The sequence below is a fragment of the Marmota monax genome, unplaced genomic scaffold, assembly GCF_021218885.2.
Source record: "Marmota monax isolate L192 unplaced genomic scaffold, Marmota_monax_Labrador192_F-V1.1 WCK01_AAM20220418_F8-fsc00019, whole genome shotgun sequence".
In the NCBI taxonomy this organism is placed as follows: domain Eukaryota; kingdom Metazoa; phylum Chordata; class Mammalia; order Rodentia; family Sciuridae; genus Marmota; species Marmota monax.
This window is the reverse complement of record NW_026695242.1, coordinates 4,169,606-4,305,700: the sequence shown is the minus strand read 5'-3', so window position 1 is coordinate 4,305,700 and position 136,095 is coordinate 4,169,606. Positions and strand designations below refer to the sequence as shown.

Sequence of the window (136,095 nt, the reverse complement as noted above, 5' to 3'; positions counted from 1 at the left end):
ACAGTTGGGGTCATGTTCACGGCTCACACCAGGAGGCTGGCCATTGCTGCATTAGTTTATCAGGGAGTCAAAAGAGATATTCATGCTAGGAGCTGTTCTGTCTGCAGATTGAAACATGTCTGGAGAGCTTGTCAGGCTCTGCTAGTGGCATGCAGAAGAAGAGTTTCCATTGTCCCTGAGGAAATGAATTCACAGTGGAATAGGGCAGTGTGTGTTCTATGAGCCAAGTTAATGGCACATGTATGGCCAGACAGCCAGGGAAGGGAAGTTGTACTCATGCTCTGAGACTAGAGGGAAGGAGAAAAGGGTGAAATGACTGAGGAGTATAGAGATAGGCCTGTGGCAGGGAGGGAATGTTATTTATTTGACAAATACAGTCAGTCGTCCATATCCTCATGTTCCAAATTTATGATTCAACCAACAACATTGAAAATATTCAGAAAAGAAAAATTGATCTGGTGTAGTGGTGCACACCTGTAATCCCATTGACTCAGGAGACTGAGGCAGGAGGACTGCAAGTTCAAGGCCAGCCTGGGCAATTTAAGAGAGGCCCTAAGCAACTTAGTAAAACACTGTCTCAAAATAAAAATTGAAAAGGCTGGGGATGAGGCTGAGTGGTAAAGTACCCTTGGGTTCAATCCCTAGTACAAAAAAGGAAAAGGAAAATTGCATCTGTTCTGAACATGTACAGACTTTTTTTTTTTACTTTATTCCCTAAACAATAACAACTATTCATATGGCATATATGTTGCATCAAGTATTGTAAGTAATCTGGAGATGATGTGAAGTATGCAGAAGAATGTGCATAGGTTAAATGCAAATACTACACTATTTTATGTAAGGGATTTGAGTATTGAGTACCCCCAGATTTTGCTGTCCTCAAGAGGTCATGGAACCAATTCTCCATAATACTGAGGGAGGACTGTCCTTAAACTTATTTTGTCCCAGACAACTATTCCAAGTTCTTTACAGTTATAAATTCATTCAATCTGAATAACTGTTATAAGGAGAGCACTATTATTATCCTCATTTTACAGATGAGGAAAATTATAAATTGAGGGTGTTCGTAGCACATGGCCTTAGTCTGTTGAGAGGGAAAGTAATGGAGAATACAATGTGAGGAAGGTCAGGCAGGGATTTGACGAATGTAAAAAAAAGGGCTAGTGGTTCCATAGACCAGTAGGATCAAAGACCACTCAGTAAAATTTGCAAAGGCTTCCATTTATTCAGGAACAGGACAATCTGAACATGAGTAATAAAAATAACTCCTGGGCTGGGGCTGTAGCTCAGCGGCAGAGTGCTTGCGTAGCATGTGTGAGGCACTGGGTTCGATCCTCAGCACCACGTAAAAAAATTAAATAAAATAAAAGGCATTCTGCCCATCTACAACTACAAAAAAATAAAAATAAAAAACCTCCAGCAGCCAGGCACATGCCTAGAATCCCAGCAACTCAGGAGGCTGAGGTAGGAGGATCACAAGTTTGAGGCCAGCCTGGACAATTTAGGGAGACCCTGTCTTGAAATAAAAAATAAAAATGGCTGGAGATATTGCTCAATGAAAAGCGTCCTTGAGTTTAATGCCCAACACCAAAGTAACAACAACTCCAGCAGACAGAAACACATGGGAACACTTAAATGGTAAAGATACTTAAAACAATTATTTGCTGTTGGAAGGTGCTGGGAATTAGCTCATTATTTTGAGATGAATAAATGAAGGAAAACAACCTAACATTTATTCTTCCTTTCTGATAAAAACTGTACTGGGAAGATATAGGAACTTTTCTCTTTGAAAAGGTATTCCAGATAATAAAGAAGGAAGGAAGCACTATTTTTACAATTCCCAATGAACTACTGGGCCAGGCTCTGAACATTGACTGCTAACAATGTAAGAATAAGAAGAAATAACAGACATTATTTGCTTGAACTCAGGGGTGCTTAACCACTGAACGACATCCCCAGACTATTTTTGAATTTTATGTAGAGACAGAGTCTTGTTGAGTTGCTTAGGGTCTCACTAAATTTCTGAGGCTGGCTTTGAACTCACAATTGATCCTCCTGCCTCAGCCTCAGGATTATAGGCATATGCCACAGTGCCCAGCCTTAATGTGCTTTCTGATCGAAGAACACACTGGTGAATCTCAGCAAAGTCTTCAGGGTCTAGTTCTGATGGGACATTTGCAAGAGATTCAGAGAACCACAGGGTCTTATCCTAAATATTCACAGATGAAATGATACAATGTCTTGGATTTGCATTAAAAACAATATAGTTGAAAATGCAATCACATCATATTGGAGGGTGGGGTCTTGGTGGAGGTGTGTGAGGCAGGATTGGCTGTGGGTGGTGATAGTTGAGCTTGGATGGTGATTTCAAGGTTGGTACTATTTTTATGTGGGTTGGAAGGATCTGTAATAAAAATTTTTAAAGAGGCACTGGCCATGAGGTGGCACACACCTATAGTACCAGCTACCTAGGAGGCTGAGAAAGAAGGATTGCTTAAGCCCAGGAGTTCAGAGACCTCATCTCTTAAGAAAAAGAATGGGTGGGGGGAGGAAAGGGATGAAACCACTCCTTTCAGGTTAGATTCTCTCAAGTCCATAGTTGATGCCTTAAAGGATCATGAGCTAACTGTGTGTGTCTGTGGGGATCTTGGAAGCCAAGATTTGTGAGTGCCTCCTGCAGCACACTGATTCCTGGGATGGGGTGGTGAGGGCAACGTGGAGCAGAGGAGAACCTCTCAGTGTGATGTAAAGACCATCCCTGTTGGGGTCATCAGACACGGACTAAAAACAGACTCCTGGGCTGTACACTGGGGCCTCAAAGTCTGTATTTTAACAAACTCCCAGGAGAGTCTGACAATCACTCAAGGTTGATAATAATTGTTTGAGATGTGACTCAAGAGTCAAGGAGCTGCCAGGCCTGGTGGCACACACCTGTAATCCCAGCTACTGGGGGGTTGGAGGCAGGAAGATCCAAAGTTCAAGGGCAGCCTGGACAAATGAATAAGACCCCTTCTGGGAAAAAAAAAGGGGCTGGGGATGGAGCTCTGTGGTAGAGCATCCCTGGGTTCAATCCCCAATACTGAAATATATATGTATAATATACATATATTTTATACACACACACACACACACACATATATATATGTATATATAATATATGCACAGAGAAAGCAAATGCACGTGCGCGCGCGTGTGTGTGTGAAGGAACAGTAGAGAAGGATAGTTAAGAGTGCTTAGTCTAAATGCTTTCCATTCTTCTCATTGAGGTAGGTCTGGCTTTCCCAAATTCAGGTGCAGGCCCTGAAGGAGAAAGGCTGGGTCACCTTGGTCCGAGCCTCCTTAGTGTTTATCCTTGTAGCCTCAGTGTCTGCAGTGTAGAAAGTGCTCGGGAAATATGTGTTGAACAAAGGAATGGTTTTGTGAGGGGTAAATGAAGGACAAAGGCCTGTGAGGCCTTGCTAGGGAACTCAGCCAGAGCTGCTGAAGCAGGACTGAGGCTCTGGCTGATCCAGAGGCAGGTGCAGGGGTGAAAAGCACAGAATAGGATGAACCCTGCTTCTTCCAGCCAGTGGTTGGTCAGGCTTGAACTTGACTCTGAGACCTGTCTGCTGGTGTTTCCAGGTGGGAAGGGAGAAATTATCTCAAGGGGTGGCTGAAGCTTCTATTGCAGGAACCAACACAGACCCCCCGCCCCCAACTCCTAAGTTCATGGTCACAGCTTTCATTGCTGCAGGCCCATGGGGACCTTAATTCCTAGAGGCCTGAAACTTAGCCCCTCCATGGTACCCACTCTTCTCGTAGTGAAGTGAGTAGAAGCTGGGCACTGTGTACCTCAATGTGGTGGTTTAGGCCCTTCTGAACCCTGCCTGCCACTAAAGGAGGATTGGGAAGAGGCAATTTTAGGGAGGTTTCCATTCTGAAACCTCCGCCTGTCTCTTTTGATCACTGAAGTTGACCTCACCCTGGGTGAGGCCAGTCCTCCTTCATTATACTGCGGAGAGAGCCATACCCGGCCCCACCTCTGTGCTGAAAGCCTCGGCTGGATTTCCAGACAGAGGAGGAAGTGGTGCGGTCTACCCAGAGCAACTTGGCACTCAGAGGGAGCTCTGGGATCTATTATCCTCCGTCGTGCCGATTTGATGGGGGAAGAGAACAAAGCATGGAGCCGTCCAGAAACCACAGACCTGTAATCTTTCCAAATCCTAAAGGCGGCTTGTGTGCATCCCTCTCTGCATGGCTCCCAAATCTCTAATTCTCAGAGAGGCCAAGAGAGTCTGTTTTCCAGATCACAGCCAGAATGGAAGGGGAAGACAAATCTGTTCTGTTTGGTTTCCATAGATTCGACCCAGAGATTAACTGCCAAGGTCTCTGTGACACATACAATATCAATCACAGGCTAAAATGTCATAATGAGAGCTGGGCAAGATGTCAAGAGAGGCCTTCGGGTTCCTGTTGCAGCTTCATGTTTAAAGATTTGGTCCTGGGAAATCAAATGCTAACTCTGAGGTCTGCTTGACCTATGTGAGCATCTTCCTCGAGGGTAGGCAACTTGTCCCCTTCATGGAGGGGCCAGGCAGATAACATAGCTGAGGGAAGTGTTTAGATGTTAAAAAAAACACTAGCAATAACTTGACTATTGAACCTAAGCTAGAGACGTTAGGGAGTGGTGGAGACTGTGGTACAATAAAGAGTAAATGTCCCCTCTGATGGTAGCAGCAGCTTGTCCTTCCATGTAGGAATACAAGCCCAGATTTTCTGATTTTATGCAAAGCCAGAAAGTCATATTTTTGCAAGAAATCTATTGATTTCTAAGCGTAGGCAGCCATAGCAGATGCTCTTCTTGCTGTGTCAGGTCACTGGAGCATTAGTGGACAGTTTCCTTATACACAAGTGGCTTTCTACATCAAGCAGCTGTGTTTCCCTGCTGGAAGGTATTTTTTGGTCTTTAAGTTGGTCAGGAGGAGCAGAGTTAACACTCCAGAAGTTACCATGAACAAGGGGCAGGAGTTGGTAGATAAACGCTCCAGCTTCCCCAACCCTGAGTGGACCAGTTTTAAAGTTTTCCCCACACATTCTCCCCGGAGGCCTTTCTGTGTGCTAGAGCCCATAGTTACCCAGAGAGGTGACCTGCTCACTCACATCCTTCCTCCTCTTGGGATCCCCACGCCCTACCCACACTTCCTGGAGCACCCTGCAGATAAACAGTTTGCACCCAAATCCTGGTCTTGGGGTCTCCTTTTGAGGGAATCTAAACTAAGAAATATAAGGATATGGTGTGTGCCTATATGAAAACTTTATGTTAGATCCTATAAATATACACAATTCTTACTTGTTAACTAAGGGTAAAAATTTAAAGAAGAAAAAAAGAAATATATTGTGGTAGCAGAGAATGTAAGAGGCTGAGCAGTACTCAGACCACTAAAGCCTGAGTGTCGTTTCCTTCCATGAAGCAGCAGCCTTGCTTTGGAGAGTTATTTCCAGGAATTTTTGATGGCACAGCTTGTATTTAGTTAAAGGTTTCCTCTGCCCAAGGAGGAAATATTTTGATTCGCATTCAAAACAATAATTTTGATACCAAACATAAACCCCAAACCAAAATTTTATATCATTTTCTTGTTTCTTAAACTAGAAAAACAAATAAACAAACAAAGCATCAAAATGTTAATATTGTGGATGAGTGGTGGGTTCTTTTTTTCCTGTTTTCTATTTTGGGTTTCTTTCAGTAAATAATCATATTTTACAATAAACAACCATGTCTGTATTTCTTAACTGTGCTGGCCCAACAGAACAGTCTGGACTCCCTCTTTATTTCTTGCTGCGGTGACAGGGCCTGCTCCATTCTCTTGACTCCTGTAATCACTGAGGACACTCGGATTTACCCATGTCATTCCCCCTGAGTTTCTTTGATAAAATGGAGCTGTAACTGGAAGGGTAAAGATGCCTTTTAAAACAAAACACAAAAAAAATCCCAACCTGTACTATTCGGTTTTCTAAGGTGGAAGATGGGAGAAGTACGGTGGAGAGATGCATAATTCATTTCAGAGGGAAAATTAAATTTCTGAGTGGAGCCCTTGAGTCTGCAGAGACTGGACAGGAAGCCGTGCTTAGGAAAGAGCTTGTAAAGAAAGTCTGTCGTTTTTAAGACCCACAGTACAGGCCTCTTACTTAACAACAACACCGTTTGAGGGTCCCTCTGACAGGAGACCTAGGAAATAGCCCAGAGAACAAATTGCTCTATATAGTAAAACAAGAGTTTTTGAGTTTTCTAGAATATTCCAGAATGGATATGAGAGGGCCTTTTGGTGGGTGAGGGTTTGGGACCAGAGACGGTATAAAGAGATTCCAGGAGATAAACATCCAGCAGCTAGTGTAGCAGGGAATCCCAAAGTCAACTTGGTGATGCCCTCTGGCTGCATCAGCCCTCTTGCTGTTACCCTAAACCTTCTGCAAAACTGTTGTACAGAGCAGCCATGTTTGTGGTGGTTCTGAGAAATAAAAGAAAAAGTCTTGTACCAGTGAAGAGAAGAGACCAGAAGTTTATGAAACAACATATACAGTATGTTCCCATTATTATACAAAAATACATGTCCAAAATGTTAACACTGGCTACATGCTTGTTTGAGGCCAATAAAATTGTGATTATTGTTTTATTCTGTTTTTTTAAACACATTTTTTTTTAGTTGTAGATGGACAATATTCCCGTTTCATTTAGTCATTTTTTTAATGTGGTACTCAGGATTGAACCCAGTGCCTCACACATGCAAGTCAAGCGCTCAATCACTCAGCTACAACCCCAGCCCTTGTTTTCTTCTTTTTAAGTAACCATCTTTTCTAAATTTTCTGTGGTAAACATGTATTAGTTGAGCACATGGAGGGATTAAAAACAAAAGTTCTATTTTAGAATTAATCTATATGTAGAAGATGCTCACCCTAAACCTGTGGACCAAGGCCCAAGAAGGCAGCCCTTGGGACAAGGCCTGGACAATGTTCCTCACTCCTCTCTTGAGGCTCCAGTTGCCTTTCTGTAAAGTGGGAAACTCAGAAGGCAGGTCTTGTCCTAGAGGTCTCTGAGGACAGGAGCCAGGCCTCAGTTCTGTTAGGAGGGCAGTCTAGGCCCTCGTATTTCCTGGGAATCCAGGGGAAGTCCAGGCTGTGTGGGTCTTGAAGCTCATATGATTTCTTTAAGAAAAAGAAAACAGGTATAGGGCCTCAGAAGAAACTGTTGCAAGTGTGGGGTTCTGAAGCTAAATCCCTCTGGAAACTTCTTTCCTTTTGATTTCAGATGCAGTGGGCAGTACCCCTCTCCACCCCCACCCTTTGGTGACAGAGCCAGGGACTTGGACTTCCCCTTAGCCTAGTGTTTGTTTAGATTAAATCAGCCAGCATCTGGGGAACTCTGTGGGGGTCATGGTGGGGATGGGAAGCACCATCAGTTCCTCCTTGACTTGATTTCACAAGTTAGACCCCGACCTTCCTCCAAATCTTTGCTCACGTGTCCCTGTGCCCAGGGCTGGACCAGGCCAGTGTGAGAAGGGATTCAGGCAGAGGTGAGACAGGCTGGACCAGGGAGGTCTTTTCCTTCTAGAGACTTTTGGCCTAGTAGACCAGTCTGTAATCTAATTTTTGGAAAAAAAAAAAATTTGCCTTCCCTCCTAAGGTATCCTGTTATCTGTTCACATCTATGTTGCTAATGCATTGGGGTCGTGGGGAAAAAGTCTACTTTGAAACGTGTGTACACGACACCACCCAAGTCGGGCTTGGAATGTGCTTTTAAAGAAGGGGGAGAGTAAAAGCGTTATTGTGGTTGGGTAAATGACTGTTAGTAGAGTATTACCTACTGCTGGGGTGTTGGGGGGATGGAATTTGGCAGCAGTATCCATACATAAATATATTCATATTTTTAATTTGCTACAAGTCAGTACTTGTCTTTATTCATTTAAAATCTACCCAAATGATCCCAACTAGAAAATAAAAGTTGGTGGATTTTTTAAAAATTAAAACTTGGATATGAAAACCCAGGAATTTTTTGTTGCCTATAATTTAATTCTTAATGTATCAGACATAATCCAAGTTTAACAGATTTTTTTTCCCCCTTTTGGATTCTGGCAAGTATGTTAACAGGAGGCAATTATGTGAATTAATATAAAATCCTTTTATTAAAAAAACAGAAAAGCCTTCTTTTAAAAGGAAATTTAATATTCTTTCTACAATGGTGTTGATGTCATGAACTTGTTTGATTAACTCTTCAAATGGTTTCAAAGCGCTTGGGGGTGGTAATTTATGAACTCTTAATTGATTTACCCAATCTTGGTTTGGCAGAGATGGGCCTCCCGGAAATGTGAGGAGGCCAGAGCCTCACACTCGGCTTCCTTCTCAGACAGGGGAGCGGACTGGGATGGACATGTGGGCTATGGAGAAGGAGCTCCAATGAGGGAAACAAGGGCCTTGATGTCTGACCAGGCCAGTTGTGGTTCCTGACTCCTGAGCAGCTGGGCCTTGGCTTCCTCTGGAGATTCTGGAAACACTGCTGGCCGCTCACAGCACAGGGACTCTTTAAGAACCATTTTCCACTGAGTGTCACCTCAGAACAAGCCTTCTTTGGGGAAGGGCATGGGGTTTCCTACAGTGTGAGAGTGTGGCCTTCACCATGGGCCTCTCTTCCTCCTGTTCTAGGTCTCTCTTCCTCACTAAGCCTGTCTTTGGGTGCCATGAAGTTCAGGCTGCTTCTTTTTTGTTTGTTTTAATATATTTTTTTAAACTGTAGATTGACACAATACCTTTATTTTATGTGGTGCTGAAGATTCAACCCAGTGCCTTAGACGAGCGAGGCCAGTGCTCTACCACTGAGCTACAGCCCAGCCTCTCAGGCTGCTGCTTCTTGCTGCTATAGAAGCTTGTAGAGAAATTGAAGCTCTGGCCAGACACAGGGAAATGATCACACAGGTGGTTATTTCTGTTGTGTGCCAGTGATGATCTACTCTCTAAACCTCCTTGATGGGGAATTACGATCCCCACATTACAAATGAGAAAATGAATGAGGGTCAGAGAGGCTAAGAAGCACTAGACCAAGCTAGTAAGAGGGTGCAATGGATTCTCAGTCCAAGCAGCCTAGCACCCAACCTGGGTCAATAGGTTATTCACTATTCCTGATCACAGGGCGTGGGTTCCAGAGAGTGAGCCTGGGCCTTTCAATTTTGCATGCTCCCCTCCCCCATGCAGAATGCAGAGTGGCATGAAGTCATGAAAAGGGCTCTCACTGGCCCTGTAGCCTCACATACTGGGCTTTAGCTTCCTCGGGTTTTCAAGGGAGATACAATCCATCTCACTGGTTGTTGGATTAAATGAGATAATCTAACTCTTGAAGCATCAACATGGGCTCAGAATGTTTCATGGAGCAGGGTCATGGAGGCAGCGAGGAGGTCAGTAGAGCTGTGTTTTGAGTCCAATAAAGGGAAGGACGAATGGAGCCATTTGGCCAGGGCAGGGGGTCTCTGTACGGAAGTTGTGGCAGAGGAGATGGGACATAAATGAGCCTGAACATCCTCCTGTGGGTGATGGGTCTTATTCACTCCTGTGTGAAGTGCAAGGAAGGGTTTTAGGAGTAAGGGAAAGGACTCTCTCTGGCTAGTTAATATCTAATGACCATATTAGGGGGCTATGAGTCATTATTTCCTCTTTACTGTGGAAGAGAAGAGCCCAGAACCATCAAGGGTCACCAGAAGCAGAAATTTAAATACCGTCAACTCTGTAGTCAGGCTGAGGAGGACAAACAGAGCTTTGATCCCTGGCCCCGGCCCTCAGTGCAGCTGTTCCCAAGCCCAGGCCTCCCTGGGGGAGGGGCCAGGTTGGAGCAGCAAAGTGAGATGCCCCTACTGCCTCTCACCCTGTCAAGGGGCTCCAGGCCTCAGTGTTGACACCGTCAGACTCTAACACACATTGGACTCCAGGCCCTAACACCATCCAGGCTCTATGACCTGGAGCAAACCACTTAATTCTTTGTGCCTCCATTTTCTGATCTGAAAATGAGGTCAGTGACGACCATCAGTCATAAAAGAAAGGAATTAATACTTAACAGGGAGAACCCTTAGAGCCATGCTGGGCACATGGGTAGCACCAGGAAACATTGCCAGTTCACAAGCACTGCAGTGTCTGAGAAGGCCAGCCCTTGCTCCATGGCTGGTGGAGGGCAGCTTGCCCCCTTCCCAGCTGGACCCCCCTGGGCCTCAGTAGGGTTACCAGGAAATGCTAATAGCCCAGCCTCCAACTTCCAGCCTCCCTTATGCTTCTTATCTAACCTGGAATTGACAACAGGCACAGGAAAATCACCTTCAGTCAGGATCCCAATTCCTCTCCAACCCAGATATTGCCCTATGGCTGAAATGTCCCAATTCAGGACTTCCAACTTATCAGTGGCTGAGGACCCATGCCTTCCCATCATACTCAGCACAGATTGCTTTTGCCTCTGAAGAGGCTTCAGGACTAACTGACCTTCCCCTAACTCTCCCCCTTCCCACCCTAAGTCCAAGGCTTGCCTTGTAAAGGACTCAGCTGAGAAGCCCTTTAAGTGTTGTTTATAAATGTCAGAGTCCTCTGATTTATTGGTGGGGCCAAAATGATTATCTCATGATGAAAACAAGGAGGAACCATAAAGAAAATGTCAGGGCAACAGAAAGAGCAAGAGCATCCATATTAGAGACCCGCAGGGGCTGGTGGCCTCTCCAGACATGTTCCTCACATCCCCTCCCTTCATTCTTGGGAGTTTTCCCCCTTCAAATATTTTGAGCTTTCCTGAACAGTCAGAGCCCTGTAGTCTCAACAGTTTGAGGTTCCAGGCCTGTGAGCGACATTTGGGGCCACAGGAGAAGGATACCAGAGTCTAATTGGAAAGCCCTGAGACACAGGGCTCTTCATACCCACACACAGTGCTGTCTTGGTCCTGTGGCTCAGTCCCTCCATGACCCACCCCCCCCCCCATCTCTACCAGGGCAGCCCCATCCTCCCACCGAGACTGGGAAAATATTCATTAAGAGTCTGTCCAAATGATGCTTAGCATTACCCAGAACAGACGGAGAATTCTCATCCTGAGGATTTATGTACTTCTTTGTCATTTGTGCTGCCCTACACACAGTCCAAGTCACTCCAGTGCCTCTATTTGTCCTGCCACACACCCTCTCAAGATTTTTACTTCTCCACAGGCTAAATAGACACATGTTGGAATGTGAAATACAATACAATGACGTCCAGTACTTCAGAAAGGGCCTCATGAGCTTTGACCCATCCCGTTACCCTTTAGAAATGGCCATCGAACTAAAAATAGATTTAGAAGGAAGAAGATGGAGAAAATTCCATTGTGTCTCTGGAAAATGCTGGGGTAGCAAGAAGCCTTTCATACTGAAAGGATGTCAGCTGTTCTCCACAGCTCCAGAGCAGAGGAAAGGGGGCTTCCAGTCCTCACTCCCAAGCCTCCAAAGAACACTTGGATGAACCCAAGAGGTGCCACCCTCCCCACCCAAGGGCCTTACCTGTGTGCGCTGGGCCTGGCTGGGTCAAGAGGTACTGGGGCGCGTGGCAGCCACACACCCGGCCACCCTGACTGGAATCAGAGGGCCTATTTTTAGGGTCAGATCTGCTGACGCTGACCTTGTGTGCTGTCCAATCTGAGAGGAGACCTGCGGCATTTGCTTGCAAAATGATTCGCTGGTGTGACCTGAAACCTTTGACTTAGGAAGTCCTGTACCTGGAGCTCATATGCTGTTCCCAGTATAGTCACAGATATAAGACATATGGCCACCAGGGCAGAGACAGGAATTTCCCGGCTTTGTTTTCTTGGGATGGACAATGCCAGGTGTCTGGGGGCCAGAAGGTCCTAGAATGGCTAGTACAGGGGAGGTTTGTCTGCTGGCACATAATCTCATGGCACAGCTGGGAGCATCCAGCATGGAGAAGAACTCTCTGTTCTAGTCTTTTCTGAGAGTATGTAGAGCCATTGCTGAGGGATTGATGGAATGGACGCCATATCATGCAGAGTGATATGATATTCTGAGAAATGTCATATCACTTGACATTGGTAGTAGTTTGCATTATGCCACTTCCTGTGAGTCTCCCCACCAGGTTCCCAACCCTTCTAGGCTTCAGTGAGGATAAGGATCATAATGCCATCCTCTTTTGTTGTTATGAGAATTAAATGAAAGAGGTCTGGGGATATAGCTCAGTTGGTAGAGAGCTTGCCTCAAATGCACAAGGCCCTGGGTTCAATCCTCAGCACCACAAAACAAAACATAATAATAATAATAATAGAATGAGATAAAGGTTGGAAAGTACTCAGAACAGTGCCTGATACATGGTAAGCATTTAAAAAATGCTACATGGTATTAGTATGCCGAAAATATTCCCAATTTAACATTCCTAAGTCATTTGCAAATCTCTTTTGTTTTCTCCTCTTCCTCTTTTGGGGAGGGTGGGTACTGGGGATTGAATCTAGTAGTACTCTACCATTGAGCTATATCCTATATCCCCAACCCTCTTAAACATTATTTTCTTTTGACAAGGTCTTGCTAAGTTGCCTAAGCTGGACTTGAACTTGTGGTCCTCCGGCCTTAGCATTTTAAGTAGCTGGACTTACACATGTGGCAAGTTTCTCTTCTTAGCTGTTCCTTTTTCACCCTCCAGCCTCATTGACTCCTCATGGACTCTTTTTATTTTATTTTTATTTTTATTTTTTTGCTCCAGGGTCTACCCCCAACCCCCATCAAACTCTCCTTAAAAAAAAAAAAAAAAAAAAAAAAAACTTTTTAAAGAAAAGATTTATTTAGCTTACACTTTTAGAGCTTCAAGGTTATGGCACTGGCATTGGCTCAGTACTGGTGATGGTGATTCTTACTAGTAGAATCCCAAGGCAGCACATAGCAGCATACAGCAAGAGACAGGGAGCATGTGTGTCTATGTCTGTGTCCCAAGCCCTTCTTCTTCTTCTTTTTTTAAAATATTTTTAGTTGTAGGGCTGGGGGTGTAGCTCAGTTGGTAGAGCACTTGCCTAGCACTTATGAGGCACTGGTTCAATCCTTAGCACCACATAAAATAAAATAAAAATAAAGGTATTGGTAGGGAGGAGGAGCATGGGAAGAATAGACGAACTCTAGATAGGGCAGGGAGTGGGAGGGGGTTAGCAATGATGGTGGAATGTGATGGATATCATTATCCAAAGTACATGTATGAAGACACGAATGGTGTGAATATACTTTGTATACAACTAGAGATATGAAAAATTGTGCTCTATATGTGTAATAAGAATTGTACTGCATTCTCCTGTCATATATAAATTAAAAATTAATTTTAAAAAAGTATTGCGTCCATCTACTATAAAATATTTTTTATTTTATTTATTTTTTTTAATATTTATTTTTTTGGTGTAGATGGACACAACACAATGCCTTTATTTTTATGTGGTGCTGAGAATCGAACCTGGGTCCCACCCATGCTAGGTGAGCGCTCTACTGCTAAGCCACAATCCCAGCCCTAAAAATATTTTTTATATTTATTTTTTAGTTGTAGTTGGACACAATACCTTTATTTTATTTATTTATTTATATGTGGTGCTGAGGATCAAACCCAGGGCCTCACATGTGCTAGGCAAGTCCTCTACCGCTGAGCCACAACCCCAGCCCCAAAAATATTTTTAAAAAATATTTTTAGTTGTAGATGGACTCAAAACCTTTATTTTATTTATTTTCGTGTGGTGCTAAAGAACAAACCCAGTGCTTCACCTGTGCTGGGCAAGCGCTACCACTGAGCTACACCCCCAGCCCCTCAAGCCCTGCTTTTTAATGCTGAGGGACAGAATCCCACACATTCCCCTTTAATTTTCTAGTAAAATTAGGGCTTGCTATAGTTCCTTATAATGAATGACATGGTTTTCTATTCTTACCCATCTCCTTGTCACCTTCTTTAGGGGCATATTTAATGTGTAAGAGATTTGGGGGTGTGTGAGGGGCACACCATTCTCCTACATCCTTCAGTTAACATGGTCTTTTATGTTGAAATCATTGTATTATCCTTTGCAGTTTTATTCAGCAAACCAAGACCCTCCTCACAACTTGCAGGGTTATTACTGCTATTTTTATTTATGTGATTATTTATATTACTGTTATTCATTGTGAAACTTCTGGATTATTTAGCTTTTGTTAATTTCTTGGTACAAAGAATATTTACAAGGAAAAGACACAGAATCTGAGTTTGCAATGAGGTCAAAATATCAGGATCTAAATATCTCTGTGTATCTCTGTTTCAAGTGCTGGAGTCAGAACAGCAGAGTCAAAAGACTCTTCTGCAATTATCCTAAGAACTGAGGGAGTCAGACAGAGATGCTGGAATTGACAGAGACTAGAGAAAGATTTCTTTCTAGCAAGGAGTCTGAAGGGACCTTTCAGCCCAAGTCAAGGGCTGAAGAGACCAGAGAAGCCTTTGAAGATTTGATGTGCCAGTGGCAGAAAATGAAACATCTAAAGACATGTGAGCTAGCTAGCTAGGTGATAGACAGACGGATAGACAGATGAAAGATAGTATTTCACACCATCAGGAGGATCTTCAAGTAAATAAAGTCAAGAAAAGAATTTGGGAGGTTGTTGGATTATAGCCTCCTTTAGAATAAACCCTAAATATGATTGACCAGAAAAATAATGAATCCCCTTCCTGCGCCTCTCCCAAGGCTTCACACATTATGCTAAAGAGAGAATAACAAAGATGGAGAAGAGTGGAAAAGCCACATCACAGATTACAAAGAACTTCAGGAAGTCCTGGGAAGATTTTATCAGAATATAGTGGGAGTGTGTATAGGGGACATCTGGTGTGTCTTCTAATAGCCAGAGGAGTGGCCTATAAGAAACAGCACATTCTCTGTATAAGTCTAAGGGCAGAGCTAGGGGATGGGTAGATACCCCAAAGCTGCCTCATGGGGAAACAGCCAGCATACCATCCTGCTGGAATGGGAGTGAGCCAGCAACCATCAGCTGGAATCAGAGATGTGTCCAGCTGTTCCAACTCCAAGGACATTCCCCCAGAATGTGTGCAACAGCAAGCTCCACTAGTGCAGGAAAATATGGTCCACTGTGACTTTCATGTAGCTTTTTAGGAATTTAACCTACAGCAAAAGTGTTTGACATGGTACCACCACCCCTTCTTTGATCCATGTGATTTTCCTCCGCAAACTCCTTTTCTCTAGAGTCGGCTTTTCACCCTCTTCTTTCTCCACTTTCAGAGACTGGCAGACACTCTTCTTTGTTCAGCTTCTCTGGATCAGAATCCGATTTAGCCTCAGTGTCAAGGTGAGAGAAGCAGAATGTTCCATCTCCAAAGATGCTCACATCCTAATCCCTGGGACTTGTGAGTGTATTATATTACATGGCAAAGGGGAATTAAGTTGCAGATGGAATTAAGGCTACTAATCATCCAGCCTCAAAATAGGGAGATTATACTGATTATCCAGATGGCCCACGTAATCAGAAAGCTGCTTAAAAGTGGAAGAGGGAGGCAGAAGAGAAGGATCGTCTGATATGAGAAGAACACATCTCCCTGTTGCTGGCTTTGAAGACAGAAAAAAGGATCTCATACCAGAGGACAGCTTCTCTTCCTGAAGAGGCCAGGAAATGGATTCTTCTCTGGAACCTCCAGAAGGAAGATTCTGCCAGCACCTTGATTTTAGGCTCATGCATAATTAATCAGCTCAGGTTGCTGTACTGACCTACCACAGACTGAGTGAAAATCTATTTCTCACAGTTATGGAGGCTGGAAAGTTCAAACCCAAAGTTCCAGTAGGGTTCACTTACGATGAGGACTCTTTCCTGGCTTACAAATGGCCACCTTCTCCCTGTCCTCAGTGTGCAAGGAAAGCTAGTGATCCAGGTCTCTGGAGTATTTTTCTCTTCTTACAAAGTCACCAATCCTATCAGATTAGGACCCTAGTCTTAAGACCGCACTTGAACTTAATACTGTCCTAACACCCCTATCTCTAAACACAATCATGTTGGGAATTAGGGCTTTCACAGATGATTTTGGAGGGACACATTCACTTTATAGTACCCAGTGAGATCTGTACAAGACTTCTGACCTATAGAACTATAATATAATAGACTTGTGTTATTTTAAACCACTAGGTTTGTGCTAATTTGTTATAACAGCAATAGGAGGCTAATACCTGAAGTTTACCATTCTCCACTCAAACTTTTCTGAGTCCAAAAGATCTAGAGCCTTTAGGGCCATATGTATACCTGAATGTGTGTGGCGGCTGAGTCCTGCCAGAGCCCTGAGCAGAGAGATCCCTGCCAACACAGCCCAGGGTCCAATGGCTTGAAGTCCTCTCCTGTCCTAGAGGTCACACTTTTCTCTCAAATCAAAACAAAACAAAAACAGAGCCTGGCATTGTAGCCCATGCCTATAATCCCAGCTACCCAGAGACTGAGGTAGCAGAAGTACATGTTCAGGGCCAACCTGGGCAATTTATAAAGATCCCCGTCTCAAAAAAACAAAGACAAACAAAAATCAAAGCAAAACAAACAAACTGAGGCCCATGCTTGGCAGGCTGCCCAGAGGCCTTCCATCTCAAAGGACGTTTCACCCCAGCCGAGGTCTGAGTCATTACACCCAAGTCCATTCTGCTGTGGCCTTCATGCTCTTCTCCCTCACTGGCACCCTCTGGCTTCACTCCCACTCACAAGGCCATTGTGTGGGATGGAGGGGAACAGGAGAGAAGGGACCACAGCACAGAGAAGGAGGTAGCTCCACAGTCAGTATACAACCTCCTGTTTTTCAAAAATTGTCAGCTGAGCCCCATCCCCAGAGAATTTCCCTTCCTCTCTATCTCTGTGCCTGCCATGTTTGTGAGGCTCCTCTCTGGATGTACTATTGCCATAGCTGCCTTTGTCAGCATCCATGGCCTCTCACCTGCCTCTCTAGTGATGATGTCAAGAGCCTCTGGATTCATCTTCCCTTAACACAAAGCAGAGGGGTCCAGCGTCCTCTGTCTCTACCTCTAGGTAAACTAAGCCCAGGGACTTCTCTTTCTCATTAAAAAAGGCCTCCAAGTCATTTTCCTATAACTTATCCAAGAGAATTTTCTGACACTCCTAAAGAGGATCATCCATAGATCCTGGAAACAGAAGGCCCTATTCTGAGTTTGCAGTTTTAGAGGGCCATTAGGGTCTGGCTGTCATCACTGGCAAAGCATGACCTGTATCTATGAGGTTTTGTGACAGACACCATCCAAGCCACAGAGAAGTCATATCCTTTCTCTTGTTCAATGGAGGTAGATGCTGCTTTGGAATGTGAGGAGGACCTGAGCCATGGAAGCACCTTCATGCAAGACAGATAATTTTGCTTGTCAAATCTGGACTGTAAGCCATGAGTGTTGGTGCACACCTATAATCCCAATGGCCTGGAGGCTGAGGCAGGAGGATTTCAAGGGCTGGGGAGGATGTGGCTCAATGGTTGAGCACCTCTGGGTTCGCTACCTGGTACAAAAAGAAAGAAAAAAATAAAGCCTGGCCACTAAACAGAATCTGGAGTGAGAGGCGGCCATTTTGTCTCATACCTCTTGGCTCTAAGATGCTCTAGAATGAACTTGGCATTCCAACACATGTGCAATAGCTGAGAAGTCTTCTGGTATATCCAACACTTCATAATATTCTTTTATATATATATATATATATATATATATATATATATATGTGTGTGTGTGTGTGTGTCTAGGTGTAGCAAGTATGACTCACAGTGCCTTTCCTTTAAATTGGCTAGTAGGTTTGTAAGTATACTTACAAACCTACTAGCCAATATACTTACTTTTATAACAATATTTTATAGGATTTAACAAAATTTTCCAAAAAATGAGATTTTCAAGTTCATTTAGATGATTTTGATTAAAACTTTGATATCTAATATGATGTATTCCCTGTTAATTTTAATGGAAACTGAATATTTTAGAAGAAAAAAAAACTTCTGAAAATATACAGGGAAATTTTAGTGTTTAATTGTTTTCATTTATTTGTATTTTGATAAAAATTCGTATATTTTTTAAAATAATTATTTTTTAGGAGTAGATGGACACAACACAATGCCTTTTTTTTGTTTTTATGTGCTGCTGAGGATTGAACCGGGTCCTGCCCGTGCTAGGCGAGCACTCTATGGCTGAGCCATCTCCCAGCCCCCCAAAATTCATATTTTTAAACTTTGAATTTCAGTGAATCATTTTATTTTTGATCCTACAGAGCAGTGATGATCAATAGAAATATAGTGCAAACCATATGTGTAATTTTAAATTTTTTACTAGCTCCATTTAAAAGTGTAGAAATAAGCAGGTGAAATTAATTTTAATAACATATTTAACTGAATACCCCCCAAATATTACCATTTCAACATGTAATCAATATGAAAGATAATTAACATAGTATTTGGCATTTTTTGTTTTGTTTTTGTGGTGCTGGGGGTTGAACCCACAGCCTTATGCATGCAAGGCAAGCACTCTATCAACTGAGCTATATCCTCAGCCCAGCATTATTCCTTTTTCGTACTAAATCATTGGATGAGTATCTTTTTTTTTTTAATACTTATTTATTAGTTTTCGGCGGACACAACATCTTTGTTTGTATGTGGTGCTGAGGATCGAACCCGGGCCGCACGCACGCCAGGTGAGCGCGATAAGGCTTGAGCCACATCCCAGCCCCGGATGAGTATCTTTTTTAAAAGTACTTTTTTAGATGTCTATGGACCTTTATTTTATTCATTCATCTATATGCAGTGCTGACAATCGAACCCAGTGCCTCACACATGCTAGGCAAGTGCTCCACCACTAAGCCACAATGCCAGCCCCTCTATGAGTATTTTAAACTTACAGCCATCTCAGTTTGGACCAGCCACATTTCAAGGGCTCAGTAGCCCCGCGGGGCTGGTAGCCCTCATCCAGGACAGCTCAGGTCTCGATCAGTGAAAATGGGACTCGTCCTTGTGGTGAGAGGAATATGGGCTGAGGGCTTCCATTTGTCTCCCTGCCCAGGCCTGACCCACCTTCCTCCCACCCGGAGGACACTCAGATGATCACATCCCTTCCCTTGTTCTCAGTCCCTAGCACCAAAAAGTCTTGGTGTGGGTGCTTCTGGAGGTTTCTGTGGCTTGCCTGGGAGTTTGCTGGCAGTTGTCCAGGCTATGTCTGTGGTAGAGCTGTCATTCTTGACTTTGATGTCTGAGTTATATAAGGACGTGGTGTTTGGACAGAAGGCCTAAGGACCCAGGATGTTTCTCTGAAATCGATACCTCTGTTTATTCCTGTCTGTCAAAACGCTGGGAATGCCTGCTGCTGGTCTTTTGCTGGAGGGCTGTGAGCCCTTAGGGCCCCGTGCATGTGCTGTGGGCAGGGGTCCCCCTCAGACTCCCTATCTCCCAGGGGACCATTGCCTTTCCAGTCCTGCTCCAGCCTGTCAGTGATCTCAGCAAATCGGTCAATTGTGTCTCCATTAGCACCTCTGACTACATACCGAGCTTGTTTATTTTACAGATAGACAGCTGTTTCCCCTTCACGGCCTGTTAGCACATCACAGTGACATTGATGAGGGTTGACAGGGTGATTGCCTGCATGGGGGTGGCAGGAGAGCACAGGAATGAAGAATATGCACTCTGAGAACTCAAGGAATTGGGTTCAAATCCTGCCTTTGCTACTTAGCTCTGTATTGAAAGTGCGTGAACTTCCCTGAGCTGTCCCCCCACCTGTATGTTGGGAATAATAACAGGATCCAACTGCAGGTTATCACGAGGATTAAATAAAATAATGTATGTAAAGCTCTTGGCTTGCAATAAACTGAGAGATGCTAGTCATCACCGTTCTTTTCCCTCTGTCCCTCAACTGGGGTACTTGTCTTAGCTCCACTAGATAGATTAGCAAATCCCCAAGGAGAATTAAACTAGCAGTCCACTGAGGGTTGGAATCTACTAGTGGATCCAGCAGACATTTATGAGGTGAGGCCCTACTCGGTGTCCAGGCTGTGCTCTAGAGGCAGCAGGACAGGGAGGCAGGAAAGAAAGGCCTGCCTTAGGTGAACATCACTGTCTAGCGGGGAGACAGATCTCTGAGCCCATGCCAACCCTTCCATGAATGAGGGCTGGGATGGGAATATATAAGGGGTGAGGGCTGCTCAGAAAAGCCAATAGGCACAGAAAAGATTTTTAGGAGGAAGTGAGCTTTGGCACTGGACAAAGAATGCTAAATGAATGTTATCATGTAATAATATACTGATCACTTATGAACCTGGTAGATACTCAGCAAGCACCTGTTGTACTGAGAGAGCTATTCCAAACTGCTGTGGACATGTTAGTTCCAGGATAGGCATTAGCCAATGCAAGACAGTTTCATCATGACAGGGGCTTTGAGCCTATCCCAGTTAAATTTCAGAGGCTTTGGGCTTGGGATATATCTCAGTGGTAGAGCACTTGCCTAGCATGTGCAAGGCCCTGGATTCTATCCCCTGTGCTGCAAAAAATAAAAATTAAAATAAAAAATTATGGGGCTTTGTCTGCTAGGGAGAGAAATGATAACACACAGACTAGACTAAGCTCAATTTTAGGAAGGGGTTGACTCTGATACATGGATCCTGTACTAGTCAGGAACCAACACTGAGCAGAAGTCACCAGGGATGGTTTAAACCTAAGGGGACTTCTTACAGAGGGTGAGGAGGCTTAAGGAGTAGAGAAGGGAGGCGGAAGCACCCAGGAAGTGGCAACAGTAGGAAGCCATGGAGTACAGGTGTGGCTGTGACAGAGCAATGTGGTGGAAGGAAAGTGGGCCCCTGAATGACCTTGTGGGGTTAAGTTGCCCAGCCTGTCTAGACTGCCTGCCTACCTCTGTGCAGTCACACAAGAAAAATGAGCAGCTGTCTGTTTAAGTCACTGTATTCTGGTGTCTGTGAGAGCAGCCTAGCCTGAGCTCTAAGGCATTCAAAGGTCAGTGCGGCTGGAATCCCCGGGAGGGAGAGAGGTAGCAGATGGGAGCTGAGAGTCCATTGGGCTTTGTAGGCTACCGTAAGGAATTTGGATTTTATTCTAGGGAGGAGGGTTATACAATCTGATTTGCATTTTAAAAAGCACAGTCTGACTGGTGGGTGGAGAATGGAATACAGTGAACAAAAGTAGAGGCCTGGGAGGCCCCTGAGGAGACTATTCTGGATATGCAGGCAAGAGATGCCGGCTGCCTTGGTCTAGGGTGGGAGCAGCAGGGGTCGTGAGAAGTGGGTCAGATTGTAAAAGATTGTAAAGATGATAGATTATAAAGGATCAGCTGATGAATTTGACTCTGAGGGTTTGTCTCTTCAGGAATAAATGAAATAAGACAAAGTACTTACCAGACCTTACTTAGAATGTCACTATTGACATTCTGATTCTGAGCATATGTCTGACCTTCACAAGATGCTGGTCGATTGGGTGAGGAAAGCTATCACTACTTGGGTGTCTTTGGACGTGGTCTCATATTGTCCCCAAGGCCAGTCTTGAGAGAGAGGGGGTGTCAGTAAGCATGGCTTCAGACCCTGAGAGACCCTCACTGCTACAATCAGTCTCAGATCAGGTCAAAAAATCCACTCATTCTACCCATTTCCGTACATCAAATAATGATCGAGCACCTAGTGTGATCTGGGAAGTATTCTAGAAGCAGAGGGGGAAGTACCAGCCAGACATGTAATGCCAGTGTACTCATCTTCTGCTTTTCTTTGCACTGGGATGTATGAAGAAAAGGGGCATTTATTTTTATCTCTTCTAACCTTCTGTGCATGGCCCTTGTCACCCTACTGGGAATTGAGGACACTTAATGGCTAAACAACAGGACCACAGTCTCTTCACAGCTAAAAACTCAGGCTCTCTGAATCCTCTCTCTTGCTCAAGATGGATTATGATGTACCTGGGGGCTGACTGCAGGAGGCAAGGTGGGGAGGGGCCTTGATGTTGTGGGGCCCCTTCAATTACCGCTGCTGCTCACCTATATGAGTGCACCATAATCTCCTTCCAGAAACTAAATAGGTAAAGAGCAAAACCTCACCCCTGACTCTCCTGTTCAGTTTTCCCTGGGTCTATAGAGCAGCCCACCTCTGTCTGGGACATTGTCTTAGAGAATGGCATCCCTACCCATAGGCCTTTTTGCCAGCTGCTGCTTCCTCTAGTCCCATCTTCTTCAACCATCCTCTATTGTTGTTTGGATCTGAAATGTCCCCCGAAGGCCCTTGGGTTAAAGACATGGTCCCTAGCCTCCCTGTTGGGAGGTTGTTGAACCTTTAAATAATGAGGCCTAGCTGAGGAAGCTGCGTTCTTAGGGCTGTGTCCTTGAACAGGAACTTAGTACCTGCCCGTTTCTCTCTCTCTGCTTCCTGAGAGGAGCAGCTTCCTCTGCTATGATACCCTGCCTCATCACTGGCCCCCAAAGAGTTGACTGCCTGGCTGACCATGGCCAGAAACCTCCCAGATTGTGAGCCAACACAAACTTTTCCTCCCTTTAAGTTACCTCAGATATTTGTTACAATAGTGAGAAGCTGACTGACAATCCACTTTCTTTTCCTCTCTTACCAGAATATCTTCTTGGCCTCCTCCTACTGGATTTGACCTCCTTTTCCCATTTCTCTGGGAATCACAATGGTGAAGTGACTTCCAGGTAGGGTGGACTGATTTATAAATATTTTTTTTAGTGTGTCTCATGCAATATTCAGGCCATATTTATGTTAAAAAGTATTTGTTGTGCCAGAAGTGGTAGTGTAATGCCAGCAACTTGAGAGGCAGAGGTAGGAGGATCACAAGTTCAAGGCCAGACTGAGCAACTTAGGAGGACCCTCGGCAGCTTAGCAAGATCTTGCCTCAAAAAAATCAATCAATCAATTAATCAAAAATACTTTTTTGCTTTTGTGAAATTGAAATCGAACTGGTTGTCTTGTATTTTGTTTGCCAATTCTAGTACTAGGGAACTTGCCTATAGGGGAGAGGAATGAAAAAACATAGCCATTAAGTATTTTCCAAATATTTTGCCTGATAGAGAGCCTACCCACTTCTGGCCTCTTGGCTAGACACACTTGTAGGCTTCAGAAAGCAGGAACTCTTGGACCGGTTGTGCTCAGGTCTTTAGAGGAGCTCATTGTGTGGTGTATGTGAAGGGGGGAGGGAGGCAGGGGCCAGGGGGGATGGTGAAGGAACCAACGTTGGCTTTCTGCCCTTCCTCCCCTAATCACACCAAGCAGGCTTCGCTGGGCTGTGGGTAGCCTCATCCTGCTGGCAAATCAATTGCTTACCTAGGACTTTTATGAGGACATTTTTACTGAGCTGTAATTGAAAAGAAAAAAAAAAGAAAAAGCTCCAAGACATTCCAGATTTTTCTCATAAGCCTGCCTTAGGCATGTGTGTGTGTTTGTGTGTGCGTGCGCACTCATGCATGTGTGTGTGTGTATGTGTGTGTGTGTGTGTTTGAAAGCTTGTATACTTTGGCCGGACCACACCAGGGTTTTTGTGGAAAAAGTGAGGAGATTTTAGTGTAAGGACCAGGATAAAGATCAGCTGGGCGTCTGGAGTGCCTGTAAGACCCTTTTCATTAAAGCAAATATTCTAGTAGTTGGAGAATCAGGGTTTTATGGAAGAGGGCTGCATTTGTCATTATAGCCTAATATCCTAATTTAAGTTTACAACCATATTTAAGAAATCTGTGACAGAATACAGAGTCGGTTCTGTATGTAAAACTGCTTGGCAAAAGTTTATAAATCATGTACATATATTTAAAAGAATGTGAAAGTAAATCCAGATGATGACCTTTCGGAAAAAGGCTGATTGCAATTGCCCTGTTGTGCCCTACTGCTGTTCTGAGAAGTGGCAGGGAAAGCTTGTGCCTGTTTGGGGGCCTATGTGACAGCTTTTCTTCCCCTGACTCAGGACAGATGGAGATACAGATTCTCCTTCCAAGTCCTTGTTGCCTTGGCAGGAAGAAAAACCCTCAAGCTTTTATTAAGCATCTACTATGTGCCGGGCATTGGGCTGCTTCCTCATCGCCATTATCACAGCAGACCTGAATAATGCAGTTAGTCCTTTCTGTTTTGACCCTTGAAGAACCTGAGTTTCAGGAGAGTTAAAAATCTGTGCAGGTTCCTGCACCTGGTTAAAGGGTGGAGTTGGGACGAAAAACCTGCATCCCTGTGTGCGGGGCTCCTTCTCTTCGTGCTGCTTCATTCCCACCCCAGGGAGCAGCTCAGCTCTGTGGTGCTGATGGTGGTGGTGGTATCTTGGTGATCAGTACATAAGCATCTCTTTGGCTAGAGACATTGCTACTTCTCTGGAGGGACAAAGCTGGATCAAGAATGAGAAAGGCTATGCCATGTATCCTTGTGTGGTGGCCATCTCTGGGACTAGACTGAATCTCCTGACCCATTGTCCTCCCAAAAGGTACTCACTCTTGTGACATGGTGACTGTGGTCTGATCTGAAGTTCAAGGCGAGACTGGATGACGTTCTTTCAGGTGCCAAAAGATAGACTCCCACTCATGGACTTGAGAGATTCATTGTAAGAACCTCATTGAGGAAAACAAATACTGTCCCAAAGAATGGGAATGTCTTTGGGAGATTTGGTGACTATGGTGACCAGGTTAATGTAGGTTCTCAGTTGCAAGGTGCTGCACATTCTGGGGCTCTGGCTTTGGGGACACTCAGCTCCTCTCTGCTTTGCTTCTAATATTGCTATTTTCACCCCCCGACTCCCTCTGGTTGTCTACTTGTGACTTCTGCTGCCCCGTGGCCCCTGCTTCCCCACGCGACTCCGGGTACCTTCCTCCATCCTGCTTCCTCTGACTGTGTATTCACATTCTCCAAGGCCCCCACTGGGCCAGGATTCCCTACCATGAAAGAGCCCCCACCCCACAGCAGCCCATGCATCAGATGACCTCACTGGCCTCTGCTTTCGGTGGGTCTGGAGACAGAACAGTGAAGACCATACTTGGTGACAAGTAACTGAGACTTGGAAAATAGCAACTTAAATGAGATAGCTTTTTTCCTGTCATGTAAAAATGTGGCTTCCTAGGCTGTCCAGGACAAATATGGAGCCCACAATCTCATTCAGGCTCCAGGTAGCACCAGGGAGGCAGGGTCCAAAGGACATGTGGCCCCCTTGTAGAGAGGCTTCTCAAGTTCCACACAGGAATTCCACTTCCATCTTAATATTCAAAAGGTAGTCACTTGGCCACATTTACCTTCAATGGGGGTCAGCTGGGTGGCAATGTACCCAGTTAACAATTGAGATTCTTCACCAGAGTCAAAGGGGAGGATGGATATTGGGAGGAAAGTAGCTGCTGACAAAGATTTTCTGCTTAAAACCAAACCCTAGCCAACTCTACACTTTCTCCTAGGCCCATCTGTGCACTTGTTGGTAAAATCCAGTTTTAGCAAGGACTCTGCTATATCAGTTTGGCAAGATCTCCTCCCCACACATGATATCTGATCACACTCAATATCCCATCAGGCTCCTCATCCTCCACCATCTCCAAGGTGATGTCTGATCACCTTGACCTGTCTTCAGCAAGGATCCTGTTAGGTCAACTTAGCCAGAATCCCCCTTACCGCTGATGCATCTTTCTTTAGAATATGCCATCTACTCACCCCTACCCTGCCCCTTGGGTATAAATTCCCACTGCCCATACTATATTCAGAGTTGAGCTCAATCTCTTTCCCGCGCTACAAAATCCTATTGCAGTGGTCCTAAATAAAATCTTCTTTACAGTCTTTTAACAAGTGGGGCATGTGTTAAAGGCTTGGTACCCAGGGTGGCAATAAGGGGAGATGATGGAACCCTTAGAAGGTGGGGCCTAGTGAGGCACTGTGGCGCACGCCTGTAATCCCAGTAGCTCAGGAAGCTGAGGCAGGAGAATTGTGAGTTCAAAGCCAGCCTCAGCAACCAAGAGAGGCCCTAACAACTCAGGGAGACCCTATCTCAAAATAAAATACAAAAAAGGGCTGGGGATGTGGCTCAATGGTTAAGTGCCCCTGGGTTCAATTCTCGGTACCAAAAAAAAAAAAAAATGTGTAGGGAGATTCTGGCCCCTTCCTCATCCCTCTTTTGCTTTCTAGCCATGAAATATGCAGTTTTGCTCTGCCACAAGCTCCCCACCATTGCCTTCCAGCGCCCTCCCCAGAGGCCAAAAAGCAGTAGGTCCACCTGATTATGGGCTGGATCCTCTAAAACTGTGAACCAAAATAAATCTTTTCTCTTTCTTGATTATCTCAGGTATTTGTTATAGTAAACAGAAAACAGAATAACACAGTGCCCATCCTGATGCAGCCATCTTTGATTAGGACAACAGGTCCAAATGGTAGAGAATTGGTGACACTAAGAATCCCTCAGAAATGGGTGCTGGTGTCATGGGTGCTTTGTGTGGACTGTACAGACGGCTTATTTATATCTATGTGGCATGGTTTAAAAGGAACCAGAAGAGCCCCTCTGTAGTCCTACCTGCAAATCCGCCGTCCAAGTAACACAATGCCTTTCCCAGCACTCTTTTTACATTCTACACCTGATCCTGGAAAAATTAATTGTTGTACTTGTGTGTATTTTCTCATTTCTGCTTTATCAGCAACCCTCCTCGCCAATTACTCCCAAAGTCAATGTCACTAAACTGGAGCCCTAGAAAGCTGGTCTGACAGACAGGGTTGCAGTTGTGGGTCACAGGAGCCCCGTCACACTCTCAGAAACTACAAGGGCAGGGCCAAAATACTGCCACAGGTCTGTGAAAGAATGGGGTTTGCAGGAGAGAGGCAGGTAGAGGGCTGACGGAAGGCTCAGTAGCAGCTGGGTGCAGGGAATCCCAGGGGACGGGTAATGCTAGTAGCTCCCAGGGAGAGGGGACCCGCTGACCCGGCCTCAGATGGCTGAGGAAGCCTGGATGAGCACAGTAATGCAGAAACCAGGAGGAATGATCCGAGCAGAGCAGAGGAGGTTAGGATATGGGTAGCTGGGTCTGCTTGCCTGGTCAGTCCCCTGGGTAGGTAGGGAGGAGGTGGGATATTTCTCCTTAAGGACTTGTCTTCAAACCAAGGTTTCCCAGGTCCTGGCTGTGGAATCCATTCTGTAGAGGAGACAGCTGGCTTTCAAAGCCAGGCTGTGAGCTAGTGGCCAGCAGACCCCCAGGAGTCCTTACCATGGCTAGGCAGTCTGGGATCTCTGAGCAAGGGTCTACAGGCCTGGAGGAAGGTACGTGGCTGAGGTTTAGGACAGAGCCAGGGGTGGGACTGAGAGGGGGTAGAGGTTCCCATCTGAGAAGTCTCTCTACCAGTCTTAGTCTGTTTTCTGTTGCTAATAACACAATACCATAGACTGAGTATGTGAAAAAGAAAAGAGGTTTGTTTCGGCTCACAGTCCTGGTCCAAGGTCAAGAGACTACATCTAGTCATGGCCTTCTTGCTAGCAGAGTCCTGAGGTGGCACAGGACATCAAACGCAGAGACACAGGAAGCACACATGTCCTGTTCTTTTTCTCATCTTATAAAGCCACCAGTATTGAATTATGAGGCACCACCTGATGACTTACCTGATCCTAATCACCTTCCAAAGCCCCAGCTCTAAACACCATTGTCAGATTTAATTTCTAGTCTCTTAATACCTCGTAACGGGGATTATACTCCAATGTGAGTTTTGGAGGGGACAAACCATAATTAAGTCATAGTGCCACCTTGCCCACCTCAAGGCCTTTGTCACCTATACTGCTTGGGTTCCTATCTCTATATTTTTTTTTAATTTTAGTTGTCAATGGACCTTTATTTTTACTTATTTACTTATATGTGCTGCTGAGAATCGAACCCAGAACCTCACATGTGCCACAACCCCAGCCCCCTCAATCTCTTCTGGTCCCCCATAGGACTCTGAGTAGATACAGGACCCTGTTGCCACCTGTATCACTCTGTAGATGTGAGACCTCATCTTCATGTACCTGGCATGGGAGTGGATGGATGTGACTTCTCTGTCCTTCCATGGTTCACACATTTCTCCAGAGGCTAACACCGGTCAGAAGCCAGTGTTGCTGGTCCTACTGGGCTCTGCCCTGTGCTGGTTATCTACTGATACATAACAAACTACCCCAAGATATAGTGACTCAGACAAGGGCATTTTCTTATCTCATTAGTGGGTAGTAATTCAGGCAGGCAGAGATGCATGATTCATCTCTTCCACATGGCATGACAGAGGTCACTCTGTGGTATTAGCTGGCAGATGAATTCTGGAAGGTCCATGAAGGTACAACTCAAATTGTCTGAGCTCAGCTGGGGTAGTTGACTAATGTGTCTTCTTGTAACTGCTGCAGCATGTGATCTTGGGGTGATCAAACTTCTTGCTTAGTGGCTTGGGGTTCCCAGAGAGAGTATCCCAAGTGACCCAGGCAGAAGTTGCAAGTTATCTCATAATCCAGCCTCTGAAGCCACAGGATATCATTTCTGCATTTTCTTAGCATGTATATCACCAAGGCCAACTCAGAGTGAAGACTCAAGACATTCTTAAGAACAGGCTTGCTGGCCTAGTTGGTGAGCTGTGAGCTAAGAGGTCTGGAGAGAGTTTACTTTGGCTGTTTGAATCGGAGTTTTCTTAATGTATAAAATGGGGATAACAACAGTATTTACCTCTTATAGCTTATAAGAGTTAAAATACATGATATCTTATTTGTATATATTTCAGTGCCTTTTGTGAAAAGCTTGCTCATGGTCACTAGCATCTAGAGTTTCCTTTTCTTTCTGGGGGTCATCCTAGACCATTTCCCATCCTCTCCTAAAATTAGTTGTGACCATGTGACTGCGTTAAGCCCCTTGGAACTTGAGAGGGAAGTGATATAGCTGCTCTCTACATCCTCCATGTTTATTCTCCTGTCCCTCCATCCACATGTGTTGTGAATAAAAAATAAAACTTTGTTGAGTTTAGGCCACTGAGGCTTTTTTTGCCAGAGCCATTAGCTTAGCCCTGGCATATAATAAGCTCTCAATTAATATTAGCAGATAAACTGGCCTAATCTCTCTGCACCTGTGTTCTTGTCTCTAGAACAGTGATAATAGGACCTACCCACAGGGTTGTAAGGGGTAAAAGAAATGATGGAATATTTAACATACTGGCTTAACTTCTCTTCAACCACAGTTATTTCATCTAAATACTATAAACTGGGTCTTCATTACCTTTTTTCTTAAAGCGAGATTATCCATAATAAAGCCTCTTGCAGGTTTTAAAAGGATAACTTATAAATTTGAAGTATTTTAGGCCTAAAGCCAGTAATAATTATAGTTTTAATTCAGAATACTTCCAAAAATCCATTTGACTTAATGGGTTTCAAGACCTAAATATGTAGAGAGGGATGTTTCTAATTTGGAGGTTAGTTGATTTGTTTATTTTTAATTTTTAAAATTATGGAATACTTTAAGAATATAAAAAAGAAACCAGGATGGTGGCACACACCTAGATGCTAGTAATGCTAGTAATCCCAGCTACTCGGGAGACTGAGGCAGAAAGATTGCAAGTTCAAGGCCAGCCTGGGAAAATTAGTGAGACACTCTCTCAAAATAAAAATAAAAAGGACTAGGGATATGTAGCTCAGTAGAATAACATCCCTGGGTTCAATTCCCAGTAGAACCAAAGGAAAAAGAAATACAAAAAGTATTTCAACAGATATCTGTACTCCCCCAACTCAGTATGATCAATTCTTAACACTTTGTTATATTTGATCCATGTTTTTTTTTCTGAAGAAATAAATATAGAAAAGAAAGTGTGCCTTTAAAGCATTTAGTGCAGTACCTCACTATATAAAGTGTCAGCAAATCATTTCATTTTTTTTAATTTTAAATAAAATTTTTTTAAAATTTAAAGTAATTTTAGATTTACAGCAGATTTGTAAAGATAGCAGAGACATTTCTTGTGTATCATCCCCCAGCTTCTTACATATCTATGTTGTATTTCTCAAAGAAATTAACATTGGTATAACGCTATAAAAGCACAAACTTTATTCTGATTTCAGCAGTTTTTCCACTTATTTCTTTTTTTCTGTTGCAGGATTCAATCCAGGATACTATGTTGTATTTAGGCCAGCAAATGTTTAGCTATTCATCCCTTCATTCACCATATTGTGAACACAGCCAACTTTTTGTCTCAGACGGGGTGGTTCTGGGTAACAGATGATGCCAGGAGCCTCTGTACTACTATGTGCTATGATTATCATCAAAGCTATCATTTTTTAATATGTTTTTTTCTTTCTTTTTGTGGTGCTGGAGATGGAACCTAGGGTCTCTCACATGTTAAGCACATGCTGTATCACTGAGTTAACCCCCAGCTATCATTTTTGAGAACTTATCAAGATATTGTGCAAAGCACTTTCTATAAGCCCTGTTCATTGCTAACAACAATCCTATATAGTGATTTTTTTTAAGATTTTTTTAAAGATGAACACAATATCTTGACTTTATTTATTTTTATGTGGTGCTGAGGATCGAACCAAGTGCTTCACCCATGCGAGGCAAGCAATCTACCACTGAGCTATGACTGCAGCCCCTATACAGTAATTATTAATCCCATGTTATGGTTACGGAATTGACCTATGGAGAGATTAACTGAGGTCACATATCTGTTGAGGGGCAGAAGTAGGATTTGAACCTAGGGAATCCGACTCCAAAGTCATTCTTTTATATACCACTTCTATCACAAGGTGCTCTAGAGAAGAGGGAGAGTGGCCATTGTCACAGACTTTTCCAGTGAGTGTGGCAGGCAGGAAGACATCCATGGGAGGTGCCCTCCTGGGAAATGTTTGGCTTTGCCGCCACCTGCCTCCTTCCTCATGGCTTTCCTCCCTTCTCCCCTGCAGCCCCAGACTCCAAGCCCAACCCACAGAGCCTCAAGGAGGTGATGTGCTGAAACCCAGGCCCAGGGCCCCAAATGAGGCTCTGTCCTCGTCTCTAGACACCCCACCCCAGCCAGCAGAACAGGATGATGATTTAGAGACTGCCTTCTGGAGCCACTATTTTGGGTCCTGCTGACAGTGCATGAGCAAGAAATAGCAACAGGACTGAGTTGTCAGGCAAGGGAATCGGGGCTGGGTGGATTGGGCTGTTGAGCTGGGACTAGTTTTGTTTTTTTCTGGAGAATTATAGGCCCCTCCAACCTAAGGACATATTAAGAATCATTTCCCATCCCTAGAGTAGAGAAGAGCCCTGTCTGGTTGGGGCTGGACCCTGTGACTCTGCTCGGCACAGTGACACCAGCCCTTCTGCTGTCCTCCAGCTGGACACTTACGCCCTCTGGAAAAGGAGCAGAGAGCACCTGAGGCAGTCCACAGCTGGTATTAGGACTAAGTACCACGGAGAAGTGAGCAGAAGAGCTGGATGGGCAGTACTTGGCCTGAGCCAGGGTCCAGAGGTCCTGGAGCCAGGAAGAAGCATTCCAGCCCTGCTTCATTCCCCCGAGCCTCAGTTTGTTGGTCTGTAAAATGGAGATATACATGATATACATCTCTCCCAACCAAGGTAGTACACATTTATGTATGTAGATTAAGTATTTAAAAGGGATGAATAGAAGCTAAAACTCAGCCAGAGGTTGACTCACTCAGTTGGGCACCCTGACTTGGGGCTCTGTCTTATTGGGAGAAGGAAACACATTTTTCTTCACCAAGCTGATTGCTCAGAAGTGCTTCTGCCTGAGTTTGGTTTATTCAGAGAGGACATCTTTTCTAAATTTGCACAAAAGAAAAGTACTTGCCCTCCAATAGATGTCAGAAAAGGGCAAAAGCTCTTTAGTCCCCTAGGAGAGGACAGAGTTGGCCTCAGAGAGCCTTGGTGGGGAGTGAGGGGGAGGATCAAAGGGGCCACAAGAGTGATAAAATATGCTGGGAACAGGGTGTCCTGGTAAGATACTGCATGCAGGAAGAACTGGGAGCAGAGGCGGTACCTTCCTAATAGTCCTAGGGCCTGTTAGGATCCACTGCCCTTCATGGCCTCTGGAGAGATGGACAAGTGGCTACAACTACTCATTCAGGGATCCACAGAGCCATACTTGAATGTATAATCATAGCCAGAGGAACCATAGGGCCATCGAGCTTAGGGAAGACACCAGGCAATTTTCATTTGGAGTGACAGGTGATGTGATAAGGGACAGATTGGTATTTTGGTAACCCACAGAGGGGCTACCAAGCTTGAGGGTGCTGGGAGGGATTCCCAGAAGTGACATCGAAAGTGTGACCTCAAGGAGAAACTGGAGTTAGCCCAGTAAAACAGGGCAAGGGTGGTGCACTGAGGTGGTGCAACCAAGATAAGAGAGAGGGAGGTGCATTCTGGAAACTTTACTGTTTCTTATTTGCGTAGTATGTATAGGAACAGAGTTTCAACATGGTGGAGATATAAGAAGGTCTCAGGTGATGAAGCGCTTTTATAATCTGGCAAGGTTTGTACTTTGGGAATTTTAAGTGAAAGGGTCATGTGATCAGTAAGATGTCTGCCTTGGAGGGGCAGGGCTAGAGCCAGAGAGACCCCTGCAGGGTGCAGCTGGAACTCTGGTGGTCACCAGGAAGAGGAGCTAAGTGGCAAATCCAGGGAGCATTTAGAAGTCCAGGATGACACTTGTCACCTATTTGGCTATAAGAACCTTTCACTGAATTAGGAACCTAGGAAGAGGTGTGGGTCTGGGTGCATGGTGATGGAAAGCCAGCTGAGTTGAAAGTTCAGTTGTAATATTGAGATGTGGATGGTCATTGGGATGCAGAGGTTTTGAGCTCAGGAAAGAGAATTGGGCCATATATGTCTGGGATCAGTAGTCTAGAGATGCTCACTGAGGTCATAAGAGCAGAGGATCCCCCAGGAGAGCGGAAACACCAAGGGAGACAAGAGGCAGAGAATAGCACCCTGAGAAACCTTGACATTCGAGGGTCCGCCAGAACAGGTAAGGGATAAATAGGAGCAACCAGAGAGGAAGAAGCAAAGCCAGCCTATTTAAACCTCCTAAGTACCTGAGCATGTATCATTTGTAAGTGGGAGCTGGAGAGGGGCTTTCCATAGTGCTTTATTTTATTGTAGCATGAGAATTAATAAACTCAGAGCTAAATGTTTTGTTCCATCATACAACTGTTGTTCACCTAGAATTTCTGGAATGTCTCCTCCCTAAGCCCATCTTCCTTCTCTTGTTTATTGTCTTCATTTTGAGGTATTTGTAATGCTAAGCAGTCCTTTTTAAAGTGGAGTGTAATTGACTTGGTTCCAAAAGATGCTGTTTGTGCTCAGCAAGTGTTGGGGGATTTTTTGTTTGTTTGTTTTTTGTTTTGTTTTGTGGTGCCGGTGATCTAACCCATGGCCTTGCACGTGCTAGACAAATGCTGTACCACTGAGCTATATTACCAGCCCTAACAGCACATTTCTATTATTGGCTTTGGGTAGGGTGGGCCAACAGGACACATGGAACATGTGAACACATGGAACTTTGGTCTTGATCAGACAACGCAACCCTAGGGTGAGGGTATGAGAAGGACAAGATAGGAAGAAGTTATCTAAGCCTCAGCACTTGTACCCTGACTCCTCTGTATTGCATCCAGGGTCAACATCACCAACCAGTCCTCACCTGCCCTCCTTCCTCATTAAGCCTTGGCACGGACTCTCACTCTTTTTTTCTCCAGGCTGCCATCATGCTGAAACACAGTTGGCAAGCTCTCTGGAACCTCCTGGCCCTTGCAGAGTAAGCCATTTTCTCACAAATCACCAGAAGGTCTCTTATCTTTATTATGATGAACGTTTTATTATAGAGACAGACTGAATTCTCTTTTGCATAAAGAATCTCTGATTGGGTTGGGGAATCCACCTGCTAAAGGTCACCACCCAGCTCTCCCTGCCCCTGCCTCAGCTAAGCCCCTACTTGCTGTTTACATCTCAGGATCTCTGGAAACAGCAGAGGCTGCCGTCCCCAGGTCTAGGCTAGTCAGGTTGGGCTATGCTGGATGGAGAGCCAGGGCTCTGGGCTGCTTGTCAGGTCATTAGCCGCCCCGTCTCCCGCCCTAGCCGGTTGTCCAGAACCTGGAGCTGCCGGAGGAAGCCTGAATTGGGGCAAATATCTCGGTGGGCCTGCACCGTCTGGATGGCCTCTACCAGTGTCATGTTCTCGTAGATCATGAGGAAGGCCAGGACAAGTGTGGCAGAGCGGCTTACCCCCATGGCACAGTGTACCAGCACGCGGCCTGTGGGGAGACCCAAGCCAGGTGTCAGATGCCTATTCCTGAATCGCCTACCCCTTTAGAAAGAAGACACCCTTCGCCATCCTTTCAGCCCACCATCACAGCAGCCGGGACCCCTGTACAATGGGACAACTGAGGTCCAACAAGGGAAGAAGGATGGCTCAAAGTCAAATAGCAAGTCACGGCAGAGTTAAGGTTGGCAGCCAGGACTCCCTTCTGACTCAGAGTGCTTCCTCTGACATCTTTGCAACTCATCTGGAGGTGGAGGTTCCTGGACTCCTGGGGTCCCCTGAATTTGTGTCAGATTACAGGGGATGTCTACTTCCCCTCCCCCACACGCACCACAGTTCTGCCCTCTCACCTGCCCCTGCAGCTCTGTGCCAAAGCCTCATCTTAGAGAGGCCTGCTCAAGAACCTTTATAGGTCTTGTGCCTTCTGCCTAATGTCTGGTCTCTTCCTGAGGCATGTGGTTATGCTGATGACCACAGCAGATTTTAGTTATGTCTGACACTGTTCCAGGGTGTCTCTGAAGGGGACACTAAATGGTAATAGCTATTTGCTTCATAGTGTAGGAGGATTGGTGATGGGGTTTGTGCTCCCCACGCATCAGTGCTATTGGAGAAATGGATAGCCTAACCCCCAACCCCACCCAACTCCTTCCCCAGAAGCTCACCTCGGGGAGTATTGAGGGCAGTTCGGATATATTGAGCAACAGGCAGAAAGTAGACACTGAGGTCAAAGAAGGGGTTATCATCAGCCTCGATGCCATAGTACTCCAAGGGCATTCCGTGGTAGAACTTGGCACCTGTGTCCACTTGAAACTTGCCTGCAGCAACATTCACAACATGGGTAATACCCATCTGGATCAGTTGGCTCTTGTCCCGGGCAGCATACCTGGAGGGGGTATAAGCAGGTAGATCTCACTGGGTTAACTCTAGCTGGGTTGGAATTTGCCCTTCACTTGCTGTTTTCCTCCAAGGATAGAGATGGGAACTGGTGAACTGCCCTAGTAGAGGGACATCTGTAGTTGAAATTGAACACTCTCTTTCATTCAGGGTAACTTTTTAAAAAAATATTTGTAGTTAAGATGGATATAATACCTTTATTTATTTATTTATTTATATGTGGTGCTGAGGATCAAATCCAGTGCCTCACATGTGCTAGGCAAGCGCTCTACCACTGAGCCATAATCCCAGCCCCCCAGGGTAACTTTTCTGAAGGGCAATGGGCTATACACATCAAAAGCCTTAGAAATGTGCTGGGCGCAGTGGCACACCCCTGTAATCCCAGCTGCTTGGGAGGCTGAGGCAGGAGGATCACAAATTTAAAGTCAGCCTCAGCAAAAGCGAGGCAGGTGCTAAGCAACTCAGTGAGACCCTGTCTCTAGATAAAATACAAAATAGGGCTGGGAGGTGACTCAGTGGTCTAGTACCCCTGAGTTCAATCCCCACCCAACCCCCAAAAAAGCTTTAGAAATGTACATATACTTGTCCCTAGCAATTCTCCTTCTAAGCATGTAATAAAAGGAAGAATTCAGAAAGTGCCCACAAATATATGTACACTGAATCTAGGGATATTTAAGATAGTGAAAAATTAAGGGAAAAAAAACTACTGAGAATCCTATAATAGGATATTAAGTTCTCTCTTATCTGAAGTTTTGCTTCACACGGTTTCATTTGCCCACAGTCAACCATAGTCCAAAAACATTAAATGGTCAATTCCAGAAATAAACAATTCATAAATTTTAAATTTTGCACTGTTCTGAGGAGTGAATGAAATCTTGCACTATCCTGCCCAGGATGTGAATCATTCTTTTGTCCAGTGTATCCACAGTGTATATGCTATCCACCCCTTGTCATCACATAGTTATCTGGGCAATTAGATTGACTGTCATTCTATTGTACTTGTATTCATGAACCTTTACTTTAGTTAATATAGTAATTCTCCTATTTTGTTTTAGTTGTTACTCTCTTACTGTTCCTAATTTATAAATGAAACTTTCCATAGATACATACATATATATATATATATATATATATATATATATATATATGAATAGGTTAAAAAACAGAAGATACATAGGGTTTGGTACTATCTTCAGTTTCAGGTATCCACTGGGGGTCTTGGTACATATCCCCCACCGCAGAAAAAGGGGACTACTGTGTATCTAAATGATGAAATGCTATACAACCCTAAACTGTGGTAGATGTAGGCAAATAAGGAAAGGTGTTTATGCTATATCAAGAACCTGTGGGGCTGTGTTGTGGCTCAGTGGTAGAGTGTGTGCCTAGCATGTGTGAGGTCCTGGGTATTGTTTCCAAATACAACTAAAAAAAAAATAAATATATAAAAAGAGAACCTGTGAAAGTATAGAGTACAAAGCAGAATGTTAACATTTCTTAAAAATATGTACTATCATTTCATTTTAAAAGCTTTCTGTATAAAGCAGATCACAGAGCTGTATTATAAAGCAATAGCCATTTTTATAAAAAACGAACTATGAAAAAGAATGTATGTGTGTTTGCATTTTTTTTAAAGGTTCTTTGTATGTGTGTGTGTGTGTTGAGAGCCACAGCCGAAGGGGCCCCAGCAAACTTCCAGCTGCCAGCAAACTTCCAGCTGCCAGCTGATGATTGGCTCACAGCGGCCCCAGCAACATCTAGCTGATTGGCTCCTCTGCGGTGATGCTCATTGGGCTGTTTCCCTGCCCTTTCAGACCACCGAGTTGCTCATTGGGGGACTTTTTTGGCTCCGCCCACGTGAACCCAGCCAATCGGCCTCAAGAGCAGGAGGATTGTGGGAGGTGGAGAGAGAGGCTTGGGTTGGAGAGAGAGGCTTGTGGAAAGCCCGTGGTGGCAGTTGGGGCTCTGAGGGTTTTTCCTGAGAGGCTGTTTTGTTTGGCGTGTGTGGTTCTAAAAATAAAGTTAGTTTCTTTTGACAAGTGGCTCCTGATTGTGCCCAGCCAGACTGCGGCATGTGTGTGTGTGCGTTTGCATTTTTAAAGCCTATAAGGATTATATCTGTGTGGGAGAAGGAATACCATATTTGCCATATTGTTAAGATATTAATCTGTATTTTCCAAATATTAAGGAAAATTTCTAAATATAAATATTTGGTCCATATTTTTGAAAAAAACATTTTGTTTTGGTACTGGAGATTGAACCCAAAAGTACTTAATATCTGAGCCACATCCCCAGCCCTTTTTAATATTTTATTTGGAGACAAGTTCTCACTGAGTTGCTAAGTGCTTTGCTAATATGCTGAGGCTGGCTTGAACTTCCAGTCCTCCTGTCTCGGCTTCCTGAGCTGCTGAGATTACAGGTGTACATCACTGCACCTGGCCATATTTTCAAATATTTCAGAAAACTTTTAGGAAAAATAACTCTCAATTCTATTCTCTTATATACAACTTAGAGAAAGTTATGTGTTTTTATAGGATTCATGTTACTTAAATATTCCTAGGATCATTGTTCATAATTGCCAAAAAGTGGAAATAATTCAAATGTCCACATGCAATATAATGGATAAATTGTGTTATAATCATACAGTGGAATACTGCACAGCAATAAAAAATAAATGAACTGCAGCTACCCATAAAACATGAGTGTCTCTCACAATTTTAAGCAAATCATTGCCAACCACAAAATATACACAATATGATTTGTGTAACTTTAAAAGACAGGCAAGGGGCTGGAGTTGTGGCTTAGTGGTGGAGCGTTTGCCTAGCACAAGCGAGGCCCTGGGTTCAATCCTCAGCACCATATAAAAATAAATAAGTAAAATAAAGGTATTTTGTCCAACTACAACTGAAAAATAATTAAAAAAAAAGGCAAAAGACAAACCCATGTTGTTTAGGTACATAGGTGGTAAAACTTGAAAGAAAAACAAGGACATGTTGATTTTGACACTTAGAGAGTGGTTATCCCCTGGGAAAGAGAAAAGTTAGAAGGATTCAGTAGGGGCATCTGGGGCACAAGAAACGTCCAATTTCTTGGACATGTGTGTTCTGTGCACTTTTCTTATGTGAGTTCTATTTCCACAGTTAAGAGTTATAATAATTTAAGAGGAAAGAAAAACATGTAAAGAGATATGGTAGGAAGCAGAGGGTGCCACCTCTGCCCAGGAGCACTCTGGGAGAGGCTTGTTTTCCACTCTGGGAGAGACTTCACACCCTTCTGCCACCTCCACCAGCCATGTAGGTCTTACTCACGCATCTCCCAAGAAGAGGTTGGGCCAGACCTCATTGATATGGTTCAACATGGTGGCCCGGCGGACCCACAGCAAGCGCTGCAGCGAGGCCAGCGTGGGTGGCGAATAGGGAGATGCCCGGACTGCCCCGTGGATCTTGGGCCTCCGGAGATCCTGCTTCTGCAGTGAGTTCATCCTGAAATAGAGTAGACACCCCAGTGCTGGAGACAGGCTCCCCAAGGTGGGTCCTGCGGACAGGGAGTTCTGTGGTGCAGGCCAGGTGCCTTTGGGATGCTGTGGGAAGGGCCTCCGCTGTTTGGAATGAGCTTATTAACCAGCTCAGCGGGGCTGGGACCTAGACCCTTCTCCCCCAGGAACAAGGGGAACTAGAACTTCCTGATCATTGCTGAGCAGACCTCACCCCTGCCCTTTTCTGAGGCTGTTGGGTGTTAGAAGCTTCGGCCTTTAGGCCTTCAGGTTCCCTTTTTATGACGCTAGCCAGTGTCAATCCCACCCCTTAAATGTCTTGTCAGTTTGTACCTTATAGGAATAGGAACTCCAGAAGGCTACAGTTTTCAGAGGGCACCCAACCTGGGTGGCTCATCTCAAGCCCCCACCCCTGAACTTCCAGGGCTGGTCCCACTTGGAGGTCCTTGAGATCAGAGTCCCCTCCAGTATGAGAGTCAGGGGCTGTGGACTGATATTCATGGGCATTTCCATATTGAATGCCTCTTCTAAGTCTAATGCCTCCCTTATGGTAGGTCCCTATTTCACCTAGAAGGATGCAGAAGCTCAGAGTGTTTTTCTAAGTGGCACCCAACCCTATGTGGCTGATGAGCAGCTGGGCAGGGGTTTCAGTCCAGTTCTGTGCACCTTCAGTTCCACCCCAAGCCTTTCAATTGCCATCTTGGGGGATTCCAGAGTGATCCCTAACCCAATGGTCTCCTCAGAGGAGCCTGGGTGTCGCTGAGCTACACATCTGCCTCCAGGCTCCGGGCTTTTCCTCCTTACCCCCAAGACTCAGGCCAGTGCAGCTCGGCAGGCCTCACCCGAGTGGGGTGGGTTGTGTCAGGAGTCAGCTGGCTCAGGGTGTCTGGGACCCTGCAGATCTGGGGCATCAGTGGCACCAGAACCTGAGCCTGATGCTGTGATGGGAAGGAGGGCCTTTCTTGGCCAAGTGTCCCTGATCCCCTCAACCAGTAACTAGGGAAGGTGCAAACTGGGAGGAACACCTTTTCCCTGTTGTAAGTGGTGGCATGACTAGAGAGAGAAATAGGCACCCAGGAGGCCACCGGCTTGGCCAGGCTCACCCAGCGGGTGGCTGGAGGACAAGGCGGAAGTGAAGACCCAGTTTTTCCCCTCATCTCCCACTGTGACCTCTCAAGGCAGGCTGAGTGGCCTGCCACCTACCTAGGGCATGGTCTGAGACCGGGAATGGGGGACTGGGTGCAGGGGCAGGACTCAGCATGTGAACGGAATAGGGCTAATGTAGATTCCGTCCAGAACACAAGCACTGTGAAGCGGCTAGAATTCCAGACAGGGCCTTGGAGCCCATGGGGGTGGGGCTGAGAGGAGGAGTAGGCATTGGGGACTGAAGCAGCAGCCTTTCCAAACCCCAGGGCCCCTACCTCCTTGGCATCTCTGGGAGAGAAAGCTCTTAGCCCTGTGTGGTTCTGAAGATGGGAGGCCACCTGAGAATGGTGGCAAGAGAACTTTAGAGGGAAGGAGGAGAGACTGGCTTCCCTTACAAATCTGCAAATGACTGAGTCTGTGGTCCTGAGCGGGAACAATTCTTCCCTGGTGTCTGGGCCACTGTTTCTCTTTATCATACCAAAGATCCTGGCATTGCCTGATTTCTCAGAATTCTCTGGGGTTCTGTTCCGAGCAAGAGAGAGGTCTGTGTATGAAGTAAGCACAGGGCAGAGGGTAGTGTAGTATGTTGGGGTGAAGGAGGACCTCGATTCTGGAGGCATCCGACAGCAGCACTAGTCTGTAGCCACCAGGTGGGGCTGCTCTAGCGCCTGGCAGGACCAGATGGAGCTTTGAGAACCTGGCAAGAGTCGACCCAGGCCTGCTGAATTTGGCGTGGGGTAAGACCGCCCCCCAGTGGCCAGTGGGTGCTGTGCAGCCCAGTTGTGCTGGAGAGCAGGTAGCCAGACTTTGGCTGTGAGGAACTGGATCTGGTTCCTCTTGGAGTCTCCAGAGGGATCAGGGATCAGAGGCTGCTACAGCCCAGCCCAGGTCTCAGATACTTAAGAGACCCCAGCCCAGTTCTGGAGAATGGAGCCTTTCTTTGGCCTTAAGGCTACTCTTGGTCAGGTCCCTCCTAGGGCCTCACTCCTGATACTCAGGATATGCCCCCACCCATCCACTGTCCCCCTGGGGTGAACAGTCCACCTTGTCAGAGTCAGGCCCAGCTGCCCATATGGTAACCTCAGGCTCCCAAAGGAAGGGCAGTCTGTGGCTTCAGCTCCCCTGGTTTCTGCTGCCTTCAGCCCTGGATGGCAGAGGGTCCTGCCTGGTAGTACCATGTTTCCTCGACCATAGCAGAGTGAAGCTCTTGTACCTCCCTGCTGCTCACCCTCTCTGCCTCCTCCTTTTCCCAAGGGGGGGCACAGGCTGGGTGGGACTAGAGATCACAGGACAGGACAGTAAGGGGCTAGGGAATGAAGCCCCCAGGAGGGAGGGAGGCAGCTGCCAGAGGTGGGCTGCTCTGGGTTCTGGGCCCATCATGCAGCTTGGAGGAGGACAGACCTGGGTAGAATTCTCTGGTCTTCCACTTGTGTCTGTGTGGCCTTCTCTGAGCCATTATCTTTCATGAGACTGTTGTAAGAATCCCGTGAAATCATAAATGTAAAGCATCTCTCACAGGGTCTGCCTTGTGAGAGATGCCCAATAAATGGTGCATTTTATTCTAATTATCATTACTATAGTTACTCTTACCCATTCAGGCCTAAGCTGTATCCTAGGCAGAGGACCACTTCCCTTTGGGGGTTGAGGTTGGTCTTTATCTCTTTGTGTTTATTTATTCAGGATTAATTACCATATTTATCACTTACTAATAAAGGGCATACTGTGTACCAAACACAGCTAAGAGCTTATATTTTCTCACTAAATCTTCATAGTACCCTTATAAAGCCAGTAATATTATCACTCCCATTTTACAGATGAGAAAACTGAGGCTTTGAGGTTAAGTAAGATCATATAGCCAGTTGATGAGGGAGTCAGAATTCAAGCCCGGGTCTTTCTGACTGTCCTATGGTCTATCTCTGCCTTTATCCCAGACCCACTTGGTCCCTCAATCCAGCCTCCATCCTTGCTTGACAACCCTGTGCCCTGAACCCTGTTACCCAGCATGCTCAGGGCCCCCCTGAATTGGGAGCACTCACCCACCTGAGGGGGTGTCCGACGCAGGCTGTGGTCTTCTCTGACAGGCGATTTGTGCTGCCAGCTTCCAGCCGCCTGTCTCTGCACATTTGATGCTGTTTCTATTTTTTGATTTGAGTTTAATTATAAAGCATGCGGTCTGCTCCCCCCCTTCTAACCTCCCCCTGCCACTCCCAACTGATCCACTAGTCTCACAGCAGGTCAGTGCCAAGCCCAGCCAGGCACCTCCCCCAAGCCTAGGCCTAGGCCCCAGCCCTGGCCCTGCTGGGAGCAGAGGCAGCTCAGCTGAGGTCTGCCTGCATTTGTGTGAATGTGTATCAGGATGACAGGGCAGGAAGGGGAAGATCAAACCAACCATCTTAGAAGCTCCCTCTGAGGACTGGGGTTGTGATCTCTGGAAGAGCACTTGCTTAGCACATATGAGGCCCTGGGCTTGATCCCCAGCACCACCAAAAAAAGAAGGAAAAAATAAATAAAAGCTCCCTTGGCCTTCATGGTCAGTGTGGAGCAAGGGCCCAAAGTGGGAGCTGGTAGGACGTACGGAGGAGGACGGAGACTAATCAAAAGTATGCGTCAGCTGGAGGCATTGCCAGCACCAGCAACCCTTAGGTGGGGGCTGGTGAGGATGGAACTGATTCAGGAGGCAGATCTGGCAGACTCAAGCTGAGGGTGGCAGCACTGGCAGATAGACAAGTGTAAGTGGGCTACAGAGCAGGTCTGTACACCAACCCTGTTCTGCTTTATCCAGAAACTGCTCCCACCCTTTGCCATCCTCTCCTTCCCTTGAAGACTATCCCTGGACAGACTCGCTGTCCCATAAGGTCTCTGAGATGGTCTTCAGGTCCCTCCCAAGACTGGTCAGTTAGAGACCTTGGATTTAGGCCTATTAGGAACTTTCCTTGTTATCCAGAGACCCTCATCATACACCCATACCTTGAAACTCATCCCCACTCCTGCTCCCAGACCCCCCCCACACACACACACGGATCCTGTCGGTATTTCCTAAGCACCGGGAGAGATGGGGGAGGGGTGGCGGTGGCCCTCTTCCACTGCCTTCTCTCCAGGGAACTTGGGATCCCTGGCCAAGCAATCTCAGGGCTTGGCTAACAAGGCAGCCTACTCCCACCTGTGGGGACTGAAGCCAGTGACCGAGATGGGGTGAGGGATACAGGAGGAAGTAGATGGAGTGGCAGACTCGAGGATGGATCCCACGCTGGGCTCTTAGCATCTTCTTGGCATCCACATGGGCCACAGCCTCCAAAAGCACCAGCAGGGTCAGTGCCAGAGCCGCAAAGTGGCAGAGCCCTGTGGCAGGCAGTAAGGACAGACTCTGCAGAGAGAGACATGCTTCATATTACAGGCAGATACACCAAGGTCCAGGCTGGCTGGGACTTGTTAGGACAGTGGCAAGAGCTGTCACCTAAACTGCTTCTGTCTTGAGACCTATGTGCAAGATCAAGTGGGTGTGGGTGAGAAGGATGAGGTAGCCTTGGCATTCAAGGTTTATGGAGAGAGAGGACCTCCCTCTGCAGCCCCCTCATCCTCAGGGGCCCAAACCCCAGAGCTGCTGGTTACAGCTGCCGGGGCTATGCACTTCACAACTCCTAGGGGTTCCAGTGACACATTTTGATAAATGGTACCTCTATAAGTTGTGCAGTGCTACAGCCCTGCTCAAACAGCTCCCCCAAACCAGCTGCCTGATGGGCAGGATGCTGAATTAGCGGTCAGGGTTTCTAAGAATCCTGAGAAAGTGGGGTGATTGGGCATGATCTGCTGATCTTCCAGGTTCTTAAATCCTGTCTGAGGAGAGAGCAGGCAGGGAACATGCCATTCCCAAGGGCTCATATCCCCTTTTGGCTTCCCAGTCCACAGGATGTCATGGGGGAGGTGAAGGACCGATCAGCTTGGTTGTGCATCTGCTTTGGTGGGATTTGATGAGTCACCATTCAAGGCAGGACAAAACAGGCTGGAGCAGGTAGGAAGGCCTCACCTCTTCCATGTAATGCTTACTACCACCTTCTTTCCTTGTCTTTCTCCACTTTCTGGGGCTTGAAGAATTGGGGTGAACTGAGGATGACAGGGCAGGGGTCCTATAGGAGGACTACCTGCCTGGCTCCAGTGAGATCTTGAATGGGCAAGAGGAGCCCTGAGGCGTGAGGAGCATGGCAGGCCCCCTGTCACAATTTCCAGCCACACATAGCCCTGTATTCTTTGCCCAGGCCCTTACGTGACTTCTCATTGCCAATGGCACCTGTGTCTTCATGACTGTGTCCTCCATACCTGGCTTCTTAGCTCCGGCTTGTGCCCCGCAGTTTCTTGTCCAGCTGGCAGAGCTGGTGGAGGAAGCCGCGGTTGGGGAAGATCCACCGGTGTTCCCTCACAGTGATCACTGCCTGACGCAGGGACAGCTGCTGGTGCAGCATGAGGTAGGCCAGGACCAGTGTGGCAGAGCGGCTCACACCCACCACACAGTGCACGAGGACTTTGGCTGAGGGAGACATCCTGGTAAAAGACCCTTTCCCACCAGCCATCCCATCCAGGCCTGGGGTGGAGACCCTCGTTCCATTCCCTACCCTGCCTTGGGTGCACTCTGGAACCCCAGGCAAGTCACTCAGCCATCATGGATCTCAGTTTCCTGATTTTTCAAATGGGTAACAACACCTATTTGGCCTATCCTTGGGATGCAGTCCAAATTCTTAACATGACTTACAAGACCATCTGAGAGCTGGCCCTTCCTGACAACTGCAGCCTTATCTCAAGATGAACCTATCCCAACCCTCATCTCTAGGAACACAGGGTAAGGAACACAGTTCCTTGAAACTGTCATGGTCTCTGACCTCCAGCCTTAAGCATGTGTTGTTCCTACTATTTTGAAAAATGTTCCTGTTGATCTTGGTCTGACTAACTTCTACTATTCATTCATCAAGTTTCAGCTGATACATGGTTTCCTTCTAAGGGCTTTCCTGATCACTCAAGGTATTGCTTGAATCATAGAGCAGCTCATCATTTTTGCATGTGGCCCAATGAATGTCCTTGTAAAGGGAAGTCCCCCACCTCCCTGGTCCTCTGGGCTGGCCACCCCTGCCCTGTGTTCCCATAGCACGTCACATTTGCACTCCCACATCAGTAGCACTCACAATACTTCACAATTTGACTGGCAGGTTTCATGAGGGGAGGGACCCTGCCTTGTTCAAGTCTGAATTCCCTGAATTTAGTTTAGTGTCTGGCACATAGAAGATATTCAATAAATAGCCGATGAATGAATAACAAAAGAATGTCAAAGTGCCTTGGGCATTTAAAAAAGAGTGATATGAGCTGTCGTTTTGTCATTCCCATCACACAGATGAAGAAACTGAAGTCTAGAGAGGGACACTGGCTTGGCCAGTGTCATATAGCAGGAGGCACAGCTGTCTTTCAGGATGAACACAAAGCAGGAGCTCCTGCCCCTCCAGGCTTCTTTATTGTAACCTATGCCGTCCCACCCCGACCCCAAATACACACATTTGAAAGTTCTTTAGGGCAGACACATAAGGTACCAAATTTTCCCAAGGCTAAGTGTTGCAGAGAAAGAATCATTCTGCTGTTTGTGAGACCTGGATTCCGGCCCGAGAGCTCCTTTGAACTCAAGGCATGGCCTTCAATTTTAGCCTCAGTTTCCCCATATGTGAAGCAATGGTTTTAGGTAAAATGTTGGAGCACTAAATGGAAGATTTCTAAAAACCAGGGATGGGAGCATATTGATGATTGAGGGGAAATGGGCATCCTCCCCTTGAATGAGCAGGGTGGGATATGGGTTCTGGCCCCAAGTCCTACCCCCAGGTGTGCTGAGGGCACGGTGGATGAAGTCAGCTGCAGAGGAGAAGTAGGTGCTGATGTCAAAATCAGGGAGGTCGTGGGCTGGCACCCCCAGGTAGCTCACACTGCTGCCGTAGAAATCAGGGCTGCCCTGACAGTAGAGGCCCCCATGGGCGGCGTTCAGCACGTGGGTGATGCCCAACTTCCACAGCTCAAAGCGGTTATTTGCCGTGGCCCTGAGGGGGGGGGGAGCAGGAAGGGGGCTGGATGCTGGCTGAGCTGTGGGGTCCAAGAAGGAGGCTTTGCATGGCTCCCTGTTTCAAAGGATGAAACCCTAAGTGTTCAAAGGGAGCTAGAGCCCAGCCAGCCCCAGCTAGGGTCTGCTGCCCATGCCCCACCCCCAGAGCTTTCTGGTGGGAGAGTTGGTAGTGTCGGGTTATCTTTAGAACCTCTTGGCTTCCTCAGGCAATCTGCCCTTGGGCAGGGTAGGAAAGAAGGGATTGCTTTAGCCCTTCCTCTCCCTTCTTGCCCCACATCCTCCCACATACATCCGGTTTCTCTTGGTCATCGGCTTATACCTGCCTCTAATCTGCAAGTGTCTAGAAGTGACACCTTCCCTGATTCACCCTCAGTCAGATTTCTCCACCCACTCTATGTCCAAAAGAAGGAGGCTGGAATCAGAAAGGGGGATCTCTGACTACCGCATGTCATACCCCATATACTTTCCCCCAGTCCTCTGGCCAATTGTCCTGGATGTGCCAGAAGACTCCAGGACTTCTGGGAAGTTCCCTTTTTACAGGTAGGGAAAAAAAAAAAAAATATATATATATATATATATATATATATATATATATACACTCCCCCTGGTGGCCATATCTGGTCACTGCATTGTCCCAGCAGGTGGGAGTTCTGGAGAAAGTCCCTGGCTTGGGGATGCTAAGAATAGAACTTTCCCCCTTATTTCCACACACACCCATGTAAGGTAAATTGTTTCTCCTTGTCGCCACCCTCACATCCCTCTACCAGTGACCACTCACGCATCTCCTATGAAAAGATTGGGCCAAACTTCATCCACACGGCTGCAAGAGACCTTCCCTGCCCTGAGGAGCTCCTCTAGCTCCAGGACACTGGGGCAAGGCGTGGCTTCGGCATCTCCCTCCAGCTCTGGGAGCAAGGCCTCAGCCATGGGCCAGCCTGCCTACCCCTCTGCCTCTACACTCCTCTGCTTCTCCAGTGTTATTTCTCCTTCCCAGAGATTGGCAGGGACAGGTGGGACGGGAGTAAGTGACTCAGCAAGTCCCAGAGGCCTGTTTCTCCCAAGCTAGGCCCCACCCCCACACTCTTGAGAACACGGAATCAGATAGACCCCTGCAAATCACTACCTCCCTTAACCTCAGTTTCTTCATCTGTAAAATAAGGATAATCACATCTTTTATTGTTCCAAAGGTTACATGAAACAAAGGTTGTGCTATTTCTAACACATTGTAGATGCTTAGAAACAGTTTTTGAATTAATAGGTTTAGAGCCCTGCATAAGGCTTATTATTATTATTATTATTATTTGGTATGGGGGATTGAACTCAGGAACACTCGAGTACTGAGCCACATCCCCAGCTCTGTTTTGTATTCTATTTAGAGACAGGGTCTCACTGAGTTGCTTTTTGATAGGCTGGGTTTGAACTCACCATCCTCCTGCCTCAGCCTCCCGAGCCGCTGGGATTATAGGTATGCACCACTGCGCCTGGCCAATAAGTCTAACTTGGTTCTGAGGACTAAGTTAAAACAGGTTGGAGAGAAGGTGGTTGGTTCTAAGGATGAATGATAGAAGAAACTTTGTAGGTCTGGGAGGGCCACAAACTGGGTGGGACCTGAATTTTGGATGGGCCTCTGGATTGTGGAGCTCAGGGCAGTTTTCTGAGTTGTAGTGTCAAGAGAAATGTGGGGAGGAGACATGGAGTACAGCATCGAAAGGGTACTCACAAGGTTTACAGGAGGTTTGAACAACAGTCCTGTAATGAAAATGGCTAGTTTTCTTCAAAAAAAGGTTGAAGGGGCCTTGTATATCAAAGAAAGAGAAGTGAACATTGCTCTAGACTTTAAGAGCCAAAGGGGCCTGTCATCAGAAATATTTTGAGGGTAGGAGGGAGATTCTTCTGCCTATCAGGGCTTTCAGCCCCAGAATAGAAACTGATAAAAGGTTGAGCTGGTCAACTCCATTTTAAAACTCCATTTGAAACCTGCAGTCTCACCAGGTACACCTGCGAAGCCTTCCAGTATGGCCCTCAAGCACAAACAAGTCACTTCTCCCCACCCTGATAAGCTCATAGTGAAGTCTCTGTCATGTTGTCCTCACCCCAATAAGGAGGAAAGGCAAGAAAATCAGGGTGGGGACCACCAGACCAGATGCTTTAACCCCAGGGCAAATGACATCACTGAGAAATCCGGTGGCAGCTGATAGGGATTGAAAGGGTGGTCACAAGCCCCAAAATTTAGTATGGAGCAAATGAACAGACATTCAGCTAGCTGACATTGAGCCCTCATGCTGGAGAGCCTGATGAGGATCTGGACTGACATCCCAACTCTTCTTATCATTTGCCTGATCCTCTGCAACTTCCTCACCTTTCAAACTCTACAGCCACATCTTGAACCTGGTGAGAGCCACGACTTCTCCCTACAACACTCTCCTCAACCGGCCATCAGCTCCACCCCAGGAGAAGCTGTTAGACCAGGACGCAAGAAAAGACCACTGACTCCAATTAAAATCAAATTAAAGCAATCTTATTATTTCGACCGGCCGGGCTGCCTCTCCCTCCCAAAACAGAGGGAACAAGACAGCAAACCCCAGCTTTCCTGCAGCCCAGCTTTATAGCCCAGAAAGTTACACAAAGGGGGGGGTTACAGATAACAGAACTCTGACAAGCATCACACTAATGGTAGTTTACATTTTTTGCTGGCCCCAACATCAGAATTTATGAGGACCATTAGAGCCTCGTCGTTATCTGGCCAGGGAAGGCCAAGATTTGTGAGGCATCACTAAAGTTTGAGAGAGGGCTGCTATCTGGTCAGAGAGCCAGGCATGGGTGAGTTCAAGGCACAGGCAGGCATTCCAAGCAGGTTCAGAATTTGCAGTAATTTATAGTAAAGCCAAAATTATCTTTTCATGGCTTTGTGGCTAGATGGCTCCCAATTTTAAGAAAAGATCAGGTTGGGTCTATCAAAGCCTGCCTTGGTTCCTGATCTGATAACCATGTCTGAGTGAGTGTGCATCTGCTGGACTTAGAGCCCAAGGCTTGAAACTTTTGATCTGACACCTGAACTTAGCATGCAGAGGGAATATCTGTCATGAGCCGGTCATGATTAAGTGTGTTTGCAGTGCTTAGAATTGTTTGCTGTGAATTGATTATGGCTATTGCAGTGCCTAGCATTAAGGATTGTCATTTTCTTGATGAAGAACCTATAGAATGAAATTGTATTGAGTGATTTGAGTGAATAAAGCATTGAAAAGGGCAGAAGCGTGTGGACATTCTTTATTTCTCCCCCTCGACTGCATAAGTCACACCTTTTGCCCATCTTGACAAGCTGCCAGAGCTGGTTGTTGGCAAAAGAGAGGAGATGTCTTGCCCTCCCTCGTGTGACTTCATAGGGACCCTGATGGGCCTTGGAGAGGTATGAGCTCTGTTGGGCATGTTCCCAGCTGCTCCTGGTCTTGAGTCCGACTTGAGGGTAAAGACAATTCCAGGGAATACCCTGGAAACAGTTTGCACTCCTGTCCACATGGAGCATGCTCCCATCCCATTCAGTGTCAGAAAAACTGGTCTGGTACTGTATCGGGAGGCAAGGCCAAGAAGGATCTCGAGCCCAGGATGCAGCTGGCTTTAGATTTGGTTTCTGCCAAAGCTAGGGCTAGGTTGGGGGCGGGGGGGGGGGGCTTCTCTTAGGGTGGGGTAGCATTGTAGAATGAGAATTTTGCTTGGTAGGTAGATTTAGATAAAATACCAGTTTGGGCACAGATTTACTGTGATATGTCAAGCAAATGATGTTTTTGGCCTTTCTGTGTTGTATGATCTACTTTTGTAGAGCTGAAAAGAGGATTGAGATATTTATATGGCATTTGGCATAGACATTGTCAGTGAATAAAAGAGGTCTACGATAGCCATGATCATTGGGGGTTGGCTCTTGAAAAGGAGCTGGTCTTCTGCAAAGGAATCAGGGTAACTTCCTCCGGATCCCCAACTCGGTTTACCAATCCCTTGGGTTCCTCCCTTAATCTACACCAGCCCTCTTTGGCGGCGGGCCTGACGCATGCGCTCTCAGGCTCCCCTGCAGCGTTTTCCCTTCTTTCTTCTCTCCGGTGGGCTGGAATCTCGCGTCCCTTCCGGTCTTGGCCACGCCCCTTCTCCGGTAGTGCTCCGCCTCCTGCCGGTAGTGCTCCGCCTCCCGAAGCAGTTCCGGTTCGGCACGGAGCAGCTGCCGGAGCGGCGGTGACGGAGCCGGAGCGATGCCTGCGCGCAGCCGCCACCGCTCCCGCCTCCACTCCGGCTCTCCGCCCCGGGTTCCGCCCCCGCCGCTTGAAGTGCTCTACTCCGGCGAGGCGCGAAGGGCCCGGGACTCCGACGGCGCCTCGGACGCCGACTCGGAGGCGGGTCGGGGAAGCCCGACTCCCATCGCGGAGGTGAGCGGGCGCTGAGGCTGAGGAGAGGGGAGACTGGGGGGCGCCTGCAGCCAAGGGTGAGTGAGGAGTCAGGGGTGGAGCCGGGGGCGTTGAGGGGCAGGGAGCCCGAGGGACCGCGGGGAGACGGTTGAGGGGGCCAAGAGAGTCCGCTCTAGAATGGAATCTGGAGGGAATGGAGGTTGTTGAGCCGACGGCCTGAAGGGGTGACGACGCCGGTGGCCGAGGGGCCGGTAGAGGCTGAGGCGCGTGAAGGACTGGAGGACGCGGAGAGGCTAGGGCTTGGAGCTGTTGAGAGCAGAGCACTGATGGAAGGAGTCCCCAGGAATGTGCACCCGGAGGAGGAGATGCTCAGGGCTTTGGTAGTAGGGAGAAGGGATCTCAGAAGCAGGCCTGGCCCGGGATTAACCCCAGGGCGAGGAAGAGGGAACCGTGTTGGAGTGATAGCCGACTGACCGGCGTGGGGACGGAGGTATTGGAGGGCAGGAGTTAGGTTTGAGTGGAAGAGGCTATTGGATGGAAAGTCATCTGGCCCAAAGGGTTGAGAGAAGGATTGAAAAGGAGAAGTGTGGTCAAGAAAGAAAAGGAGCCCTTGGGGATCTAATTTAGGACTTTGGCATTTTTACAAGTAGGTGTCTTTCAAGGCATCAAAGATCACTTGGGCAGTGTACTTGGATCATAGTGCTTTCTTTGTGGACAGTGGATCCTTTTAACAATCTGGAGTGGTAGGGGCGGTATTCACTGATTTGTCTGCAGGGCTAGGGGAAGGTAGTGCAAAGGAAGTGATGTTTTAAGAAGACTGAAAGGAGTGATTCTGAGGTATCATTTGGATTTCTTTTAACCGTAATGATGTACTTCTCTTTTTCTTTGTATTTCTTAAGTTTAAATACCAGACAAGTTTAAATCCTGAAAAAAGAGATTTAATACATTAACTTTAAATTTTGAAAATTTAAACGTGAAAGAGGAATTTGGGTGTTTTGATTTTACAGTCCCTCAGTGTGAGTTGGTAACATTTTCCCAGCTTGGGATGACGTATGTCTTTACTACAGGGTAAAAATATGGTCAATTTAAGTATCTGGGTTAAGAAGGCACATAAAACTAGAAGTGAAATCATCACAGCCCCCGAGCCTACCAGATTTTCCTCTTGAAGATTACTTTTGACAGATTTGAAGGATTAATATTCTAGTACCATTTTGCAGATATTGTATGAATAATATTTCAATAGAGTAATCTAGGAAAATTAAAAAGCAAATTCTTGTAGTTGGCAGCTAATATAACTGGGATAGGTAGCATATATGCTTTTTATAGAAGATGTAGTATCAAAACCATAATTTAAAAGATCAGAACATTTTTGTAAAATTTATATTCACTCTAGAAGAAATAAATTAATTTCCTTTTTTAATTATTAAATTATAATGTGACTCCATGGGGTCTTAGTTGGATTTTAGCTACGTGTCTCATGTAATGTTTTAAAACTTTTTATCTGATTAAAGATTTTGCAAGTTGTTGGCCAGTTTGAACTTTTTAAAAAGTATTTTCTGCTCTAAAGAAGTATTTGCTATCTAATCATCATAGGATGACAATTTACCGATTGTAACAAGCCTTTGAATTAGTTTTGTATAGACTGTATGTCTTACCTTCAAATGCTCAGTGGAACAATAATTATTTCTTCAAAGGAGAAGCAAATTCTTAGGGTTGCTTTTAACTAAGGTTGTCAAAAGATTAACTACATATAATATGTTAGTGAATGTTGCATTCATTTTTTAAATTTAAAGTTTTCTGTAGCTTTGATTCTTTTTGGACATCAAACTGACTTATATGAGAAAGAAATATAATTCCATATTCTGTTAAGTTACCTGTGAAAGCTCTTTTGAAAGATTGTGGTATTTGTTAAATAAATGGATTTAGATTATTAAAGGCAACTATATTCTTTCATATCCAGATTAAATGTCTTACTTTTTTGCAGAGATTTGGGGAAGGAAAATCTGTTTTTTTTTTAAACTTTCTTATGTGTTTTATTTGTTTACAAATAAGGTATTACTTGTTTTACATATACTGTTATCCTTTATTTTTTGCTTGCATGTGTTTTGGGAACCCTTTTGGAACCTGGCATTTGTTTTTGTTTTTCTCTAAAGATCTGATGTAACACAGTGGAGGGGTGTAATAGTAGGAAAAGAACAGAAAGAACCACTTGATAATGAGTATCATGACAGTGATTCTTAACTTTAGGGCTTGTGGTTCTTGAAAAATCAAGAACTTAACTAAAAACAGGGGAACATGGACAGGGCACACATGGAGAAGATCCTTTACTTCCTCTTGACTATTCATCACCTATTTTTTTTTTTTTTTCCTTTTGCTGTGTTAGGGATTGAATCCTGGGTCTTGAGCCATCACCAGATTTTAAGCTGAAACGTCTAGCTGTTTAGAGATTTTATGCTTCCATATTGAAATGATATGTGGCTTCACTATACACTGAGCCTTTCCAGCAATATAATCACTTCAATACTGAATGTAATATAATGTGAGTCTATTAACAAGAAAACTTGGTTATAATAATTTTACCACAGTGTTTGATAATAAAATAGTGCTTTATGTGTATCTCAAAAGAATGATGTTGTGGGAGTGGTGAGTTATATTGTATTTGTCTTAAATTTTTATTGTGGGTTGTGGGTTTAGCTAAGCTTTTGACTTGTGGCAGAGGACAAGAGATGCATAGAAACATAAGTATTATCTTGATACTTTTTCTGTTCTTTTGAAATTCTTTTGTTTTTTGGGGGAATACTGGAGATTGAACTCAGGGACACTTGACCACTGAAACACATCCCAGCCCTTTTTTGTATTTGATTTTTAAAAACAGGGTCTCACTGAGTTGCAAAGCACCTCGCCCTTTCTGAGGCTGGCTTTGAACTCTCAATCTTTCTATCTCTGCCTTCCTAGCCATTGAGATTTCAAACGTGAACCACCACGCTGAAATTCTTGAAGAAATTCTCATAGGTGAGAACCATGGATTCTCCTAAGAATCTTCTTCTGAGTTAAACTGTGTTACTGAGTTAATGGAAATAACTGCAAATCATTTTAGCTTGGAACTTTGAGACTAAATTAAATTGATGTTAGTTTCATCAATGTAATAATGGCATGAAGCAGAGATTGCCAAAACTGTACATTAAAATTTGAGTCCAAATTCAATAAGTTTTCATAGTATGTAATAGAGTATGAAATCTTGAGCCAGTATCTCATTTTCCATTATGCTGGTTAGATTTGGGATGAAGCATATTTATTTATTTTTGGAGGTGCTGGGGATGAAACCCAGAACTTTGTGCATGCTAGGCAAATGCTTTATCACTGAGCTTCACTCTCAGCTCCTGAGTAGCATATTTTTTAAAAATTAATTTTTACCTATTTAATATTTTTTTGTTGTTGTAGATGGCACACTACCTTTATTTTATTTATTTTAAGTGGTGCTGAGGATTGAACCCAGAGCCTCAGACATGTGAGGCAAGTGCTCCATCACTAAGCCACAACCCCAGCCCAGTGTAGCATATTTTAAAAGTAAAATTTTTATTGGTTAATATGTCCAACTGCTAGTCTTCCCAAATATTTTTATACTGTTTAGAGTAAGATTTAGAATGTTATATACTTAGCTTCTTTACTAGTATGCTATGTGCCAGGTCAGGAACCCTTCACTAAATTTACCACTAAATTGGATTGTAGGGTAAAAAATTTTTGTATGATCAATGAAATAAAGTGGACAGTGATATCTATTAGATTCTTATTTACTAAGCTCAGACAGTTCTGGATGTGATATAGAAATAGGTGCAACCTGATAGGTAAAGTCTTGGTTTAAAAGTTGGAGCCAGGAAAACAAAGTGTGTTCTTTGATATGCCCAACAATTTTTGAGTGTAGTATATAAAAGTGCATGGTCAGGAAAGTAAAAAAAAATGTCTCTGAGCCAGGCATGGTGCTGCAGGCCTGTAATCCCAGTGGCTTGGGAGGCTGAGGCAGGAGGATCAGAAGTTCAAAGCCTGCTTCAGCAACTAAGCAAGGCCCTAACAACTTAGTGAGACCCCATCTCAAGATAAAAAAGGGCTGGGGCTTAAGCACCCCTGGTTCAATCACTGGTACCAAAAAAAAAAAAAAAGACATCAGTATTTCATGTCTTTTATTTAGTATGTATAGGCATATGTGAGTTAATAATTGGTGTAATTCATATCTATTTAAAGTGATGTGTTTGGAACAGTGAGAAATAATATTGTTTTCATTTTCTCCCTCCCCTACCGCCTCTCTGGGCAGTACTGGGGATTGAACCCAGGGGCACTCTGTCACTGAGCTGCATGTCTAGCCCCTTTTTTAAATTTTGAGACAGAATCTTACTGAATTACTAAGACTGGCCTTGAATATTTGACTTTTCTGTTTTAGCCTCTTGAGTAGCAGGGATTACAGGCATATGTCACTGTGCCTGTCTTGTTTTTATTTTCTTAAAAGTTATTTTTCGGGCTGGGGTTGTGACTCAGTGGTAGAGTGTTTGCCTAGCATGGGTGAGGCACTGGGTTTGATCCTTAGCACCACATAAGAAAATGAATAAATAAAATAAAAGTTATTTATTTATTATTAAAAAAAGTTATTTTTCTTCTGATTACCAAGTATACCATGCTTATTGTATAAAATATAGAAATTCTAGAAATAATTAATGTAGAAAGAGCCCACCTAAGGAATAATAGTTTAATAGTTTTGTATTTTTAATACAAAACTTTGTATTAAAAAAATACAATATAAAAATAAAAAACTGTATTAAAAACTTTGTGTTATTTGTAATAATGGTTAATAGTTTTGTATTTTCTTTATTTAAAAAATATACATATGCTACATGTGCTATTTTTAAGGAGCATTCTCTTTTTCAATAAAAGTTTTTAAACTTTTTATTTTTGAAATGTAGATTTACAGGAAGTTGCAAAGATGGTACAGAGATCTCATGTACTTTCACCCAGTTTCCTGCAATAGTTACATCTTACATAATTATATAACAGTATCAAAACCAGGAAATTGACATTGGTACAGTGTGCTTATATAGTTTTTTTTTGTTGTTGTTGTTTCATCATGCATAGATTTGTGTAATCATTTCCCCAATTAAGATATTGAACTTACATTCCATCACTACAAAAATCTCCCTGTGTTATTCTATTATAGTTTTCCCCTAGCCTCAACGCACACCATTTCTAGTTCCTGGCAACCACTAATCTGTATTCCATTATATAGTTTTATCAGTTTGAGAGTGTTACATAAATGGAATCATACAATATGTGACATTTTGAGGTTAGCTTTTTCCCCTTCAGCCTAATCCTGTTGAGACTCATCCAAGTTATTGTGCATATCAATAGTTTCTTTGTTTTCTTCCACATTTTTATTTTTATTGCTGAGTAATACTCTATGGTCAGAGAGCCACAGTTTGGCTATTCATATATTATAGGACTTTTTTTGTTTTCAACTACTACAAGTAATACTGCTGTGAACCTATATGCTTATGTGCATAGGTTTTAATGTACACATAAGTTTCATTTTTCTGGAGTAAATACCCAGGATTATAATTGCTGGGTTGAATAGTAACTCTGTTCAATTTTGTGGGGGAGTGGGTATTGGGAGATTGAGCCCAGGGTGCTTAACCACTGAGCCACACTCCCTAGCCTTTTTTGTATTTTATTTAAAGACAGGGTCTCACTGAGTTGCTTAGAGCCTTGCTAAATTGCTGAGGCTTGCTTTGAACTTAATCCTCCTGTCTCAGCCTCCTGAGCTGCTGGGATTACAGGTGTGCACCAATACCTAACTAACTGTGTGATTTTTATAAGAAACTGTCAAAACTGTTTCTCCAGCATGGCTGTATAATTTTACATTTCTGTGCACAGTGTATAAGAGGCCCAGTTTCTTTGCATCCTTAACAGCATTTTGTAGTGTCAGTTTATTTTAGCTGCTTTAATATGTGTGGTACCTCATCATAGTCTTTATTTGCATTTCTCTTATAGCTAGTGATGTTAAACATCTGTGCTTACTTGCTATTTGTATATTATCTTTTTTGACATGCCTTTTTATGACTTTCTCCCATTTTCTAACTGTATTTTTTTATTGTGTAACTTTTAGAGTTACTTATATATTCTAAACATGAGTCCTTTCTTACAAATATGGAAGATATTTTTTTAAGTCTGTAGCTTGTCTTTGTCACAGGGTCTTTGATATGGTAAAAACTTTTAGTTTTGTAAAGTCCGTCTTATTAATTATTATTTTATTGTGCTTTTAGGTGTCATGTCTAGGAAGTCATTGCCCTGTGTCCTTAAAGGTTTTCTTTTATATTATTGTCTGAAAGTTTTGCGATTAATTCTTTACACTTAAATGATAATTTGTTTTGAATTAAATTTTACTGAAGATGTGAGGCTTGATAAAGGTTTTTTTTCTTGTTGTTATTGTTTGTTTGTTTTTCTTGGACTATGGATGTCCCGTTGCTTTAGCACTATTTTTTAGGTAGCCCCCATTAAGTTGCTTTTCATCTTTGTCAAAAATCTGTTGGCCAAGCCAGGTGTGGTGGTGCAGGCCTGTAATCCCAGTGGCTCTGGAGGCAGAGGCAAGAGGATCGCAAGCAAAGCCAGCCTCAGCTAAAGCAAAATGCAACTCAGTGAGACCCTGGCTGTAAATCAAATACAAAATAGGGCTGGGGATGTGGCTTGGTGGTCGAGTGCCCCTGAGTTCAATCCCTCATAACACACCCCCCCCAAAAAAAAAATCAGTTGGCCATACTGGTGTGGGGCTATTTCTGGGTTCTTTATTTTATTCCATTGATCTGTATGTCTGTATCTATATTTCTGTCTACCAGCAACACATAGTCTTGATTGTCATAGCTATGTATCTTGAAATTCAGTAGAAGGATTTTCCCTCTGTTCAGAGTTGTTTTAGCTATTCTAGTTCAAACTTCCATGTAAATTTTAAGATGCTCTTATCTGTATCTATAAAATACCTTGCTGGTATTTTCATAGGAATTGCGTTTAACCTTTGTATTGCTTTGAGAATTGATTTCTTTATTGTATTGTATCTGCCACCTTATGAGCATGGAATATCTGTTATTTAGATTTTTTTATTTTATAATTTTCATTTATACAGAGCCTATGTTGTGTTAGATTTATCTAGACATTTCACCTTTTTTAAAAAACATTTTTTTTAGTTGTTGTAGATGGACCTTTATTGTTGTTTACTTATATGTGGTGCTGAAAATCAAACCCAGTGCCTTACGCATGCTATGCAAGCGCTCTACCACTGAGCCACAATGCCAGCCCATCACCTTTTAAAAAAAAAGTGATTATAAATGATTTTATATGTCCATGTGTTCATTGCCAGTACATAAAAATACAGTTGATTTTTTATGTATTTATTTATTTTTTAATGTTTGCAGTGCTGGAGATTGAACTTGGGGCCTTATACATGCTAGGCAAGTGTTTTACCATTGAGCTATACCTCCAACCCCTACATTGAATTTTTTTTGGGGGGGTGTATGTGTACTGGGGATGGTACTAGGGATTGAACTCAGGGCTTCTCTATAGTTAGCTACATACCCAGCCCTCCCCCCCCCTTTTTTTTTTGGTTTTTAATTTGAGACAGAGTCTCATTAAATTTCCCAGGTTGGCCTCAAACTTGTACTCCTCTCAGTCTCAGCTTCCTGAGTCTCTGGGATTACAGGTATATACCACCACACTCAGCAACTACAATTGATTTTTTTTTTTTTTTTTTTTTGAGGTATTGGGTATTGAACCTTGATGTATTCTGCCATTGGGCTACATGTCCAGCCCTTTTTACTTTTATTTTATTTTTTTATTTTTTTGAGACATGGTCTCACTAAATTGCCCAGGCTGGCCTTGAACTTGCAATCTTGCTAACTCAGCCTCCCTGAGTCACTGAGATTACAGGCAAATGGGGTCAAGCCCTGCTATATTTGATTTTTATATATTGATTTTATGTCCTTTCAACCTTTGTGAACTCACTTTTTAGTTGAGTCTCTTTTTTGTTTTTTTGGTAGATGCCTTGGGATTTTCTATGTAGACTATCATCATCTGCAAACAGAAATATTTTTATTTCTTTCCAGATATTCATTTTTAATTTCCTTTTCTTGCCTATTGTGCTGGCTAGAACTTCTAGTGTTATGCTGAACACAGTGTTAAGAATAAACATCTTTGACATATTCTTGATCTTAGGAGGAAAACATTCAGTTTTTTAGCTTTAAATAAATGTTAACTGTAGGTTTTTTAAAGAAAGGATGTTCTTTATCATATTAGGAATTTCATCTCTATTCCTAGTTTTCTGATAGTTTTTATCACAGTTGGGTGTTTATTATTTTGTCAGATGTGTTTCTGTATCTATTTGTATGTTTTGTGTTTTTCTTCATTAGCTGGTAGATAACAATATAATAGATAACATTGTTTGATTTGATTTTCAAAGACTGAACTAGCCTTGCATCCCAGAAATAAACCCTATTTGGGCTTGGTGTATAGTTCATTTTATACATTGCTGAATTCTGTTTGTTAATATTTTGTTAAGGGGTTTTATAACTATATTCATGAAAGATATTGGTCCCTTGAAATATGGAGTGAGGTTACCTCAAAGATTTCTTAAATTTCTATAGACATTACCTCTGTAGTGTCAGGTAGAGGGGTTTAGGTTTTCTACTTTGCTGGTTGGAAAGGAGAGGTGAACTTCATTGTTTACCTAGTGGGGGGTCGGATGAGAGGTTGTAGATGGCCTTGTTATTTCTGAGCAGTGATAGTAGACCTGATTCTCCACCAGGCCTCCTCTGACAGCACTTCAGTGAGGAGGGGATGGGATATGCCTCATCAGTGTTAAGTGGGCAGAAAGTCCAGGTTCCCCGTGTCATTTCCTCTGATACTATGTTAGGGGTGGGAGAGGCAGTAACAACAGTCTCAGGTCCCTTCTTGGCCTTTTCTGATAACATCCTGGTGTAGGGGGAAAAATATAGACTGGTTACAATAGCTGACAAGGTTAAACGTCTAGGTTCTCACAGGGTATGATGGCACATGCCTATAATCCTAGATGACTCAGAAGGCTCGGTGGGGCAGGAGGATCACAGGTTCAAAGCCAGCCTAGGCAATTTAGTGAGGCCCCTAAGCAACTTAAGTGAGACCCTGTCTCAAAATAAAAAAATAAAAATGGCTGGGGATGTGGCTCAGTGGTTAAGTACTCTGGGTTCAATCCCTAGTACTTTTTTTCTCCACCCTCTCCCATTACCTGCCTCCCCCAATTTAGGATGTCCTCTTGGCCTTTGCTGAGAGGATAGAAAGGGAGCCATGTTTTTTTGTTTGTTTGTTTTGTTTTTCCTGAGGTTTGAGCTGGAATAGGATGGTTATTGTCTAAAAAGTTTTTGTCTTGCCAGGCTGCCTCATTTCTGGTTGTTTGGCTGGAGAAAAGTGGCTTTTCTTGAGCCCTTTTTGTATGTATCCGATGGACTTTTATAGGTTGCTGGCTTCTCTCATATCCAGTATTGGATAAATGTGGCAAAACAACCAGCCAATCACAAATACCCAGAGTACTCAATACTCTTGTTTTTCTTCAGGTTCCATTGTGCTTAGCCATTCTACTTTCCTCTCTATCTTTCAGACATATCTTAGGTTTATTTTATGTAGAATATCCATGGAGTAATAGGAGAAAGTTTGTGTACTTCATCTTCCTGGAAGCAGAAGTCCACACATGTTTTTTATTTTTAATGAATCCATCAGAAAGTTAAAAGTGCAAAACATGTTTCTAGTGAGGGTATCTCAAAGATAACTTTCCCTCCTTCTGTGCCTCTACTTTTTAGAAGCAGTTTCCAACAGATTCAGCCCACCACTGTTTTTTATTGTGGCTTCAACCCTTATAATTTGTATTATGCTCCTGATGATTATTCTTTCTAAAGCACAATTACTATGTCATTCTCTTGCTTAGAGATTTCCTGTGATTCCCATGGTCCTTAATTTGAGAATTAATGGTTTCTATGATGTGGCCTAAATTTGTAGTTTGTTTATCCTAATACTTCCATGTGCCTTTTGAATACTAATGGTTCTTCATTGTTTCATTATTTGCTACCTTCACTCATAATTTCTAATGTACTTTTATTTCTCCATCTTCCTCTAGTGTTTTGTCCCTTCTTTGAGGCTGAACTCAAATGTCATTTCTGAGAACTCTTTGCCAGTTTTACCAACTGGAAATAACCTTTCTTTTCCAACTCCCTTGACTTTCCAAATTGTTAACAAGTTACCTAAGAAACCACTTTTTAAGTGTTGTTTTAAGGTTTGAGTGAGCCAATTATGTAAAGAACGAGCAATTGGAATTTCTTTTTCCTTTTTTAATGACTCTTTAATATCCCTTTCTAGACCATCAAATTATTGAAGGTAGAATCTAGATACATGTCTCATTGCCCAGCATAGTGCTCTTCACATACTGTGTGCATAGTGAATATTTAATAGATTAATAAATGTGACATCTTAAGATTATATCCCCAGTACCTTAATGTCTAGCACTAGTATAAAGGAAGCACTTTGGACTGGGGATGTAGCTCAGTGATAGAGCACAAGCACTTGCCTAGTATATATCAGTCCCTGAATTCAATTTCTGCTATAGGAAAAGAGCAGGAGGGGCAAAATGGAGACAGTGGAGAAGAGAAGAAAAAAGGCATTTATTGAATGCAAAATTGTGACTGAAGAGTACAAAACTTGTGGTTTAAAAAGCCTTCATTATTAGGCAGTCTTGTTGTTATTGTATTTATCTAGTGTAACTGAACATCTTTGATGAATTCCTCTGCTGACAACTAGAAAATATTTAATATGTATGAGATCCATCTCTTACAGTAGTGCAGAAACCCTCAGTTCCCATGTTCTGTAGTAGGTAAGAATATAAACTTTGAAATGATATTTCCTGGATTGAAAACTTATCTGTAATATTTACTAATATAAGCTGATCTTGGGCAAGTTGCTTAGCCCCTTTATATCAGTTATCACATCTGTAAAGTGGGGAAATTAATAGCACCTACTTTATATGGTCATTATAAGGATTATTTGACCATAAAAGTAAAACACTCAGAAGCCTGTTTAGTATGTTGTAAATGTACAAGATAAGACTTGAACCTGTGAGGTTGATTACCAGATTGTGTTCCTGGCAAATTTACCAAATTTGTGATGTTGTGTTATCTCTTGGCATTTAGACATTCCAAATGTACTGGTATAAAACTGTCTGAAATGGGTAGGGGATGTAGCTCAGTGGTAGAGCTCTTGCCTAGCATGTGTAAGACCCAAGGTCCTGGATTTAATTCCCAGCACTAACAAAATAAAACACTGTCTGAAAAACAGTGAACAATTACCATAAAGTTTTATAGAAAAATATAAATAAAGGAAATTTTATGATGAAAAGTGTCCAGTTATCTCATAGAAATGAAATAACCAGCTATCTAAAAGTAAGTTTTTTCTTGTGGTTTTTTTTTTTTTTTTTTTTTTTTTTTTTTTTTCCTTATTTTTGCTTTTTGTTGTTGTTGTTTTTGGTACCAGAGATTGAAACTAGGAGAGCTTAACCATAGAGTTACATCCCCAGCCCTTTTTAATTTTTATTTTGGGACAGGGTCTCTCTAAGGTCTTAGGGCCTCAGCCTCCAGAGTCCTTGGAACTACAGGCCTGCACCCCCACTGCCTGCTCTTGTTGGGTTTTTTTTTTTTTTTCTTTTTTTTTTTAGTGATTCTTTTTGGAAGGGCATTGGGAAATTTAGTGGTTAAAAAAATTATTTTGAAATTATGGCATTTGCAGGTAAATGGATGGAGTTGGAGAATATCATGCTAAGTGAAGAAGCCAATCCCCAAAAAACAAAGGCCAGATGTTCTCTTTGATAAGTGGATGCTGATCCATAATGGGGTGGGGGGCATAGAAAAAATGGAGGAAATTTGATTTGGCAAAGGAGGGAAGAGTAGGAAGGGGGCATGGGGGCCGGAAAGATGGTGGAATGAGATGGATTACCCTGGGTATATGTATGACTGCTCATGTGATGCAGTGCTACATTGTGTACAGCCAGAGAAATGAAAAGTTGTTCTGCAATGTGTACAGTGAGTCAAAATGCATTCTGCTGTCATATGTACCTAATTAAAATTAATTAATTAATTAATTTTAAAAAGGGAAAATTATTTCAGTTGCTGCTTTTTCTTTTTTCTTTCTTTCTTTCATTCTTTTTTTTTTTTTTTTTTGATACTGGAATTGAGCCCAGGGGTACTTTACCACTGCACTACATTCCTGCTTTTTGTTTTTTCTTTTAAGGTAGGGTCTTGCTAATGTTGCTGAGGACTTTACTAAGTTGCTGATTCTGGCCTGGAACTTGGGATCTTCCTGAGTAGTGGAATTACAGGGGTGTGCTTCCATGCCTGACAGCTAGATGCATTCTTGTTTTGCATTTTCTCCTTTTCTTTAATTTGTAGTGGCATATTTATCTACATTTTCTTGATATTATTGAATCTACTTACTGGCTACTATTTGAAGTAGCAAGATGAGAGCTTTTGTTTATTATTAATGGAACTTTTTTTTTTCACTCAAATCTTTCCACAGACACTAAGTGCTTAGTTGGAAAAAAAAGTTGTATAGTTAACTGAAACAAAATGTAATGCATTCCAAAGAATGCTATAGTGTGAGTGTGTGTGTGTGTGTGTGTATTTATATATTTAATGAGCATGGAGGAGAAAACCATATCCTGCTTAGTTTCCCAGGTAGTTAAGGGAAACAATGTGAACTTACTTATCTAGATTTGAACCTGAATGTGAACCTAACCTGAGAGCTTGAAGCCTTTAATTTTGGGTACTTCACTTGCTCTGAAAGATTACAAAGGACTGAGGATTTACATGTTATGTCCCAAAAGGGTTCATTTGCAAGAAACAAAAACTTCTCTAGGCTCTGGTCTGAGCTGCTAGGAATGACTTGTAGAACATGATTTGAACTGGCCTGTAGAGGAGTACCACCTTTGCCACAGTCAGAAAGTTGGAGACCAGCATGAAACTATTGAGTTTAAAGAACACACCATCTCAACACCAGAAAAACAAGCAACCTGATTGAAAAATGGACAAAGGACTTGAATTAGGCATTTCTCAAAAAACAAACAAACAAACAAAAAAACCAACCCCAATATGCGTATCAAAAGATGTTTAGCTTTACTAATTGTTAGGGGAATCAAATCAAAATCATGTATTATGGTTTGGATGTGAGGCGTCCTCCAAAAGCTCATGGGTGAGACAATAAAAAAAGGTTCAGAGGAAAAATTATTGGATTATAAGAGTCTTAACCCAATCAGTTAATTAATTCCCTGGTAGGGATTAACTGAGTGGTAACTGAAGTGGTAGAGTAAGGCTGGAGGAGGTAGGCATTGGAGGCATGGCTTTGGGGTGTATATTTGTATCAGACTAGTAGAGACCTCTCTCTCTGCTTTCTGATCATCATGTGAGCTGCTTGCCTCTGCCACACTCTTCTGCCATAATGTTCTGCCTTACCTTAAGCCCTGAGGAATGGAGCCTGCTATCTGTAGATTGAGACCTCTGAAACCGTGAGCCCTGAAGTAAACTTTTCCTCCTAAAATTGTTATGGTCAGATCTTACAGTCACAGCAGCAAAAGGCTGACTAAAACACCATGATAACAACTTTAAACTCATTAGAATAGCTGTTATTAAAGCCAGCCACCCAGGGCTGGGGTTGTAGCCCAGTAGTGGAGCACTTGCCTAACATGTGGGTGAGACCCTGGATTTTATTCTCATTACCACATAAAAAATAATTAAATAAAACAAAGGTATATGTCTGTTTACAACTAAAAAACAAAAACCAACCAACCAACAAACAAAAACTCCAAGCCAGAAATAATTGTTGATGAGAATATGGAGAAATTAGAACTTATTGTACACATTGCTGGTAGAATGGAAAATGGTATGGTGACTCCTCAAAAAATTAAGGAGAATTATTGTTGAAGTCAGCAGTTTCACTTTTGGGTATATACCCGAAAGAAATTAGAGATTTGAACAGGTATTTGTACTCCAGGTTCAGAGCAGCCTTTTTTACAGTACCCAAAAAGGTGAAAGCAACCCAAATGTCTGTTGATAAGTGAATGGATAAACAAATGTGAAATATACATATAATGGAATATTTTTCAGCCTTTAATAGGAAGGAAATCTAACATGTTACAACATGGATGAGGCTTAAAGGCATTATCCTAAGTGAAACAAGCCAGACATAAAAGGACAAATATTGTATGATTTTACTTAAATGAAATAGCTAGAAAATGTAAATTTATAGCAACAGGAAGTAGATTAGTGGTTACTAGGTGCTCGGAGTGAGAGAAGATGGGAAGATACTGCTTAATGGGTGCAGAATTTCTGTTTGAGATGATGAAAAAGTTCCAGTGATAGATGGTGATGGTTGCACAACAGTGTGAGTATACTTAATGGGCAGAACTGTACATTCTAAATGGCTGAAATGATGAACTGTATATATAGTTTACTACACACACACACACACACACACACTCACACACACTGCAGCCTGTTCTGCTGTCCCTCAACTGCAGCTAGCTCCTGACTCTTAAGTTAGTGATTAAAATTGGAAATTATGCATACACGCACGCACGCACACACACACACACACACACAAAGTAACATTTCCACTGTTCTCAAGCTGGTCTCTATTTCACTTTTGCTTTCCACATCTCATGTCAGAGCTTTTGTTGGTTGGACCTAATTCACATTTAGAACCCTATCTACAAGAAAAATGTTTAGCTTTTCAGGCTCAATTTAAGGGAAACAACTAGAGAGAGAGTGTGTGGAAAGGATACTGAGTGCCAGTTCATCATATCTACCACAGACCCTGAGTTAGTGGTAAGTATAGATGATAATGATCCTTTTATTTAAGTCTGCTTTTCCATTAGTGACCAGATTGTCCCGCAGCTAGACAGTCACAGAGATAAGGTGGGGCAAAACAACAGGGCAGAAGAGGGAATGGGTTTGTTGTGAGTCATTATCTTCTTTTGTAGTTATAGACTGTGCTTAGTTTGTTAAGCACAATTTGCAGTTTTAATGTGGTAAAACGCAATTGAGATATTTATATTGTTGTGAAAAGATTTGGATCACTTAATGGGATGCAAAACTGATTGATTGAAGAATAGCTACACTGATATTAAGGAATAACAGATTTAAAGTTATGCTTATTTTGAGTTTTTTTCATTTTATCAAGTGTGTAGATAAGAACATGATAGAAAAAATAATTCTTTTGCTCTTAGGCTGCTGAAATTTCTGAATAGGAGAAACTAAATTTGGTTAGAGAGAAAAGAAGTTTAAAATAGTTGACATACTGATAATTGATTTTTTTTTCTTTTTACAGTTTTCAAAAAATTTTAACCAGATAAGGTATCTTTTGTCCAACTCTGTGCAAAACAGTTGAATGCTTTTGTTTTAATCTGTTATCTACAACTTGGAATGAAGTTTAACTAATGCCTACTGATAGATTCTGCAGAAGTGGACTATTTTTCCCATGTCTTGATAATATAGTATGGACCTTTGATCCTTAAGTACTTTTTTAATCACTCGTGATTTTAGAATATACTTCTTTTTGATTGTCATCTCAAATGAAATACAGACCAACTATCAATTTAGGACAGGGATGTAACTCAGTGATTAAAGCACTTGCCTAACACTCATGAGACCCAATATTCTAACCCCAGCCCCACTCCACCCCACGCAATCCTGCTGCAAAAAAAAAAAAAAAGAAAAGAAAAGAAAGAAAGAATAATTTTGGACTATTATTCTTTATTATTGTATTAATCAGCTTTTTGTCACTGTGACTAAAATGCCTGACATAAACATCTGAAAGGAAGAAAGATTTATTTTGGCTCATGATTTCAGAGGTTTCAGTCCATGGTTGGCTGGCTCCATTGCTATGGGCCTGTGGTGAAGTAGAACATAATGGTGGAAGGGCAGAGCAAAGGAAAGCAATTCATTTTTGGTAGTAAAGAAGCTGAGAGGGGCCAGGGCTGTAGCTCAGTGGTAGAGCGCTTGCCTAGCATGTGTGAGGCACTGGGTTCAATCCTCAGCGCCACATAAAGTAAAATAAAGACATTGTGTCCACCTATAACTAAAAAATAAATATTAAAAAAAAAAAGATGGGCTGGGATTGTGACTCAGTGGTAGAGCACTCGCCTTCATGTTCCTCCAATTTTTTTTTTTTTTTTTTTTTTGATGGATCATGTTGAAGTTTTTTGGTTCTGGGCATTGAAGCGAGGGCTTCCTGCATGCTAACCATGCACTCTACTGCTGAGTTACACCCCCTGACCAAAGCAGTATGGAATAAGTATTTGGTGAATTTGCGTGTCATCTTGCGTAGGTGCCATGCTGATCTTCTGTGTATTGTTTCAATTTTGGTATATGTGTTCCAAAGCAAGAATTGTTTGTTGCCAAAGCAAGCATCGTTGGATTTTCTACATAAATGATCAAGCTGTGAGTTTTATTTTTTCCTTTTCAATCTGTATACCTTTTATTTCTTCTTGCGTTATTGAACTTGAAGAACTTATAATCTTTTATAAAAATGAGAACAATCTTGCGTTGTTCTTGATATTAGAATTAAAGCATTCAGTCTTTCACCATTAAAAATGATGTTAGTGGGCCGGGGCTGTAGCTCAGTGGCAAAGTGCTTGCCTAGCATGTGTGAGGCACTGGGTTCAATCTTCAGCACCACATAAAAATTGACAAAATAAAATAAAGGCATTCTGTCCATCTACAACTACAAAAAAAATTTTTTTTTAAATGAGGTTGCTTGGGGGCTAGGGCTGTAGCTCAGTGGCAGAGCGCTTGCCTAGCATGCATGAGGCACTGGGTTCGATCCTTAGCTTCATATACAAATAAAATAAAGGCATTCTGTCCATCTACAACTACAAAAAAAAAAAAAATGATGTTAGTTGGGGCTGGAGTTGTGGTTCAGTGGCAGAGTGCTTGCCTAGCATGTGCAAGTCACTGGGTTCAATCCTTAGCACCACTTTTAAATAAATAAACAAACAAACAAATAGATGTACTAAAAATATTTTTAGCAAAATGATGTTATAGTTTTTATCAAAGATGAAAGTGATGAAATTTCCATGTAAGTTTGCTGAGAATTTTTAACAAGAATGGATGCTACTTTTTGTCAAATGCTTTTCTTCATCTTTTGGATGATCCTGTTATTTCTCTGATTTAGCTTGTTAATATGATTAATTATTTTGATTTTCAAGTGTTAAATTATCTTTGAATAATTCTTGGGATAAATGCCACTTGCTTATATTATTCTTTTGTATATGTTGGATTTGATTTGTTTTGAATTTTTGCATCTCTGTTCATTAAAGATATCAGTTTGTAGTTTTGTAATTTCTTATCTGGCTTTGGTATCAGGGTAACACTGGCCTCAGAATGAATTCAGAAATATTCCTTCTTTTTCTGGAAGGGTTTGTAGAGAATTTGATATTCTTCTTTGAATGCTTGTTGTCACTTAGCAGTGAAGCCCTCTAGGTCTGAAATTTGTTTTGTCAGAATATTTTTAGCTACATCAGAAATTTCTTTAGTAGATACAGAATTATTCTTCTTGAGTGACATTTGGTAGTTTCTATCTTTCCAGGAATTTGTCCATTTCATCTAAATTAGCAAACTTATTTGTGTAAATTCCCTTATTATCCTTTAAATATCTGAAGGATATGTGGTGATGTCACCATTTTTGTTTCTGACATTGGTAATTTTTAGATTTCTCACTGTCTTTTTTGATTATTCTGGCCAAAAGTTTTATCAGTTTATTGACCTCAAAGAATCAACTTTTGGTTTTACTGATTTTTCTTTATTGCTTTTTATGGATTGTTTGTTTGTTTATTTATATGTAGTACTGAGGATTGAACTCAGGGCCTCACACATGCCCGGCAAGCACTCTACCACTGAGCCACAACTCTAGCCCTGATTTTTCTTTATTGTTTATCTGTTATCTTTGTTACTGATTTCTACTGTTATCTATTATTTTCCTTCTACTTTGGGTTTAATTTTATCTTTATCTAGATCCTGTGTTTTGTAAATGCCAAGGCTACTAATCTGAGACCTTCCATCATTTTTTAATGTAGGTATTTAGTTCTATCAGAATTTTCCAAACACTGGTTTAGCAGCATCCTGTAAGTTCTATGGTGTTGTGGTGTTTTCATTGGTGTTCAGATCAAATGTTTTTCCATTTGAATTCTTTGACCTACGTGTATTATTTAGTTCCCAAATATTTTTTTAACATTTATTTTTTAGTTGTAGGTGGACAAAATACCTTTATTTTATTTTTTTATGTTGTGCTTAGGATGGAACCCAGTGCCTCACGCATGCCAGGTGAGTGCTCTACCTCTGAGCCAAGTCTGAGGCTGACCTTAGACTTGCAATCCTCTTGCCTCAGCCCCTAGTTCCCAAATATTTGGGAAACTTTCTGGAGATCTTTGTTACTGATTTCTAATTTTTTATTATTTTTAAAACATTTATTTATTTATTTAGGAACCAGCAATTAAACCCAGTGGTGCTTAATCACTCTACCACATCCCCAGCCCTTTTTTTTTTTTTGAGATAGGGCCTTGCTAAGTTACTGAGGCTGGCTTTGAACTTGTAATCCTTCTGCCTTAGCCTCCTGAGCTGCTAGGATTATAGATGTACACCACTGTGCCCAGCTTCTAATTTAATTTAATTGCGTCATGGTCACAGAACATATTTAGTATGACTTGAACCTTTTTAGGTCTACCCCAACTGGCTTTATGGCCTATAATATGGTCTATCTTGATCAATGCTTATTGATCAATTATAGAAAGAAGATAATTGATTACTAAAATTGTGGAATTATTTCTCCTTGCCGTTCTACCAGCTTTACTTCACATGTTATTTAGTACATATACCCTTAGGATTTCTTTGTCATCATTATAAAATGACCTTTAAAAATATTCCTGGGCTAGGGATGGGATTTTGGCTCAGCGGTAGAGAGCTTGCCTAGCACGTGCGAGGCCCTTGGTTCCATCCTAAGCACCACATAAAAATAAATAAATAAAGGTATTGTGTCCAACTACAATTTAAAAATATTTTTTTAAAAATTCCTAGGCTAGGGTTGTAGCTCAGTGGTAGAGTGCTTGCCTAACATGTGTGAAGCACTGGGTTCGATCCTCAGAACCTCATAAAAGTAAATAAACAAAATAAAAGTACCCAGCTGATTTAATTAATGTTAACATGGTATTATTTTTCCCATTCTTTTAACCTCTCTCTATTTTTAAATTATATTTCTCACAGACAACATTCAGTTGCATATTTTCAGATAATCTGACAATCTCTGCCCTGGACCCTTTTTGTTTTGTTTTGAAATAAGGTCTTGCTAAATTTCTGAGGCTGACATTGAATTTAGGATCTTTCTACCTTGGTCTCCCAAGCAGCTAGGATTATAGGTGTATGCCACTGCAGCCCCACAGCCAAATTCTCAGCCCTTCAGTTGGGGTACCTAAGGCATTTACTTTTTCTTTCTTCCTCTCCTCCCTGCCCCTACTTCTAGGAATCAAACCCAGGGCCTCCTACATGCTAGGCAAGCTGAACTATTTCCTCAGTCCAAGACTTTTACATTTAATGTGATTATTGATATGGTTATGTAACATCTTCTTTGTCTTTTCTGTTTTTCTCCCATTTTGTTCTGCTTACCCCTTCTTTTGAATTCAGTGGGGTTTTTTTTTGTTTTGTTTTTGTTTTGGGGTACTGGAGATTGAGCTTAGGGTCACTCAGCCATTGAGCCATATCCCCAGCCCTATTTTAATCTCCCTTGTTGGCTTATTAACAATAATTCCATTTTTTAAAAATTTTAGTAGTTGGTATTTTTTCATTTCTCCCAATTTTTGTGCTTTGATTGACATGTATTTTACTCTGTAATATTGTAATATAATTCCATATTGCATTGCCTTTTTGCTTTCCTTTTTTGTGTGTGTGGTGTTGGGACTTGAACCCGGGGCCTCATAGATATTAGGCAGGTGCTTTACTCCTGAATACACCCCCAGCCCAGTAAATTATCTTTTAAAGAAGTATAAATAATAAGAAAAAATATGTGTTTATCTATGTAGTAACCATTTCTAGTGTTCTTCCTCTGTGTAGAATCATATTTTCATATGGTAACATTTTTTTCCCTTGCCTGAAGAACTTTCTTTTTTAACATTTCTTGTAGTGTAAGCCTGTTGCTGATGAAATGGGTCAGCTTCTGTGTGTCTGACAAAGGTGTTTCACCTTTATTTTTGAAAGACATTCACTGGTTGACTTTTATTACTATTATTATTTTAATTTTTAATATTTATTTTTCAGTTTTCGGCAGACACAACATCTTTGTATGTGGTGCTGAGGATCAAACCCGGGCTGCACGCATGCCAGGCGAGCGCTCTACCACTTGAGCCACATCCCCAGCCCCACTGGTTGACTTTTTATTTTTCCTTATAGTATTTTAAATATATTATTTTATGCTTGGCACAGAGGCTCATGCCTATAATCCAAGCAACTGGGGAGGCTAATAAAGGAGGATTGAAAATTCAAGGCCAGTCTCAGCAACCTAGGGAGATCCTGTCTCAAAAAGCAAACAACCAAATAAACAACTGAGGATGTAGCTCAGCAGTAAAGTGCCCTGGATTGAACCCCTGGTACAAAAAAGTAAAAAAAAAAAGACAGTTTGAGCTCAGCCTTGCAGTTTAGCAAGACTCCCAGCAACTTAGCAAGACCATATGTCAAAATAAAAAAAGGGTTGGAAATGTAGCTCAGTGATAGAACATCCCAGGTTCCATCCCTAGTAATAAACAAATGGACAACAACAACAAAAAATATATATATGTAGTTTCATTGTAATCTAGTTTGTTTTGTTCCCAGTGAAATTTTTTTAAAAATTAAAAAAAAAAAAAAAAAAAAACCTGGCACAGAGCCATGTACCTGTAATTTCAACAGCTTAGGAGCTGAGGCAGGAGAACCACAAGTGTTTAAAGCCAACCTCAGCAATTTAGGGAGCCCCTAAGCAATTTAGCTCAGTGGTTGAGTGCCTCTGAATTCAATCCCTTGTACCCTACTCTCAAATCTTCATTGTTGGGAGGATGTTGGGTTTCTAACCCAGAGCCTCAGGTATGTTGGGCAAGCACTCTACCACTGAACTACATCCTTAGCCCAAATCTGTTATCATTCTTAGCTTTGTTCCCATATTTCTAATCTATCTAATTTTTTTCTTTTGCTTTTAAGATTTTCTCATTGTCACGGGTTTTGAGCAGTATGATTATGTTAGTTTCTTTTTTATTGTAGTGCTGAGGTTGAACCTAGGGTCTAAGCTAGTTAAGCACTTTACTACTGAACTACATCCTTAGCCCTCTTATTTCTTAGGTTTGGAGTTTATTTAGCTTTTATGTTTTATAGTATGTTTATAATTTTCACTGGATTTGGAAAAATTGGTACTATTATTATTTCAACTATTATTTTTTATATTCTTTCTCTTTTGCAAGATGTTCATCTCATTTGGAGATATCCAGTTAAAAACACATTAGGTTGTGCTGGGGTAGTGTCACACACCTGTAATCTCAGTGGTTCAGGAGGCTGAGGCAGGAGGATCACAAGTTCAAAGCCAGCCGCAGCAATTTAGCAAGGTACTAAGTAACTCAATGAGACCTTGTCTCTAATAATTAAGAAAGAGAGAGAGAGAGAGAGAGAAAGACAGACAGACAGGCAGGCTGAGGATGTGGCTCAGTGGTTGAGCGCCCCTGGGTTCAATCCCTAGTATCCCCCCCCCCCAAAAAAAAAAAGGAATTTATATATATTAGGTTGTTTGAAGTTGTCCCTCCTCTCACTGTTTTATCTTCATTCTTTTTTCTTTCTTTTATTTACTTATATTTTGGTAAAATATATATAGCAGCCAGCATGGTGGCACACACCTATAATCTCAAGGATTTAGAATTTGGGAGGCTGAGGCAGGAAGATTGCAAGTTTTAGGCCAGCCTGGGCAATTAGTGAGGCCTCTCTCAATATAAAAAATTAAAAAGTGGGGCTGGGGTTGAGTATTTGTCTAGCACGTGCGAGATGCTAGGTTCGATCTTCAGCACCACAAAAAAATAAATAAAATACAGGTTTTGTGTCCAACTACAACTAAAAAAATTTTTTAAAAAGATATTTTAAAAAAAATAAAAATAAAAAAAGGACTGAGGTCGTGGCCCAGTGATAGAGCACCCTGGAGTTCAGTCCTGTCATGAATGAACTTTGTGGTTAACATAGACCAAAACATGTTTATGTCTTGGGTTACCTGGTAGTCATTAGACAAGAAAACACAAGTTCTTTTATTCCAATTTTAATTTCATATAGGTTTCAGAAAGGCTAGGAAAAGATTAAGACAGCTGGGGGTTGGGGGTGTAGATGTGGCGGGGGATGAAGAGCTCAAACGAGCAAGGCAAAGAACACATGCAAATGCAGTCACTAAAGATGGACAGATAAGATTATGAACCAGCTAGCTGAAGAAATTGTTCAGGGTACAGAGATATCAAAACTCTGGAACATACTTTTCTAAGCCAAGGTTCAGACAGATGGCAGTTTCCTAGTGCTATCTAGGAGTGTTAGCTTGAGATGTCAACTTGGAGTGGTCATCACAAGCAGGAGAAACCAAACTCTGCTAAAGCCCCGCTTTGGCGATTTTCCTGTGCAAAGCTCCTGACCAGGTAATAGGTTAGAATGTCTCCATGTTTAGTCTCAGGGGATTTCACCTTTTATGGCCCTTGAGTTAGGCAGTTGCTTCATTTGGTGGTCTGGTGTGTTAAAGTAAAGCTCATGAGTAATGCCCATGCATCCATGTGCTTCTGATTAATTCTGATAAGTTCACAGGTGGTTATTTTCATTGGCACAATTGATTTATTATGGATTTATGCCTTATGGCCAGGCAGATAGTGGTTGTTTTCTTGTATAAACAAGGTATAGTCCCATTTCACCTTAGCACTTAAAATCAAAATTGATTAGCTTTTGGTAATCTACTGCTTTACAAAATGAAGAAACACAGGTTTAGGCATAGCCTGAAAACTTCTGTTCTATACATCATGCATTAATTCAGAGCAGAGCACAGCCTGCTCTCCATGCCCCCTTCACGATATATATAGGTAGATATATATTTACACCAAAATTTACCATAGTAACTATTTTTAAAGTGTATAGTTCATTGACATTAAGTACATTAACATTGTATGCAACTGTTACCACCACCTATCTCTAGAACTGTTTTTATCTTCCGAAACTGGAACTGTACTCATTAGACAATAACTCTCCCTTCTCCTTTATCCCAGTTTCTGGCAACCAGGAGAGCCCAATCAGAGAGACAGGTGGTGGTAAAGTAAAAAAAGACTATTTTCCATACTGGGAAGGAACAGTACCTACTACAGTACCAGTGTCCTAATAAGACCTGTCCTCAGGTACTAAAAGAACTGGTTGATCATTATCTCAGGACAGGTTCTGTGGGGTCCTGATGCAAGCCAGAGAAGTCATCATTGCTTGAGGGGAGCAATTTGATTCTCTTTATGAGGTGATTTTTCCTGCGGGGGGGGGGGGGGGGGGGAGGAGCATTGGTGCCTGTCATAGGGTGTAGGCCCACAGGACTCACTGGAATTGAGATAAGCTGGAAAGAACTGAGAGAGAACATGTCACAGGAGCAAAAGGCAATTACTGGGGTCCTCCTTTAAATCCCCAATTTTAAAGGGTCCCTATTACAAGATTAGCTCTTTTTACTTTTTTTTTTTTTTTTTTTTTCAGTCTCCTGAGTCACTGGGAGCATAGGAATGCTGCACCTGGCCTGGCAACACAGTCAGCTCTTAATCTCATCCAATGTATTTTCCATCAGTGATAATATAATTTCATCTGTAAAAATTCAAATTTAGTCTTTTTTTTAATGTGTCCATGTCTCTTAACTTAAAAAAACATAATACAGTTATTATACCTGTTGATTTTCTTATCTACGTGCTAATTCTTTTATCCTTTATTAGGTATAAATCAATTTCTGTCTTAATGTATTTTTCTCAGTTTCCTGCTTTGCATGCCTGATAAGCTATGGCTGGGTGCCAGATATTATGAATTTTACCTATTGAATTCTGAATACTTTTATATTTCTCCTATTAATATTCCTGAACTGGTTGTGAAATACAGTTAAATTGCTTGAAAACAATTTGATCCTTTTGATTCTTTTAAGATCTGTTAGGCTGGACTGTTGTAGGATTCTTGCACAGAGACACCAGGGCTTTCACCAGGAAGCAGCATTTATTAATGTCAGCGCTGGCTCAGCGGATTCATTTCCAAAGTCTGAGCCCCTGCCCTTACATGGTAGTCCCTTTGTCTCCCCAATATGGTAACATACATTCTGATTGGGTTTTTTGTACTCTAGAACTGCAACAGTTGCAACTCCTCATATGCACATAGATACTGACTGTGCCACGTTGCCTAACAGTCGTGCATGCATACCTGGTTACTGAGTGTGCCATGTCTGCTTCTCTTTGTTCCCGGAGAGCCCTTACCACAGGACCAGAGATAGGTTTAGTGTAGTCATCCTTTCTCAAGAGATAGTGTCCTACCCACCCTCCAGTACTGGAGATTGAAGGAGGGGTACTTAGTACTGAACACCTACATCCCTACCCCTTTTATTTTTTATTTTAAGACAGAGCCTCACTAAGTTGCTCATGTTGCAATCCTCCTGCCTCAGCCTCCTAAGTAGCTGGGATTACAAGCATGTGTCACAGTGGCCAGCTCTGCACCAATATTTTGAGCCAAATGATCCATTTTGGGGAAGGGAAAGGAGTCCTGTGCATTATAGAATTTTTTTCCCCACTTTTTTAAAATATATTTTTTAGTTGTGTATGGACTCAATGACTTTATTTATTTTTATGGGGTGCTAGGATCCAACCCAGTGCCTCACATTTGTGAGGTAAGTGCTCTACCACTGAGCTACAACTCCAGCCCCTTTTTCCACATTTATAATTGGGCACAATACCTTTATTTTGTTCGTTTATTTTTATGTGGTGCTGAGGATTGAACCCAGGGCCTTGCACTTGCTAGGCGAGCGATCTGCCGCTGAGCCACAACCCCAGCCCTTTCCACATTTTTTTAAATTGGTGCATTATAGTTGTACACACTGATGAGATTTGTTGTTATATATTTGTACATGCATGCAATACACAACATAACAATATAATTTGGTCAGTATCACTCCCCAGCATTATAGAATTTTATCAGCATCCCTGATCTTTTCTCTAGATGCCAGTAGCATTGCCCCCCAGTTGGGACAATCAAAAATGTCTCTAGATATTGCCAAATATCCCTAAAGAGTGAGGATAATTAGCATCAGTTAAAAATCACTGCTTTAGAGTTAATTTTGCCTCACTTCAGTGGCAAGATCTTTCTTGTATGGTTGGTACCCCAAACCCCATGAATCATGAGCTTTTTTTTTTTTTTTTTTTTCCAGTCTGGCTTTTTGGGATAGGCATTTTTCTTGGCCTTTGTGGGTGCCAGGAATTGTTTTGGGTGGTGTTTCTCTGTCTTGGTTAGTTTCCTTCTATGCACACATTGATCAGCATTCAACTCAGTATTCAAGGGAGACTGTCTGCGAATCTCTGGAGTTCTCCCTCTGTGTGTATTTATCTTCTCTAGCATTCATCCTGCAAACACTAGCCACCATGATCACCCCAGACTATTAATTTTATTTTCTCAAGTGAGCTAGTCCCTTAGGCCTCACCTGGGTTTCTCATTCTATGCCTTTATGGCTTGAAAGCCTTCAAAAGAAGTAAGCTAGGGTGATAGAGCCAACCTTAGTGGTTTCCTGTCCCTAATGGATTTACCTGATGTCCGCTATCTTGACCCCCACCTCCCATATATTTTGTCTGGTTTTTTGGTTGTTTCAGGTCTGACAGTAAATACATTTAGTCCTTGTTACTACATCTTGGCCAGAAGCAGGAGTCCTTTAAATGATAATTGATTCAAACCAGTATTAGTTAAAACTGAAAGCATTCACTAACCTAATTTCTTCATTTTTTGATTTGTATGAAACCTGTATCTCTTTTTTGTTCGAAGTCTTCTGTTCCCTCTAATTCCTGTGGCACAACATAAATATTAAATGGGCCCTAAACCTTTTTATCATCTTTTAATATATCTCTTTAATGCAGGCCTCCACAACATAGTTACATAGTGATTTAGTGTCTCTAACTATTATGTAGTACCATGTAATTAAAGGACATGCACTGACCTGATGAAGCAGAACAGTGAAATGTGTCATGCTTTTAGGGCCTTCCCACACCAGACTCAAAGACTTCTATGAGGCTTCTATGTATGATAACTCCTATTTTCTAGCAGCTAAAACATCAGCTTCAAAGCCCTTAAGCTCATTTGCTTGGTGGAGGTTGTAAAGAACTATGAGCTAAGACAGGGAAAAACAGGAAAGAAAAAAAATTGAAAGAAGAATCATTTTGAGTAGAATATGAGATGAAACTGTACTGAAGAATAATGCTACAAGCATGGGAGTGACTTGGAACCCATTGGTGGTAAGCTGTTAAAGGGGAAAGGCAGCAGAATAGAAATGTAATGAATATAATGAAGAAATCTGGCCTTGTTGTTATGAGTGCACTTCTTTCTCAGGTTGCTGCATCATAACTGTTGTTGATTTTGTAGCATATGCTTGCTGGCTATCTAAGGGTCAAGTAATTTAGTCAGAGTATACCTAGAAGAAAAGGAGATATGTAAGTAGGTAAAATAAGTAGATAGAATAAACTACCTAGCTGTGTATATGAACCAAAACAATGTGTAAATTCCACAAATCATAGTTCCTTGACATTTGGGGCGGAGAATGATATACTGTAGCTTAAAAGAATTGAGTGAGATGAGGGTGAATCTCTACACCGTGTACAACCAGAGAATTGAAATATTGTACTATTTGTATTCTGCTGTCATGTACAAATAAGTTAGAACAAATAAAAAATTTAAAAAAAGAGTTGAGTCAGAGTTTTTTTGTAATGTTGCAGTAACTTTAAAAAAATATGAACTCCTTTAGATGGATTTGAATTTTCTAAGACTAAAAATCTATAGGGTTGATAAAACCAAAAGTTCTATTTGGAAACAAAATATGGTTTAAGCCTTCTAAAAACTTGGATTAAGTAATTAAGAAATAAATACTTATGATTAGCTGACATTTTCTTCTCACTCATCTGTGGGTGGAATTTTATCAAGTGTGTTTCTTGTTGGAATAATTTGATGATACAAGTGGTACTTATTAAAGTATCTGTTTTTGCTGAATTATTTTAAGTCTTCATGGCAAGAAGTTTGTGTGGATAGGAGGAGAATGCATGTACCATCTGCTTTTCACTGTCCTCATCCTAAGGAACTATAGAAGGTTTTCATAGCACAAAATGCAAAAAGCAATGATAAACACCAAAGTTAGGAGATATTACATCTGGGAGGAGAGGAGGAGAATGTTATCCATTTCATTGTGAAGGATACTGATTTATCTTTCAGGATAAATTTGTATATAATTTTTAGTCTTGCTTTTTAAAGTGCTCTTTTAAAATAAATGTTAGCATATATACAGAAAAGTATAGATCATAAGTATGTAGCATGATGATTTTTCATAGAAGGAGCATACCTGTATAACTAGTATCCATCCAGATTAAGAAATAAAACATTTGTATTGGAACTTTTTTGACCCCCCAAACTGTGTTGTGGGCACATGGATGTTCATTGTATCATTTTTTTTCATATTTTTAAAAAATGCTTTAAAGTTTCCCCATCACATTTTGAAAATCATCTCAGAAGGAAATAGACTCAGTGTTTAGAGATTTAGAAAAATGTCAGAAAACACACAGGCTTTAATAGTTGAGGAGGTACATTTGAGAAATAATGTTTTGTTTTTCCTTTCTTTTTTTTAACCCCTATGTAGGACTTTGTCTCCCGTTTATCTGATATACTTTATAAACCTGATACAGTCCAGGGTAACTGAAAGTCTTACAATAGGAAAATGACATAAACATCTTAATAGGATAAAAATAGTAAAATTAATAAGTGCTTTTTAAAACATAGCATAATATTGGCCTTTTATAACTGTAATGTAAAGTATGAGTCATCAAACTTATGTTAATTGAAAAGACCATTAAAAAAATTATCACTAAAATCCCAAAAGTGTCTTATTCCATTCTATAATGAGATATTCACAGTATAGAAGTAACTGAGTTCTTATTAAGACCCAAATTTATAACTAGTTTAAAGGCTCAATATCTGTTAGAGAAATCATTTTATGTATAATAGTAGATAGAAATATTTTAACTCTTAAGAGTTTCCTGGAATTACAGTTATCTATTTGCTTTTTTTTTTTTTTAAGGACCCTACGGGGCATTTGTTTATTACTATTGTTCAAATAACACATTGATCAACCTGACAAGACAGACATGCCTTGGTCCCACCAATGTAGAAATTTACAGTAAACAATTGTTTTTGATTATGATATTGATAATGATGACAAAAGTAATGAAACAAAAAAGTTTTTTTCCTAGACGTTAAATATTGTAATTTGTCTAAGTGGGAAGTGCAGGGTTTTTTCCTTTTCATTTTAATTTGTTAAATATGACAACAGGATGCATTACAATTATCTATTTGCTTTTGTAGGGGATTTTTTTCTGCCTCAAATTGGAAAGATACTTTTTCTAAGAATATGGTAATTTTATAATATCTATTTCTTTGATTCTAGAATCCAGTAGGGAATGTAGGTAAATGACTGTTTCTGCTGTTTTTGTGTATTTGGTCTTTGAAGGAGTTGTTAACACACTAAAATTTTTGTTTTGTTTACTTATTTTCCCTTGGCAGACAGTGGAGGAAGAAATGGCAGGTCCCAATCAACTCTGTATTCGCCGTTGGACTACCAAGCATGTAGCTGTGTGGCTGAAGGATGAAGGCTTTTTTGAATATGTGGACATTTTATGCAATAAGCACCGACTTGATGGAATCACATTGTTAACATTGACTGAATATGATCTCCGGTCTCCTCCTCTGGAAATCAAAGTCCTAGGGGACATTAAAAGGTTAATGCTTTCTGTCCGAAAATTGCAGAAAATACATATTGATGTTTTAGAAGAAATGGGCTACAATAGTGACAGTCCCATGAGTTCCATGACCCCATTCATCAGTGCTCTTCAAAGTGCAGACTGGCTCTGTAATGGTGAACTTTCACATGACTGTGATGGACCCATCACTGACTTGAATTCTGATGAGTACCAGTACATGAATGGCAAAAACAAACATCCTGTTCGAAGATTGGACCCAGAGTACTGGAAGACCATACTAAGTTGTATATATGTTTTTATAGTATTCGGGTTTACATCTTTCATTATGGTTATAGTCCATGAACGAGTGCCTGACATGCAGACCTATCCACCACTCCCAGATATATTCTTAGACAGGTAAGTATTTTTCCTACATGCTAAGTTTGTAGAAGGTTGCTGTAGTAACAGCAGTGATACTATGTTGTTGTGGTTGTGGTTGACATATACTTTACATTTGCTTTATCTGGTGGTATTAAAAAGATATTTTGAAATAATTTAAAGTAAAAACCTTACCTAAACTTAAAAGTTCAAACCTAGGTGACCACTGCTTAACTTATTTTTCTTCATATATATATATGAAGAAAAAAAAATATATATATATATATATATATTTTAGTTTTCTATGGACCTTTATTTTATTTATTTTTATGTGTTGCTGAGAATTGAACCCAGTGCCTCACACATGGTAGGCAAACGCTCTACCACAAAGCTACAACCCCAGCCCTAATTTATTTTTGTATAGATTTAATCCTTGCACATTTCAGATTTTGAAAGGGTGTCCTGGAAGTATGTTTGATCCATTGATTTTTTTTTTTTTTTTTTTTTTACTTTTATGTGGTGCTGAGGATTGAACCCAGTGCCTCATATGTACTAGGCAAGTGCTCTACCACTGAGCTAGCTATATCCCTAGCCCCCATTCTTTTTCCTTAATTAATGAGCAGGGTTCTGCTTTTCTGAAAATGTGGGCAGTCTCTTATCACCAGATAAATTGGAGTTATCACAACTAGTACAAATGGATTTAATAATAGTATTATTTTTTATTAAATACTGGATTTAGAAAAAGAATATAGTATATTGTATGAAAAATAAGAATAGAACAATAAACAGAACTGTTTTATATTTGTGATTTAAAAGAAGTCTTGAAAAAATTTGTAGTGCCTTATTTTTATAAAATATTTTGCCCTTGACCTTCCGAAAGTAACTTATAGTATATGTATTTTAAGAATTTTTTATTTTATTTTATTTTGAGATAGAGTCTTACTAAATTGCCCAGGCTGACCTGTGGGAGGCCATCCTCACACGTGATTTGAGTCACCTCCTGGCTGGGCGAGAAGTGCTTAGGCACATCTTTTGTCCAGAGCTTTCCCCACCCTTCTGAGGTCTGAGGGCTTGTCCGTGTGGAGGCGTGTCTGGCCACTACCCCAAAGACCCAATCGTTGTACCTGGCCTTGGGACACTGCCCCCTCAATCTTCATTGGATGGGATTTTCCCCAGAATTTTCTGTTCCCCAATAAAAGTCCACTTCCTCGCATGTTCTCTCTCTCTCTCTCTAGCTAGCCTCTTCAGTAAACCTTGCTACCATAATAGGTGGCTGGAGGCTGGAGCCAGGAGAAGCTGTCCTGGAGGTGGTTTAAAGGTAATTAGAGTCTGTCTCTTTAATTCAAAACTCCCTAGAGATTTCTCATGTTCTGAACCTTCGTTTATGAAGCCTTGTCCGCCTCCACACGGACAAGCCCTCGGACCTCAGAAGGGTGGGGAAAGCTCTGGACACAAGATGTGCCTAAGCACCTCTCGCCCAGCCAGGGAGGTGACTCAAATCACATGCGAAGATGGCCTCCCACAGGTCAGCCTGGGCAATTAGTAAGACTCTATCTCAAAATAAAATAAAATAAAAAATTCTTAAAATACATACTATGTTACTTTCGGAAGGTCAAGGGCAAAATATTTTATAAAAATAAGGCACTACAAATTTTTTCAAGGCTAAACTGACCTCAAACTTGGGATCCTCCTGTCTAAGCCTCCTGAGTTGCTGGGATTACCAGAGTGTACTACAACTGGCAAGATGAAATAATTTTAGAATATTCACTTTACAATGGTGGAATAGGGTCTGGGAATTGAGCTCTGTGTTAGAGTGCTTCCCTGGCATGTGTGAGGCTCTGGGATTGATCCCACCACTGGAAAAAAAAAAAGACAGTAGTATTTGGGAGGCTGAGGCAGGAGGATTGTAAGTTGTAGGCCAGCCTGGGCAACATAGTAAGATGCTATCTTAAAATTTAAAAAGGGGTTGGGGGGGCTGGGGTTGTGGCTCAAGCGGTAGCGCGCTCGCCTGGCATGCGTACAGCCCCGGTTCGATCCACAGCACCACATACAAACAACAAAGATGTTGTGTCTGCCGAAAACTAAAAAATAAATATTAAAAAATTCTCTCTCTCTCTCTTAAAAAATAAATAAATAAATAAAAATTTTGAAAATAAATAAAATAAAAAGGGGTGGGGATGTAGTTTAGTGGGTAGAGTACTTTCCTAGCATAAATGAGCCCCTGCCTTCAATTCCCAGTAACACACACACAGTCACATATACATACACAGAAAGAATAGCATGCACATGACATTTTTGCTCCCTGTGAAATCCCAACTAAAATTTTTTTTGTTTGCTTTTTTTTTTAAGTACTAAAGCCTACAGGATGGGTTGGATAAAACAGCTATACATTTTTGGAAGTGTGAAGGCAGAATGAATGAATGGCAACTAGCAAAAAATATCCTAATTCTAAAATAGCAATGGAGAAAACTGAAAATCAACCTAATTTATATTGCAAATTTCTCAAAGCTGTGGACACTGGAGGTGAAGGAGTTATGCTAAAATAAACAGAATTGGTTGAAAGTTGTTTAAGAAGTTATTAGAATATTCTATCTCCTATTCTATATAGTTTTCCCACCTGTAAACAAAAATTCCTAAGGAAGAAAGTGTGTGGATATCTGGTGAAAAGATATGTGGATATGTTGGGGGAAATAGCAGAGGAAACAGCTAGGCACAAAAAATTCTAAACTGGGAGTATTCTGGCATGTTTAAGGAACAAGAAGTAAAAAAGTAATTGCCCATTGAAATCAAATAAATAAGGAGAAACTATTAAAGAAGATCGAGAGAAAGAGAAATCATTCAGAAGACTGAAGAGAAAGATACTTCCACAAATATCCTAGAAGTCAGGCAAAAAAAGTATTTTAAGAAGGCTGGGTAACTGGCTATGTCAAATGCTCAAGAGAGGTCATGTAATTCAGTAATTAATTGGCCTTTGGATTTAGCGACATATTGGTCATCAGTGACATATTGGTCATCAGTGACTATGGCAAGAGTTAATAATGGCAAAAATCCAATTATAATGGATTCAAGTGAGAATGTGATTTACCTGAAGGTAATTCTTCACAAATATGAAAAAACATTACATTGTGACATTATTTATAATAATTATAAATATTGGCAATAATTTAAACGTTTATCCATGGAAAACTATTGAATATACTATGGTTACATCTACACAGTGAATTACTATTTAATCATAAAAAAAAGAATGTGGATTATTTCTATGAAATTATATGAAGTGATTTGCAACAAAAACTCAGCAATGGGGGCTGGGATTTTGTGGTTCAGTGGTAGAACACTTGCCTTGCATGTGTGAGGCACTGGGTTCTATCCTCAGCACCACATATAAATAAATAAAGGTATTGTGTTCATCTACAACTAAAAAAAAAAAAATTAAAACAGAGCAAAAAACCCTGAAACTTGGCAGTGAACACTGTGAGCTTATAGATGGTCATGTATAACCACCATTCCCAGATGAAAAGAAACTAGACCAGGGCTTCTCAGAGAAGTGACCAATTTTAAGTCTGTGGTAAGGAAAGTATAACATAAGTGAGAAGCAGATCTTGTGCCATAAATCAGGGAAAGTGCACAAACCAATGGCAACACGTCAAAAAAACATAAGAATTGGTTTAAAGGGGCTCCTGCTGAACAAATTAGTATAATTGGAACATCAAAAAGAATAATGTTGGTAATGGACTATAATATATTGAGTAAGAAAAATAATCTTTAAATCTATGGTAATAAACAAAAAATAATGGGTAAGACAGGAAGCCCTTTAAGAACACTATCCAGCAAATAAATGTGGTCACACAACTGTTTTGCATCCTCCAATAAGGTGAAAGGCCATTTGGTAGCAGCATAGTGTCGAGATCTGAAAGTATCATCTTACGTATTACTTAATTACATAAGGAATAAAGTACCTTTACAATATAGCAAGACCTGGCATGTGTCTGCTTAACCAAATGACCAAATGTAGCATCTCCATAGAACAAACCAACATTATGTGCATTGAAAGTGGGTGATGTTCACAATATCACCTATAATCTTGCTCCCCACCCTAATTTTTAAAAAATGTAACTCTATGAGAACATAATCAGAAAGATCTGAAACATGGAATATTCTACACAATAAGTAATCTGAAATCCCCAGAAATATCAGTGTCATCACAAAAACCAGGGGGAATTGTAAGAGAAATTGAAGAGATATAATCAGGAACAATACTTTAATTGGATCCTATATTAAGAAAGAATATTTCTGTAAAGAACATTTTGAGGTAATTAGGAAATTTTGAAGACCTGTATATTAAATGATGATAACTAAATCAATGTTATAATTTCCTGGATGTAATAGTATATTGAGTTATGAAAAGGATATGCTTATTCTTAGAAATGCCAAAATATTTAGAGTATCATAATGTCTGTAATTTACTTTGGGAGACTTCAGTTTCCCCCAAAAGAGTTGTGTGTGTGTGTGTGTGTGTGTAATGAAGTAAATGTGGCAGAGCATTAATTATTACAAACAATGAGGGATTTAGATGAGAAACAAAGTGCTTATTATTCTTGTAACTTTTTTCAGTAGAATCAGATTTTTTTCAAAATAAAACAATTAGTCGAAGAAATGATGAGAGAAATAGAATGGGAACACAGAAATTAGAGATAATCAAATCTTTCTTATAAGGGCAAACTTTTCTATAAGAACTAAGTGGAGCTATAGTGTGGGAAGGAATGAGGGGGAGATATGGGGTCAAAAGGTATTGTTTGTTTTGTTTTGAATAGGCTAAACTGTAGAGTTTAAAATAGGAATGAGGGGCTGGGATTGTGGCTCAGCGGTAGAGTGCTCGTCTCGCACGTGTGAGACTCTGGGTTCCATCCTCAGCACCACATAAAAATAAATAAACAAAATAAATATAATAACAGCAAAGGTAGAAAATGTGGAAACAGAGGCAGAAGACTGCTCTATGTGCTGATGGAACATAGGAAGTGCTCTTCTGATGGCTTTTATTTTCTCTGTGTACAGAAAGTGAGAACAGAGAAAAGAAATGGAGGTTTGGAAAGAAAAGCTGGAGTATAAAATGTTCCTCTACAAAACAGAAGAGTGAGCAGATTCATGTAATGTCATAGCTGCACTAGGGGCCTGTTCGAGGTGATTACTATGGTACAGCGTGTATATAGCATGACTAGTGCCCTGAGTTTGATTCCCAGAACCACCCCTGCAAAAAAAAAACAACAAAAAACTTACATACCCTTGGCATAGGGATATTAGACAATACAATTCATTAAATTGAGATTATGAGGAATAATCTTAAATGACAAGGTTTCAGTTACAACATGAGTTGAAATTGCTGTGGTGTAGGGTAAAGGACAAGATGATAGGAAGAGAAGTGAAAGTAGAAGTGAGCAAGAACACAAATTATTATTAGAATTAGAGTGACAATTATCCTGAACTTCTGTAAATAGCCATCACAAGGAATAAAGGAAGAAAGGGAAAATAGTTTGGTAGAGCAATGAGGATTTTGTTTTGAGTTGTACAGCCATCACCACTAAATCCAAAACATTCAACCTCAAAAGAAATTCATACCGTTAGCAATCATACTCTTTTCCCTCCTTTCTTCAGACCCTGCCAACCATTGTTTCTATGAATATGTCTATTCTGTCCATTTCATATAAATGACACCATCTGTGGCTTTTTTGTATCTGGCTTCTTAACATGCTTTCAGGATTCATACATATTATAGTATGCATCAATACTATGTTTCTTTTTATTACCAAATGATTTTCTATTGTGTAGATATACCATATTTTATTTACCCACTTATTAATTGATGGGCATTGGGGTTGTTTCCTTCTTTTGGCTACTATTAATAATGCTGCTTGAACATTCATGTACAAATAGACATTTTCTCAATTCATAACAGGAATTTGAAACCAAATTTTTTTTGCCTTACTATCTACAGTGTCATTCACTAACAAAGCTTCATGCTCTTAAACATTTAAAGCTTTTTTCATCAGAGAACAGTCGCAGATGCTGTTAGTGTTCCTTCAGTATCCCCTCAGATCTCTTTTCCATTTTCCTGAACACTAATGCTCTCAAGACCCGGTAGTTATGCCTGTTTGTTGGAGGGCTGCTCTTGAGCTGCCAGAATACACTGCCTACTTGAAAAGAGAGTAAAAAAATGCTTAGAAATTTACATTCCTTTAGTAGCAGTCCATAGCCAATGACTTAAGAGATGGGGTATAGATACTTCATTTCTCTTTGCCCTAACTGGGACAGTATTTAGCTGGAACCTACACTGGACCAAATTCCCCATAGGATTGAGCTGAAGTTAGCAATTCCTGACTTCCTACAGAGTTTTGCTTTATGTCTCACCCTTGTTTTGCTTCTCTGTCTTATTGATTTCATGTTCTACCACCCTATAGATTTTCTTTGGAACTCTTCCTCAAAAATCTCTTTCACACTGATATTTGTTCCAGGGTTTGCTTCTGAAGCCTATTTTACACAATAGACCATATGAATGGTCATTCAAGAATAACCAAACATTCAAGGAAAACATACCAATACAAACAGGAAAAAAGGAAATTTGGAAACAAAATAGGGAGCAGAAGAATACTTTAAAAAAAAAAGTGATGAATGCTTACTTAGCATGTGTGAGGCTGCCACAGTCTGGCTGGGCACACAATCACGAGCCACCACACAGCTCGTAGATTCAAACAGCAACTCTTTATTCCCGAACTCACACCAGCCGTCTACAATCACGTTCTGGGGAAATCCACGTTCTCTTCCCAAATCCACCTTCACTGGGCTTCTATCTCCAAAATATACTGTCTGAGGCAGCAGGATACGCCCTATTCCCAGCAGGAATAATCTTAAACCTGGAACCTAAACTGGGAACGCCCTAAACACGATTATCTTAAAACCGGGAACACCCTAATCTGCCTTGGTCCTTGAGCAAGGTCACCTACATTCAATGTCACTGCAACATGTCAGCAACATGGGGTACGCTGGCAAGGAAATTGTCATACCTACTTGGCTAATGGCTCCCAGCATGAGGCCCTGATTCAATCCCTAGTACCTAGAAAGAAAGAAAGGAGGAAGGGAAAAATGAAATAAATTTTAAAAATACAAACCTTTTTGGGGATACTAGGGATTTGATCCAGGAGTGCTCTACCCTTGAGCTACAGCTACACCCCTCTTTTTTTTTTTTTTGAGGCAGGGTCTCACTAAGTTGCTAATGCACCGCAGTCTCTAAGTAACTGGGATTATAGGCCATACCCTATACTACCAAGCAGAACTTAGATTTTTTTTTAATTTGTTCTACTTAGTTGTACATGACAGTAGAATGTATTTCAATTCATCTTACACAAATAGAATGCAACATTTCAATCCTCTGACTGTACACGAAGTAGAGATGCACCATTCGTGCAATTATACATACCCTGAGTCATACATCATTACCTAGGGTAATGATGTCCATCTCATTCCACCATCCTACCCCTATGATCGCTCCCCACCCTTCCTTTATCCCATTCCAAAGTTGGTTCTCTGAACCACCCCCTCCTGTCATGGACTCAGAAAACATTTGGCCTTTAGATTTTTGGGGACTGATTTACTTAGCTTAGCATGATATTTTCCAATTCCATTTATTTACCTGCAAATGTCATAATTTTATTTTCTTTTAATGATGAATAATATTCCATTGTGTGTGTATATACACCACAGTTTATTTTTTTTCATTTATCTATTGATGGGCATCTAGATGGTTCCACAGTTTGGCTATTATGAATTCAGCTGCTGTAAACATTGATGTTGCTGTGTCACTATAGTATGCTGATTTTAAGTCCTTTGTATATAGACCGTGTAGTAGGATAGCTGGGTCAAATGGTGGTTCCATTCCAAGTTTTCTGAGGAATCTCCACACAGCTTTCCAAAGTGGTTGCACCAGTGTGCAGTCCTACCAGCAATGTATGAGTGTACTTTTTCCCCCATATCCTCATCAACATTTATTATTGCTTGTATTCTTGATAACTGTTATTAAATTTTTAAAATCCGAAAATTTGATATAGAAAGAGGAATTCACAAGGTGAATTTTATTCTAATAATAACTTTATTCTAATAAATAACCACGCAGGAGGAGTAGAAAATGCAGCCATTCTAAATTGGGATAAGAGCAAGAAGAGCTCTAGGAGACATTTCCCTTGAGGGAAAAGAGAGATTAATAAAATAGCTGTATGCTCTGGATCAGGTCTGTAATCCCAGCACCTGAGGAGGCCAAGGAAGGACATATCACAAGTTGAAGGCCAGTCTCAGCAATTTAGAGATACCCTGTCTCAAAAAATAAAAAGGAATGAGAGTGTAACTCAGAGGTAATGTGCCCCTGGAATCAATCCCGAGTATTGCAAATAAAAAAAGTATTTATTAGCTTTGGAGAATTACAAGAAGTTGTTCAAGGAATGAACTTACAATAAGTAAATCTTTCTGGAAAAGGCAATCCTTTTAGGGACACCAGTCAGGTCAGTTGTTGCCCTTGTGCTGGGGTGGGGGCACAGGGGAATTTTCTGGAGTGATTAAGATGTACTTATTCTTTTGAGCCACAACCCCAGTCCCAAATAAACACTTTTAAACACTTAAAAAAATTGTATATATACATATTTATATGTATTACATATTTAAATATTTTTGTCATGATAATAATGGAAATAATTATTAAAGAAAAGAATAATTTCAAGTCCTGATTGTCTGGATTCTGAAATTAACATATAAGAAGAGGTCTTTTTTTCCGTTCTTTGTGGGTAGTTCTGTATCCAGGTTTGCCATGCGATAAGGTGGGAGAAAATGGTCATTGCTTTTTCATAGAGAGCCAGAACTTGGAATCACAGACAACAAACATGTTCTAAGAAGTGGTTCACTTTATAAAATTGATTTTTATTCTCTGGCTCTCCAAATACCATTTCCTGAGAGATGTAAATTTATTTAAACTTTTAATGTCATTTTTAGAAAAGTGAATATCTATTGAAAAGGGTGATATTTACTTATCTTCAGTTCAAAAAAAAATTTTTTTCTGTTCCAGTGTTCCTAGAATCCCATGGGCCTTTGCCATGACAGAAGTATGTGGCATGATTCTATGTTATATTTGGCTCCTGGTTCTTCTTCTTCACAAGCACAGGTACCTTCCTTACTCTCTTGTGTTTGGTCATCAAGTCTTGTCCCTCCCTTTGCATTTTTCTGGTTAATTTCCTTCTCTGGTAAGTGTGACATTATAGTTATTAACAACAACAAAAAAAAAAGGTCTCAGATTTAATCAACAGAAGTGTCATCCTACATAGTACTTACATAGTAAGTAATATTGTGAATGTATTTTGCAGGAAAAGAACAGAATTGTGGATGATCAGCCGTGAGCTAATCCTTACCAGTTTAGCCTTATCTTTTTTTTTTTTTTGAAAGAAACAAATCGGAAATGTCACATTCTATAGAAGAATAGAAACTCTTCCAAGGACAGTGTTTGGTTCAAATGTTTAAATGAAAGAAAGTGTTCTCTGTTTGGAGGAGGTCCGTTTAAAAAATGAGACCATTTTACATACTCTATATATCTGTCTATGCAGTGTGATTTACTTGAGATGGTATAGGAAATTGCTAAATAGGAGAAGTGCTTCTTTGGCATATTCACCAAGAAATATAAAGGGAAGAATTTTTTTGGTTAAAAGAGGAAAGCATTAGGGCCCTAGGAGAGGCTCTTTTCCTATTCTAATGAGGAAAATTACTTGATTCAAGTAAAAAAGGGAAAAATTTAAAGAAGTATAAAATTTGTAGTGATCTGCTGTCCATCTTTGGAATGCAGGAGAGGAATAAGGACACTTTCTTGTCATTTTCTATTCTTTCTCCTCAACAGGATGTGCTTGAGATAACCACAGTGATGAGTTATGTGTCCTAAGCAGTAGTTATTTCAGGCTTTGAAGGTGAAAAGTAAGGTTGATGATTGCTATTCTTGTCACACTTTGAGGCCATATTGAACCTTTCTGTCCCTTTTTTTTTTTTTTTTTTCAGTTTTGCAGCAATATTTTTAATTCTGGTTTGCTTTTGAACCTGAGGTGTTTAGAAACATGCACCACTGCTTTCTGGTTACTTTTGCCTCATAGAACTCCATGGATTTGAATTTATCCAAGTTTTCAAAGCAAAAGAGAGTTTTACCTTATAAACTGTTGGTTTAGCAAAGCATAGTAGAGGTCAGTTCAATGCAAATCTACTTAGTTTAAAAAGACATTTCTTGAAGCATCACTTTTATTAGAATCATTTGGATGTTTGTTAAAATGCAGATTCCTACACTCCATTCCCAGGTATGTACACTGAGGCTTGAAATATACCTAGTCTTGTGTTCAAAGCTCTTTTTGAGGGAGAGAGGAGCATTTTGATCTCTTTCTTTCTATATTATTTATATGTTTTTTTGTTGCTGGAGATTGAACCCAGGACATCATTCATGGCTAGGCAAACACTGTACCACTCAGCCATATCCCCAGCCCAAGAGGAGTATTTATATAAATGTATAAAACAAAAGTTCTCTCTAAGCATCTTAGTTTATTTTAATTTAGGACATTTAAAGAAACAATATAACAGTAAAAATGATGTCACAGTGCAGTTCACGATTACCCAAATTGTAGTTTTTCAAAATTTGTATTTCAGATATACTTAATATCAAACTTTGTATCTAAAAAAAATTATAGCTTAAGTTAGGAAAAGTTAGAATGAATATCAGCTAATATTATTAGCCAGTTTTTTTAATACTTTACTTTATTTATTTGTTTTTTTTTTTTGTGGTGCTGAGGATCAAACCCAGTACCTCACACATGCAAGGCAAACACTCTTCCAACTGAGCCACCACCACTCCAGCCCTCATTAGCCAATTTATTAAATCAATTAAAATGAAATAAAATTTAAAATTAAGTTCTGTGGCTATACTAGCCTCATTGCAAGTGCTCAAGAACCACATGTAAATAGCATATTGGACAAAGTATTTATAGAACATTTCTATCATTGCAGAGACTTCTATTGGATAGTGATGCTTTAGATGTACTCTAAGGTTCCTGTCTTAAAAAAAATCTAGTGGTTTTTCTGCTGGCTTTCCCTTTAGGTAAACATTTGATGCCAGGGTTTTTTGGTTTGTTTTCTTCTGATCTTTTTCCCTCTTTGCTTGCTCTGTTCACAGGTCAATCCTTCTGCGAAGGCTCTGTAGTCTGATGGGCACTGTATTCTTGCTTCGCTGCTTTACCATGTTTGTGACCTCCCTCTCCGTGCCAGGACAGCACCTGCAGTGCACTGGAAAGGTAGCCTGCTACCTTCTTTATCATTCTTTCCTTTTTGTTCTTACTGGGTTAATGACACAGCATATGTAGTAGGGACAAAATTTTGCTCTTACTATTAAAATGTGCCTTTTGGTATTCACAAGACCTAATAAACTCCTAAAAAATAATTTGGTAAAAATCCTAAGCTAGACTCTGTCTCCCTTTGTTTCTATCCATTGATACTAGTTCCATGCTGTAGAGCTATAGGAAAAAAGTTTTCTCTGAATTATCTTTTCCCCCAACATTTTCCCTTTTCTACCTCCTTCGCAATTTATACTCTGGTCACTTCATTGTCTTCATCACTCCTTTTAAAAAAATTTTGCAGTTTTAGCATATCCCATTTAAAATATAGTACTTAGTACTCTAAATTCTTTCTGAGATATACAAATAATGGTGGATTTGTTATTTTTTGTTTGCACTTTGTAGCATATTGGTGTACTGTTGACACATCATCTCTTTTGATTAAACAGAGAGGAGAAATTATGCTGATAGGAATAAGAAAGAGGATTGTGAATATGTTGAAAAATGTTTAAAAGAACTTGAAAATCACATGTTCTTTTTTTTTTTTTTAAAGAAAGAGAGAGAATTTCTTTTTTTTTTTTTTTTTTTTTTTTTTTTTACTATTTATTTTTTACTTCTCGGCAGACACAACATCTTTGTTTGTATGTGGTGCTGAGGATCGAACCTGGGCCGCACGCATGCCAGGCAAGCGCGCTACCACTTGAGCCACATCCCCAGCCCAAAAAATCACCTGTCCTTGATACACAAAATTGATTGTTGTAATTGGTTAAATTTGGACAAAAGAACTTATTATTCTACTTTTCGAAGCCTTCATGCTTTAGTTCTGTATTCCCAAATATTCATTAACACCTTTGTTGTTATTTTAGTGTTGTTTGTAAACCAAAATTATGCGTTAGTTCCTATACTGTAATAAAAATAGCTGACTTACCAACTAGGGAAGATTAAGCAGCCAAAGGAGATCCAGATATAAAAATAATGCCCTTGAGGTAAAGGGTAACAAACTTTCTCTAGGTATTAGGAATGTTTTCAATGAGCAATAAGAAAGTGGAGGCGGGGCCGGGGATGTTGCTCAGTTGGTAGAGTGCTTGCCTCGAATGCACAAGGCTCTGGGTTCAATCCCTGGCACCACAAAAATAAAAGAAAAAAAGTAAGTGGGCAAGGAGGAGTGGTTAATATGACTTAAGAGTTGACATAAAGAAACTCTTTTGTTTATTTTTAAGGTAAAAGTTGGGAGATTTTGGATTTTTCAAAAAGGAAAAGTAATTTTTTCCTAATCATAAAGTTATATAAGCTTATTGTAAAACTACAAATTATATAGAGATGTATGCATTAAAAAGTGAAAGCTCACATAAATCCTTTTTTTTTTTAACCCATCCTGCAAGTAATACTTTTAACAGTAGTATATATAGCTGCACAGACCATTTTTAAGCAGATTTCTTACACGCTCACATAAGTTTATATAGATGGATACTTTTTAAATAAAGATCGGATTATGTCTCAGGCATTATTATTTAGTTTTTTTGTTTTTGTTTTGTAGGTTTGTTTTTATTTTTATTTATTTATTTTTGTACCAGAGATTGAATCCATAGGTGCTTCGTTACTGAGCCACCATCCCCAGCCCTTTTTATTTTTTATTTCTTTGGTACTGGGAATTGAACCAAGAATGCTTTACCACTGAGCTACATACCCAGTCCTTTTATTTTATTATTAACTTTTTTGAGACAGGATCTTGCTGCATTGCCAAGGCTGAGTTTGAATTTGTGATCCTTTTGCCTCAGCCTCTCAAGCCACTGGGTTTACAGGTGTGTGCCACTACACCTGGTTTTAGCTTATTTTTAATTTAATATTATGTTTACTTTTTCTGAAGAAATATATATGGTTATTCACCTTTATAACAGCTTCATGGTATTCCATTATATGAATCTCCTTAAGCAGAATTGTGAAATTAAAGAACTTATACATTAAAAATTGTGATAATTTGTTTTTCTTTCTAAAGGAAAACATTAAGGATTCACTTATTTACTTCTGGTTTTCATACACATTAACAATATGTTCAGGAGGCTGAGGCAGGAGGATGACAAGTTCAAAGCCAGTGTGGGTGATTTAGCAAGACTGTTTCAAAATAAAGACGGCTGGGAATGTAGCTAATTGACTCATTTTTTAGATGGATTACTAGTTTTTTGTTAAGCTTTTTATTTCTTTATATGTAGATCAGTGGCTAGCAAATATTTCCTCCCATTCTCTAGATTGTTTCTTTACTCTGTAAACTTGTTAACTTTTGCTGAACAGAAGCTTGTTTGATGTAGCCTTGATATTTTTTGCCTTTGTTTCCTGTACTTTTGGAGTCGTATTCATAAAATCATTGCCATTGCAAGTATCTTAAAGTGTTTCCCCGTTTTCCTCTAGTAGTTTAAGAATTTCAGGTCTTACATTAAGTGTTTAGTTGACTTTTCTACATGATGCAAGATACGGATCAAGTTTCTATACTTTTTTTTGAGAATTAATTCCCTGTAGATATATGGATTTATTTCTGAGTTCTCTATTCTGTTCCAGTGGCCTCTGTCTTTTTTTTTTTTTTTTTTTAATGCCAATACTGTGCTATTTTTGTTACTAAGGCTCTGTAGTAATATTTTGGACTCAGTTGTTATGATGTTTCCACTTTGCTTCTTCTGCTCAAGATTGCTTTGGCTTTTGGGGGTCTCTTGTACTTACATATAAATTTTAGGATTATTTTCATTCTGTGAAAAATGTCATTAGTATTTTGGTGGGAATTGCATTGAATATGTACATCACTTTGGGTAGTATGGACATCTTAACAATATTCTTCCAATTCATGAACATGAGAGGGCTTTCCACCTTTTTTTTTTTTCCAGTTGTAAATGGACACAGTACCTTTATTTTATTTATTATTTTTATGTGGTGCTGAGGATCAAAAAAACCCAGTGCCTCACATGTGCTAGTCAATTGCTCTACCATTGAGACACAACTGCAGTCCAACTTTCTACTTTTTAATGTCTTAATTTTCTTTTTTCTTTTTTTTAATATTTATTTTTTAATACCTTTGTTTTTATTTATTTATTATTATGTGGTGCTGAGGTCGAGCGCTCTACCACTAAGCCACAACCCCAGCCCCTTCATTTTCTTTTTTTAGTATTTTGTGATTTTCATTGTAGAGGTTATTCATATTCTTAGGTTAAGTTTAATCCTAAGTATATTATTTGTTTATTAATTGTGGCTATTGTTAACAGGATTGCTTTCATGATTTTTCTGAACCAATTCATTATTGTTGTATACAAAAGCCACTGATCCCCCCCTCCCCCGCAATCAGGGATTGAACTCAGGTCACTTGACCACTGAGCCACATCCCCAGCCCTATTTTGTGTTTTTATTCAGAGACAGGGTCTCATTGAGTTGCTTACCATCTCACTTTTGCCTGAGGCTGGCTTTGAACTCACGGTTTACAGGCGTGCACTACACCATGCCCAGCTAAGCCTCCAATTTTTTTTTTTTTTAACATTTACTTTTTAGTTGTAGTTGGACACATACTTTTATTTTTATTTATTTATTTTTATTTGGTGCTGAGGATCAAATCCAGGGCCTTGCACATGCTAGGCTAGCACTCTATCGCTGAGCCACAACCCCAGCCCAGCCACTGATTTTTTTATGTTAGTTTTGTATCCTGATACTTTTCCTGGATTTGTTTATCAGTTTTAATAGTCTTTTGCAGAATCTTTAGGATTTTCTATGTATAGAGTCATATCTGCTAAATAGGGATAATTAGACTTGCTCCTGTTTATTTGCTTTTTATTTCTTTCTTAATTGCTCTAAAACTTCTAGTATTATGCTGAATAAGAGCAGTGAGAATGGACACTGAAATGCTTGCAGTTTTTTCCCATTTAGTTATGTTTGCTGTGTGGATTTGTCTATAGCTTTTATTATGTTGAGGTATGACCCTCTTATGCCTAATTTTTTTCATCCCTTATCATGAAAGGATGTTGAACTTTATCAAATGTGGTTTCTGCATCTATTGGAATGATCATCTGACCTTTAATCCTTCATTTTATTTATGTAATGTGTTACTTTTGTTGATTTGCAAATATTGAACCATCCATCCTTGTATCCTTAGAATAAAACTAAAATAGTCTTGGTTATTGTGTGATCTTTTTGATGTGCTGTTAAATTCAATTTGCAAATATTTTGTTAAGGATTTCCGCATCTATATTCATGAGGAACATTGGGGTGTGTGTGTGTGTGTGTGTCCTTGTTAGGTTTTAGTACCTCAGAATTAGTTCAAAAGCATTTATTCCCTTTCAATTCTATGGAATAGTTAGCATTAGTGTCAGCTCCTCTTAAAAGATTTCATAAAATTCACACGTGAAGCCATTCAGTTCTGAACTTTTCTTTGGAGATTTTTTTTTTTTAATTGATTCAGTTTCATTATTTGTTATTGATTTATTCAGGTTTTTTTCTATCCTCCTGGTTCAATTTTGATAGATCATGTAAGTCCAGAAACTCATCCATTTCTTCTAGATTTTCCAGTCTGTTAACATCTAGTTTCTCGGGCTGGGGATGTGGCTCAAGCGGTAGCATGCTCACCTGTCATGCGTGCAGCCTGGGTTCGATCCTCAGCACCACATACAAATAAAGATGTTGTGTCCGCCGAGAACTAAAAAAAATAAATAAATATTAAAAATTCTCTCTCTCTCTCTCTCTAAAAAAAAAAAAAAAAAGAATGTGTATTTAAAAAAAAACAAACATCTAGTTTCTCAAAAATAATTCTTTATGGTCTTTTGAATTTCTGTAGTCATAGTGTCTCTTTTTTAATCTCTCATTTTATATTTTGGGTCTTCTTTCTCTCTCAGGCTATTTAAAGATTTGCCAATTTTATCTATATTTTCCAAGAACCAATTCTATTTATTTTTAATTTCTTTTAGTTGTAGATGTACAAAATACCTTTATTTTATTGTTTTTATGTGTTGCTGGGGATCGAACCCAGTGCCTCACACATGCTAGGCAAGCGCTCTACCACTGAGCCACAACCCTGACCCTCTATTTTTTTTTTAATGTGGGCATTCATTGCTATAATCATTCTTATAATACTGTTTTATTGCTATGAACATTCTCATAATACTGTTTTTACTGTATTCCAGAGGTTTTGGTATGTTGTGTTTCCATTTTCATTTGTTTTAAGGAATTTTTCCATCTCTCTTCTTTTTAAAAAAAAAATATTTATTTTTTAGTTGTAGTTGGACACAATGCTTTTATTTTTTTATTATTTTTTTATGTGGTGCTGAGTATCGAACCCAGGGCCTCGCACGTGCTGGGCGAGCGCTCTACCACTAAGCCACAACCCCAGCCCTCCATCTCTCTTCTAACTTCCTCAGTGACCCACTGTTCAAAAGTACGTTGTTCAAAGCTATATAAATTTGTATAAAGTTTCTCTTGCTGTTGACTTCTAATTTCAATTTATTGTAATCAGAAAAGATATAATATGATGTTAATTTTAAAAAAAAATTGTTAAGACTTGTTTTGTGGTCTTATAATATATGGTCTGTTCTAGAAAAAGTTTCACACATTGATGAAAAGAATGTGTATTCTACAGGTACTAGATAGCATGCTCTATAATTGTCTGTTAAGTCCATTTGATCTACTTTGTAGTTTAGTTCTGACATTTCTTTGTTGGTTTTTTTTGGGGGGGTTTCTGGATGATCTATTCATTGGGGACAGGGGGTATTGAAATGTCCAACTTTTATTGTATTGGAACCTATCTCTCCCTAATAGTGTTTGTTTTATAAAATCAGATATTTCAATATTAGATAGATAGACGTATAGATAAATTGCTTATTTTGGCACTGGTGATTAAACCCAGGGACATTTTATCACTGAGCTACATCCCCAGATCTTTTTATTTCTATTTTGAGAAAGGGTCTCTATAAGTTGTTGAAGGTTTCACTAAATTGCTGAGGCTGTCCTTGAACTTGCAATCATCCTGCCTCAGCCTCCCCAATTGCTGAGATTATAGACATAAATGCACGTAGATTTATAATTTTTAATCTTTTTTTTTTTTTAAAGAGAGAGGGAGAGAGAGAGAGAATTTTAATATTTAGTTTTTAGTTATCGGCGGACACAACATCTTTGTATGTGGTGCTGAGGATCGAACCCGGGCCGCACGCATGCCAGGCAAGCGTGCTACCGTTTGAGCCACATCCCAGCCCTAATCTTCTTGATGAATTGCTCTCTCCATCATTATATAGCAACCTTCTTTGTCTTTTCTTACTGTTTCTTCTTTTGAAGTCCATTTTTTAAAATACAACTGTAGCTTCTCCTGCTTGCTTTAGGATTCTATTTGCTTGAAAGATCCTTTTTTATTCTTTCATTTTCAGACTGTGTATCCTTACCAGAGAGCTTTCTGGTAGGCAGCTTATTGTTGGTTTTGTTTTTTAATCCGTTCAGCCAGTCTGTGTCTTCTAACTGGAAAATTAAGACCGCTTATCCTCAGAATTAATAACAGGTTTGTGCCTGTTATTTTGTTGAGTTTGTTTTAGATATTCTTTAGTTCTTTTATTCATCTTTGTGGTTTGATAGTTTACTTTTTCATAATGTTTGATTCTTTTCTATTTCTGATCTGTGTATCTACTCCTCTAGTGGGATTTATATTTTCACATGCTATCATGAAAGAAATTTCCATTTCTGGATATCAGGTTCCCTTAATCTTTCATAAGTCTGGTTTGGTGGTCACGTATTCCCTTAGTTTTTGCTTATTTTGGAAGGTCTTTATTTCTGTTTTGGTTCTGAAGGATAATCTTGCTGGGTGTAGTAATTTTAGTTGATAGTAAAGTTATTTTCTTTCAGGACTTCAAATACATTATTCCATGCTCTCTTGGAAATTAGAGTTTCTGCTGAGAAATCTGTTAGTCTAATGGAATTTTCCTTAAAAGCGACTTCATATTTTTTCGTCGCAGGTTTTAAAATTCTTTGTCCTTTGACAAAGAATTGGACTATAATATGTCATGGTAAAGATCTTTTCTGGTCATGTCTATTTGGGGTTCTCTAGGCTTCCTATACCTACATGACCAAGTCTATCCCAAGATTAGGAAGTTTCTGCTATGCTGATGATGCAGACATTTGATGTTTTAAAGATCTTGTATCTTTCTATTCTTTCGTATATTTTTAAATTTCTTTCTGAATGTGGTACTTCAAAAGACCTGTCTTCAAGCTTCAATATTCTTTTTCCACTTAATCTAGTCCATTATTGAGGTTTTCAGCTGACCTATAGAGTTTTTCATTTCCAAGATTTCTGATTTTTTTTTTTTCTTTTTCAGAATCTCTATGTCTAGGCTGAGTTTCTCATTCATATCATGCATTGTTGCCTTCTTACTGTCATTTTCTCTTGAATCTCATTTAACTTTTTTTTTAATTCTTTTGAAATTTATCAGGCATTTCATCCACTTTGATATCTTTGGAATCTATTACTAGACAGTTATGAACATCAGGAGGTGTCACTTTACCTTGTTTTTTTAACATTTCTTGGGTTCCCATATTGACTTTTGTACATCTGATGAAATGTGTGTATTCTCTGCTTTTTATGGGATAGCTTGTTAGTAAGCAGATTTTTCCTAAAGGTGTGTCTTGGAGTATTAGTTTGTTATGCAGTTTTGAGTTTCTTTCTAGGTCATAGTGTAATCTCCCTGTAGTTTTATTTTTATTATAGTTTTGGACTATGCTTAGTACATTTGGGCACGACACTTACATATCGGAGTTGAGAGAACCACTGTCTCTGCAGGTCATGCAGGAGTGAAGACACTAGCATTTAGTCAGGTGTGGTGTAGATAACAGAGTATGTGAGGTGCACCTTGTATAATTTCTTCAGTGGGAGTAGTAACCTCTTTCAGATGATAGGGATTTCCTCAGGCACCTCTGAAGTTGTTTCTGCTACTCAGAAGGGTGTCTGGTATTGGCTGCTCCGGTAGAAATGAGGGACATTGAGCATTTGTCCTCTGATCAGGCCCTGGTGCAGGTCCAGGTGCTTTACATAGAGAGGTGGGGACAAGAATTACAGCACCCCACCACCAGAGGCACTACTCAGTCTTGTAGCAGTTAATGAGTAGACAAAGTGTGGGGGTGACCAGTGCAGGGAATCTGCACAGGGCAGATGCAGAAAGAAAACTTGGATTAGTCCTCTCTGCTACTACTCTAGTCATGCCAGTCCAGGAACTGGACCTCAGAGACTCCCTATAGGGAAGTTTTAAATTGTTTCTTTTTCCTCTGAAGTTTTGATAATTTCAGTTTCTGAAATAAACAATAAATTAACAGGAGAAAAAGAACACATTTACTGTTATGCAGAAGTTTAGAAACATACATAAAATATGACCAGGTGATTGAAGCTTAAATCTTGCATTACACAAAGGATTAGGGATTTAGAGTTCCCAGAACAGGTTGGATGGCAATACAACCCATAAGATGTTCAGGAGAAGAACTGCATGGCCATCAAAAACTGTCTTGTGATGTAGACAAAGTTTCCTAGGAATAGCCCTCAAAAACTGCCTGTGGCCACGTGTCAGACCCCCCAGTCTCCTTTCTATGAAAAGATCTTTCCTAAGCAGATGTGGATATCTTAGAGAAAGCCTCTTTTTTAGTTTTTCTGCGGACACAACATCTTTGTTTGTATGTGGTGCTGAGGATGGAACCCGGGCCGCACGCATGCTAGGCGAGAGCGCTACCGCTTGAGCCACATCCCCAGCCCCATAGAACAGATTTTCAGAACTATTTCTGCAGTTCTCTGAATAACACAAAAGAAGTATATTTGGGGTGAGATATTTTACTCTCCCATAAAGCTTGTTACATGGATGAGAGAGGTAGCCGAGGAATTTAAGTGTGGGACAGCCACTGAAGAGAACCATAGATCTGTGCATAGGGCTGCTACATGTGCTACAGAAATAAGGTAGATGCCATTCCTCCAAGTATGGACAGCCTATTTTCTGTCTCTAATGGTTGTTTTCCATGTCAGTTAGTTATATATGGATATATTTATTCAAATCTGCCCTAAATACTGTTAATTGCTTTGAATTATGATATAACCTACTTATTAACCTGAATTATTTCCAGTAATCATTAAAAATAGAAAAAAAGAGGATAATAATTAGCAATCAGATCCCTTACAGTGACTTCTATAAGGCATTTAAAAAAATTTTTTTTTTTTAGTTATACATAGATGCAGTATCTTTATTTTGTTTATTTACTTTTATGTGGTGCTGAGGATCGAATCCAGTGCCTTACAAGTAGGAGGCAAGTGCTCTACCCCAGCCGCCAACCCATAAGGCTTTTTTTTTGGGGGGGGGGTGTACTGGGAATTGAACTTAGGGACACTCGACCACTCAGCCACATCCCTAGCCCTATTTTGTATTTTATTTAGAGATAGGGTCTCACTGAGTTGTTCAGCACCTCACTTTTTTTTTTTTTTTAAGAGAGAGAGAGAGAGAATTTTTAATATTTATTTTTTTGTTTTTGGTGGATACAACATCTTTGTATGTGGTGCTGAGGATCGAACCCAGGCCACACACATGCCAGGCTAGCGCGCTACCGCTTGAGCCACATCCCCAGCCCCTAGCACCTCACTTTTACTGAGGCTAGCTTTGAACTCGAGATCCTCCTGCCTCAGCCTCCCAAGCTGCTGGGATTACAGGCATGCTCTACCTTGCCCTGCTGCCCATAAGGCATTTTAAAAATATTTTAATTTGTTCCATAAGGCATTTTCATTGTAATAAATTAATTGACTGAAATCATATTCCCAGAAATAGGGTGTTTATTTTTTAAATTTAGGATCTTCAATGCAAATTTCTAGTCAGAGCATCCTGTTCATTTTGCTCTGATGTGTTTTAGTTTCGACATTTTGGAAAGAATGTACGAAACATTTAAGCTGGAAAATGATGAGGAGACTGGAGTAATTGGTAATTGCCTTCTTTTGACAGGCATCACTTGTTCTCTGTCTTTGGTTGAGACATTTTCCCAGAGGTCTCCCCCTCCCCTCCTCTCTCCCCCACCCCACCTTCCTTACCTCCTTGTGTGGGGGGGGTGGGGGTGTGGTATTGGATTAAAACCAGGATTGTTCTACCACTGAACCTCATTCCCATCCCCCCTTTTTTTCTTTCTAATTTTTTTTTAATTTTTATTGTTGGTTGTTCAAAACATTACATAGTTCTTGATATATCATTTCACACTTTGATTCAAGTGGGTTATGAACTCCCATTTTTACCCCATATACAGGTTGCAGAATCACATCAGTTACACATCCATTGATTTACATATTGCCATACTAGTGTCTGTTGTATTCTGCTGCCTTTCCTATCCTCTACTATCCCCCCTCCCCTCCCCTCCCCTCTTCTCTCTCTACCCCCTCTACTGTAAATTTTGTTTTTAATTATGGGAACAATAACAACAAAAACATCTAAAACAGAAGCTTCTAGAAGAACCATTTGTTCTTGCTGTCTTAAACATCTCTTCAAACTTAACCTTGGCCTTCTGATGGGCCTTACATTTAAGAGCAGGATCTCTGAAGACATCCTAGTCAACAACAGTTGTGTCCAAGGGGATATCCACAGAGTACCTTGTGGGCATGATATGATTGTAGTTATAAACTTTCACAAAAGACTTTATCTTTGACCTTTTGGAAGTTTTATTTTTGCCCATGGCAGGTGTCACTTTGTGGGGATAGCGATCAATTCTAGCTACCAAAGCATGGCTTTAGGGACACTCTGGTGTGCCATCATCAATGACGACAGCTTTGTGTTTAGAGTAGCGTCCAGCCAGGACCAACACCATCTTCCCAGGTTTCATGAACTTGCCCATTTCAACAGCAAGCAGCCAGGCCTACAGCAGAAAGGAAGAAAGAGCATTCTATTCTCCCTTTTTATTCTTTAAGACAGGGTCTCTCTAAGTTGCTGAGGCTGGTGTCAAACTTGTGATTCTTCTGCCTCAGCCTCTCAAATTGCAGTGATTACAGTCATATATCATTGTACCTGGAAATCTCTTCTCTCCTTTTATGAGGTTTTTACCTTCTCAAAAATAACATCTCTATTCATCAGAGGTCATAGAAGAACCAAATTATGTATATTTGTTGAGTATCTTGCTCTTTTCCAGTAATAAATTTCTCTCTTTTCTCTCAACTGAGGCAGAAAGGAAAAGTGTATAAACAGTAGGTGAACTTTCTAATGAGATTAGGACATCTAATGAAATTGTTTTGTTTTGTTTTGGTTTGGTTTTTTGGTCATTAGCCATATTAGATTCTGCAATCTGTATTTGGGGTAAAATTGGGAGTTCATAACCAACTTGAATCTAATGTATGAAATATGATATGTCAAGAGCTTTGTAATGTTTTGAACAACCAATAAAAAAAAAAGCCATATTAGAATCTATCACTCAAGGTAAATTGCTTTTTAAAGTTTAGGTGTGGGAGTTGGAGTTGGTTTTGGCTGCTGACAACAGGAAATTCAAAATGACTATGATGTAGTAAGCACACATGATATATTATCTCTAAGAAGTCTGAAAGTAGGTACTCCAAGCCTGGAATAATAACTTTATAGAGTCATCCAAAATTTGTGATTCTTCTGTCTTTTTGCTTAACTGTTCTAACCCTTGGCTTACATTTTCAAAGCTACTTTGTTAGTCCAGGATGGCTGCTAGATCTTCAAGTAGGCTAGAAGAAGGAAAGGTGAAATGGTAGAAAAGATTCTCTGAGCTCTTATCTCTTTCCTTTATAAATACCTCTCCCAGCAATCTTTTACACTTTACCTGTTTCTTATTGTATAGAACTTACATGTCTAATACCTATCTTCAAGGAAGACTGGGAAATAAATTGTTCTGGAACTTCGTGGCCACATCAATATATTTGTGAAGAAGGGGGGAATGGATATTGAATGGTAGCCCTTGATCTCTGCTGTAGACTATTTCTTTCTTTTTCTTTTTTTTTCATGGTAGGGGCCGATACTGGGGATTGAACATAGGGTACCTCACATGCTAGCCATTTGCCGTACCACTGAGCTACATGCCCAGCCCTGTAACCTACTTCTTTTTTTTTTTTTTTTTAAGATATATTTTTTAGTTGTAGGTGGATACAATACCTTTACTTTGTTTATTTTTATGTGGTGCTGGGGAATGAACCTTCGTGAGGCATGCGCTCTACCACTGAGCCACAACCCCAGCCCTGTAACCTACTTTTTAAAGCAAGAATAACCAAGCAAATACTATTGTGATATCATATTAAAAGTTTTAAGGTTGAGCTTGGTGCAACATGGTGGCTCTCACCTGTAATTCTACCTACTTGAGAGGTTGAAGCAGGAGGATTGCAAGTTTAAGGTCACCTTTAGCCACGTAGCAAGACCCTGTCTCAAAATAAAAGGCTGGAGAGGTAGTTAAAAGATAGAATAACCCTGGTTTTAATCTCCTATATTACCAAAAAACATAAATAAATAAATAAATAAATAAATAAAAGGGAGGGCACTGGGAGGAATAACAAGCCAATGTGGTAATACATGGCTGTAATTCCAGCTATTCAGGAAACTGAGGCTGAAATATGAACCCATCCTGAGCAATATACCAAGACCCCCATCTCAAAATGAATAAAGAAAAAAACCTTGGAGATGTTTTTGTGTTATAGCGACCTTTTCTTTGTAGAGGAAGTACTGTAAAGGAGTTTGAATTACAATGATTTCACTTAATTACCAAAATTTTTCTACATACAGTCAAGCTTTGACCAACCATTCTTGAGGTCTACCAGGGAATTAATTAGACTGGGGCCCTGTTGATTTTGCTTAGTTCTTCTTATTTCAGAGTTATTCCTTATTTGAATTTCAGTGAGAATGGATGTTGGGAAGCTCTTCCCTTCTTAAGCATTTGAAGCACTAATTCATAGTTTTCATTGTAGATATATGGCAGTGTATGGGAAAAATTACACCGGGCTTTTGCCATTTGGAGTGGATTTGGTATGACCCTGACTGGCGTTCACACTTGTGGCGATTACATGTTCAGTGGCCACACAGTCGTCCTAACTATGCTGAATTTCTTTGTCACTGAATGTAAGTATTTGTTTAGTGCTTCTGTGCATGTTAGATAACTAGCTACACAAGGGGCTGTAGAAAGTGTGTAAAGTCCTTTTAAGAAGGAGCAAAACAGCATCACCTAAGAAATGTGTGACTATAAGCACTGGAGGGAATGCTTTTTAAAATGATCTTTCTGTCCTTTTCCTAGATACACCAAGAAGCTGGAATTTCTTGCACACTTTATCCTGGGTTCTCAACCTCTTCGGAATCTTCTTCATCTTGGCTGCCCATGAACATTATTCCATTGATGTGTTTATTGCCTTTTATATCACAACAAGACTCTTTTTGTACTATCATACTCTGGCCAATACCAGAGCATATCAGCAGAGTAGGAGAGCAAGAATTTGGTTTCCCATGTTTTCTTTTTTTGAATGCAACGTTAATGGCACAGTACCTAATGAATATTGTTGGCCATTTTCAAAACCAGCAATAATGAAAAGACTAATTGGATGAAGACTGTATCTTTGTAATGAGTTTGTGATTAAATATACAGTAGTTGTTGAAAATGAATAACTTTGCTTTCTTCCTCTAGGTTGTTCCTGGATGTGTTGCATTTTGGCTTATATGTTGGTAGAGTTTCCTGTTCTGAGCAAGGCTATGATTATAAATAACAAGAAAAAACAATCAAGAGTTCTTACTTACCTGTTTGAACAGAAAGATTAAATAGAATTTTCTGCCCCTCCACTTTAGGGGGAGACCCACTGTTTAACTGGAGTCAGGCTGTTACCCTTACCTGTTGAGTATTTGCCTTATTGAACATAAGCAAATCAACTTAGGTAGTCACCTGGTTGAAAGATTTTTATTTATTTTCAGTAGGACTCTAGTTGAGAAATAATATTTTTAAGCTCCTTATTACCTTCTAAAGGAAAACACTACCAAGTAAGCAATATTTGTTCTTTGAACTAATTCCTTTGTTAGTCTGGAAAGTGATTTGTTTTACTGATAAATCACTTTTTGCCTTCTGAACTATAATTAAGAAAAGTACACTGAGTTATACCAGCATGCCTGAAACGAGGAGAATGAAAGGGGCCATATAAGAGATGACAGAGAACTGATGTGGATGTCATTGGCCTTCTTTTTTTTTTTTTTGGCCTTCTTATTAATGCAGAAATAGGGCTCTATTTTTCACCAAAGATTAAACAAAAGATGCAGTTCCTATTTTGTTCTGAGGGTTTAATATGAACATCATTGAGTATTCATGAGGAGAAAATGGCTGTATTTATAAATGTAAATGTGGCATAATTTTAATGATATGGGTATCTGGAATAACTTTGTGCTATAAATGTTAGTAGATGACAGCCCAATTTAATGCTTTTTAAATGATATATTTAATAAGCGAAATAGTGTTTTATCAGATGTTAAAGTTCTTACGTCAGTAAATAGGGAAGTATGCATGCAAAGATTTTTTTTTTCTTTGAAAAGAAATTTATAACAGATTGTAGATATAGTGTTAACCTTAATTTCTCATTCTTGGCCATCAGAAGGTAAATAGTCTGAGACATATTTGCATACAAAAAATACTTTGTTGGTTTTTATTTTTTAAAATAATTGTGTATATACATTCTTTCAATATAGTCTTAATTTGGCAGTGAGGAAATGATATACTTAGCTGCTGTTTACAACACTAAAAATTTAGTACTTAAGTAATTTCACCTCTGTGATAACATTTGTCACTTTATTTTTAATGATTTTATATAGTAGTTATGACAGTAGCATGGTGTAGAAGTGGAAATTGACCCCTAACTGATTAACTTAGTTACTTAGAATATTAATTATATAGTTTTTACATTCCATTAAAAAAAAAAAAAGGAGTTAGAAAAGGTGCTAACATACTAAAGTCTAAAATTAGGCCATAGCAAAAGCCTGCCACTTCCTTATCTAAGTGAAATATTTTATTTTTGCACTTTGAGTCATAGTCCCACCCCTGTATAAGCTACAGAAGAGTCTGGATGAATTGTATAGGGAAAAACTACATGAATAAGTTTCCATCAGTGCTGAATAACCCCAATTTGAGTCTTTTGTACATTGTTTATTTCTCATTTGAGAAATGATATGTCAACTAATTTTCTTATGCTTTTAAATCTTGCACTTCAGAATCTTACAATATCTTCAATTGTTGATTCTGTTACATGCTAGGAACAAAAATGCCAAGGTAGTAGAGCACTTGCCTAGCATGTATGGGGGGCCCTGGGTTTGATCCCCAGTACAGGTGTGGGGAAAATGTCTTACCTAAAGAATTATTGCATAAGCTAATGAAGGAAAGATACTTATTGAAACTCTTTGACCTTTGACATCAAAAGATATGTAACTGCCATTTTTTTCTAAATGACAGAACAGGACTAAATTTAACAAGGAAGGAACTTATGTTGACTTTGGGAAAATATATTTTTTTAATGTGGCACACCTCATTTTAAAATGTTAAATAGCTTATTAATGACAAATGCCCTAACATCAGTCTTCTTTCCTTCATATGGATTTTATTGTAGAACAAAGTAGAAATATAGCTGCCACTAACTTTGCAGAGCTATTGACCTTGAGAGTACCTAACAACAGGCTGCCATGAGGATTGTAAAATAACATTTCAGCCTTGTGATTACTCGTATCTGTTTTGAGAAGAAGGTAAGCTAGATTTATAATTTATTGTTTTAACTGTTACAAGGCAGTGTTTACATAAATTAATCACTTCCAAGTCTCTGTTTGGAAAACTTTGAGACAAAATTATTTTTAGTTTTTCTGAAACACAAAAGTACATATTTTAGTTGTTTTTTGTTTTGTCCAGAAATTTCCAGGTTTTTGTCTTTATACGTTTTTTTTTTTTTCTTGTCAAAATCTTAACTAGTGAAGATGGAATTTATGTTTACAATTTGGGTATGTATATGGCTGCATGGAGAAGCCACATGCCTTAGGTTTACCTTTTATTTTGACTTTGTACTTGGTTCCACAGTTGCAGACTTGTGAAAAGCTTGCATCCTTGAGAGCATAGTAGAGAAGGAACCAAAAAGGTTTTGGCTTTGGGGGATGCAAATGGAGGTTATGTTGAAAGTCCTTGATGCATTTTCTACATTCTTGGGTACAATGTTGCCCTTTTCTCTTTTCTCCCTTCCCTACCCTTACTTTCCTTTCTCTCCATTCTTTCCTTTCTTTCTTTTTTTAAAGACCACAGTAGGGTAGTGTACTGAAAGATAACTGAAGATAATAGGGAGTCAGAGGTTTTGAAAGAAGGCAAGTTTATGGTTAATCAGGTAATTTCGGGGGGAAGCCTTTTTGGGCTGTGCTTCTGGATTCTCAACATGACTGTCCTTCCATAGTTCTCTCAGACCAGAATTGCCAGGGCAAAAATTCAACTTATACATGCTGGCTTATTTATCGCTATCCTTCTAAATCTGAAAGCAGTAAGCTAAGCCTTAGAACCAGTAAGTTAAATAAATGTGGCTGTTCCCCACAAAAGAAAACTCCATGGCCCAGAGAGCTACTGGATAGCATTACCCTTGACTCTTTGAGTGGTAATCTGCCCTACTGTATACCTATCTAAGTATTAGGACTAAGAATTTCAAAAATCCTATAATTTGTACAGAGGGAACAGAGGAGCCAAATCCTATTAAAGCTAATAAGAGACAATCTATGCTGGGAATATCTGTTTAGAAAGTGTTACTTATACTTCACCAACTCATACAACTCTGCCCTGCTTTGACTGTGTTCAGCAGAAGGCATTTTTATCATTAATTTTAAGGATCCTAGATCCAAAATGCTTATGAATGTTAACCATATTTTTTTTAAGTTCTCTGATTTACTAAGTTTATTTTTTGAGAGTCTTTTTGCAGATTGACATCATCCCATACTGTAAGTAATTTATACTGTAGTCATTTCTCAGTTAAGGTATTCAGGCATTTGAGACAAAGAAAACTCTATTTTAGAACAGTCCATACTTTCTAAGCAATATTGGTTGTTTTAAACAGTTTCAAAGCCAACAAAGCAAGATAGTTTTAATGCAGCTTTACTTGGCAGTTTAAAGAGTTCATATTTGTAAAAAATTTAGTCTGAATACACCATACCTCCGTAGCTGTAAAATAACATCAATGGTCAGAATGCTTCAGGGGACCAGTGAAAATGGAAAGTGGTAGAGGTGGTTTGTTGTTTGTTCCCTCTCTGTCTTTGAGTGGCTTTGAATGACTAAAATTAGTGTGGAAGTAGGTTTTGGTCCCCATCTCACCTTAACCAGATAAATGCCTCTAATTTTAAATAACTAATATGATATTACTTTGTCAAGTTCAATGCAAATATCTGTGAAATCTATAAGCCATTATTTCAGTTACCAATAAGTTAGTTTTTAGAATACATTCTACTCTGAATTAACCAAAGGACTTTTTATTCACTGTACTTCATGTCTCAAAGTAAGGAAGTTTTTGCTTGATAAGAGAGTAGAAAGAACACTGTCAGTTTCATTGTTATTTCAAATCTGTTTCAGTCTGAACTACTGGGTTGTGGCAAGAACTGAACATAGCCAAGTGATAGTATCAGGTAGTAATGCCATCTTAAAATGACTAATTTTGATAATTTTTCATTCAGAGAATCTGAATTATTAGGACAATGAAGTATTTCTGATATGGATCAAAAGAAGTGAACTCAGTGGGTGAAGCAATGTTAGCCTGGACTAAAGTGGGTATGTTTAGTTTTGAGAATTCTACCTAAGTCTCCCTGTCCACAGAGAAACTAGTATTACTTGAAGATGTGAAAGTTCCTGTGGTAGCCATACCTTGAAGCACAGTATTGTATATAAGTAAATATCTTGATTCTAAATTAAATCCAGATTTAACTAATATATATTATTTTATATCTTTGTTGTATTAAAATGTTTGAAAATACTAAAAATAAAACATTTGAAAGTTGAATTGCAGTTTCTTATTTAAAGGTCTTTACATTATTAATGCAACATATCTTATTTATATGGTGAATTTTAAGTTTCACAATAATTGAGCTCTAAAATCTGTAGAATCTAATCCTTGGCATTTACTTATTCTTGGTTATCCATTAGATAAGTAATTTTTCCTTTTCATTTTCTTTTCTGTAAACTGGTGAAGAAAAGTGATCTTTCTACAAGTATTAGAATAAGTTATAGATTAAGAAATTGAAGGCTAGGGATATAGCTTAGTGGTAGAGTATTTGCCAAACATTTGCCTAGCATTTGTGAGGGCCTCCCATCACCACAAAAGGAGGGGTGGTGGGCTTGGGATGTGGCTCAAGTGGTAGCGCGATCGCCTGGCATGCGTGAGGCACTGGGTTCGATCCTCAGCACTACATAAAAATAAAATAAAGATATTGTCTCCACCTAAAACTAAAAAATAAACATTTAAAAAAAAAAAAAGGAGGGATGGTGGCAAACACATTTAAGTTGTTTTTATTCCCAAACACATTTAAGTTGTTTTTTGTTTGTTTTTGCAAACAAACAAACAAAACAAACTGGTTTTGCAGTGCTGAGAGTAGATCCCAGGGCCTTGTACATACTAAGCAAGTGCTTTACCACTGAGATTCATTTCCAGCCCCTAGAGTTGTTTGTTTAGATTTTTTTTAATGTACACATGTTTTAGTTGTAGCTGGACACAATACCTTTATTTTATGTATTTATTTTTATGTGGTGCTGATGATGGAACCTAGGGCCTTGCACATACTAGGTAAGCTTTCTACCTCTGAGCCACAACCCCAGCCCTGAACCTGTCTTCTTGATTACCTCAGTAGCACTAGCCCCAGCTGGTCTTTCTTGGGAATTCAGGAAAGAATAGTCCAGAACAGATGGAGAGTCACCTTGGTAGAATGGAAAATGCACTGTCTTTAGATTCTGAGGACCTGGGTACGAGTTATACTCTGCTGCTAATTAAATCAGGTTTTTCCAGTTCTTAACTGCTTGTGTTAAGCAGAGAATAGGGAAGCCTAACTAAAAGGTTATATTAAGGGCAAGATTGTTGGGCTGGGGATGTGGCTCAAGCGGTAGCACGCTCGCCTGGCATGCGTGCGGCCCGGGTTCGATTCTCAGCACCACATACAAACAAAGATGTTGTGTCCTGTGATAACTAAAATAAATAAATAAATAAAAAATTCTCTCTCTCTCAAAAAAAAGGGGGGGGGGGGGCAAGATTGTTAACGTACTGTAGTTTTGCTAGCTCAGTACATAATACATAACTGTTGAAATATTATTTGAATTTAGGTCAATAAAATGAAGCCATGTCCTAGAGAGTTAGTAAACTAGCTGGAAGATGTCATAAGAAGATAAAGAATAATATTCTTTAGTGGGACAGATCAGTAGTTTTATGGGTTTTTAAATATTATTTTTGTTTTTAAAAAAGATTTAAATTTTTTGTTTTTCTTATTTTTTATTTTTATTTATTTATTTTTTTTAGATCAGTAGCTTTAAGACTCTGTGACAGAGTAGGGGTAGGGGAAGTGAGGTGGAGCTTTTGATTCACTTGTACTGTTTTCATCCATAGATGGTGATTTACATAATTTAGCTTTCCTAGACCTTCTTCTCTTTGAAAAAAGATTGATATAGGAGAAGGAAATGTTTGAAACCACTGAGGCAGTAGGTACGTTTACTGTCTTCTCCTGGCAGCTTGGGGGAAGGAGTAAGGACTCCTTGAAAACTGGGGGCAAGGGGGAAGGGTGTCCAAGAAAAATCCACTAAGGATGTGAAACTTTAACTGAACCTTCCTTAAAGAATAAGTCAAGAATGGAATCAAAGGCTTAGAGGGCTCTGATTGCAATGGAAAAAAAAAAAAGTGTATATTATAGAGTATTGGTAGGGTTTGTGTGTTTTGAGTCACTGGGTTTACTAAGCATGTACCACCATGCCTGATCCTGCATTAGTATTTTAAAAATAGTAATATAATAAGCAAATGGTAGAATGGTGACAATGTTATTGATATGCAAATCTTTCTGGAGGACTATCTAAACTGCAGACTATCATTTATTTTCTTAAAAGCCCTGTAGGGGCTTTTTTAGCTCTTCTAATCATTGTATACTTCCTGTAGGGAAGTTTTTTGTTTGTTCTGATTCTGGGGATAGAATCCAGAGGCACTATGGATTACTACTATGCTACATTCTCCTTTTTTTATATTTTTAATTTTGAGATAAGATCTTGCTAAGTTGTTTTTGTTTAGGGCCAAAGTTGTTGAGTCTGGCCTCGAACTTGCAATCCTCTGTCTCAGCCTTCTAACTCACTGGGATTCAAGAGGCTATATCGCCCAGTTGTGGGGAAATTTTAAACTTATACTATTTTCCATCTGAAGTTTCAATATTTAGTCTGTGAAATAAACGGACAATATACAGATTAACAGAGAAACAGCACGCAAATTTATTAATGTGCATAAGCATCAAAGCCATAAACACAGCATGAGACTCAAAGAAGAGAAAGATCCTGAACTAAACAAAGGGATGAAGGCTTGGGCTTCTTGGGGGAAGAGAGGGCAGTGGAAGGTTGTGAGAGGAGAAGAGGGTACACAGCAAGCAAGGGTTATCTTGTTAGGCATTTCTTAGGAGATTTCTTAGGTTAACTACTACCTGTGGTAAACTTTTTTTCCTGAGAAGACCTGTCCTAGGCCCCTGCCCTAGGCTGGGAGAAAATCCACTGCTGCATTGGCTGTTTACTGATGTTAGATACATGTTTCTTTTTATGGAAGTGATAGGGGACAGACAGGGAACATTGAGGTGAAAGGGATAGTTCTATAAACTGGGCCCACTGTGCTGACCCCCACATGCTTTCACCTTTGAAAAGCAATTTATCTGTAGCCCCATGTGGCTTCAGTGGACAGGGATGTTACATTCTTCAGCAATTACTTGTTGTCTGTAGGAGAAATGCATGCCTGAAATAATGCAGATAAGAGGAACACAGGTTACCCAAAAGGGGGGACTTGTGTGACCCTTAAACAGACCAGATCCCTAACCTGAGGGAGATAAGGATAATTTCTCCTTACCATAAAATCTATAAGAGCAGGTTCCAATTAGAACTGGTCAGCATGGGCCAAAGTGACCTAGAGTGGTCATGGTAACTGGGACTTAAAAGTTTGATGTGATTCTGCTGTTAGTAAAAAGTCAAGAGGTGGACCTGAAGGAGGACTTTCTGGAAACTTCCTTGGGACCCCAGTAAAACTAGAAAGCAGGAGAGGTATGCTATCCCTCTCCTGAGAGGCCCCCACTCCCTTGAGGGTGCCCCCTTTCCCATCACTTCTAATAAATTCAATCCTGTTAACTCTGAAATCTTTCTGACTTGATCACAAAAATCAGGGTTTGAGAGGGGGACCTTTTGCTGCCTCAGTTTCCTGGAAGGCCCTAGCCCTGTAACAAAAGGATAGATTTCAGAGCCATTCCTGTGTCTGTGGAGGTCTGCGGTTTCTCTGGATAACCAACTCAAAATATGCCAAAGACATATATTCAGGGTGGAATAGTATACAATGTGAAGAACTAGGAAATGAAGATGATTTAACAAGTAGAGGAGGGTGTCTCCCATTTTGTTAGTAGCATATATATTTTTTTAATTTGGTGATTTCTTACTTTTGGAAAGTAGCTCTTCTAATCATTGTATTCCCCCAAGCACCTGTATAAGGCTAAGTCCTGTCTAGTCCAGGGGACATTAGAGGGATTTAGTGACTTTGTTTTAAAAAGTTCTGTGAAGGCTGGGCATGGTGGCATACTCCTGTAAGCAACTGTAAGAGGTTGAGGCAGGAGGATTGTGAGTGCAAAGCCAGCCTCAGCAATTTAGTGAGATCCTGTCTAAAAAAATAAAAAGGGCTGGGAACGTAGCTCAGTGGTTGAGTGCACCTGGATTCAATCCCCAGTACCCCCCACCCCCACCACAAAATAAATAAAAAATAAAGTTCTATGAAGGGTAATATTAATACTGACTGCCTACAGGCAGCTATTATTGGCTCTGCCATCATCTAAGAGACACAGGGACCCAAATTTACCTGTCCTGAAAGGAAGGCTCCAGTGTAGATGTGTAGGACCTGAGAGATGGAAGATGTTTCAAAGCAATATTTATTCAACATTTATTAAGTGCCTGTTTTATGCTGGCTGATGTAAGTGGTAAACAAAACCAGGTCCCTGCTTTAAGAAATCTTAATTTCTAGACCCCACCCCCCCAAAAAAAAGTATGAGAAAGAGCAAGGTAGGGTAGCTTAAAACTGTAATGCCAGTGACTCGGGAGACTGAAACAACATAATTGCAAATTTGAGGGCAGCCTCAGCAACTCAGTGAGATCCTATCTCAAAAAAATAAAAAGGGCTAGAGATGGGCTGGGGCTATAGCTCAGTGGCAGAGCACTTGCCTAGCATGTGTGAGGCCCTGGATTCTATCCTCAGCATCACATAAAAAAAATAAATAAATAAAGTAAAGGTATTCTGTTCATCTACAACTACCAAAAAAGAAAAAAAAAAAAAGGTGGTGGGGGGTGGCTAGAGATGTGGCTCAGTTGTAGAGTACCCCTATGTTCAGTCCCTAGTACTGTTAAAAAAAAAAAGCATCCTTAATAGTAAATTCATATAAGTAAAACAAACTAAAACCCAAGAGAAAAAAAAAATCAAATATCATTGCTAAGTGACCCAACAACAAGACAAGAATCAAGGATTCTTGGTTAGGATTTCACATTAGATTGTATACACCCTAGTAAGTCAAGAGAGAAAGGAATAAATCTTAGCAAATGCCAAAGTGGGCAACAAGATAGAGCTGAAAAGAATTTAAAAGATGGTTAAAAAAAAAAAAAGGAGAAAAATAAATAATGATGGTGAAGCTGCCTGTTATAACCATTAAAATAGTACCACACAAAGAGGTCACAGACACAGCACTAAAAAGAAAAAAAAACAAAAACATCCCTGACAGCTGTCAACTAGTAACTAACCTAGGTGGTAGTACCCTCCTACTGGAAGTAAGCAAGTTTATAGGTTATCAGCATCAGCTGAGGGCTCAGCATGATTGTGATGATTCATCTTCACTCATGAATATGCTTCAACAGCAATAGATACCAAGCAATAACAAAAATAACCAAATGTTCCCCCCTTTAATATGAATAAGTATTATTTTGCTCTTTCATGAAAATTAAGATACTTAATTGCCCTAGCTTTCTGAAAGCATCCAAACCAGGATAGCACCCCTTTGCCTTTCTTTCTTGAACCCTCCTTGAGATCACCTAACATAAGCCCAAATCTATGCTAGTACCTCCTGGTGCTTCTTCCAGTTACTGAAGTTTCCCCCTCTTGCTTTTGCTGCAAGAAGTCTAATTTAAAAACTATCTGTTTGATGAAGGTGTGCCCTGGTAATCTTTGCCTGGTGAGTGTTGACTTTTTAGGTAGTCATTAGAGCTGTGACCAGAACATAAATGCTTAAGTAGGTGAAAACATAGAAAGTAAGAGGGAGCACCTGCCACCTGGTATAACACAAAAGAAAGTCCTGTTACAGAGGTGACTTTTAAGCAGAGGCCTGGAGTGGTGGGTTTAGATACAGCAAGTATGTGAGACTCTGGAGCAGCTGAAACGGCTAAGGCCTGGACACGCCTCAACATAAATTCCTTAAATAACAAAGCCTAAGTTTTCAGGAAGTTCCTCCAAAATCTACTCAAGGGCAGTTTGAAAACAGCTTCTCAAGAATGGACATGTACAAAGAAGCCAGCTCTACCTGGTTGATGATTTCTGACATAAACTCAAAATCTTGACACAAAATATATTATCCCCCACCAGCCCCAAAAAGAAATATGTGAATTGCAAAGAGATATGATGGCAAAAGTACCCTCAAAACTCCCCCTTGACATCCAGTGAACAAGCAGCAGTTTTTAGCTTCTCTCCCCGTTCCTATAAATTCTCTTCCTGCCAGATGATTGAAGAGGTAGAATTGAGCATTTGCATCATCTTCCTTGCTGTTTGGTTTTGTAGTAAAGCTCTGAAAAACAAGGGGAAGAGTGGTTGGAAATGAACTTAGAGAAGTAGCTAGGGCTGCATCATACAGGCCTTGAAGATTGGTAAAGATAAATTTTGCTTCAAGTTCCATGGGAATCCATTAGAGGATTTGTGAAAGGGAGTGACTCACATCCTCATCCCACATCTCATTGTAACCCAGAGTGACACTACACTTTGCTGAGGCAGAGAAGGCCTCCCCTACCCAGCTGCTTCTGGGTAGGGTAAAGCCTGGTCCTGGAGCCTGTTATCCATGATTGGACCTTCAGGCTTTTCTGTGTCCTTTGTTAGAAGCCTGAAAGTGAAGGATGCACAAGGAAATAGCAGCTACAACAGAGCTGAAAGAAAATATAACATTGGGCTGGGATTGTGGCTCAGCGGTAGAGCGCCCGCCTAGTACGGGCAGGACCCAGGTTCGATCCTCAGCACCACATAAAAAAAGAAAATAAAGGCATTGTGGTGTGTCCATCTACACCTAAAAAATAAATAAATTAAAAAAAAAAAAAAGAAAGTGCAACATTAACTGAGCAATACTGCAGTGAAAAGAGGAAGCAGGTTTTTAGCTTCTAAAAAACATTTCATAGGTTGGGCACGATGGAAAAAAAAAAAAAAGAGCTGGGGATGTGGCTCAGTAGTGGTTGAGTGCCCCTGAGTTCAATCCCTGGTACAAAAAAAAAAGGGGGGGGGGAGCTGGGGATGTGGCTCAAGCGGTAGCGCGCTAGCCTGGCATGCGTGGGGCCTGGGTTCGATCCTCAGCACCACATACAAACAAAGATGTTGTGTCCGCTGATAACTAAAAAATAAATATTAAAATTCTCTCTCTATTTTTTTTTATTTATTTATTTTTAAATCAGGTTTTATTGAATCTAAGGTCCTGTCGATTGTAAGAATCAGCACTACTATTTTTTTTTAGTTTTCGGCGGATACAACATCTTTGTTTGTATGTGGTGCTGAGGATAGAACCCGGGCCGCACGCACGCCAGGCGAGCACGCTACCGCTTGAGCCACATCCCCAGCCCCTTCTCTCTCTCTCTTTAAAAAAAAATTCATAGGCTGCTGAACTAGAGAAACTTGTTTTTGAATTAGAGGTCAGCCTTTGCAGGTGGACACCAGCAGAGGGTGCTACAAACCCCCACCAGCCCATGTACCTTTCATTTAGGCACAGAATGAAGTTACTGTTTCGAACAAGCATAACATGAGCATCAAATGACCTGGCTTGTTAAAACATATGAAAGACCCTACCTCAATAGTTTGATTCAATAGTGGGAGAAATTTTTCATTTATGGGTTCTCAGGTGATGCTGAAGCACCCAGTCAGATTGGTTCTCCATCTTGAGGTGATAAGGATCACCTGAAGTGCCTTTCAACACACCCCCTAGAGCATTTCAGAAATGTGTGGAGTGAGAATGCAGGTTTTTCTCAAAGCTTCCTCTAATTTCATTCTTCTTCCTCTTAGGCAGTTGTGAAAGTACTCTTAAGTTGTACAAATGATTACTGCAAGTATCTTGCTTAGTTTTTCAGGCTCCCATCTCTTTCTTTTGGTTCTCAATTGTACAATTTTGGTATATAAAAATACATTTGAGCCAGGCATTGTGGTGCACATCTGTAATCTTAGCAACTTGGGAGGCTGAGGCAGGAAGATTGCAAGTTTGAGGCCAGCTTCAACAGTTTAGTGAGGCCTAAGCAACTGTCTCAAAATAAAAAATTAAAAGGGCTAGGGATTATACAGCTCAGTGATAAGAGTGCCCTGGAATTTAATCCCCAGTACCAAAAAATTAAAAATACATTTGATTTCTGGATCCTAACCTTTTATCCCATGGCATTGCCAAATTCTTGTATATTAGTTTTAGTTCTTTTGTAGATCCTTCAGGATCCTTTTCATAGTTATACTTCTCATTCTTCAGGCTGTACATGGTGCAGAGTCACACCAGTAGTGTACTCATACATGTATATAGGGTAATATTGGGTATCTTATTCTACCATCCTTCCCATCCCCACAACCCCACCCCTCCCTTCTTTCCTTCCCCCCATTCCTTTGCACAATCCAAAGTTCCTTCATTCTTCCTTACCCACCCCCACCCCCACCTCCCACTCCCACTATGGATCAGCATCTGCTTATCAGAGAAAACATTAAGCCTTTGGTATAGGGATTGTTTTGTCCTTCCCCCATTCCATCTTGAACCCCTGTTTCTTTGGTGGCCAGAACTAGAGTAACTGATGCTATTCTATCACAATATTCAGGAGAAAATAATACCCCAATTCACAGAGCAATTAGACAGTATTCTGAATCCAGCAAAAAGACTGCTAAGAACACTTATAAGAAAAACATTAGGATATAGACATTAGCCCTGAGAGCAGAGAGACCTAGACTTGATGAGATGATTTGTTCTTTTTGTCCAGAGCTCGGGAGGAGACTCATTACCCTTCCACAGTGGAGATGTTAGGCTCTAGCCTTTAGCCTTCCATTGTGAGGACAGTCCTGCACTGTGAGCCAGGAGCTCCTGAGCGAGTCAAGCATCTGTCTTGTGGCATCCCAGGGGATGAGCCTCCTATTTACACAGCTTTATCTTTCCTCTGCTACATTCCTGGTCTGTTATGGTGTAGGATGTGAGATGTCCCCCAGAAGCTCACATGTGAGACAATACAAGAAAGTACAGAGAAGAAATGATTGGGTTACAAAGGTCTTAACCCAATCAGTGAAATAATTAATTACCTGATGGGATGAACTGAGTGGTAACTAAAGGCAGGTGAGGTGTGGCTGGAGGAGGTGGGACAGTGGGGGTATGACTTTGGGGTATATATTGTTTATCTGGCCAGTGGAGTCTCTCTCTCTCTCTCTCTCTCTCTCTCTCTCTCTCTCCTTCCTGATCATCCTATGAGATGCTTTCCTCTGCCACACTCTCTGCCATGATGTTCTGCCTCACCTCGAGTCAAGGAATGGACCCAGTCTTCTGTGGATTAAGAGCTCTGAAACCGTGAGCCCTCAAGTAAACTTTCCTTCCTCTACAATAGTTCTGGTCAGATCTTTTAATCACAGCAACGAGAAAGCTGACTAAAACACAGTCCTTTTTATTTTGAGATGAAGTTTCACTAAATTGCCCAGGCTGGCCTCAAATTTACCATCCTCCTGCCTCAACCTCCTGAGTTGCTGGATTACAGGCATTCATCACCACACCCATCCCTAGGCACCTTGTATCCTTCCTTGAAAAAAAAAAAAAACAACACAGGGGCACATACCACTAAGCCACATCCATGGTCCTTTTTATTTTGAGAAAGTCTTGTCAAGTTGCTTAGGTTGCTGAAGCTGTTACCATGTTTACCAACGACAGAGTCCTTGCTTCCCCAAATGCTGAAGTATAACACCAGAGGGGCACACTGAGGCAAGTGTGGAGTTGAAAGCGGAAGGCTTTATTAAAAGACAGCACAAAAGACTTCCTCCCGGAGGAAGAAGGGGATTCGAAAGGTGGAATCCGTGGAAGGGGGAGGTCTTCCCTTTTTGATATCTTAGGTCTTCTTTTAGTCCTCCCACATTCCTGTCCTTTGTCTCCCTCTATCCTGCAGTAATAGAATGCAGGTGGGAAGGCCAGAAGATGGGAGATGGGTGGACTGGCGGAGTAATCTGGGCAGGAAGGGCCTGGGTTGGTTTGCTTAGCACCTCCTTGTTTGCTGGGAGCTACTTCATTAACAGTTCCTTAGGATGGGTTCTGGGCCTGGGGGACATTAACATTTCAGTTTCCCCAGGTGCTGTTCTGGTTTCCTGGACTCCATTCTTGATAATGGTCTCCATTATCTTACTCTTTATTAGAACCGATTTACCTACCTACACTCTACCTATCTTTAAATCTGGCTTCAAAGCTAGCCTCCAATTTGGGACCCTCCTGTCTTAACATCCTGAATTGCTGGGATTATAGGCATATGCCACTCCGCCCAACGATGTTCTTTCTTTTGAGAGGAAAACAAAACCAGAACTTGATTTAGCCAGAGGCCCCTGGAATACAGTTATCCTGCTAACTTCTTCAGGAAGAAAGAAGCAACTGAAATGGGTCTTTACTGCAATTTGCTTAATTATAAAGCTATTTTGAAGAGGGGTGTGATGGTACACTGTGTAACCCCAGAAACTGGTAAGGCTGAGGCAGGAGGATCACAAATATAAGACCAGCCTAGGCGATTTAGCAAGACTGTCTCAAAATAAAAAAAATCAAAAAGGGTTGGGGATGTAGCTCAATGGTAGAATGCCTTTGGGTTCAATACCCTGTTGTAGGGGGCAATTAAGGGCCAGGGCTATAACTCAATGGTAGAGCTCTTGCCTATCATGCAGGAGGCTTTGGATTTGATCCCCAGCACTACAAGTAAATAAGTGAATTCACAAGACACGTAGATGGAGGTCAAGGAAAAATTCTTCCTGTTAGGGAACCTTCGCTTTATGTAGATGTCCACTCCTCTTGAATGGTCTAGCAGATGCTCGACCTTGGCCCTTCTGGGGTTTTGCCCACCCCCAGCCCAGAGTCTGTAAGGGTCTGGCGGATGTCGGAGGAAGAGACCACCAAGAGACCGGTTCATGCAACAGCAAAAGGAAATTTATTGAGGATCCAATCCAGCGCGCTGGGGCTCCAGGCTCACTCAACAAGGGAGAGCGGCCCAGAGCCCCGAGCAGAGGTTAAGCAGTGCTTAAGTACACTTTTTGGGGAGGGCGGGGGCTTTGCATACATCAGAGCAAATCATCATGAGGCACGGGAAAATCGAACAACAATTCTTGAACATGATTAGTACATTCATTGGCGGGAACAGGTCGGGCGGGAGTGATAGGTCAATCCTAAGAAGGGGGGTACATTCAAACTGATTGGTTTGGGCCCTGAGATGCCTACGTGCCAAGCTGCACAGGGTCCTAGGTTATTAAACAACTAGATGGTCAGGGGGAATATTTACTGGGCAGTCCCGGGAATTGTCCTAACAGCTACAGGAATTTCAGGTTTTAGGTGTAGCATAGGAACTTAACAATACCTGGTCCTTTACATTTTAACTCAGGCTTTGCAGCTTAGAAACTTTACAACACCCGGTCTTTTACACTTTAACTTCAGTTTCTTTTACCCTTACAAGTCCAGCCAGCCTCAGTGTTTTCCACTTAGCTGTCTTTTGTTCCTTATTTCTGAAGTCCATTTTCTCAAAGCTGGACCTGGCTCTGAAACTGTTGGATTTCAAATGCAGTCTCACTGTGCTTTCTTACCTGGCTTTACCTGGTATTAAGTGGATCAGTTCATACGCTTTGTAAAATGTGTGATTTTTTTTTTTAATATTTATTTTTTGGTTGTAGTTGGACACAATACCTTTATTTTACTTATTTTTACGTGGCGCTGAGGATCGAACCCAGGGCCTTACACCTACTAGGTGAGCACTCTACCACTGAGCTACAACCCCAGCCCCTAAAATTTGTGATTCTTAATTGAATTCTTATGCCTGTAACAAAGATGGAATAACAGAGACTACATTATTTTTGTACCTCATTTAGAATTACCTCCCCTAGTTGGTCACCCGGGCCCTAAATATGATACTCCGTATGCAATGGAGCCCTGAACTGAAGACAGCCAACCCATGTGTCTTTTTTTTTTTAATATTTATTTTTTAGATGTAGTTGGACACAAGACCTTTGTTTTATTTATTTATTTATTTTTATGTAGTGCTGAGGATTGAGCCCAGTGCCCCGCGCATGCCAGGCGAGCGTGCTACCACTTGAGCCACATCCCCAGCACCCTCATGTGTCTTTTGATGACTGGGCACACAGTCCTTGACATGGCTGGGTATATAGGCTGAGCCACAGCTGGGCACATATGTCAGATTCATGCTTACAATTTCATGAAAACTGTAGAACTTGAGCAGGCACATTCTTCAGTATATTCTAACCTGGCCTTAACTGACCTCTCTTGCCTAGTCTTGCCAAGTAATCCATCTTCCTGCTACTTCTTGCCCTAACAGCCCTTCCATTTTTTTTTTCTTTGCAGTACTGGGAATTGAACCCAGGGATGCTCTGCATCCGCAGCCCTAGATGATTCTTGATGTCATGCCAACAGAGCCATTGAAGCATTAAGGACTTTACCTATTTAGAGAGAATGACAAAGAGTTTATACCACTTATAAACACAGGGATTGTTAAACTAAAATACTGTTGAGCCAGGCGCCTGTAATCCCAGTGGCTCAGGAGGCTTAAGGCAGGAGGATCACAAATTCAAAGCTAGCCTCAGCAACTTAGTGAGGCCCTAAGCAAATTATTGAGAACCTGTTTCAAAAAATAAAAATAATGGCTGGGGATCTGGCTCAGTGATTAGTGCCCTTCATTTCACTCCCTGGTACCAAAATACATAATTAAATTAAAATACTGTGATATACACAAAAGTAAGCATTTCAGAAAATAACCTTAATTAAATACCTGAAGAGTAACCTTTTTACATAAACAACGGATGGACTAAATTAGAAAATATTTTCATTTGTTCATTAAAACAGATTTCTCTTAAGACATACTGAAGAGCAAATTATTAGCATGGTTACCCTAGATTCCTGAAGATAATAAACTGAATTTCTCATAATATACTTTATGATTCAGTCAAACCAGCTAGACCTAGTCATTCTGAATTAACTACACTTCAAGTTCTTTGGCTTTGAAGAGAGCAGTGATTCATTCAAAAGGTGTGTCTTTGTAGCTTGTCTCATAAAATTGCTGGAAACTAAGAGAAAACTGATGCTGTATTGAAGGCAGTGAGGGAGGTGTCCCAGGTACACTTTGGTGTCCACATGGGAGCCTCATGAGCTTGGTGGATTTCTATTTGTAGGGAGCTGTAGCAGCAGCCCTGACTCCACAGGCACCACCACTGTTCCCAACCTTCCTCACAGAAAACAAGCAAAAACAACAAAAGCCCACATCTGTAAACTTATACATAGAACTTTCCTGTAGCATACAGGCCTTAAATGAAGAAAAGCAAAAACTTGTTCCCTTGGGACAGAAGGTAATTAACCTTTTGTGAGAAGGTGGGGGCGAGGGTGGGGTGGGGAGACCTGGCTTCACAGGAACTGGTTTGCCTACCCTGGGAGCAGAGAGCCCCTTAGTGGTAGACTGTGCCCCCTACTGGGCCTTAGGCATTTCTTCCAGCTGTGGCTTTTCTCCTTTTGTGTGTGTGTGTGTGTGTGTGTGTTTGTGGGGGTGGTATTCTAGGGATTGAATCCAGGGCCTCTGAGCTACACCCACAGCCCCACTTTTCTACTCTCTGATAACATTTTCTGGAGCTGTGGTTTTGAGGAGTAATGAGACTATGGGATTAAACTTCCCTCCCATCAGAGAGCCACGTTGGGCCACTGGGACAGATTGAAGCCCTTACCTGAGCTTCACTAGAGGCCAAAACACAGCTGGGAACACAGAAAACAGTAATTTCAATAGCTTCATCCCAGAAAGACCCACACGACAGATTACTTTGGGGGCAACTGTTAGACCACGACGCAAGAAAAGACCACTGACTCCAATTAAAATCAAATTAAAGCAAGCTTATTATTTCGACTGGCCGGGCTGCCTTGCCCATCAAAATCGTGGGAGCCAAGGACAGCGGCGAGGCTTCTTTGCAGTCCAGCTTTATAGCCCAAAAAGTTACACAAAGGGGGGTTACAGATAACAACACTCTGAGGAGCATAACACAAGTTTACATTTTTGCTGGCCCCAGCATCAGAATTTATGGAGATCTTAGAGACTCAGAGAGGGTCGTTATCCAGCCAGGGAAGGCCAGAATTTATGAGGCGTCACTAAGGTTTAGGAAAGGGTTGTTATCTGGTCAGGGAAAACCGGACATGGGTGAGTTCAGGGCACGGGCAGGCATTCCAATCAGCTTTACAACATCAACTAATGGCCAGGGCATACAGACATCCTAATATTTTTACAGAAAACAGAAATGAATCCTTCATAACTTGTGACAAGCTGGCTTCTGATCTAATGAGAGAACTAGGCTAGGTATATCACAACCACTGTTGGAGCTGTGGTTTCCCCTACCAAGTCAGACTCGGTGGGGAAACCCTAAAACGGTGGCTTGACATCCTGAACCAAACAAGAAGGCAATACTCTGAGCTAGGCAAGACAGCCCAGGTTCTGGATGTCCTAATTGTGTCCCATAGTTGACACATTTTTTCACCAACCTTTGTAATTTCCTTCCTTTGGTTTCCTGCCATTTTTTCCTAGCTGTGTTGAGGCATGGCTTTCACTGCTAAAACAGTCCTTCCAGGTGGTATTTACTGTTTAAATAAACCCACCTCTGCAAAGGGTCTTGGAACACATCTGTGGTCTTCCTAGCCCAGTATTAAGCAGATATGTCTCAAATATGGTTCTTTCATACATGTGTATGTTAAAAACTTAATATATACATATAAAATATATTTTATATAAATTTTATATATATTGTATGTAGTAGTCCCTCAGTATCTCTAGGGGCTTGGATGGTTCCGTTACTGTATATACCTTGCTTCCCCAAATGCTGAAGTATAACACCAGAGAAGCATGCCAAGGCAAGTTTAAAGTGGAAAGTATTATTAAAGGACAGCAGAAAAGACTTCTCCCCTTCCCTGAGCCTCACTAGAGGCCAAAACACAGCTGAGAACACAGAAAACAGGAATTTCAATAGCTTCATCCCAGAAAGACCCACAAGATAGATTACTTTGGGGGCAACCACTGTTGGAGCTATGGTTTCCCCCTAACCAAGTCAGACTCAGTAGGGAAACCCTAAAATGGAGGAAGAAGGGGTCCCAAAAGGCGGAATCCGTGGAAGGGGGAGGTCTTCCCTTTTTTTTTTTAATTTATTGGTTGTTCAAAACATTACAAAGCTCTTGACATACCATATTTCATACATTTGATTCAAGTGGGTTATGAACTCCCATTTTTACCCTGTATACAGATTGCAGAATCACATCAGTTACACATCCACGTTTTTACATATTGCCATACTAGTGACTGTTGTATTCTGCTATCTTTCCTATCCTCTACTATCCCCCCTCCCCTCCCCTCCCCTCCCATCTTCTATCTCTACCCCTTCTACTGTAATTCATTTCTCTCCCTTGATATTTTTTCCCTTTCCCCTCACATCCTCTTATATGTAATTTTGTATAACAATGAGGGTCACCTTCCATTTCCATGCAATTTCCCTTCTCTCTCCCTTTCCCTCCCACCTCTCGTCCCTGTTTAATGTTAGTCTTTTTCTCATGCTCTTTCTCCCTGCTCTGTTTTTAGTTGCTCTCCTTATATCAAAGAAGACATTTGGCATTTGTTTTTTAGGGATTGGCCAGCTTCACTTAGCATAATCTGCTCTAATGCCATCCATTTCCCTGCAAATTCCATGATTTTGTCATTTTTTAGTGCTGAGTAATACTCCATTGTGTATAAATGCCACATTTTTTTAATCCATTCATCTATTGAAGGGCATCTAAGTTGGTTCCACAGTCTAGCTATTGTGAATTGTGCTGCTATGAACATCGATGTAGCAGTATCCCTATAGTACGCTCTTTTAAGGACTTCAGGGGCAGAAGGGTAATAGCTGGGTCAAGTGGTGGTTCCATTCCCAGCTTTCCAAGGAATCTCCATACTGCAGCATTTCCCTGTTTGCTGGGAGCTGTTTCATTAACATTTCTTTAGGATGGGCCCAGGGCCTTGGGGACATTAACATTTCAATTTCCCCAAGTGTTGCTCTGCTTTCCTGGACTCCATTCTCAATAATGGCCTCCATTTTATTTATCTAATTTATTTACCTAACTACACTAACTACCTATCTGTAAATCTGGCTTCAGTTCCAGGACAGCTCCCTATACCAAAATCTGCAGATACTCAAGTCTCTTATATATGGCATAGTACTTGTATATAAACTATGCACATCCTTTAAATGATCTCTAGATTACTTACAACATAATATAAATTATTATGTTATGCAATATAATACCTAATACAATATAACTACTGTGTAAATAGCTGTTGTACTGCATTGTTTAGGTAACAACACGAAAAAAATCTGTCCATATTCAGTCAGATACAATTTTCTTTTTGAATGTTTTCTGTGTTCACCTGAATCCATGGATGCAGGACTGGCAGATTCAAAGAGCCAACTGTGTTTACATATCCCTGAGTCATTGGCTAACTTGACCTGCTTCTGATTGGCTCTTCTGGCCCGCTTCTCTGAGATGCCCCTTTCCTTCTACAAATGGCCATTGGGTTCCCCCACATAACTTAACAGCTGTGAATAAGACCTAGATCTCACAGCAGAGTTAGAGTAGATGAAGATAAGACCCTCAAGAGTTTATACAAATACCATAAAAGTGATGGGAGGCTCTAGGAGTGCAGGTCCTCTAAGCAGCAGACACCAACATGAAATTAGATGTGCAAAAGCTGTATGGAGGTATATACTTGCAAAGGAGAAGAGGGAGAAACTTCAGATTGTGATCCAGGACTGAAGAAAGAAATAGTAGGAAGAGTCTCAAATGGGAGCACAATTCTAAGAAAAGTGTACTTGAACACTGGGACATCTTTAAGCCAAAGCTGCCTGTTAAAAAACTCCATAGTTTATGGGAATGAGTGTCTCTGTCACACTCAATCATCATTTTGGAGCAGCTCATGTGGCTTCAGTGGGTCCAGAGGGGCAGCAGCTGGAGCAGGGCCCACTGTGCCTGTGCATGGCAGATCTGAACAGTATTTTTATGGTTGTCATCACAGACCTGGTCACATTTCATGGGTGACTATGTTGGGAATGATATTAAAGATAGCATACTTTCTATGGAATGCTAGCCTCTCAAGATCCTTTTTGAAAAATCTGGAGCCATACTGCATTCTCTCAGATACATCACTCAAAGTTCTACTTAAAGAAATCTTGGTTTAATCTGACAGTTCCCCAGTCTGATTACAGAGTTCCTTCTGTATACATAATTATATTAATATCTTTGTATTTGCTATTCAACCAACTTGTGCTGGCTTAGAAAGTTAGGTTTAGGCTGAGCGCCGTGGTGTCGCACGCTGCCTGTAATCGCAGCAGCTCTAGATGCTGAGGCAGGAGGATCATGAGTTCAAAACCAGTCTCAGCAACTAAGCAAGGCACTTAGCAACTCAGTGAGACCTTGTTTCGAAATAAAATATGAATAAAGGCTGGGAATGTGGCTCTGGGGTTAAGCACTAAAGAAAGGTGGGCCATGGAATGGAGAATTTGTAATCTGATGCATGGACTGTTCATGAAGAGGTTCAGAAGAGGAGAGTCATGCACTCACCTGGCAGTGGTGTTTAGTAGGGATTGGAGAAGAGGTGACCCTCAACTCAGTCACTTATTACCAGTTCTTATAGCCATAACCAACCCTCAGATTGCCTCCAGTCTCCAGACATAAGGGTGTGTGAACCATTTGAGCTGTAAATTGTTTCTCCAACCAGAACTCCAGGAGAACTCAAATTGGTGAGAGGCATGGAGGGTCATATCAGTATCATACTCATCATCCTCCCACAGCCAAAAATAATGGCCCATTGTTCCTCTGGCTTCCTCATCAGCTTCCCTCTGAACTGAGTGTCCAAGCGGCTCGTAGCCAAATTGTCCTTGTGACTTCTCAGGCCTTAGAACTCTCCCTCACCCTCCTTCTCCTGCCTCCCACACTAGCCCCAGAGATATAGGGCAGCCACACAGTAGATGCAGGCAGTGTGGGATGTGAATCATGAGACGGTCCCAGCATTGACCCCAGTGATGGGTTTGAGGGAGAAGCCAGCTTCTTTATTCCTCATTGTGGAGGCTTTGGACCCACCACAAATGTAACAGGGACAATTTTTGAAGATATGCTCATTCAAAAATGCAAAATGAAAGAATTCCCCACGCAAAGACACTTCGCCTGGAGAATTCCAATTTTATTGCAAAAAGCAGTGTGCTTATATAGAACTAAGGGGGAGATGGTAGGGCTTAGATAAATGGCAGGCAACCCGTTTATTGGCAAGTTCTTTCAGATATCAGCTCCGGAGCCCAGGAATTAGTTCTCATTGGGGCTAAGGTTCCCCGCCAGTGAGATTTGAAATTGGCGCCGGCGGGAGAGTTCACACGGGCGGGAACTTTTCGCGCCACTGCAGAAAAGAAGAAGGTAGGAAGAAGAGGTGCTTAGGCGCCATGTTGGGGTTTTTTCTCTGGGGCATGGCTGCCGTTTATACTTTTCCCAACACAAAACATGATAGGGATGGTCCAAAGCAGTCAACTCTGTTCTTTAAATATTAGTTGGCCTCAGTGGTAAGGCCTTGACAATAGGAGGCAGCGTGAATGGTGGTTAAAAGCATGTACCCCGGATTCAGAGCTGGGCTCTTTCCACCACCTAAAGAACTAACTTCTGGGCATAGTGGCACATGCCTGTAATCCCAGCAGCTGAAGAGGCTAAGGCAGGAGGTTCAAAGCCAGCCTTAGTAGTTTAGTGAAACCCTAAGCAGCTTAGCAAGACCCTGTCTCAAAATATAAAAAGGGCTGGGAATGTGGCTCAGAGGTTAAGCACACCTGGATTCAATCCCTGGTATCCCCTAAAAAAAAAAAAAAAAAAAAAAAAAAAAAAGAAGAGCTATGCACCCTGGGCCAAGTGTGTTTTTGATAGATAGTACCGATCTCAGTTTTTATAAGAATTAAATGAAATACAATGAAGTATTTGGAGCAATGCCTGGAACAGAAGAAATGCCTTGTGTGTATTAGCCATGATTTTTTTTTTTACATATTTATTTTTCAGTTGTAGTCGGACACAATTTTATTTATTTTATGTGGCTCTGAGGATTGAACCCAGGGCCTCGAATGTGCTAGGTGAGTGCTCTACTGCTGAGCCACAACCCCAGCCCATAGCCATGATTATTTTGATAGGGTTTGTTATTTACTACCAGTATCATCATTGTTAGATGTTAGGGGGTGTGTGGGTAGGATATAGTTGTGTAAGAAACCATCCAATTAAGTGCAGTGGAACATGCTCTCATCCCAGCTACTCCAGAAGATGAGGGAGGAAAATTGCAACTTTGAGGCCAGACTGAGTGATTTAATAAGACTCAATCTCAAAATAAAAAAATAAAGGGCTGGGAATGTAGCTCAATGGTAGGGTACCCCTGGGTTCAATCCCCAGTATTGCAAAAGACAAACACAAAACCCCTGTAATAGATTGATAATTGGATAGATGAATAGATATGGAATAAAGAAAGGAAACAGAGCAAAATGGTAATTGTAAAATCTAGGTAGTAGACATATGGATGGATATTCAGTATAGTCATCTCTAATGTTCCTGGGAGATTGGCCCCAGGACCACTTGAGGATAAAAAAATCTGCAGATGCTCAAGTTGCTTATATAAAATGGCATAGTATTTTCACATCCCCCTATAAGCTTTTAAGCCATCTCTAGATTACTTAAAATACCTAAAACAATAAACATGCTATGTAAATAGTTGTTACACTGCATTGTGCAGGGAATAATGTAAAAAAATATCTGCACATGTTCAAGACAGATGCAGTTTTTTCCACATTTTCAATCTGTGGATGATGAAATCCATGGAAACAGAAACTATGGATTTGAAAGGACCATGTGTATATGTTTTTTTTCCAATTTCTTTACATGTTTGAACATTTTCATATCCAACATTATGAAAATATGTAACAAATTTCGTAAAGTTCAGAGGAAGTAAAATGAACTTGGAGCTAATAAGTAAAAAAAAAATGTGCTGATGGTGGGGGGTATATAGCTCAGTGGTAGAGCATGTGCTTAATATGCTCAAGGTCCTGGGTTCAGAGAGTTTAACTCCAAACACGGGGATGGGGAGACATTCTAGGTGAAAAGAGCAGCATAATCAGTGTCAGTAACATAAAAAACACAAACAAAAGAAAACAAAACCCCAAACCTGTGATTTGGGACTAATCTGTGACCTGAATTGGCACAGGCAGCAGGTGGAAAACATGACTGATGTAAGCGTGGATCATGGCCCATTTTCATATCAGGGACTCTATCCCATGGGTAAGTAGGAGCCATTGAAGATTCTTGGACTGGAGTCTTTCTGCATCTCTCCCACCACTTAGAACCAAGCTTTCCCACAGAAAGTGCTGATCTTTTCTAAGGAACAAAACAATGTTTCATAGGTGTTCTACATGGAACTCTGAGTGAGACCACAGGTTGCTGACTAGAGGGTGAGTAGCAAAGTTCTCTTACTTCAGGTTCTCCATTGATCCAGAACTGTTGTCAGTTGGGAGGAGCCATGTGAAGCTTTGTACTTAATTTGTGTCCTCACAAATTTGTGTCCTCACATTTTATATTAAATACTAATCAGAGTGGAATTTACCCTGTGTGTGATCTGGAAAGTTGAAAAATACTCCTCTTTTTCTCCAGTCACTGCTGGAATTTGATAGTCTAGATCAGTAATTTCATGCTTTAATGTGCCTAAGATTGGCAGCCTCAGGTTGTATGCCCAGAACAACCCAGGCACACTGCTTTTTTATGCCATATAAACATGTATATATGCTTATAACTTTTATGTATATTTATAGAAATAAATTGTGTGTGTGTGTGTGTGTGTGTGTTGCTGGGGGTCAAAAACAGGGCTTTGCTCATGGTAGGCATGCTCTACTACTGAGCTACATCTCCCCTATCCCCATTTATGCATAATTTAAAGGCTTTCCACAGATACTGGCTTGACTTTTGAACTCAGTAAATCCTAGAATACTCCTAATCCTGGCAGGATCCTAACTCCCCTAAATGCAAACCCCTTGCTCATTTGTGCTCTCCCTATCTTTCACCTGTGTCCTGTTTCTGCTCCCTTTTTTCTTTTCTTTTTTTTTTTTAAATATCTATTTTTTAGTTCTCGGCTGACACAGCATCTTTGTTTGTATGTGGTGCTGAGGATCGAACCCTGGCCGCACTCATGCCAGGCGAGCGCGCTACCGCTTGAGCCACATCCCCAGCCCCTCTGCTCCCTTTTTTCTGGTTTGAACCAATGCTGCCCTCCCCGCTGCCTCGGTCCTCTGTGCTCTAGAGCCCTGTTCTATTACAAGCAAATCACACCAAGTCCTCAGCTTTGCAACTGAAAGCTCTCACTCTGCTCACATTTTCCCAGCGATACTGGACTCCAGAGAAGACTGCTCATTTTTTCTTTCTTTTTTTTTTTTATTGGTTGTTCAAAACATTACAAAGCTCATGACATATCATCTTTCATACATTTGATTCAAGTGGGTTATGAACTCCCACTTTTACCCCAAATACAAATTGCAGGATCACATTGGTTACACATTCACATTTTTACATAATGCCATATTAGTGACTGTTGTATTCTGCTACCTTTCCTATCCCCTACTATCCCCCCTCCCCTCCCTCCCATCTTCCCTCTCTACCTCATCTGCTGTTGTTCAATTCTCTCCCTTGTTCCCCCCCCTTTCCCCCTCACAACCTCTTACATGTAATTTTGTGTAACATTGAGGGTCTCCTTCCATTTCCATACAATTTCCCTTCTCTCTCCCTTTCCCTCCCCTGCTCATTTTTTCCATCCTGTCCATGTACTAGGGCTGGGCCTGGGGATGGGGAAGGGCAGTGCTTTCCGCATGCCTCCACCCTCCTAGTAGATCACCTCCTTTATCATTTATGCCATCAGTTCTATCATCTTTTATGTGTTCTAATCCTTTTTTTTTTTGCAAGGAAAGATAAATCACTTTATTTCCTTTCTTCTATCCCTAGTTCCTGAGGAAGCTGTAGCAGTATCCCAGAAAACTCAGCATAAGATTGCTCGTGAACTATGGCTCCAGTAGCAATAGCAGCAGCAGAAAACTACTACAATCCTTTTTAGTTAAAAAAAAAAAATTATGGTTCAAGGGATCAAACCTAGGGCTTCACACATCAAATGCTCTACTACTCAGTTACTCCCCCCCAGGCCTATTGTTCAACTTTATGACCAACTTCCTGGCCACTCCTCTGTTTCACTGGGGACTTTGGCACCTGACTGGGAGTTGTTCTTTTCACTTCTTGCCTGGCAACACCCTGGTGACTTTGGCATCTCTACCAACAACCTTGCCTATCCCATCACGTTGAATGTGCATGGGGCAGACAGCACCAACATCCTAGTCTTTCCCTGGTCCTGACCAGCTCGACTTCAATGAACTTCACTTCTACCCCACACTTCTGTGTTTATTCGCTTCATAAAATATCCCACTGATAAGTCATATATCCCTACTTCCCATATTCTAAACATTACCTGAGGTTGTTTTCTCTCATCTCAACACATTTCAATCACAGGAATATTTCCAAGTCCCTAGCTCTTGGCCTTGAACCTAAGCAAAATGGACCCACCAGCTGGGCATGATAGCACACACTTGTAATCCCAGCAGCTTGGGAGGCTGAGGTAGGGAGATTGTCAGTTCAAAGCCAGCCTCAGCAATTTAGTGAGACCTTAAGCAACTCAGCAAAACCCTATATCTAAATAAAATATAAAAAAAGGGCTAAGGACGTGACTCAGTAGTTTAGTGTCCCTGGATTCAATCCTCAGTACCCAAAAAATAATAATAAAAAAATACACACACCCCCCCCCCATACTTTAGTGGACACCACTCTAATCCTTCTCTGGTTGTGCTTATTCCTAAGGAGACTTTAGGCCAAGGGAACATGCTTGCTCACAGGGGTCCATGCCTACCTTCTCCACATCTAAACCAAATTCTACATACAAGAGACACTGGAATTCCCAGTTGAACAGTCTAAAGCCTACTTCAGGGGTTTGCATGGATTTTCCTCCCAGAATGGACATAATTACCCCTAAACCCATGTGGTGGTCAAGGAGTCGAATATGTTCTGGGTGTGGAGTTGCATGCCTATAATCCCAGTGACTGAGGAGGCTGAGGCAGCATCACAAGTTCAAGGCCAGCCTAGGCAATGTAGTGAGACCTTATCTCATAAAATAAAAAGGCTGGGATCCTAGCTCAGTGGTAGTGTGCCCCTGAGTTCCATCATTGGTAACACAAAAGGAATAGGAGTTGTGAGGGGGATGGAGCTTGGACTTGTGGGCTAGAGTGGCCCCTCCCAGTGTGGAACAGAGCAGGAAGAGAAGGAATGTGTGCTTAGGGGTGGTCTTCCCAGGTGGCTCCTCTGGCACAGGCAGCAATGGGACTGAGTTCTAATTAAGAAGCCTCCAAATTTTGCCTGGCTAGATTTCAGAATTGCATTGGACCTGTGACTCTTCTGTACCTCCTGTTTGAACAGGTGTGTCTTTATTTATTTATTAATGTTTATTTTTTTAGTTGTAGTTGGACACAATACCTTTATTTATTTTTATGTGGTGCTTAGGATTGAACCCAGGGCCTTGCATGTGCTAGGTGAGTGCTTTACCACTGAGCCACAACTCCAGCCCTCTTTATTTTTGACACTAGGGATTGAACCCAGGAGGGCTCTACAATGAACTACAGCCCTAGTCCTTTTTAATTTTTATTTATTTATTTTTATTTTTTTAAGAGAGAGAGAGAGAGAGAATTTTTAACATTTATTTTTTAGTTTTTGGCAGACACAACATCTTTGTTTGTATGTGGTGCTGGGGATTGAACCCAGGCCGCAGGCATGCCAGGCGAGCGCCCTACCGCTTAAGCCACATCCCCATTCCCCTTTTTTATTTTTAGACAGGGTCTCCCTAAGTTGGTGAGACTGGTCTGGAACTTGGGATGTTCCTGTATTAGCCTCTGGTGTTGCTGGGATTACAGGAATGCACCACCTCTCCTGGGCACATGTGTCTTTAGCAGCTATTCTGTGCCTCACCATTGTATGAGATACCTGTGTGTGTAGGGGTAGGGCAGAAAGTTTTTCTCCTTAATTTGAAGGAACTATACAGTAGAAATTTACTTAGGGAAATATACCTGATTAGACTCATTCTGATGTTAGAGGTTTGGGGGAGTTGAGGAAAGGTATGAAGTGTATTGTGCATATAAGAATGGAAATAAATGCAATTATGACCTGAGCATGGACTGTGGGGATTTAAAATATACTCCCAAATTCTTTTAACACTCCTTTCAAAAGATGGAGTTGCATTTCCCTCCTCTCTTTTTTTGGGGGGCAGTAATAGGGATTGAATCCAGAAGTGCTTTAGCACTGAGCTACATTGCCAGCCCTTTTAACTTCTATTTGTTTATTATTCATTATTATTATTATTTTTTTGCATCACTGGGGATTGAACTCAGAGCATGCTACCATCCTTAATAGGGTCTTGCTAAATCGCCAAGGTTGGCCTTGAACTTGTTAATCTCCTGCCTCAGTCTCCCAAGCTGCAGGTCTTATAGGAGTACATCAACATGCCCAGCTGGGGATAATTCTCCATGGTGTTTCTACATGTCCTATGACAACTTTCATCTCAGACTATCTTCCCAAGTATGTTTGAATAGCAACCAGCCTTGGAAAAAGGTAGTGGCTCCCTCTGGGACAGAAGGCAGATTCTATTTCTTGAGCATCATAATTATGTCTCTTTCTGGGGAAATGTTGTGCAGGTTTGTTAGTAACTTCTTAAAAGATGGGGTTTCTGAAGCTTAGTGTTCCTCAATGTTACATAAACGCATGGTATTCAAAGCATCTACCTTAGCTTCTCTGCATCACCCTGTGGGACATAGAGGACAAAAGGAACTGATGCAAACATGAAGTTTCTGTCTGCTGTGCCACAAGCAATATAGTCTTTTGTCTTTGACCCATGAGTCTCATGCCCTGACAGCATTCAAGAATCTCTGAGCCAGGGCTGGGGATGTGGCTCAAGCGGTAATGTGCTCGCCTGACATGCATGGGGCTCTGGGTTCGATCCTTAGCACCACATAAAATAAAAATAAAAGATGTTGTGTCCACTGAAAACTGAAGAAAAAAAAAAAAGAATCTCTGAGCCAGAAATAGTGGCACATGCCTGTAATCCCAGCAGCTCCAGAGGGTGAGGCAAGAGGATCACAAGTTTAAGACCAGCTTGGGCAATTTAGTGAGACCCTGTCTCAAAATAAAAAATAAAAAGGGCTGGGGATATAACTCTGTGGCAAACTGCCCCTGGATTCAATCCCTTCTATGTGTGTGTGGGGGGCATTCTCTGACCTTGTCTGATAGATCATAAGAACTCCATTTCAGAAGGGGTCCTGTCCCTTTGCCTGGAGGAAGGAATGCTGCACAGGGATGCCAAGAAGAATGTGAACAAGTAAACTTTGCTCAGTTTCCCCAGTCTATTATCTATTAGTATTAGATTATACCCTTTTTGTCCAATCATATTTCCTCACAGATGTCCATGCATTGAACCTAAGCATAAAAATGGATAATTCATCCTAGGTCTTTGGGTTCTTCAATCTGAATACTCTGTGTTATATAAAACCATGATCAAATAATTTTGTTATATTTTTTCTTGTTAGCCTGTCTTGTGTATAGTGGTGGTTTTAGCTATAAGATCTTTTTTTTGTTGTTGTTGTTTTTTGTTTTGGTACTGGGGATTAAACCCTGGGACCCTTTACCACCGAGCTACATACCCCTCAGCCTGCCAATCGCAGGCTTTGAGACAGGGCTTCAACTAAGTTCCTTATCATGAGCCTTTATTCTGAGCAGGAAAGGGATCACTGTCTTTTCTGTCCCTACAATTACTTTTTGAGCCACACATCTATTTCTCAAACATTACATACTGTCCTCATATCTTTAGGTTTGGAGAGGCAAAGCCTCAGACCTGTGTCAAAGAAAGTGAAGTTTTCCAGCGTTAAAAATTGCCATTGAAAATCCACATTGTGAGGGCTGGGATTGTGGCTTAGTGGTAGAGCGCTCGCCCAGCATGCCCAAGGTCCTGGGTTCGATCCTCAACCACATAAAAATAAACAAAATAAAGGTATTGTGTCTAACCAAAAAATAAATATTAAGAAAAAAGAAAATTCACATTGTGAATGGTAATGGAAGCAATTAATTTGGCAGAGATTGGGTTTTTCTGGTAGGTGGCGGTGTGGAGTAGTTGGGATGGAGATGGCAGTCCTGGTTATTAGCATCAAACATAGCTAAAGCATATTAGTTTTCTTTGAAGCCAAACTGATTGCACACCGACTTGTCTGAGCTTGAATAAGGAATGAATTCGGGATTCTGGAGCCTAATCACTTAGAAGCAAAGACTTTTCCCTTATAACTTTTTACAACATAAGTAAACCCAGCCTTGACTAGGCAAGATTGCTGGCTGGGTTTGCCTGTGGAAGGCAAATCAGTAGGCTGCAGGTTTAATTTGGGTTTTGGATTGTGGAAGTCCATGTAACCATCCTTCCTGGTTTTGAAGGAGAGTAGAACCTTGACAGCATTTGAGCAGAGGCTTTCAGAGATAAAGGAAATGGGCAGGGTGGGGGTACTTTGCTCACAGTCTGCTGCTGTACAGCTGAATGGCTATTGAAGATCACTTCATCTTTAACCTTGTCGTTTTGTAGATGAGGAAACTGAGGTACACGGGTTAAATTGGTGAGGTAGGCGACTGATTCTAAGTTCCAATTTACCCCATTTCTATTTCATATAGATTGCTCATTTCCTTTTCTTCTTGCATACCCAGAGAACTTGGGTGCAGCATCCTAATGCCCGGTCAGCATGATTCCTTCAGTTTTTTCCACCTTTCTCTCCCACAGAAAGCTGAAGCAGGCTTGTCTCCCATCTTCGGTTCTGTGCGTGTGAGCAGTAGTCCCACACCCTAGTGGGGAGGAGGCCATCGAAGAGCAATCCCCGAGGCGAGAGCAGGGGATCGGGGCGGGGCAGCTTGAGACGTGCTCCAGTGTGTTCAGGGAGGGGCAGCCCCAGAAAACCCATCAGGTATAGTCCAGCCTCGTCTCAATGACACGCTGGGCGGTGGGAGGCAGACGAGAGCAGGAAGGGCGCAGGGGCTGGGGATGGCGCCCCTGTGTCCCGCTCATTCCGCTCTCGTACTAAAAAGATTGGTGTTAACACCCTGCCGATTCCTTCCAAGAGCCCCCTTCGTGGGACTGCTCCTGTGGAGGACCAGTACCAGCCCT

At 41.0% G+C, this 136,095-nt stretch overlaps 3 protein-coding genes and 2 pseudogenes across 5 annotated transcripts; 1 reads left to right on the top strand and 4 right to left on the bottom strand.

Moving 5' to 3' along the window:
- Window positions 1-33,733: 33,733 nt before the first annotated feature.
- Window positions 33,734-41,916, bottom strand: Dusp13b (dual specificity phosphatase 13B). The gene is made up of 4 exons (XM_058577920.1): window positions 41,788-41,916; window positions 38,417-38,590; window positions 34,880-35,100; window positions 33,734-34,209 (listed from the first exon to the last, which is right to left on the bottom strand). The coding sequence occupies exons 1-4, from the start codon at window positions 41,868-41,870 to the stop codon at window positions 34,001-34,003; spliced, it is 687 nt and encodes a 228-aa protein (XP_058433903.1). The 5' UTR covers window positions 41,871-41,916; the 3' UTR covers window positions 33,734-34,000.
- A 2,153-nt stretch (window positions 41,917-44,069) lies between these two features.
- Dusp13a (dual specificity phosphatase 13A) lies at window positions 44,070-46,762 on the bottom strand. Its single transcript, XM_046419867.1, has 3 exons — window positions 46,614-46,762; window positions 45,595-45,812; window positions 44,070-44,269 (listed from the first exon to the last, which is right to left on the bottom strand). The coding sequence occupies exons 1-3, from the start codon at window positions 46,760-46,762 to the stop codon at window positions 44,070-44,072; spliced, it is 567 nt and encodes a 188-aa protein (XP_046275823.1).
- Window positions 46,763-50,030: 3,268 nt separating this feature from the next.
- Window positions 50,031-109,078, top strand: Samd8 (sterile alpha motif domain containing 8). 3 transcript variants are annotated; one of them, XM_046419894.1, is made up of 6 exons: window positions 50,031-50,247; window positions 79,152-79,744; window positions 88,809-88,904; window positions 90,939-91,056; window positions 104,015-104,165; window positions 104,338-109,078. In XM_046419894.1, the coding sequence occupies exons 1-6, from the start codon at window positions 50,074-50,076 to the stop codon at window positions 104,640-104,642; spliced, it is 1,437 nt and encodes a 478-aa protein (XP_046275850.1). In that variant the 5' UTR covers window positions 50,031-50,073; the 3' UTR covers window positions 104,643-109,078. The 3 variants fall into 3 exon arrangements, with proteins under 3 accessions (XP_046275850.1, XP_058433900.1, XP_046275851.1); XM_046419895.2 differs by having other exon boundaries at window positions 50,171-50,303; XM_058577917.1 differs by lacking the exon at window positions 88,809-88,904.
- On the bottom strand, window positions 66,605-66,705 carry LOC124076182 (U6 spliceosomal RNA; annotated as a pseudogene).
- LOC124076106 (large ribosomal subunit protein eL27-like) lies at window positions 101,540-101,940 on the bottom strand (annotated as a pseudogene).
- Window positions 109,079-136,095: the final 27,017 nt, after the last annotated feature.

Bases quoted from the DNA above. Each gene is read 5' to 3' on its own strand.
- Samd8 (XM_046419894.1), top strand. From the start codon at position 50,074: ATGCCTGCGCGCAGCCGCCACCGCTCCCGCCTCCACTCCGGCTCTCCG. The intron at 88,905-90,938 runs GTACCTTCCTTA...CTCTGTTCACAG, and splicing joins CTTCTTCTTCACAAGCACAG to GTCAATCCTTCTGCGAAGGC. The intron at 91,057-104,014 runs GTAGCCTGCTAC...TTTTCATTGTAG, and splicing joins ACCTGCAGTGCACTGGAAAG to ATATATGGCAGTGTATGGGA.
- Dusp13b (XM_058577920.1), bottom strand. From the start codon at position 41,870: ATGTGCAGAGACAGGCGGCTGGAAGCTGGCAGCACAAATCGCCTGTCA. The intron at 38,591-41,787 runs GTGGGTGAGTGC...ACTCTATTTCAG, and splicing joins TGCGTCGGACACCCCCTCAG to GATGAACTCACTGCAGAAGC. The intron at 35,101-38,416 runs GTGAGTAAGACC...TACCCCCTCCAG, and splicing joins AACCTCTTCTTGGGAGATGC to GTATGCTGCCCGGGACAAGA.
- Dusp13a (XM_046419867.1), bottom strand. From the start codon at position 46,762: ATGGCTGAGGCCTTGCTCCCAGAGCTGGAGGGAGATGCCGAAGCCACG. The intron at 45,813-46,613 runs GTGAGTGGTCAC...CCCCCCCCTCAG, and splicing joins AATCTTTTCATAGGAGATGC to GGCCACGGCAAATAACCGCT. The intron at 44,270-45,594 runs GTAGGACTTGGG...TGTCTCCCTCAG, and splicing joins TGCCCTCAGCACACCTGGGG to CCAAAGTCCTCGTGCACTGT.